Here is a 143,843-nt window from a genome sequence, read left to right on the forward strand (position 1 = left end):
GTGGGGGGGGTTAAGGCAAAGGACATGACGAGGCACTTAAGAAAAAAGAGGAAATAGGAATAATCAATGAACTTATGAGAAAGTGCTTAACCTCGCAGTAAGCAGGGAAACGCAAATTAAAGCCCCAGGGAGATGCCTACTGACAGGCTAAGGGGTGCTACTACTCGGGAAACCCGTCTGCCGTTTTCTAGTGAAGCTGAAGACAGGACAATCCCGTGGTCCACAATGCGTTAGATGACAGACACACCAGGAGTCCACGCAGGAACCTCCACAGCAGCCGTTTCTTCCCATTAAGGTTAAAGTGTTAGGTGTGCGCACTCCAGAGCGACACGTCAGTTAGATGGAAACCTCCCAGACCCCTGTCTCGGGCCCCAGGCTCTTCCCTCCTCGGGTCACCGCAGCGTCGCGCACCCAGGCACCCACCGGACCTACCCCTTGTCCTCGCCTGCGGGCTCCGGGGGGCGGGTGCAGAGGGGGCGGCGAGCCGGGTGCCGGGGGACGACGGGCGGGGACCTGGGGGAGGAGGAGGGGGAGGAGGGGGGAGGAGGGAGACAGGCCGGGCCCTGGGGGCGGCGGGCGGTCTGCGGGGCCGCCACGCTCCGAGGAACGCGCGGGGACTCTCTCCACCCGCCCCTGCTGCTCGGACCTCAGCGCGACACCGCCGCGACCCCGAGGCCGGCCCGTGACGCGACGCGCCTCAGCCAGTGGCGCGCGCCGGTCCCCGCGTCACCGCGAGGCCGGCCAATGGGCGTGGGCCGGGCTGCAGCTTCCTGCGCCCGCTCGCCCGGTCGCTGCGGGAGGGCCGGGCCGCTGCCCCGGCCGCCGAGGAGCTATCTCCGCGACTCTGCCCGCCCGCGCCCGCCCAGGTGAGTGCAGCGGCGGCGGGGCTGGGACAGCACCCCGGCCCTCCGGACAGGTCGTGGCGGCGGAGGGAAGCGGCGCCACCTGCCCCGACGGCTGCTGCGGTCCTGACACTGGCGGGGAGGCGGGGAGGGGCTGCGCTCGCGCTCTTCCCTGCATCCCGGACCCGGCTTCGCCCCCGTCCCCGGAACGCAGCGGCCAGGGACGCCCCCACCCCAGCGTGTGCACTGCAGTGACGGGGGAAGAGGGTTGCTGGAGCTCGGCGGGTTGGGGAATCGCGCTGGGGGGAGCTCGTCTGGTCCTCCGCTGGGCAATGGTGGGAGCAAATCTGCTGGTCGTGGGATTAGTGTGGGCAGATGGTCAAGGCCGGGCGCTCCCACTGTGCCTCTGGTGGCCGGGCAGGGGGCCCACCTGTCGCCCAAGTGCACGGAACCGGAATGAACCAGGCTGACCCGCCCACAACGATGGGGGCGGGGGTTCTGCACAGCGGCTGGCTCAGGGCCCCTGCTGCCCCGGCTCTGGGCAGACTCTGCTCTTGGAAGGACTCTACCATGCATGCCCCGTTGTTTTCTCCTGCCTCTCAGACCCTGACGTCGCCTTCCAACAACCCCCGCGACTGGCAGGCAGTAAGCGACCTCAGTGGCCAGGACTCTGTTTGCACAGGGGCTGGGAGTGACGGGTGTAATAGAAAAACTAACCAGCCGGAACCCTTTCGGGAAGGATCCTAAGGCAGACTCCCGGCAGTAAATGCTTCAGGAGCTCCCTTGGGACGATGTCCTCCGTCTGCCACCCCTCCCCCCTCTCCTCCCCTCCCACCTTTGGTCTCTGAAAGGATCTGTTAATAAACCAGTTCAGAAAGGCAGATGGTTCTGAGGGTGGTGAGCAGAATGACGGAAGCTCCAACTGGAATTCTTTGTGCAAAAGTTCTTGGTAGATCGAGGTTGCTTTTTTGGAAGATATTCCCACCATCCCTTTACCCCTACAAAACAAAGAAATGCCAGAGAATCACGGGACTTAATGCTCCAACCCTCCTTTAAGAGTCCTCTGACCCAGTGAACCAGTGCCCCTCCCTGATAGGTCACCCAATCACCTCACAGCAGGAAGTGGCCTGTGAGGAGTTGGGGCCCCATCCCGACCCAGGTGGAAAGGACGCACTGCTGGCCTATGATGGTCTCCCTGTGTCACCTTTAGCTGGGAAGTGACTGGTGCCCAGACCCCACTCTGGAGGAACTTTGCCAACACAACCCCCCCCCCCCACGCACACCCTTTCTCTGCACTTGAGTCTTCCATTAGGTGCCTGGAAGGTTCAATTATGTCTTTCCTGAAATTACTGCTTAGTCATTTCTCTGAAGGAAAGTGTATCAAATACAAGTCAAAGCCACCATTCATTGAGCTCAACCTGCAGATTGAGCCTGACTTAACTAGTTACATGTACAGTGAACTGTGAGCTAAGTGACATCTTTAAAGGCTGGGTTTATATTAAAATAACACCATAGGAACCAACATTTCCTCCCCCAAAAGACCTTAATTTTCTCCCAACAATTTATGATGAGGATTGTTTTAAACACACAGCCAAGTGGGAAGAATTATACAGTTACACACGCGTACCCACCGTCTAGGTCTACTATTGACCGTTGCTGTATTTGGTTGATCACATACCTACCCATCTGTCATGACTGGGCTTCCAACCTCAAGTGACTAATGAATGATATTTGGCTCCCCTGGGGCAGTATCTCCGCCTCAGCTCAGGGAGTTGGCAGTGTGTGCATACAGGTGGCAGAGATTATTTATAACTTTGGTTGAAGACCCACTATGTGCATTTCCTTAGGTGCTAAGGAAATGAAGAGGCTGAAGGCCTGGGCTGACCAGAAAGGGACTTGATGTTTTGTTTTGTTTTGTTTTGTTTAAGAGATAGAAGATAAGTGGCAGTTTGTGGTAACAAATGCCAAGTGATAAAATGATATCAGTAACAGTCACTGAGTTCTTGCTGGTACGGAGCACTGTTTATGCGAAGTTCTATACCCGTATTATCTCATTTCATGCTCACGACGATGACGTAAGTAGGTCATGATTCCTTTCTGCCTTTTACAACATCAGGAAACCGAGGCACAGAAAGGTTAGTTGACTTTTGGTGAAGCTAGAAAGAGGCAGAGCCAGGACCCACCTTCCAACAGTGTGGGTCTGTGCGGCTCTGGGCACGCTTAGTCACAGTGTGGATGCCACAGGGGACATAGTGGATCAGGGAGAAGTGAAGGGGTATCTAAGGGTTGGCACAGCTCTTTTAGAGGTCCCAGCTCACTTTTCAAATGGCTCCAGAAGGCTGGTGTTCAGGCTTCCTATTGTGTTTGACTGGGCGTTGGTGCCCTGGGTGGAGAAATGGAGGCTCTGCGGCAGTTCCCCTGGGGCCTGCTGCGCTCTGCTGGTCAGTCTCCCTTCATTTCCTGTCCTGATGTTTCCCAAAGCTTGGCTCCTGTTCCTTCCACTTCCCTTCTTCCTGTTCCTTATTCTTCTGTCATTTCCTTTCCAACCCTCACTTAACAAATACTTATAAACAAAGTGTTTATAAGACCCTTTGTCCCAAAAGAGCCTATTGTCCAAAGCAGATAGACGCTCCTGTTTTCAGACACATTCCGTCTTGTGTTGTCCAGTCACAGGGCTTTCTGGCACACCCACATGCCCCTGGCATGCCACTGCAGCAGCCTGGCCCCAGACCCCAGGTGGCCAGACTCTGTCTCCTGGTAGCTCCGTTTTCCAAAGCAGATTGCTGTGCCCTCACTTCCAGGCCCTTCCCTCCATCCTGGCGGAGTTCAGTCTTGGATGTGGGAGCCTTTTTGATAGGCAGAGCTTCTCACTGTCATTCCCCCTGCCACCCTCAGCCAGCTACTCTGTTTGGCCACCGTGGGTCTGGCCACGTGGCCCTGCCAAAGTGGGACACTCATCTGTACCAGAAGCCCCAGGAGTTACGTCCCAGGAGGCAGCAGCACCAGGGTGGGGAGGGTCAGTGGTAGAGTGCAGCAGAAGCCTTGCCCACCCCCTACCAAGGAGAGAGGAAGAAGAGAGAAATAGGAATGGAGGATGGCAGAAGAACGGGGCAGAGAGAGAGGTAGTCACACAAGGAGGGTGATGGTAGGACTCTCACACCCCTGCCACACTGCTGCAGGGCTCCTGCAGGACCACACAGGGCTCTAGCCGGGGTGCCAGGCCTGTGTGGGCACCCCCACCACACCCATATGGGAAGGTCCTGATGGGACCAGCATGAGGCAGGGCACCCGCCCACTGTCAGGCAGAGGCCTCCCAGGGAGGCAGCAGGATGTGTGTGTGTGTGTGTTTGGGATTCAACTAAATCTACGACTTTTCATTTATTTTTTGGACATGAAAGATCTGATGGAAATACGGCCGAATAATAATATTCATTAAATTTGGGGAGGGAGATACTTGGACGTTACATTTTTTCCTTGGTACTTTTTTGTATGTTTGAAAGAAATCCCTGTAATTAGAGGGACAGGAAGAAAGCAAAGGACAAAGAAGGGCCCTGGAGTGGAAGCTGCCTCTGCCTCTGGTATGGGGGGTGCGCATGCAACCGCTGTCTGGACCTCATTTTGCCACCTGTGGAGTGAGACAGTCTGGGCTGGGGGTTCCTGGGCCCTGCCTGGCATGGATGCCCCTGGGGCTGGGAGCCGGGCGCTGGCTGGGGACACTGACCCTCGCCCTCCGCCTCCGGTTTTCCACAGCTGCCGTCGCCATGCCCAGCTCGGTGCTGTGGGCAGTGGATCTCTTTGGGAGGGTGTACACACTCTCCACGGCCGGGCAGTACTGGGAGCTGTGCAGGGACACCCAGCTGGAGTTCAAGAGGGTCAGTGCAGCCATGCAGTGTTGCTGGGGCATCGCCTGTGACAACCAGGTCTACGTGTACGTGTGCGCCAGTGACGTCCCCATCCGCCGCCAAGAGCAGGCCTATGAGAACCAGGTGGGGGCCGTGTGTGGGGGTTGCTGAGTTGGTTGGTTGGCTGGAAAATAGAGCCCCTGCACCCCACACTCCCGGCCAACTCCCACATTCTGCTTCAGATCCCAGCTGTGTAGTGTCTCGGGGGCCAGAGCCCCTGCTGCATCCCCACCCAGGCAGGCTGGCCAGATCTGCACAAAGGTGGTTTCTGGGAGCCCAGACGGCCGTGTCCTCCACTGCCTTCCCCGCGAGGCCCTGTGTCCAGGGGAGGCTCTTTGCCCTTTGGGGCCGTGAGGATGTGCTGGCTGATCCCTGAGTTCCAGGCAGGCCCCCCACTCACTCCCCACCATGGAGACCAGCGGGAGGGGCAGCTGCAGGCCTCACGCCCATGTCTGCCTCCGGCCCTCAGCGCTGGAACCCTGTGGGCGGCTTCTGTGAGAAGCTCCTGCCGAGTGACCGCTGGCCGTGGAGCGACGTGAGTGGGCTCCAGCACCGGCCGCTGGATGGGGTGGCGCTGCCCTCGCCTCACTGGGAGTGGGAGTCCGACTGGTACGTGGATGAGAACTTTGGAGGGGAGCCCACCGAGAAAGGGGTAGGTGAACTCAGTGCCTGCTCTTGCTCCCACGTGGGGAGGGAACACTTTGGGCTCCGCTCGTCCCTTGCGTGTTGTCCCCCGCGTCCTGTGGCAGCCTACCCCAGCTTGTGCCCTGCATGCTCCCCACTGTCTGCCTGGGGTCAGCGGCGATCTGTGCTGCTCCCTCTCTTCCGCCCTGTTCCCTGCCTTCCCCAGCTCTAGTCCGTCCTCCCCCAGAGCCTTACACAGCACCCCCCGGGTATTTCAGGGGTGGACATATGCCATGGACTTTCCTGCCACCTACACGAGAGACAAGAAGTGGAATTCTTGCGTGAGGCGGAGGAGGTGGATCCGGTACAGGAGATACAAGTCCCGGGACACCTGGGCCAAGGTCTGCGAGCCGGCGTGTGTCCCGGGGGCGGGACGGGCCCACACAGAAGTCCAGTGCTGGGAGGGTCACAAGGACCCTCATTTCTGCCCTCCCTCCCTGTGCGCAGGGGACAACACCCCCACGCTGGGACCTTTGACTTGTCTCCTGGGAACAGCAGGGCACTGCCTGTCCCTTCTTCTGGGAGGTGGACACATGGGGAGCCAGGCCAGACCGGCCTAGCACAGCACGGGACTTGTCCTGCCCCTGTTCTCTGCGCTGCCTGTCACGGCCTGAGCCTGTGCACTTCTGCCTCCCTCACCCCTGCAGGAGCCATTCTGGCTCTTGTATTGTTTCTATGACGCAGACAAACCTCCCAGCTATACTGGGATCCTACATGGCCTTGAATGGGAGGAAAGCCTGGAGCCCTCACCAGACCTCTCGAGAGGATCTGTGCTGTGAGGTGGGGCTGCCAGCCCAGCCTGCTTGCCCCTCGGGCTGGGGGCAGCCCAGAGAGCAAGGTGACAGCCAACATCGTGGAGGGCTTACTCCTCGGGGCCACGCTCTGTGATCAGCCCCCTTCTAGGTGGGAGGTGGAGTGGCAGCAGTCAGCTCACTGCAAAGCACAGAGCCAAGAAGCTGCATGCGCCTCTGCCTTCCATGCTGGAGCAGCGGTGACCACTCGGGGACATCAGCTCAGGCCTGGTGGCCGACAGACGGAGAACAGGGTAGAGGGGACCCAGGGCCAGGAAGCCTCCATCCTGATGTGCCTGCTCTGTGAAATCAGTCAGTTGTGCACTGAGCTGGACGGGGCCCAGGGGTGGGGGGTGCGAGGTACATGGCCTGGTGTCTACCCGGAGGGGAGTAGTGCAGGGGCATAACTCAGGTATCCATTAGGAGGGGAAGCCATGCCATCCACTGGCCCAGGTGCCCACAGGTACTGACTGCCACTGCCTCGCACCTCTTTGTTTCAGATCCCTTCCAAGGATGACCCCAAAGAACTGCCTGACCCCTTCAACGACCTCTCTGTGGGGGGCTGGGAGATCACAGATGAGCCCACGGGCCACCTGTCCTTGTGGGCCGTGTCTCTACAGGGAAAGGTAGGGCCTGTGCCCCGCTGTGCCTGGATAGCAGGTGGCTGAGTGGCTGGTTATAGGCAGACGCAGGGCAAGAAAGGAGCTGCTCTTCAGGTCCTCTCGGAGCTGGAAAAGGGAGGCGGGCTGCCCCTGAGATCTTCTCTGGCCTCCTGTCCCTGCAGCTGGGGTTGGCCTGAGCGGGCGGCATGTTATTGGGGTCCCCACAATCACCCTCCAGTGGACCTGCAGAGTCCTGCTCCTCCCAGAAGCCTCTTACTTTCCACTGCATGCCTGTCCCTGGCCTGTCCCTCTAAGTCCCCAGAACACTAATCAGTGCCCACCCTGGGCTCAGATGCCATCAACATTGTCTCCTCAGACAGGTCCTGAGCTCCCTGCCATCCCCTTGGGGCACCTCCTACACAGCCATCTCTAGCAGTATTGTCGGTGGGTGGGCGAGCGGGGATGGCTGGGTGGGGATGGCTGGATGGACCGGTGGATGGGTGGGGAATGGATGGATAGGTATATAGACAGGTATGTGGATGGATGGGTCAGTGGATGTTTAGAGAGGAGATCCTTTTCTCAGGAGTTTGTGAACTAAACAAAGGCATAAAACCAGCACGTGGTGGCAGCAGCGACCTAGATGGCCCTGAGTGTAGGTAATCCAACACCTAGTTCTGGTTTTAGAGTGAACGTTGTGACTATTATAATAAGTACTACTTACCACAAATTGACCAAACTTCTGTGGTCGGCTTTGGAACAGTCACAGTAGGCTTTTATCAGGCTTAAATCTGGGGCCCTGTCTGGCCCGGGCTTAGGTCAACCACAGGTTTTTCTGAGTCACGCTGCAGGACGGTGGGGAGCTGGCCTTGGATAGAGACCCCCCAAGGGGCCACACCCACCTGGAAGCAAAGAAAGGAGAGAATGGGGGCTCCAAAGCAGTGTTTGTGGTCACCGCATGCTGGCTGTGAGCCAGCACTGCCCTGCACCAGTCCTGTGGTCACACAGGTGTGGCCAGGACCCTGGGCTCCTGAGGAGCTGGGGAGACAGACAGGCCCCAGACCAGCAAGTAGCAGAAGGGAGGCGTGCCCATCAGGCCTGCCTCTGCAGTGCAGTCTGTAGGGGTGAGGTGACAGGGATGGGAGGCCTTGGGCCCCAATATGGAGACAGCTCCCATGAGGGTGTCCCCAGCCTTCCTGGGTCGCGCAGGAATCTGCAGCTCCTCCAGATGAAATGAACCAAACAGTGCAGACTGAACGGGTAGCTCGGTGTAAAATATTTGGTTAAACTCACTCTCTTCAGGGTAAGGAGAAAAAAAATTGGACATTTTAGACATTATGAAGGGCGTTTGGGGGCTTTCCTATTTAACCACTGGGGACTCCAGCTCCGCTAGAGACTGGTGTTCTGAGAGCACGTTGCCACAAGAGGGCGCAGGACACCAGAGCTAGGGCCTCAGTTCTCCCGGGTACCAGGGTTCTTTGGGCAGATGAAGGGACATCACACACGGTCTGTCCCTTACAACAGCCAATATCCAGGTGTCGCATTTTTTTAGCAGTGGTGGGGGATCATCTCATCTGGTACGAGGATTCCCATGGCAGTGGGGCAGGATAAGCGCGATCTGGACAGTCAGGGCACCTTCCTCCCTGGTCCCCCAAGGCCCCACGTTTACCTGAGGGTGTGCTGCTGCAAATGCAGCCACACTTGGGCAGCTGGCTCCGCCACGGAACTCTGACCTGACCCTGCTGGACCTTTCCTGTGGGTTTCTCTCGCCTCCCAGGTATGGTACAGAGAGGAAGTCAGCCACCCCAACCCCGAAGGCTCATCATGGTCTCTCGTGGACACCCCGGGGGAGGCGGTCCAGGTCAGCTGTGGGCCCCACGACCTTCTGTGGGTCACGCTCTGGGAGGGGCAGGCGTTGGTCCGGGAAGGAATCAACAGGAACAATCCCAAAGGTGGGTAGCCTTACACCCAGTACTGGGGGGGGGGGCGCCCAGCTTCTCCCCATCGCGCTCTCTGATGGGGGCCGCCTGTGCTTTCTTCTGGGACCGGGTAGGAAGTTCCTGGTCGGTAGTGGAGCCTCCCACGTCCGAAAACGGGATCATGCACGTGTCTGTCGGAGTGGGCGTGGTCTGGGCCGTCACCAAGGACCGGAAGGTAAGACGGTGTCGCGGGGGTGGGGGAGTCCCAGGGCTCCGTTTCATGTTGAGGGTGGTGTGGGTTTTTTTTTGTTCTTTTGGTCCTGAATCCTTGAGAACAGAACAGCCAAGTACTGCGTGCACTCTCCGTGGACGTCCAAGACGGGTGGGTGGTGCCTGCAGAATCCCCTCCGCGCCCGTACCAAGTGCCAAACAGCTGTGTTGGTTACTTCACGGGCCGTAACATTTCAAATAATCAGAAGCTGATTTTCTGAAACCTTCGGCTAATTGATTGCCGCCCCTTTCTCCTGTCCAGTGCTTGCCGTTTTTATTTTATCCCAGGCAAGGCCAATAAAATACGCTGATTTGAGGTTGCTTACAAGTTCACCTTCTAACCGCACATCAAGGTCATTGGGAGGCCTCATCACCCACACATCCGATCCATCTCCAATGCCCACGCTCCGCAGCCTGAGAAAGTACAGATTGACTGTCCCCTCTGGGCCCCCAAACACCCACTCTCAGAGCAACAGATAAAATGAGCAGAAAATTTGATTTATAGGAGCAATTTGCTCAGTGCTCACACAAATATGTGATTGTGCTTACGTTCTTCGGGTTAAGGAGACATTTTAGACATTCTAGAAATTATAAAATTTCTCACTTAACCGGTCCCCTCTCCCATCCCACCGCAGAAATTGTGGTTAAAACACTCAAGTACTGATAGCACAGGACCCAGTTGCCCAGGCCACCACCCAGGATGGGGAGGGACGGTTGTGGGAGGATGTAGGGAAGCTGGGGCAGGGCTGGGGGGGGGCACGGGACCCCAAGTAGGCCTGAGGAAATTTGGTTGAACTGTGTGTATTTTTATATGAAGAAGTTAGGCTTAAAGAGACTATTTCATAAGGCACTAAGAATAGGCCCCACATAGGTTATTTATTCTAATAATGAGTTTAGAAAAATGGTTTTCCTAAAGAACGCCATGAAGACAGTTGTCTTACACTGAGGCCAACTTGACCGGACAACGTGGCCTTTTCCAAGCTGAAGAGTGAGCTGAGGGGGGGCTGCACAGGGGATGGGAGGTCGCTGGTCAGGCTTTCAGGTCAGAGTCGGGATTTGAGATGCAGTGTGTGTTTGTACCCACCCCCCCCCACTGCCCATGAGCTGTCCCACCTCCCAGCTCTGTGATCAGTGACTAGCCAACACCCGCTGCTACGGCCTGGTGCCAACAGCTGCCACTAATGTCTGAACCACTGGGGGAGAAGCTTCTAGAAAGATTCAGGCAGCCTTGTCTCCTGAAGGGACAATGCCCTCAGCCAGAGAACGCACAGGAGGCCACCGGGACAGGTGTGGTTGGAGGCAGGTGACTCTCAGCCCTGTAGGATGGTGCCAAGCCCAGAGGGAGTGGGGGAAGAGGCACGTGGACGAACATTTCTTTTCTAAAAGATGTGTTGTGCTCATTTGTGGCATGAACCAAAGGATCAAATTATTCCCCTGAGCCTTTCAAAATCAAAAGCACCTATTTCAGTGGCACTCAGGGAGGCGTTTATTTCTGACTTCTCAGGTGTGGTTCCGCAGAGGCGTCAACTCTCACAATCCCTGTGGCACCAGCTGGATTGAGATGGTTGGAGAAATGATGATGGTGAACGTGGGGCTAAACGACCAGGTGTGCGTGTGGTTCTGAGCCTTGCCTCCTGGGGGTGGGTCTCAGAATGGGGGTTTTTGGTGCTTCCCACTGTCCCTTCCTGATGCCAGCACATGTGAGGGGTCCCAGCACCTCTGCATACGCTCAGCTTTTGTGGGCGCACAGGGGGATGCTCTGCCTGGGTCCCAGAGCCCCTGCCTGTCGTAGGTCACTCCCCCAAGAACCCTCAAAGCAGTGGCAATGAGCACAGATGGGGAGGTGCCCGGGCCAGGGCCTGCATCCTGGAGACTGGAGTTTTGCTGAGAAATATTTGGGCGAAATCAGATCACCAAGTGAAGGATGAAACTGGTCCTCCAGACTTTGCAGACGCAGCATTTCTTCATCACTGGCATAGTTGTACGGCATAGCCTTCCTCTTGTAAATGATGAGGTTTGGGGATTTTTAAGACTCAGCGTGTGAAGGTGACATCTCCCCCTGTTGCACTGTGATAGAAGCTCTTCCCACAAGGCTGCTGGCCCTCCTCCCACCCGCCCCAGTGAGCCGGGTGACCCAGTGGTCTGGGATGAGACAGGCACTAGCTGGTGTACACAGGTTCCGAGCACAGAGGCCAGCCTGCCACGGCCGTGTCATGGAGACACCAAAACCCTTCTAGGAAGGCCGCCTGAGGCTACAGCCTTGCAAGGTCCTGGGCTTGCTGGGGCCCTTCAGGCACCCCCAAGGCTGGGCTCAAAATGGGCTGCTCCCTGGCGCCCTCCCCTGGGCCCTTCAGCTTTCCTTCCTCAGAGCCCAAAGGCAGAGAGGAGGGGGCCTCCAGCCACCTTTCCTGTGAAAAATGAGGTCAGAATCAAGGAGGTCCACATCTTAAAAAGACCAGGACCACCCTCTGGGTTCCCTAGGGAACAGCTTTCTTGCCACCAGAGGCAAGATGGGGACAGGGGTGGCCTTGGTGTCCTAGCACCACACCGACCGGCACCACCACCTTCTCTGGCCCCTGTCGCCCCGAAGCCCCAGGTCTGCCTGAGGTGGGTGAGCAGGACAGGTCCCTGCTTCTCCTGAGCTTGGTGCTATGCCCTCCTCCAACGCCCTCTGGGCTCCACTTCCTCAATTTGACTTCTGCACCCACCCCGCAGCCAAGCCAGCCACCTTCCAGCCAAACACAACGTACACCCACCCCCACTGCATGTATAGGTGTATCCTGCCTGCATTTTCAGACGTGTCCTCCAGCATCGGGGTGCTCTCCCCCACCCCACCCTCCCCCCACACCGAAAAAGGGCAGGGAGCCCCCAGGTCTACATGGCTACTCACCCAGCAGCACCTCTCTGTTCCAGGTCTGGGGCATCGGCTGTGAGGACCGGGCCGTGTATTTCCGTCAGGGCGTCACCCCCAGCGAGCTCAGTGGGAAGACATGGAAGGCCATTGTTGCCAGCCGAGAATGTGACCGGTCGCACTCCGGGAGCTCCTCGAGCCTCCTCAGGTGATCCCGGGGGCAGCAGGGCACGGAGGAGGAGGGTTGGGAAGGGCTATCAGTGACCTCGGTGGACAATGTCCAGAAGAGGCTTCCGCCTGACCTCTCAACAGAGCACAGGGCCTCGTTGCAGGCAGGAGAAACTGGGTTCTGACCCCGAGAGATGCAGCCTGTGGAGTCTCCTCCCTTCCTGTGCCTGGTGTCCAGGGCTGGCCCAAGGGTGGGAGGTGAGAGGTGACAGGTGAGCCATTCTGGGATATCCATCCAGCAGTGGAGCTGGGGGTTGTCCTGAGAAGGGACCTGTTGGTTCTGAAGTCTCAGAGTCTCGGAGAAAAAGCCTGCTTCTTTGTGGGCTGGGTGCTCAAGGAAGAAGATGGAAGATCTCATCCAGAGCTGGCACCTCAAACTTCACTGTGTGCCAGAATCGTCTGGGGGCTTGTTCCATCACAGATTTCCAGGGCCCGCCCCCAGGGCGTCTGTTTCAGTAGGTTAAAATGGCAGGGCCAAGAATTTGCATTTCTTGCAAGGTCCCAGGTGTACTGCTGCTGCAGTTCTGGGGACCTTGGGTCTAGAGAATGCATACGTCCCAGCTCTGCCCACTAGCCATTAGAGCCGAGGCAGGTGACAGTGTCTGTCCTGGAGACACTTCAGCTCCTCAAGGGGAATGCCCGAAGTGCTTACCTTCTCGGGTGTGTGTCACATGGGGCCTCAGTGCGGTGCCCCGCAGCTGGCCATGTCCCTGTCTGCAGCCCAGGCTCTCCCCAGGCCCTGGTGCACACCCCTTAGCTCCCCCAGCTTGGTGGCCGTCACACTGTTGCACCACCAGCCGAGGGCCAGGAGGCCAGCAGAGCAGGGTTTGCTCCCATTTACCTGAGGGTTTAGTCTCCTCAGCTGGTAGTTCTCAAACTGAGCAGCATGTTGGAATCAGCTGAGAAGTTTCTGAGAGCACAGATGCCAAATCTGCAGGACCTTGGAGATGGCAACGGCTTCTTAAGTATGACACCAAAAGCACAAAAAACAAGGACAAACAGATAAATCGGACTTCATCAAAATTAAAACTTTTGTGCATCAAAGGACACTATCAAGAAAGAGAAAAGATAGTCCAGAGTGGGAGAAAATATATGTTGCAAATCATATATTGGACAAGGACCTAATATCTAGAACACATAAAGAACCCTTACAACTTGACAACAACAAGACAAACAACTGAGTTTAAATAGGGCAAAGGACTTGACTAGACAGTTCTCCACAGGAGACACGTGAATGGCCAACCAGCGCAGGAGAAGATGCTCAGTGTCATTAGCACGGGGGGAATGCAAGCCAAAGCCAAAGCGAGTTACCACTGCACATCAAAGGCAGACACTAACAAGTCTTGGCAAGATATGGAGAAAGTGGACGCTCGTGCGCAGCTGGTCGGAATGTAAAATGGTGCAGCCACTGTGGGAAACAGTCCCGCAGGCCCTCATGATTCACAATCGTCAAAAGGTGGAAACAACCCCACTGGCCATCAGTGGATGAATGGATAAATAAAAGGTGGTATAGGGGCCGGCCCCCCGGTGGCTCAGGCGGTTAGAGCTCCATGCTCCTAACTCCGAAGGCTGCCGGTTCGATTCCCACATGGGCCAGTGGGCTCTCAACCACAAGGTTGCCAGTTCAATTCCTCGAGTCCCGCAAGGGATGGTGGGCAGCGCCCCCTGCAACTAAGATTGAACATGGCACCTTGAGCTGAGCTCCCGGATGGCTCAGTTGGTTGGAGCGCGTCCTCTCAACCACAAGGTTGCGGTTCGACTCCCGCAAGGGATGGTGGGCTGCGCCCCCTGCAACTAGAAATGGCAACTGGACCTGGAGCTGAGCTGCGCCCTCCACAACTAAGATTGAAAGGACAATAACTTGACTTAGAAAAAATCCTGAAAGTACACAGTTTCCCAATAAAGTCCTGTGGAAAAAAAAGGTGGTATAGCAATAGAATGCAATAGAATGTTATTCGGCAGTGCAAAGGAATGAGGTGCTGGTACCTGCCTCCACACGGGGAACCTGACATCATTATAGTAAGTGAAAGAAGCCAGTCACAAAAGGTTGGCATCATAAGATGCCATTTATATGAAATATCCAGAATAAGCAAATCCATAGAGGCAGAAGGCGAATGAGAGGTTGCCAAGACAGTGGGGACAGTGGCACCAACATGCACCAACGTTGTGAATATAATTAATGCCACTGCCGTGTATGATTTAAAATGGTAAATTTTATGTTACGTGTATTTTGCCACGATAAACAAAAAATATTGCTGCCAGATCTCCAGCCCCTGATATATCGATTTGATTGGTCTGAGGTGCAGCCTGGGTGTCAGGACTGTTCAGGGTGCCCAGCTCCCTCAGACGCAGGTATTCGTGTGTCTGTGGCACAGAGAGGCTGTGGCATGCTGGGGGTCGCACAGGTTCTCAGCAGTGGAGCCGATGAACCAGGCCCGCCGGCAGCAGCCCGTGTGCCTCCCTCCAGGCAGTCACAGCACTGTCCCCTTTGTTCCCAGCGCTGGCTGCTTCTTTGGCGATGAGGTGAGGGGCAGTGGCGAGTCCTGTGCCCCCAGCGACACAGATGCTTCCTCGGAAGCCGAGAGACCAGGGCCTGACCAGCCTGTCGCTGCAGAGTCTCTGGACAGTCCCGGGAGCCCCAAGAGCAGCTCAGCCTCAGGCCCAAGCCCCGGCAAGATCCCAGAGTGTGCCACAGAGGGCGCCAACCCGGCCAGTCAGACCCTGGGGCCCGAGCCTCACCCCGGCCTGGCCTCCACCCCTGCCGAGTTGCCCTGGACCAACATTGACCTGAAGGACCCCAAGAAGGCCCCCAGCCACTCTGCTGCTGGCTTTCCTGAGACCACCGTCCTCTCTGAACTGGGGCTGCTCCCACTGGGCTTGGAGGAGCCGTACGGTGCCGACGACCACCCGCTCTGGGCCTGGGTGTCGGGAGGCGGCTGCACCGTGGAGGCCCACACTGTGCTCAAGTGGTTCACAGTTCAGTCGGGTAAGTGGTTCACGAACGTCGGGGCCGTGCTCAGAGGCTGCTCCTGGGAGGGGCAGGCCCCCCCGCCTGAAGCCCTCCCTGGGCTCCACCATCTGTGTAACCCTCCAACACCAGTCGGAGCTGTTGGAAGGAACGGCGTTGGCCTGGGGCCCCTCCCTTCTCCCTGTCCTCATGTGGTGGCCATTCGAGGTGGAGCTGGAGAGACATGAGGATATGCGGTGTGGGGAGGGCTCACAGGCATTTTACAGAGGGCGTAGCTTTCTAGCAAGAAAGGGCGGATTTATTAGAAGTTTATAAAGAGCCCTGGTCTGTGCCCAGTGTGGGTGGGCTGCGCACCCAGCCCTGAGGCTCTGGCTGGCCTGCAGGCCTGTCCCCCTCTGTGCAGACGCTGTCCCTGTCCATCACACCGGCCCAGACCGCTGCCTGGCGGAAGCAGATATTCCAACAGCTCACGGAAAGGACCAAGCGGGAGCTGGAGAACTTCCGACACTATGAGCAAGCCGTGGAGCAGGTGGGTGGCCCCTGGACACACTTTTATTCAGCAGGCATTCATTGAGTGCCTACTGTATACCAGCCCTGAGGTGAGGTGGGACAAACAGACAGACGGACGCATGCATGCCTCTCGGATGTCAAGCCATCCCTTCCAGGTCCTTGTAGATTCCAGAATGATAGAAGGAGCTCATTCTGTAATCCATCCATCCTAAAGAACTGTCCAGACCCCACTGCATGCCAGGCACTGTGTAGGCTGAGACCCAGAAGACACAGCAGCCTCGCGGGAGCTGGAGGGGTGTGACTCTCCCTACCAGGGAGCCCGCGTGCCAAGGTGCTGCAGTGTTTTATGGAGAAATGAGGACAGGGTTGAGGCCGAGCCCAGCTCCCGGAGGCCCACAGTCAGGTTGGGAGGCAGAAGTTACAGGGGCACATGGCTGGTTCCATTCAGAGGACCTGGCTGTGTCTCGGCTGGTGGCTTGAAGCATCTCACCGGGGGCTAAGCGTCGGGCCTCTGACGCAGGCAGGCCTGTGGGGCCAGCTTTGCCGCTGACCCTCTGTGACGTTGGGCCAGGGACAGACTCTCCCCACGCCTGTGTCCCATTGAGAACAGGGAGTAACCGTTCAGATCCCACAGGCTTCTATGTGTCGATGGCACAGGCTTGTGGCCTGGCACCTGTCGGGTGTTAGATAGCGTCACTTTTGTCATTTGGGTGAAGTGTGGGAGCTGAGAGTGCCGGGAGGGTGTCCCTGGGAGGCGGGGAAGGGACTGGGGACCAGAGGCCTGCCTGTGACTGTCCCCATCACCCCCGGGGTTTGTGCCGCAGTCGGTGTGGGTGAAGACGGGGACCCTGCAGTGGTGGTGTGACTGGAAGCCCCACAAGTGGGTGGACGTCCGCGTGGCCCTGGAGCAGTTCACGGGGCATGACGGGGCTCGCGACAGCATTCTCTTCATCTACTACATGGTCCATGAGGAGAAGAAGGTGCGGAGGGGCCAGGCATGATGGGTGGGAAGGGGAGCACTGGGGAGGGAGTGCCCGGGGACCCAGAGCCTTGACACAGCCCAGGTGCCTCTGCAGTGCTGAGCTGTGGTGACAGAGTCCCTGTGAGTGGCAGGCAGGTGTGTGCTGGCCACGCCGCCATGTCCGTCCACGCTGCTCACAGGCTGTCGTGTTGCAGAGGAGACACTGGGCCGTTCACCCTCCCGGGGCTGGGGTCTGAGCCTCAAGTGCCCTTGTCATCATCAACGAGGAGATCAGGCTTTTGCTCAGGAGCGAGGCTTCCATACTGGAACTTTCAGACCCCACCCCCAAAACCCGCAGGCCAGGGCCTGGAGGACCAGCTCTGGGGGTGACCCAGGCTGTCTGCCCGTGCCCGGTGACAGCCCTGCTGTTGCCCTCTGTGCGCAGTACCTGCACATATTCCTCAACGAGGTGACAGCCCTGGTCCCCGTGCTCAATGAGGCCAAGCACGCCTTCGCCCTGTACACCCCCGAGCGGACCCGGCAGAGGTGGCCAGTGCGTCTGGCTGCCGCCACCGAGCAGGACATGAATGACTGGGTGAGTGGGCAGTGGTCCCCACGGCCGGGGGTGCAGGGGCCGCAGACTCGGGGCAGCCCTGCCTCGGCCTGCTGCTGCCCCCTTTCCCAGTGGTGACCAGCCATCTCCCCATGCCAGCTGGCCCTCCTCAACCTGTCCTGCTGTGAGAGCCAGAGGGTCCACGGCCGCCCCTCCCCGCAGGCCATTTGGTCCATTACCTGCAAGGGGGACATCTTCGTGAGTGAGCCCCGCCCGGACCTGGAGTCCCCTGAGCACCTGCTGCCCTGTGACCAGATGTGAGTGGGTTGTCCCAGGCAAGCTGGGGCCCAGCTGCCCCCACCCCGAGCAGCCAGAGCTGCGGTTCCGGAAGGGAGGGCCGCAGCAGGAACACGTGGCCTTGCTTTCTGCCAGCCAGCCACAGGCACAGCTAGCTGGTTCCCAGGCCTGAGCCTTCGTGGGCCTGTGCAAGGACCCCAAGGGGGACCAGAACCCTGGACGGGCTCCGTTGCCCCTCTGAGCAGCTGCTGTGTGTTGGAGTGAGGGGGCATGGCTCTGGAGGTGGCATTTAAAACCAGGAGATGGTGAGGCCACCCACTGGGGGCAGTGGGAACAGTCCTGGGGCATCTGGCGTTTCCAGTGGGACAGCACAGGAGCACCCTGAGGGGACACAGTGCTCCCGATTCTGCCCCCAGAATGTCATGCAGAGCCGGCGAGGACCAAGGGCACGTAGGTGAGACTAGGAGGCCCCGCTCGGGAGGGGACAGTGGATGTGTCTGTCTGCCCTTTGTTCGTCTGCTCTTGGAAGCACTGTGTGCCCGGCGCCTAGTCAAACAAGTCAGACCACCTCTGGTGACAGTGGCAGGGCCTCAGCCACAGGAGGTTGACCCAGGTGGCACCTTCACCCTGAACTCTGTCAGCCCAGGAAGCCTTGCTGTCACTGTGTTGTGGCTCATTCAACAGATGAGACGTCCCTGCTCCTGCTGGGACATGTCCACCCGGGCCCCCAGGAGAAGTGTGACAAGGGCCGCTGGCTTTCCTCTGGAGTGTCCTGTGCAGGCTCCTGGCCCGCTTTAGCTCTGGTTAATACCCTATGGGAAACTAAGCAGGTTCTGGTGTCCTTAGTAAAGTCTGTCACTGGGAAACCAGAGCTGAGAGAACTAGGACATCCTGGGAGGCCACAGAGCCACAGGGCCCCAGAGGTCCAGGGGGAGAAGGCTGGAAGGCCCTGCTGACATCGCTTCCCCCACCCACCCTCGCCTCCCTCTAGGTTCTGGCGGCAGGTGGGAGGCCACCTGCGGGTGGTAGAGGCCAGCAGCCAGGGTGTGGTGTGGGGCATCGGCTACGACGGCACAGCCTGGGTGCACACGGGCGGCTACGGCGGAGGCCACTTCCAAGGTGAGGCACCCCACAGCCGAGGTAGCGGGCCTGGCTCCTCGCCCTGCCACAGCCTCCCTGGCTTTTCCCTGCTCTAATCCCTCTGGCTTCCCCGCCTCACACAAGAGCCGCTGTCGCAGTGTTGACACTTGGCTGGCAGCTGGCTGACAGGCGACCTTCACCAATGCCAGCCTCTGCAGAGGATGTACCTGGGGCCAACCCCTGAGACGTGAGAGCCCAGAGACCAGGCCTGGCCTACGATGTGCCTTCCCAGGCCTTGAAGGTTCTAGAAAGGCAGCGACCAGGTCTTTCACTGTATGCAACCCCCGATTTCACAGACGAGGTCTCGGCACAGTGGGGCAGCCCCAGGACCTGCGTCTCCTGATTCCCAGGCCCAGATTCTAGCTCCTCGTTAGGTGGGCTGTGCCTTGAGGGATGAGAGCCCTGCAGGCTCCCCAAGATCTGGGGGGCAGGGTCCCTCTGTCTCCTACTGGGAAATAGAGGCAGAAACAAACACTGAAATGGGACGTCCCGTGCCACAGCCCACCCGCCTTGCTTTGGGGCGCTGACCCTGTAGAAGTGTGTGTGGTCCACAAAGGTCTGCGCAGGTTTCACAGCTTCCCCATTTGTGAGGCAGGAATTGCCTTTGTCCCCACTTTACAAATGAGGACACTGGGGCTCATGGACGTTATGTGAGTGATAATAAGGCGTGGGCTGGTTGGGCTCACCGCTGCCCGGTGCCAGGTAAGTGATGGCAAGGGGGGAAGAAGTGCATCTGAGAACAGAGAGGGAGAGGAGCTGGAGGGGTGGGGCGGAAGGGTCAGTGCGCAGCAGGTTCTTATCACAGAGGTTGTGCCAGCCCGGAATAACCACAGGAACCCCGCCGGCCAGCCCCTGCGAGAAAAGCTCAGCAGGCTGGGAGCCCCTTTCGGATGACCCTCTCTGGCCCGCGTCCCCAGCCCGAGTGCCCAGTGAGCAGGGCAAATGGGCCGGGTCTGGCAGCCTCCTCTCCCCTAGGCCTCGTCAGCAGCAGCAGTAACATCTACCCCCAGTCGGACGTGAAGAGCGTCTACATCTACGAGAACCAGCGATGGAACCCCGTCACGGGCTACACTAGCAGGTGAGCGCTGTTTCAGGTGCCGCCCAGCCCAGGCCACCTGACAAAACTGGACGGCCACGTCCAATGTGATGTGGCATGAGAGCTGGCATCCAGCCTGACGTGGGACTCGCCACATCTTACTGTTCACCGGGGCTCTGTTTTCTTAAATCTTTAAGTGTAATGCATATTTTTAATATGTATCGAGAGGTATGACATACATAAAATGCACAAAACGTAAATGTATATGCATGAGATACCTGTATCGATGTATTTGGTAGATAGACAGCCAGCCAGACAGATAGATAGATGTAGGTAAAAAGAGAGGTGAGCTTCCGGCCCTCACGGCGGCTGCAGCCCTTGGGTGGATTGTAGTCCTGGCCCCTCGTGATGTGGGGTTACCCCAGTTGCATTCCCAGCCATGATGCAGTTCACCTTTTCGGAGATGCAATGGTCCTAGGAGTGTCTGTTTGTCATCGGCCGGTCCCTGGACAGGACAAGCCGTTCTTGCCTCTCCTGAGTCACTCCCCTCCCCCACCCCACCGTGTCCTGCCGCAGGGGTCTACCCACTGACCGGTACATGTGGAGTGACGCCACAGGCCTGCAGGAGTGCACCAAGGCCGGCACGAAGCCCCCATCTCTGCAGTGGACCTGGGTGAGCTCCAGGCTCTGGGTTGGGCAGGGGCTGAACTGGGGATCTGCCCAACTGACCCAGCCCTCCCGCAGGTTTCCGACTGGTCCGTGGACTTCAGCGTTCCCGGGGGCACTGACCAGGAGGGGTGGCAGTACGCCAGTGACTTCCCTTCGTAAGCATCTCTCGCTCTGCAAGGGGCAGGACTGGGTGTGTGGCCCAGCCAGACCTTCTCCCCAGCAGTGGCCTCACCACCGTGCCAGGCAAAGCCCCTGCCCTCTGCCCCCTGCCCCCTCCAACTCCCGGGCATAGCTGAGGAGCAGATCCTGCACACCTGTCTCAGCTGCCAGCAGGGTTTGGAGCCAGCTGGAGAGGTGTGGAGGCGTCCAAGTGAGCTCGGGCCTGTGCACCTGACCTCAGTGGAGAGGCTCAGGGAGGACGCCATGGCTCCTCCACACCTGGTCGTGTCCCTGCTCTGCTGGGCTCAGGTTGTGGGAGGGCCAGCCGGGGACCTGGTGCACTGGGCTGAGGGGGCCATGGGGGAGCTTTGGGCCAGGCCCTGGTGATGAGCCAGGGTGGCCCAATGTGAGAGAGGTGTCGGGGTGAAGGGGCAGCTTGAGCACAGCATGGAGAGTGAAGGCTGAGTGTGTCAGAGGCAGGTAGTGAAAGGAGAAGTGGATGACAAGTCCGCTAAGCTGGGGTTCCCTGGCAGCTGGTGCAAGGCGCCAGCCGGCTGCCGCAGCTCTTCACAGTACACAAGTCACGTTCAAATGGAAGACAGAGCCAAGAGAGGCCCAGCCAGGGTCCAAGGCACGGCAGCCGGCCGACTGGGGCAGGAGAGGGGCAGGAGAGAGGTGTCAGCTTGACTGTTCCCCAGATGGGTTCTAATGGGACCTGGGGTGGGGAGGGTTTAGAGCCCCCTCGGTCCCCTCAGAACCATGATTGGGCACCTGCCATGCCCTGGCCCCAGGGAGATCCTGGCCAGTCTAGAGGTGTCTGAAAGACAAGCATTGTTTCCTGTGAAACCTGCTGCCCTTTGAGCCCATGCCATGGTTTATACTGAGGCTCTGTGCCCTCTAACAGGTGGAGAAAGAATGTGCGTGTGCAGTGTCACTTTCCAGAAACTTCTATGGAGTGGTCTCAATTTCAGCTTTTTCTACCTCTTGCAGCTCATATCACGGGTACAAAACCATGAGGGATTTTGTCAGGAGAAGGTGCTGGGCCAGGTAAAGACTGACCAACCAGGTAACTGGGGGGTGTAACCTTACCCCTCCTACTGGGTTCTCCCAGGCCAAAACTCCTAGCCTCTGACCTCAGTCCCACTGGAAGGAAAGGGGAGAGAGAGGGGAGGGAAAACAAAATCAAAGTAAATGTCAGCCCAGGAAGTGCCCGAGGGCTCCTGAAGCTCTCTAGTTTCCGGAAGAATTTGCTTTTAAGAACAAATAAGAGAAATGTCATTGGAGACTGGGCTGGGGTCAGGGGTCAGGGCAGGACAGGGGGTGGGGTTGGAGGCAGAGGCCTGGCTCCAGGCCCCTAATTCCCACCCATCCAGTAAGCAGTGCCCACCCAGGTGCTGGGGGGAGGGGTGGTCCTGGTCCTCCCCAGGGCCCTACTAAGGCTGCCTCGGGGAGAAGGTGGCCTGGCTGCTTCCTTGCGCAGCTGCCCCGTGTCTAGGGCAGGTGGCCGGGGGCTAGCAGTAGCATGGCTTGTGCTCTCTCCACCATATAGAAAATGCAAGCTGGTGACCAGTGGGCCCTGGCTGGAGGTGGCCCCTATTCCCCTCAGGGACGTGTCCATCATCCCTGAGAGCCCTGGCGCCAATGGGAGTGGGCACAGCATCGCACTGTGGGCCGCCAGTGACAGAGGGGATGTGCTGTGCCGCCTTGGTGTGTCCGAGCTGAACCCCGCGGTGAGCACCCGAGTCCCTGCCTCTGGGGACCCCCGCCCTGCAGGCCCTCTCGGGGTTCTGACAGATTCTTCCAGAAATAGGACTCTTGTCGTGGAGTCAGTGTGGGCTCAGGCCTCCCTGGGCCTGCCCAGGACGGTCTCTAGGACAAGTGGACATGGCTCGTGGCCTGAGGGTCATCGGGCTCTGTGGGCAGTTGGAGCTGAGGATAGATTGGCGTAAAGCGCTGCCAGCTCCTGGGACCCGGGACTCGGGGTGGCAGAGGCGGGCCCCGGCAGCTCAGTGTCCCTCTCACCTGCTCTCCAGGGCTCCTCCTGGCTGCACGTTGGCACTGACCAGCCCTTCGCGTCAGTCTCCATCGGGGGCTGCTACCAGGTGTGGGCTGTGGCAAGGGACGGCTCCGCCTTCTACAGGGGCTCTGTGTCCCCCTCCCAGCCAGCTGGTGAGTGCTGCCACCTGTCGGGAGGACCCCACTGCGCACCCAGGCTGTGACGGGGTCGGGGCTGGTCAGAGGGAGGTTCTTGGGCTTCCACTTCCAGGGGAAGCTGGCTGGCTGGCCTCCTAATTTTCAGTTCAGCTTGACAAGCGTTCACTGAAAGTGGCCTGTGGACGAGGTGCTGGGGGCAGAGCCAGGAACCCCCCCCAAGGCTGTGCCTCGTCCCACGGGCCTCACTGGAGGTGGCTAGCCCTCACCCTCACAGCTGCACTTCACCATTTCCGCCTCTACCAGGGAAGCTCGAGTTGGGTCCTTTGGGGACCCACCTTCAGGGGACAGGCCTGTCAGGCTCCTCCCGGGGTGACCCTACACTGGCCCACTCCACAGTGGCCGCTCTGGCTGCCCCTGGGAGGGCAGACCAAGCTGGCTTGTTCTTGGCTGGGTGTTTAGACAGCGTGTGGCGTGGGGAGGCTGACAGATGGATAGGTGGTGGCTGGTGCAGCTCTGCCCTCCACACGGGCTGGGGGCTTGGGCAGTGGGTTTGCACAGCAAAAGGCTGGCTGTCCACCACATGCGGGGCTGGACACCTTTGTGCCCCTGCTGTGCCATCGGCCCATCCAGCCCCAGCACCTGGAACCTGCCACGGCCTCCATTGGGCCCTGGGTGAGGCTCCCATGTTGGAAGGTCGGCAGGGCATGGGTCAGCTCTGCTTGGCACACAGCTCATGCCAGGCCCCAGCACACATGTGGTCCTGCCATTCTGGGGACAGAGGCTGGCACAGCCTCCCAACCCTGTGAGCTGCAGAGGAGGCCGCATGCTCCTGAGTGCCTGCGGTCGTAGGTTTGGTGTTTCCCAGCTTCATCCAAGCTCGACCTCCCACGACAGGTGATTGCTGGTACCACATCCCCTCTCCTCCCAAACAGAGGTTGAAGCAAGTGTCTGTGGGCCAGACATCCGTGTACGCCATGGACGAAAACGGCAAGTGGTTCCTGATCCCCCGTGGTCACCAGGGAGGTTTGGGCTTCCCTGAGCACCCTGATGGGATGAGACCCTCACTGGCGCCCAGGTCTCTGACACAAGATCTTCGTCAGCCACCGTGAGGGGCTGCCCAGCCTGAGGCCAGCCTCCAAACGGGTCCCTCTCCCAAGCTCCCCAGGTTGAGGACCACCAGCATCCCCTGGTGGTCAGCCCTGCCCCAGCCTGGGGCATAGGGCACAGTGCCAGGGCCAGGGTGACACTGCACGGCGGGTCCTGTGCTGGAAGCCTCTAGAAGGTGCCGCTCAGGCCTGTGACCCTGGAGCCCCATGGCAGGAAGCTAGGGGCTGCAGCGGTGGCTGCATGGCACTGCCTTGGGCAGCTCTCTGTCACCGGTTCCTTTCCTGTTGTACAGTGGACATCCCCACTGAGCCAGGCAAGGAAAGGGCAGGTGCTGGACAGGAACCCAGGGCTCTGATTCCAGACCCGTCCTCTGTGTTTGTGTAAAGAATGCCTTGTCCTCCGTTTCTCATGCGTAGAAAGGATGACTGCCAGCCCAGCCCAGCGGGACAATTAGGCAGCTCAGGTGGCACTGAGTGTGGAAAGGGCAGAGCTGGCTCAGTCGAGCTTGTCTCTTGCTGTGGTCTGGCAAAGGCCCAGCAAGTGTGGAGACAGAGGGAGGGTGGTTAGAACCCCCGGCTTTGCAGACCCTGAAGTGGGTCCTGACACTCGCCTTACTTCCGGTCCTGTGCTTCTCTCCGCAGGGAACCTGTGGTACCGCCAGGGGGTCACGCCCGGCTACCCGCAGGGCTCCAGCTGGGAGCACGTATCCAACAACGTGCTCCGTGTGTCTGTGGGGCCCCTGGACCAGGTCTGGGTGCCTGGTGGATGGAGGGCGGACGTTTGCTCTGGGGTCGGGGCCTGGGGGGCGCTCTGGGTGCCCACTCTGGTCACCTGTGGCCATCCCCGTGGTGCCACCAAGTGGGTCTGTGTTCCAGGTCTGGGTCATCGCCGACAAAGTCCAGGGGAGCCGCAGTCTGAGCAGGGGAACTGTGTGTCACCGAACAGGCGTGCAGCCGCTGGAACCCAAGGGGCAGGGCTGGGACTACGGCATTGGGGTGAGCAGGCAGACGGGGGATGGCTGTGCCAGCCGAGGCTGTGTGGTCACACTGTGCATGCTTGGGCCCCACAGGCGGTGACCTGGCATGGGGTTGGCCCAGGCAGAGTCCCTCAGGGGCCCTTGAGCACACGGCCTCTGGAAGGATGGCCTCTGCCCCTTGACCCCCCTGCATCCCCGGTGACGTGGTTCTCTCCTTCCAGGGAGGCTGGGATTACATCTCCATCCGGGCCAATGCCACCAGAGCCCCCAGGAGCACATCCCAGCAGGTGGCTGGCGAGCAGGGCCCCCCCAGCGGGCCCTTGCAGGTGCCCAGCGCCCCACAGGAGGCCATGGGCCCTGTCTGCTGCTGAGGCCGCTTCCCTCACCTGGAAGCAGACTGGTGTCCAGTTTGAAGGATCAGCGTTGGTCCATGAGCCTTGCCCTGCAGTGAGCCTCACGGTGCTGACATGTGGACCCTGAGAGTGGCTTGAGGGAACCTGGCCCGAGGCCACAGCCTCAGAAGCACCAGAAATGGAAAGCCGTGTGGATGTTCCCAGCGAGTGTCCTGTCAAGTGAGGGGGGCTCGGCATGTGGGGTGTGGGTCCTTGACCCTGCCTCTCCCTCCCATCCCTTCCCGCTCTGCATCCCACCTTTCCAGGATGGGGACCTAGAGCCTGGAAATTTGCAGGAATGCTGGCCCCCGGGGAAGCAGAGCCCGCAAAGGAGCCTCCTGAGGCCCGAGTGTCCCCAAACAGAAAAGTGCCCGTGGGGCTCAGGGCTGCCTTGCCCACGCTGAGGTCACACCTCAGAGCAGGATACAAACAAGGTCTAATTCCAAAAGTTAAGAAAGGAGTTGGCAGGTTGGAAATAAACGCTAGGGGGGGTGTTTTCTTCCCCGGGGGGCCTGGGCCCCCCTGGGTGGACAGCGGGACCGAGGGGCCACCCCCAGCTGGGAGGTGCTGTGGGAGAGTGGGTCACCATCACCAGTGTCAGCCATCCCCCACCCCTGCCGTGTGGTTGTGGGATGGGGGCCCCTTTTACTTCTGATCGTGTTGCAGGGGGAGGGGGCAAAGGGGTGGAGCCCCGCCCAGCCCTGCAGTCGGGAAGGCACCTGCCGCGGGGCTGTCCTTCCTGTCCCACAGCCTCTGGGCTGATGCCCCATCGGCGAGTTTGCTTCCTACAAGCATGGCAGGCAGGGGGGGTCAGGACCTCCTTTGGGGTTCTCTCCCTCAGGGTATTGAGGGAGCTGGCCGTCTGCGTTTGCAGGTGGGATACGGGCTCAGGGCCCAGACGGACCCCGTGGGGTGGACGGTCTCTGTGTGTTTACATCCCTTCACCGGGGTATCTCCGAATGGGCATTATGGGTTTAAACATTCTACAGCAGTGACCTGTCCTTTTGCTGTGACTCTCTGTCTGTAGCTGGTCTCACTGCCCTTTCCCCAGGGAGACCACGTCCCCTCACTGCTGAGCACCAACTGTTTACCGGCTCAGCGTCACCAAACTATCTCTATTCCTCAGATGCTTTATTCAATAGAAAATTACTCCAGAGTGTAAATGACTTTTTTTTTTTTTTTTTGCTACATTATGATTAAAACGCACAGTTCCCCATGCTTCAATGCATGGGACAAAAGTAGCAATTGTGAAATCTTTTATTTTCCTTTTGTGACACAGCATTGGTTTCATGAGTACTTTGAAGGGATCATTAGGAAAAATAAAAGCAAATTTGGGTCATTTAAAAAACATTTTCACCACAATTACAGCTGAGGCACTCACTGGCTTTCCCAGACAGAAAAGTCGCAGTTCTGGTTTCTTTGCTGGCCCAATGGGGCCCAATAGGGACCTCCACCTCGGGGACTCACTCAGAGGTGTGGTCTGTGGGTGGGTCCGTGGCCCCAGGTGGGGGCCAGGCCACCAGGGCTCAGCATGCATGTGGGTCTCTGACTTTAGGACTCCTTGCAGGACAGAAGAGTCCAGGTGGGTTTGGGGTCCAAGATGAGGGTCGAGGGAGCAGACGTGGCAGCAGGCCTCACCAGCCTCTGTCACCAGACCTGTTGTCCCCTCACTTCCAGCATATTTAACCCCCCAAAGCAGGACTGAAACCTGTAAGAATCCTTTGTGATATGGCCAGGGGGCAACAGATGCCCTCCAGCCTCGGGTGAAGGACTGGATATCTGAGCCTGGGTCACCCTCTGGGAAGCAGAGGGGGTGCAGCTGTGAGTCTGAGACAGAGAAAAAGAGCTCCGACAGCTGTGGTCCTGCAAGGTGCTGACCCACAGATCCTCCCACCACCCTGTCATTGGGCCTGGTCTCTTGGACAGAGCCTGTGCTTCCAGCTCAGCTTGTTGGTTCACTCGGCAAATTCAGGGATGCACCGGGCCCTGCTCTGGCCGAAACCGGAGCCTCCAGGTTTGCAGGCCTTTCTCATGTTCCAGTGGCTGGACAGCCACCCATAGCAGGGGTTGCATGGACCCCATCTGTCCCAAGCTTGGAGTTGCCCTCCACCTCCGCTCCCATTGGTGGATTGCCGTGACCACTGACCTTCCAGAGAGGCCGTGCCTGAGGGACAGGCCAGGAGCACCTGGATTCCTCACCTGACGCAGGTGGGCAAATGATGGCTGGGGCTGGGGCCGGGACCAGACCAGGCCTCCCGGGGCCACCTTCCAGAGGACCTGCACTGGGGCCTCGGGAGGGCCGGGCGAGCGTCTGACCAGATACGTTAGGACTGAAATGGGTAATGACTGTTCCGAGGGGTGCCACCTGCTGCCCGGGATGCAGCCAGAGCTGACACCCAGCCCAGAGACGCACTGAGTGGCTGGGGCTGGGACTACCAGGCTGGGCATCAGGGACAGGCCCCTGGCAGGGACAGCCCCACACCCGACCCAGCTTGGCCCCTGTCCACAGCGCCCAGGAGGGCCTCTGGGACAGCTCTGGGCACAGGGGACCAGCCCCTGTGCCAGGCCAACTCTACCCTCACCATGGCCCCTGTCACTGTGGTTCCTGCCTGAGGCTGCCAAGGGCTCTCTCCCCTCCCCATATTGGCTGTGGGCAGACGGACAACGGAGAGGAGATGCCAGCCAGTTAAGAGCAAAGTCGCCAAGCCTGTCAGAGCCAGTGGGGCAGGAACACCACAGAAGGAAGCTTGGCCCGAGGCTGTGGGGACCTGCCAGGCTGCCCAGTCCTGCCTTTGTGGAGCGGCACAGGTGGGGGAGGGGAGCGCTTTGCCACCCCAGACTGCCCCCTGCAGAGAGCCCTGCAGGCCCTCGCAACCAGGACCCAACAGCACCCTGAAGTCCTGTCAGACCACCCCCGTCAGCGACAAATACAACAATGGGCAGTGAACCTGGATGGGACCCTCCCCTGAAGGGCCAGGGCCAGGCAGGCAGGGGACCCAGGGGCCTGGCAGCCTCTCTCCACCACCCCCCGGCCCCCGGGCCAGCGCAGCCCTGTCTCAGCCTGCCCAGCACCAGGCCACGGAACCACAGACCCACTGACCCGGCTCGGAGCCTCTGTGCTCAGGACCCCACACAGGAGGAAGGCAAAATCCGAGTCCCTCTCCCCACCAAAGTCCCTTTAGAATTAATTTGAGGTAATCTGATTTGGGTTTCTATCCGCCAGATAGATTTGGAACTAGACACTTCAACCATCTCGTGTGGCTCAGCCACACTCCCAAGTGGCTGTGCAGGAGGCTCTGTGCAGGTGGAGGAGGTCCCTTCCTGGGCTGTGGCCTCAGCAGTAACTCGGGAAACTTACCAAGTAAATCTTTTCCTGGAATCTCCCTTGCCTCAGGAGGGAGACTGGAGTGAAGAGAATTTAGTCCTAAAGGCCTGTCAGCTCCTGCTTAGTCAGTTAAAAAGCAGGTCCTGGGACCTACACAGAGGTTTGGGCTTCATGCCACCCAAGGCCATGGCCTTGCCCAGGTCTTGTTCCCTGGGGCCAGGACGTGCTCCAGAAAGGCAGCTGAGTGTTTCAGGGAAAATGGAGCTGCTGGGGCCAGGTCCACGTGGGGTGTCACCACCAGTGTGGGGCTCTTGGTGGGACCAGGGCCCCGGCGCTAGGAGCCCTCTCGGAAGCTGTGGATCTGCGTGGAGTACTTCTGCAGGTGGCCCTCGGGCTGGGCCTCGGTGGCACCGAGCGTGCTGCCAGTGGACTGCTGCTGCTGGTAGTGCTGGTAGAGCTTGGGGCCGGGGCCATCCAGCCCCGGAAGGCAACCGCTGGACATGGTGAGGATGGTGGCCGTCAGCGACTTGATGTAGTTCTTGGCCAGCGTGAGGGTCTCTATCTTGGAGAGCTTCTTGTCCGCGCGCACGTGTGGGATGACCTCGCGCAGCGCCTGGAAGGCGTTGTTCAGCGTGTGCATGCGCTGCCGCTCTCTCTCATTGCTCTCCAGCCGCCGCTGGATGCTGCTCTCCCGCCGGCCACTCGAACCCGCGGGCCCCAACCGCCTGCGCCCGCTTTCCACCCGCGCGCCCTGCGCCCGCGCTGTCCTGCTCCGCAGACCCTTAGCCAGCTGGGGCCCGGAGCCTGGCTGGGGCCTGTCCGAGGTCTGCTCCCCTGCGGTGGCCTCTGTGTTCTGCGGAGGCACCCTGCGCCTGGGGGGGCGGTTTTTGGTCTTCATGGCTCCAGACTGGTAGTCCCAGGGGGTGGCGGCTCTGAGGGGACGCCCTTGGAGCTGAAATCCAGAACACAGGCCACCCCGTGGTCACTCGGCAGGCCGGTGGACACCTAGGTCGGCCAGTGGACCCTCAGGGCAGCCTCCTCGCTGCCCAATGGCAGCTGACTACTTGGCGCACAGCGACCCCAGGGCCTGCCCATGGACACACGGAGACCTGAACCCCCCCAGCCCTCCCCATCACACCCCATGCCCTTGTTTGATCTCATACTGACCCCTCAGACCTTTCCCTGACCTTTTGGCCTGAGTGAGGCGTACTGCCCCCCCCCCCAGTGCCTCCTGAATTTAGGTGACCTTTGACACTTTGCTCAGACCCCCCAGAAAAGCAGCCCCCGCCTGGCTCAGGACAGCACCTCCGCCTGAGGCTGTGCCACCCCGTTTGCCCCGACGGACCGGCACCGACTCTGGCCACCACACTGACAGTCGGGCCCTGCTGGATGTCACAAGTGCAGGGACAACACTGGGGCCAGACTGTTGTGGGCAGCTGTCGGAAGTCACAGGTCGACCCCGGCCAGAGCCTGCAGTCGCCACGGGATCAGCCAGGGCTTCAGACCCAGAGCCCCCAGCCAGGTTTCTCCCCAGACCCCACCTGGCCGCGCCCCTGAGTCCTCTCCCCGGGCCTCCCCACCTGATCCCTACCCCATTACCTGGGAATCCGCGGCCGCACGCGCCAGTGCTGCCCACGGGGGACAAGGACACGTCGCTTTAGCCGCCCCGGGCGGGGCCAGACCACATGTAAACGAGCCTGCGGGGCGGGGCCAGGGAGGGGCCGGTGTCCGCAGGTCCCCTGCCTCGCGGCGGGGGGCAGGGCAACCCTGTGAACGGGCGGCCGCCCACCGCCTCCAGCCCCGCAGACCCCACGCCGCGGGCTGGGAGACTGCGCCCTCTCTGCGTGCCCTCCGGCGCCGGGGGGAAGCCCGGGACCGCAACCGGCTGCCGCCATACCTTGAGGTTAAGGCTCAGAGCACAAAGATGAATTCGGGAAAAAGCCGTTTTGCAATAACAGTAGTTTCTTAAACGGGCAGCGGCCACATCCCTGAACAGCCGTAGCCCACGTTGGGGCGGACATGGCAGCGCCGACGGCGGGGCCCGGGGACCCGCCCCCACGCGGCTGGCGCCCATCCAGGTGCGAGTGGGCGGAGCCCTACCCCGCGAAGCCGCGGGCGGCCGCCGGCGTGCAGATCACCGGGAAATAAGCGGTGTTAAGTCCAGGGGCCGCGGGCAGACAGCTTGGGCTCAACCCCGGCTCTGCCACCCCGTGCTTTACTTACTTAATCGCACCCTGCCTCAGTTTCCTCACCTAATACAGATGCATTAAAAGGTGTTAAAAACAGCATCTGACTCAGTGGACTTGGAGGCCGATAGGCCACGCCTGGAGTGCAGTGAGGCCTCCAGCCATCGGTGCGCGCAAGCCTAGGCTGCCACCCACGTGTCCCGCAGGACCAGGGTCAGCGCTGTCCTCGCACTTCTGTGGTACTGTCACTCGCTGTCGTGGACATCTCTGGGGGGGGGGTTCACAGGTCTCCATCTACTCCCTGAGGGTCACACAGGAGGTGGTAACACAAGTCAGGGCCAGGCATCGGGTTTGGTAGGAGCCTGTTACTGTGCTCTTGGCAGCTGGGACCAGGAGAGCAAGGACCTGCCGATGCTGGACGAGGCCGACTCAGGGCACAGAAAGGCTGGTTCTGGGCTGATTAGCCTTTTGGCTTAGAGCTCATTTGATGCTGGACCTCAGAAATTAAAATGCTTTTGAAATTCAAGTTTCAGATTATAGACGCACTTTAAGAGAGCACAAACCCTACTTAAAAGTTCCTTTTCCAGTGATTGTACAATCTTTGTGTTCTCAGGAGGATGGGGAATTAGGTTTGTCATGGAAAAGGGCATCGAGCATCCAGAGACCAGGGCAGTGAGTGACCAAGGGCTGCAGGCTGCGAGCAACCACGGCAAGGCAGTGCCAGGCCACCCACCCTGGGCCTTGCACAGTGGAAAAAACATGGAACAAATGCAGCAACAGAGTTTATAAATATATAACTATGTTTATTTGAATATTAAATAGTTTTTAAATTACAAGCAATTTATTGATCACACTATGCATCAATATACAGTAAAAATCTTACAATTTAAAAATGTACACAATTTAAATGAAAGTTCATTAACTGTTATATTGCCATGAACCTCTTGCGACTGTGTTAACGCACATCAGGGAAACCTCACAGGTCTGCCTGCCCCATCCTCCTCATCTGCGGACGGAATTAACAGTGGACACGCACAGCCGTGCACCGCTAAGACCTACCCAGGTCTGCGAGAGCTTGAGCAACTGGCATATTCAAGCCATTCAAATAACAAGTTGTTAGAAATTCAATACTGTCAATACACCTTTAAGAATTGATCTATATACTAAAGAGAATTTTCTTTAATAGTCAAAATTTGAGCCAACTCCCATCACTACTCGGGAATATCATTTTTGAGACTGAAATCTGAAGTAACTCTGTACAGCCATTCTTCTTTTAAGGCTGCTTCTCATAAGGCTAATATCTTGAAGCCCCTGTAACTGAAGCCCAACATTTGGAGACTAACCTGTGGTTCACTTCCGGAACTTTCAGGTGAAAATTAAGGGCTGAGTTGAATAAATCTTATTAGCTGCCTCCCTTACACTCGGGCCCTCAGGACAGACATGCAGTAAGTAACCAACCCTACAAATACCCTATGGAAAATGTCACTAAGAGGAAGAGGTTTCCATTTGAAAGGCGTTTTATGGCAGCAAGACATACAAAGACTTTTCTTAGATAAACCCATTTCTATAGAAACAATTGTAGGTACATTTAAAAATAGAATGGAAGTGTTTTCAATTCAGCTTCCTTGAGCTTGTTCACCCTTAATATGAATGGCTTCTTACCCAGACACAGTCCTTTTCAGAAAGATTTGGGAACACCTTTTCTACATTTCTCTTTCTGAGTTACAGCAGAGTCATTTGATAACATAAATTAGCATCTAGCTAGGAAGGAAATGAAGGTTAGATTATTTTTATTATAGGATTTAAAATACGTAAACTCCACCAAAGTTAGACTAAGTAAAACCTCGTAGGTTCCGAGGGAGTCTGGGTGAGGTATTACAAACCTCACCCGTATCACCAAGAGAATCCACTGATTTGTTTCATTGTGCAACTTACTAGAGCAAGTACAGTTTGAAAATCCACTACTGGTAACCAACTGAATTAAAAAAAAAAACTGAGACAACAAAGCACATGCTTACATTTCAAAAATGGGCTGAAAATTTTAATGTACATAATTTATTTCCTGTGTATTGCTTAAGATTTCCAAAGAACATATTAACTCACGTTTATTATAAATATAAAATCTTCCCTACCATGCAACCCTCCCCCAGTGAGATCTACTACTCCAACCCACCCCCGAAACAATGTATAAAATGCTTTCTTGGGGGCAATTATGAGTGACATAGACTTAAATTAAAATGGGAATTATGTTGTTAAAATCCCTTTAATCATAGTGGAAAATGTACAGCTCCCAAATACTACATTTATCCTGGGCTGACTGTATAGACTATACGTTCTGTGGATCTACTTGATTTCAGTCATTAAATCTGAACTCCTTAAACTTAATAATTAAAAAAACCTCAATTCTCTCTAACCCACGCTGGTTGATGTAAAAATTTAGAAAGCTCAGGAAGTCTCCATAGCAAGAAATTGAGAGTTTGACAATTTTGGCAAAAATCACCTTCTAAAGCCCTGTTACCTTTTTTCAATGTGCACACCCCGGGGTCGTTTCCCTGCTCCACGCTCACCCCCGGTGGGGAGGGGGGGGAAGGGGGCCCTTCTGCTAGTCTGGATTTTCTTGCTCTGCATAAAGTTAGTGGCCTGAACCCGAATTGATAGTAAAGGTCATTATTTACTAGGGAAACTAGCCAGTATACATGTTTGCGTCTTGCACTAGGACGCGAGTTCCTGTGACAGCCTGGGCCCGGGGCGTCAACCTGGCGTTACCTTCCTCTGGAGTCAGGAAAGCATATCAGCACCGGAAAACAGCGGGGTGAAGGGCAGCGCGGGGCTTCATGGCGGACAGGCCGAGCCACGCTCAGCACAGCGCTGCTATGCTGCTCCAGCCCCGGGAAACTTGCCGATGTCCCAGAACTCAAGGGCTGCAGAATGAGGTCACCAACATGATGAGGTGACAGCGGACACGCTGGGTCCCTTTCACAGCGAGGGGAGAATGTGGTGCTGAAAGCAGAAGGGCAGGGTCAGTGCGATGCGCCTCGGAGCCGTCTGGGTGCGCCGGCCGGCCATGCAGGGCCGCCCAAGGTCCTGGCCAGGAGGCCATGCCCGCTGCAGAGGCTCTGCTGCCGTCCCTGTCCCTGCTCACAGCTGTGGGAGGGAGTGGATCTCCTGGGCTACAGAGAGCAGCCGTGCCTGGACATGACACGACTCGCAGAGGTTCTGAGGCGAAAATTCAGCTCTGGAGGTTAGTGACAGCTGAACACTGGGGCTGAACTTCTACAAACAGAATGAGTTCCCGCCGTTCTCTGCTGCCTCAGCCCCCATGGAGCAGCTTCTCCCTTGGTGTGCTGCCCCTTCCGGGATAAAGGGGTTCGGAGGACACTGAAGCCACAGAAGTCTGTGCTTCTAAAAACCAAGCACAAGAGCCGGCTTGGAGGGGAAGTCCCTCTGGGGCCACGCTCGGCTCCCCGGGACAGGGGCCAGGGGACCTGCACATTCTAACCTGCAGCTGAGTTCTCGGGTGCACCTAAAAGGGTTTTCCCAAAGGGTTTTAAAAAATTGGGGAGTAGGGTGGGAGAGTCACCCGGAGGGGCTGCACAGCCCTTCAGGGCCTCCGAGAAGCCTCATCTGCTACAGGGGACCCCCTCAGAAAAGAGACCAAATGGGGTTCAGTCAGTCCACAAAACACAGCAGCCTTTTTGGACTCATCAAAAATATTTCCTCTAAGGACATAAAACACTAACATTCGGAATCATTGATCATTTATGAAAGAGTACCATATGTACAGTTCCAGCAATTCTAAGGACGGCATAACACTCAAAATATTTAAGCTTTACAGGTACCATGCAGAGCAAACAAACTATAAAACAGAAAAACAATCAAACTAGTGGATAGCACCAGCTTGACCTGCCTTATTTTCCTTGAATAAGTTAAGATTCTGTACAATATCAGGGACTCTCAGAACATTTATCCACAGTGCAATTACAGAAAGCAATTAGTGATTTTTTTAAAAATAATAAATACGGCTCACTGGTGCCAGTTCCCACCGTGTGTCCTCCAGGCCCTCCACAGACCGATGCACAGGTGTGGACAGACAACACCCCACGTGGAAACCAGAAACAACTGGGAGCCCCCAGCTCTCCACGGGCCAGTGTTTCCGGTCGGCGAGAGCTGTTGCGGGGCAGCCAATGGCTGGAAAGGACCACGCCCCCCCCAGCCGGGCTTCCTGCCGTGGGCACCAGCACTGAGCCCCACGGAGCCGGGCGCTGGCTCCCTTTCCTCCTGAGTCTTTCTCCCTGCCCATCTCAGCAGATGTCGCGTGGGTGGCGTTGCCCGGCCAGCAGCACAGGACCGCCCTGGGAAGCAGCCTGGAATCCGAGTGCGTTGGCATCCCGCTAATCTTTGTCTCCATCTTCACTGCTTCCTATTTGGGAGACAGCAAGCAAAGCTGGGATTTTTTGTTTGTTTTTGGTTTTAATTAAAGTTTATTGGGGTGACAACGGTTAGTAAAGTTACATAGATTTCAGGTGTACAATTCTGAAAGCTGGGTTTCTAACACGATCGTCACAGATAAAAATAGTGTGGATAGCATCTGATCTGCGCTGCAGAAGAAGGAACTGAAACTAGACAGGTGGACATCCAGCACCTGCCCAGCCCCACGTTTTCTTTCTGCCAGACTCACAAACACATCTGCTCGGCTCACACGCTGGTTCAATGTCAACGTTTAGGGCACAGGAACAAATCAGCTCTGATCTCCACACGTCTGCTGCCCTGACAGAGCGTTAGCTCACGGGCACTATCTAATCGGCACAATTAGGCACAGCACAAACACAAACGAAAACTCTTTGTATCTCCCAGCTCTTATTTGATCTGCAAACTTCAAATAAAAAAAAGTGCCTATTAACGTTTATCTTCCAATCTTGTTAAGGGGAAAAAAGGATCCACATGTTCAGATAATGTGACTTCAAATGTGCCCTGCCCATGACTTTCCACTCAGGCCTTCTGGGATCGCACTAAGACCAAGACTTAATGGCAAAATCAACATCCCCAGAAAAGCCAGAGCACGTTTAGGCTCAATCCCAAAGCCAGGGCCAAGTGTTCTTAAGAGCATAAGCTGTCTGCAGAGCTGCTTCTCTCTGGGAGCAAGAGGTGGAGGTGGGGGCCAGGTGGCTCATAGCAACAGGGAAGAAGGGGAGAAGAAAAGGGGGAGCATTTGCTGGGGCAAGTTCTGGTGACCCAGAGCCACACTGCTCGCTTCTGCTCTGCCCAGGCCACTGGCTCAGCAGGAGCCGAGGGGACACCTGCGAGGAGTACGAGGCCTGTGGAGTGACAGGGGCGGGGGGGGGGCAGGATGTGGTCCTGAGAGCACACTGAGAGCTTCACAAAGAGTTTTTTCGAATTTACTCAGCAAATACCAGGAAAGCATCTGATACTACACATCACGTCCAGTGGGGAGGTCTCCCCGGCTGTACCCCTCCGCCCCCGCACAGCCATCCTCACCTTCTTGCTCCATGTCCGAATCCGTAAGGTGTGTGAGAGAGAAGCTGGCAATGTTGGCAGGAGTAATGGAGAACCTGGAGTAGGGAGACGTGTGGGGCCAGCTCTGCTCCGTGCTCCGCACCGGGGGCGGGGGCGAAAAGTACTTTGATGTTTGCAGAGAAGGCTTGGAACTAAGCAGGTTACTCGTTGTCTTTGACATGAAAGGATCTGGGGAGAAATCATCATCCCATTCAAAGCCTCCACCTACAAGTACAAAATAAAAAAGAACTGTCCTTTTATCATTTCATGATAAAGAGAGGAGAGTGCAAACACAGAGGTGTGCCCTGCCGATCAGCGAACACCAGCCCAACAGACGACAAAGTGCTCCCCGTGTCCTAAGGGGGTCATTCATGCAGCATGTGGTTACCCTCTGACGCGTTTACATGATCACAATGCACTCTTTTTAGTTGCTATTTCAACCTGTCAAGGAAGTGCAATACCTTCTTCATCAGTTGAACTTTCGGAATTTATGCCCCTGCTCAGGTAGGGGGTTGCTGACGCCGGTGCTGGGCTGCTCAGCTCGGGGCCACACGCTTCTCCTCCACAGTGTCCCAGCTCTTTGGTTGGGGTCTCCTGAAAAGCCAAACAGAAATTCGCATCAGCAGTTCCTGCTCATGAGAGCCCACCAGTGGAGGATTCACAGGCCAGCAGCGCATCTGACTGATCGGCTGTGAAATGCTCATCTTAAAGCAGGTGGCTCCTGGGACGGGTGGGATAGGGACACACAACCTTGTCTCCCCCAAGGAACGCAGCTCTAAGACCCGGGCAGAATGAGCCACGCGGCTACTTGAGGTGTCTGAAAAGTAAACAGTAGCAGGCAGGTTGGGGAAGAATGCCGGATTCAGGTGCCAAACCAGCAGTGAATTTAGCCCCCCAACTCTCGGTCCATAGCTCCTGGCCTAGACTCCAGAATCTGTCCCATAGGCGTGCCACCCCCTGGCTAGACTGGACCTTGGGGCCCTGGTCTCCCCCATAGCTCAGGTCTCCAAGTCTGAGTGTGCGGTTTAGGGTCAGATCTAGCAGGAGCAGCTCAGAGGCCAGCCAGTAGCTCATGAGCAACTTGACGGAGTTGCTTTTCTGAGTTCCTCCCTCTCCATGATGTCCCTGATACCTTCTGATGTCTTGGGCCTTCCGGCCAGAAAGTTGGGACCTTTGTTACCACACCAACCCTGCATGCTTTCTGCAGCTATGCAGGGGGAGGACAGAGAGAGGAAAAGCACTGAGGGTTCTCCTTACTCTCCTGGGGTCACAGTCCTCCAGGTGGAGAGGATGCTCACCTCTCTCAGTTACAGGCGACTGCCACCCTGTTGCTGCCACCTGGGATGACTGCTGGGGCTGAGAGCGAGAGAACAGAAAAAAATAGGGGGGGGATTTCTTCCCCCTTCTCCTGTTGCTTCTAGAATCAGAACCAAAGAACTTCTGGAGCTTTCTCTCTCTCCACAGCAGTGTCCACTTTACAGAGCTCAAACAGTACAGCAAAGGCTTTGAAAGTGGAACCCCAACCCACAGAAAGCTTGAAAATTAATATATTTATAAATAATCCACGGGCCAAAGAGGAAGCCTTGAGGAAATTAGAAAATATTTTGAACTGAATGAAAGTACAACATATTAAATTTGTGGGATGCAGCTAAAGCAGTACATAGAGAGAAATTTACAGCATTAAACGGTAATTTAGAAAGAAGAAAGGTCTCAAATCCTAAGCATCTCCCTTAAGAATCTAGAAAAAGAGTAAAATAAATCCAAAGCAAGCAGATGGAAATGATAAAGCAGAAATCAATAAAATTAGAAAAAATACTCCATGAAACCAAACGTAGTTCTTCAAAGAAATCTACACAATCTTTTCCAGAAAGAGGAAATACTTCCCAACTTATTTTATGAGACCAGCATTACCTTGATATCAAAACCAAAGATGGTGCCAAAAACAAACAACGCCCATCAGCTTAAACAAGCAAATAAACATCCCCCCAAACTACCAATACTATTTATGGACATAAACATAAAAATCCTCGACCACCAAGTGGGCTTTATTCCCAGGAGGCAAGGCTGATTCAATATTTGATAATCAATCAGTGTAATCTATCATATTAACATATAAACCAGAAGAACCACATGATCCTATCACTTGATGTATAAAATACATTTGACAGAATTCAACATCCATTTTGGATAAAAACTCTCTCTAACTAACATTAGAAGAGAACCTTCGTAACTAGATTAATACCATCTACAAAAAAACCTATATCTTAATCAATGGTCAAAGCCTGACTGTTTTTCTCCTAAGATCGGGTTCAAAGCCGGGACGTCTACTCTCATCACTCCTGTTCGACATGGTATTGGAAGTCCTAGCTACTGCAATAAAGTAAGAAAAAGAAATAAACGGCATAAAGCTTGGAAAGGAAGAAATAAACCTATCCCTAGAAAACCATGAGGAATTTAAAAGGGCAGCAACAAAAACCCTCCTAGAGCTAATAGTGAGTATAGCAGGATATAAGGTCAACACACAAAAATCAATCACATTTCTATCTACTGGCAAGAAACAAATGGAAACCAAAATTTAAAAATTACCGTTTACGACAGCTCCTCAAGAATGAAATACTTAGGTATAAACCTGACAAAACATGTGGAGGAGCTGTATGCTGAAAACAACAAAACACCAAGAAGAAACTAAACAGATGAAGAAACATACTATGTGCATGAACTGGGTGGGACTCAACATAGTAAAAATGTCAATTCTCCCCAAATTGATCTATAGATTTTATGCAACTGCCATCAACATCCCAGTAGGATTTTTTTTTTTTAGATACAGACAAGCTAATTCTAAAAGTTACATGAAAAATTAAAGGAACTACAAAAGCCAAAACAATTTTGAAAAGGAAGAAAAATGATAAAGGAATCCCACTCCCTGATTTCAAGACTTGATCACAAGGTATTAGCAAAGGGGTAAGTATACAGATCAGTGGAACAGAACAAAAAGTCCACAAACAGACCCATACAAATATGGTCATTTAATTTCTGACAAAGGTGCAAAGGCAATTCAATGGCTGGGCGTTATTTTTTCAACAAATGGTACTAGAACAACTGGATATATATCCAAATGCAAAACAATGAACCCCAACCTAAACCTTACACAAAAATTAACTCAAAATGTAATAGATCTAAATGAAGAACGTAAAACTTTTAGAGAAAAGAGAAAAGATTTGGGATACAGGGCTTGGTGAAAAGGTCTTAGACATGACACCAAAAGCATGATCCATAAAAGAAAAAAAATTGATAAACTGTTATCCATCAAAATTTTAACCTTTTGCTCTGTGAAAGACAAACCATACACTGGGGGAAATATGTACAAACCACATATCTGACAAAGGACTCATGTCTAGAATTATAAAGAACTCTCAAAACTCAAAAGTCAAAACAAAGAGAATCCAACTAGAAAATGGGCAAAAGAAGAGACATTTCATTGAAGAGGACACACAAATAGCAAATAAGCACATGAAACAAACAAGCCCATGAAAAGGCATGAAACATCACTAGCTGACAGGGAAATGCAATTTAAGAGCACTATTAGATAGGACTTCATACCTACCGGAAAAATAACAAATAACGACACTACCAAGTGCTGGCAAAGATAAAGAGAAACTGACTCTCTTATACACTGTCGGTGGGAACGTAAAATGGTACAGCCACTGTGGAAACAGTTCATCATACAACCTAGCAATCACACGCCTGGGCGTTTATCCCAGAACAAAATTTGCGTCCACACAAAAACGTGCGCACAACTGTTCAAAGGCCCAAAATGGAAAAACCAAGCTGTCCTTCAGAGGAGAAATGTGAAACAACCTGGTACATCCATACTGGGGAATACTGCTTCAGCAATGAAAAAGGAACTATCGATACATGCAATTGGATGAATCTCAGAGGAATTCTATGCTGAAAGAAGAGCCAGCCTCAAAAGGTTATATGATGTATGAGTCCATTTATATGACACTTGAAAAGACAAAACTAGTCTGAAGAGCAGGGCCCAAGAGGCACGATGCAGAACGAGAGGCTGTGGCAGCCTCTGTTCTGAGGACGAATACCAAGGGAGACAAGGGCCAGCAACTCTCCCACCTTCTAGAACATAAAGGGATCCCGCTCAGATGTATCTGTAACTAACTGAGCTTTACTTACAATCAAGCTGATTCAAGAAGCAAATTCAAGGGCAAATTCAAGGGCTACTCAACAAAGACTATCTTCTTAAAAAAATACTTGAATTGCAGGCTGTTTCATTTTTAAAGAAGGCAAAGTCTGAGTCCACTGACTGGGGCACAGCAGGCCACTTGCCCCACAGCAGGGAGGAGGGCAGGTGGGCCACAGACCCTGTCGCCGCCCCACGGGCACTGGTCTGAGTCTCTAGGGCCACTCCCAAGCCAGAGACTGTTCCAGCTTGCACCTGCATGCTGGTTGCACTGCTAATCATCAGATATCAGTCTGGTCTGGAAAGGGAAAGCGGTTTCAGTAGGATTCTGCCAGGAGACCCAGGAAGAGCATCCAGGCCTCCTTCCCTTAATTTCATAGGAGTTCCCTGTGAAAACTACATTTCTGCATATTCTTGGAGCTGTCACTGCAGTCAAAGCCAGATTGCTTTCTTTGAGTAATCATAAAGCAAATTATGATTTGCGGCTTCAAAATGGGAATCAGGACAATAGAGCACATTCAATTTCCTACCACATTTTGGAATTCTCTAGCACGACAATCTGGAGGTAACAGATACCTGGTCAAACAGATAGACTGTGACATCATCAAAAAACGTCACGGCCTTCTTTTCTTTTCTCCAGTCGTCCGGGAGCTGGTTGATGGCATCGGGGGCCGGCGGCTTCAGCAGGCTCCGCAGATGCCGGCCGTCCTCATTGCTGAGGATCACGGGGACGGGGTGCTCGCTCTCGTCCTCCGACTCGGAGCTGAGGCTGCGCAGGCTGAAGGCCCGCAGGTCCTCGTCCGAGTCGTCACTGTTCTCGTCCTCCTCGTCCGCGTCAATCCCATCCTCGGAGAGGTCCAGCATCCCTGACACGCCCAGTTTCCCCAGGTATTTCCCTTCGATGTCTGGCTCCTTCAGCTTGGGGCCCTCCGAGTGACTGGAGAAGGACTTCTCCCCCTGCAGGGCCGAGGGGCTGCCGCAGTGGAGGGTGGACTTTGCAAACGCAAGCAGCTCGTTGGTGTTGGTCCCGGTGGACGCGATCGAGCAGGGCCGCTCTTCTTGGGCCTCGAAGTCATCACCGCTGCTCGGCTCTGAGTTCAACAAACTCGAGGGGCTGCCAGCCTCGTCTTCAGGAGGATGTGGCTCCCCAGGAACGTCCGTCAGTGCTGGTTCTGACGTTTCCCTTGATTCGAGGAGACTGGAATTTGGCAAAGCAGATGGATAACTTTGGTCTGGCTGGCTGTTTTTGGTTTCCGGGCAACTGTCCTTGGTGCCAGGACTTTGCTCTGGAATGAGTGGCTGAGGCGGGAGCTGATCCGGTACCAAGGCCACGGCTGACAGGGAGGCTCCTGGGAGCCCCTCCGTCTTCTTATCAGGTTCAGAATCATTGTCTGAGAAATATGCCGAGTCTCGGTATGAGCTCTGGGAGGCCACTTCGGTACCTCTGTGGCCATCGGCAGCGTCTGAGATGACGATGATGGGGTTGGGGGACGGCCCTCCAGGACCACTACCACCTGCCGCGGTCACGTCACAGGCTGAGGCGCCGTCGGGAGCAGGGTGCAGAGTCCATTCAGGGGACTCCAAGTTCTCTGTCTCGTAGCCACTGTCGGCAGGCTTATCAGGGGGCAAGAGTTTCTGAGGCGTGTGAGAGCCTACAGAACCCAGCAGAACTTCGTGGACGTCCACCGAATCCAGAGAATCTGGGGTCTCCACCGACTGTTCTGAAGTTGGAATGGGTGTTGACAAGCTGTCCTCTAACAGACTGTCTTGGCTGGCGGAGTCTGAGGAAAGGGCAGACGCCAAGCCCACCTGTTCTGCAGCCTCGTTACAGTTCAGCTGATTCCAAGTCTCCACAGCCTCCGAGTTTTCCTGCAGCAGACTGCTCCTGTGATGGGCTGCTGAAAGCAGCGGGTTTTCTAAGTCTTGTCTCAGCTCTGAAACACCGCTACCCCCTGTACTCACTTCACTGGCAGAAATGTCCGCAACCAGACCTGCGTCGCTCGGGGTCAGTCTCGGGGCAGCCTCACTTTGGTGAGTTAGCTCCTGGGACCTGTGGCCACTGCTGTGCGTTTTGGCATCAGTCGAGGGAATTTCAACAGGGACAGTCACAGACTCTGGGTTCGTTTCTTGGCAGAGACCGTCGTCGTGGCTACTGGCATCTCCACACGCGGGCGTGGTTTCTCCCTGCTTTGGAATCGTTTCTGGAGGTATACTGTGAGGCGTTCCTTCTGTCTCGAGCGAGGTAGAAGGTACCTGCACTTCCGGGGAAGGTGGCAACGAGGTGTTCAGAGTGTCCTTGAGCACACCTGTATCTTTACCCTTTGCGCTTAGGTTTTCCTGCAACAAAGAAAAGTCTGGTTTATTGTCAGCAAACCGGAGCTCAGTATCTAAAATGTTTCTATGTGGCGTTTCTAATATAGTTTCAGTAAAGCCAGCATTTTTAAGTTCTGCTTGAAGACTGTTTATGTGTTCTTTGCTAGACAACGCGTCTTTCAGTAAGTTCTTCTCTTGAAGAAATAAAAAGTTTTCTGACAATTCTTGAACACTCACTCGACCAACATTATCTTGGTGCATAAGGTTTTCTGCTAAGCAAAGAGGTTCACAGTCAAAAAGCTTCCGGGGCTTTTCTTTCTCCAAGTGGCATGTTATTCCTGACTCTTTGGAGTCATCTGAACTTGAACTTAAACTGGCTGGCTTAAAGTCAGCTTGAACTCCATTTAGTTCCACTAAGTCAAATATTTTTTGGTGACTGGGCAAATCCTCCGACTTGTCACAATCACTAAATATGTTGTTGAAAGGGCTCTCGGGGCCCCTGGTAACATGCACATCCTCGGGTATGCCGGGATCTTTGGGGTCTGCACTGCTTTGGAAGAAATCCTCATCCGTGCTGGACTCCTCAAATTCAAGATGTCTGAGTGTCAGAAACTGGGGCACCTCGTCACGTGTCCTTTCTGGATTCTCCATTTCAGTTGTAAGTAGTGCAGGGGGGTAATCAAGCTCCAAGTTGCTCCCACTTTTTTCTTCTAACTGGATGTAATAGTCGCTTCCGACAGAAAGGTTGTGGGCATCAAAGACGGGGACCACTCCGGGGACTCTCATGGGGACATCCTGGCCACTGTCGTCTTGTTTCCCAGGCCCGGGATCCGAAAGCGAACTCTCAAACACTTCAACTGGAAAGAACATGCTCGTGTAGGACAAGGCTTCGTCTGGGGGGCCCCGGCTGCGCTCGTCAAAGTGATCGTGCTTCGCTGCCTCCCAGACATACTCGAAGCTCAGGCCCTGGCTGGTTTCAGTCACAGTGAGGACTTCCTCCATTTCTCGACCGAGCCGATCCCTGGTAAAGTGGTCAAGGATCGGGAACGCCGCGCTGGTGGAAGTGTCTCTGCTGTTCGTATTTGGTTTAAGAGCATTCCACTGTTGCTCAAAGTCGACTCCTGAGTCCCTCTGGCTTTGCATCCGCAGGTAGGTGAGCAGTCTGTGCACGTCCTCGGCCGCTGGCCTCCGGTCTGGTGACAGCCAACAGAACTGTAAAACTTCATACCTGAGAGACACAGGACAGCTCATTAATGGACTGAAAATAAATTGTTTTAAAGTAAGAAAAGGTTTTACAAGGACCCCTTACGCCAACTCAACACCACAGAAGTTTCTACACTTTAATCACTGCTGACCACATGAATGTGTTCAATTCATGGTGAGATCATGGTGAAAGAGGAAATTAAGAAAGACAACATCTGGCCCACTATTTTTCTGTGTTCTCAAGACATTTCACAGTTTCACCGGAATTCTTTTGCCTCGTCATCTGTTCCTCTGGTGTTTATCCATGGAGCTAAATGAATTTAGAAAGTTTTAACATGGTCTCCTCTTAAAACAATTGTCACAGGAATTCTGTGTAGTAAAGAATGCGCATGTCTTAATGTTTTTAGATTCACTCACTTTATTTTGTGAGAGTGCACACGGACAAAGACCATTGGAACTAATCTCTAACTACTCCCCCGATAAACAGTAGCAGTACAGTCTTCCACAGCACATGGTTTCCTGAGATCATAAAAGGAGCTGAAGATGGAGGGAAATGAGTAGAGAATGAAGCCCAAACAAGGCAGCAACCAAGAGCTGGATCTCCCAAGGGTTGGCTGAATACGGCCAACATCTTAAATTGCAGCCACGAGACAAACGGAGGACAAAAACAATGTCAAAGTATTAAATTTATAGTGTGTATGTGCAGTTATCCTCGGTGAGAAGGTTCTAGCAACCTGGGGAGCTGGGCACTGCCTACATGAAGGGATGCCAAGCTTCAGGGGTAATGCCAGCCAGGCACACGGGAACAGACAGAGGCCTAAAGAGAGGTAAACCTGATGGAGTAAGAACTGGTCTGAAGAATCATAAGAAGTGAATTTGTTTTCCAAAAACATTATGCAAATTATTTCCAACTGCCAATTTAAATATTATCATTTCTAAGCTATCTCTTTTCTTACATACTAAATGCCACTTATATGAACAGTTTCATTTAAAAACAATTCCACAATAGCAAATGCCCTTACTGTTGATTTTTCTAATTAGTTGACTTCACATTTTTTCTTACTGCAAATAATATATAAATTTCTGCTAGTTGTATACATTTTTCAAAAATAACATTAAATTTTATAAATAGATATTAATTCTAAAATCAGTCACAAATAATATATAAATAATTGTTTTTGATAACATTTATTGTTTTAAAATTGAGAATATATTACTAACATCCACGGAAACAGGATTTCCTTATCTTTTGAAGGTAACAAAACAAAACAGGAAGTTACCAACCATCTATCAGAATAAGGCTGCTCCAGCTGGGGCTTCGGGAGTGTTGTGTCTCTTTCTCGAATGACATGATTGAGAACATCTAAGTTGGAAAGGTGGGAATAAGGCTGAGCAGCATTATCAAAAAGCTCCCAAAGTGTCACACCCAGGGACCTGCGGAAAAATGAAAATGGTTATTTCTTTCTCCCTTTCGATGCTGAATTTTTAACACCCACATTTTTATTTGTACAGTCACTATGAACTTTAAGGACAAGGTGTGTACGGAAAAGGTTATTAAAGACACCTCTAGCACATGGTTAAAAACATGGTTAAAAAAAGAGAGATGTCCACGAAAATGAGAACCACAAGAAGAACACCTCCTCATATTTGCTACTGGATACCACTCTAGAAGTTCTGGCCACTGCAGAAAAGTACGAAGCAGCGATAGCAGGCAGAATCACAGGGAGGAGCCAATATGACTCTCGACTTGCAAACTCAAGAAATTATTTGAAGGAGCATTAGAATGAGTTAAGAGTTCAGCAAAATGGTTAGATACAAGATAAATATCCCCAATCCCGAGTTTTTGGTAGAAAACAATTCCATTCACAACAGAAGTAAACATCAGAAAATCCCTAAGAGGAATCCTGACGTGGACAACTCTTCCCTGGGGGACCCATACGTTTCTTGCTGTAGTTCTTCCTGAGTGGTTTGGGTTGTGCAGCTATTAGGAAGGGATTTCCCTCCAATACTCTGCGCCTCTCTGTGTGCCTGGGGGGCCACCTGCCCCAGCCTCTTGCCTCCAGGTTCAGCGGCTACCACAGGCAGGAATGCCCTTTTTCCCTACCAGCCCCGCTCACTGATGCCCAGTGCTCTGTCCCCATGGAGATGGGCTCTGCTGCTCAAGTCAGATGAACCCTTCAGCTCCTCTACTTGGTCTCTGCATGTCTTTCCCACCATTTATTGCATTTTCATGTATGCCAGTGTCCTACTTCCTGCAGTGGCTCACAAACCTGGCTGCTCATCTGTGTCGTGTGGGAAGCTTTAAATGAACATGTTGGTATTTATGACCCACCCCCAAGGACTCTTAGCTGGTAGGTGCATGTGCGGCCTAGCAAATGGTCTTTCTAAAAAGCTCCCTAGTGATTCTGAAGCCCACCAGGTTTGGGTATTGACGGTTTACATGACTTTGATCGATACCCACCAGACTGCTTGTTTGGATAGTAAATTGTATTGAATACATAAGTTTATTTGACATTGTATAATATAACTTACGAGTTCAATTCTCTTATGCTACTTTCACAAATCAGTGAAAAAAAATCAGTATATTCAGTATCTAAGTTGAGAGATCATTTCTATCAAAGGAAATAAAAGGACCCAAAGTTCCCAATCCAACCCAAGAAATAAGAGGTGCCTTCTCCATGGCACAGAACTGCTGGGGCCGAGGGCCGCCGTGGATATAAAAGAAATTTAAGAGAATTTAACTGAGGAAAATAAGAAGTTCATGTGAAATGCTACAGACCACAACGGTGGGGTGTGATCAATGGCAAAATGAGTGTTATCACCATCAAGCTTAGTTTGACGTTGGGTGTATAATTCTACCTGTCTCCATTTTCTCCCAATCCCTGATTTAACTCCCTGCCCTTCTCCCAGTAAGGCCCATTCCAAAACCCTCTCCAGCCCCATCTGACCGTCTTCAGAGAACAGGAAGCACGGGTTTTTTCAACTCTCCACCCCACCACTTCTAGCACCTTTCTTGAGCCTCCCTTTCTTATCTCCTCAGACAGGCCACAGAGAAAAATGAGAGGAGTCTCCTGCTCAAGGTCATCTGGCTCCGGAGCTCTCTATCCTACCCTGTCCCGTCTCCTGTGAAATTATCACCAACAACCGTTTCCTCTTAGTCCTGTCTATTCAAGTCTTCACCTGGCGCTGGCTCATGCCTCCTCAAGAACCTTTGAGCCTCTTTATTCTGCGAAGAAAAATGTCCTGTAGCTCTTATCCCTCTTCCACCAAACTCTTGGAGAAAGGTCCCTCTCGTTCACCCCTGGCACAGGGAAATGTGGCACTGCTCTGGCCCTGCCACCAGTGACTTCTCCAATTGTCAGAAACAAGGGGTGAGGGCTCTGTCCCTGCAAATGAGGCTAAGTTTTCAGGTCAATCCCCCTGCTAAGAATAGTAAAAATATGGATGAAACATAAAATGCATCTTCTTTCAAGGCATCAAAGAACAGCTGAAACAGCAGGGCATTCCCAGGACGAGGCCCAGCGCATGCAGAACTGAGGAGGTCGCTAACACCTCCTTTGCCTGCAGCATCTGCTGAAGCACACAATTTGGGCTTCTGTGTTTTTGGTTTCTGAGGCTTGATGGGGGTGGTGGTGGGGGTGGGGGTGGCCAGTCCACAGCCCTGTGCCTGCCCAAGATAAGGGGTCCCAGAGAAAGACCTCCTCACAGCGGGAACAAACCTATCCCTACCGCCCCTTCAGGAGCCGGAAAGGTAAGCTGCCTCGGCACTGAGGTGCTATGAGAAAGTCCGAGTGTGTGTGTGTGAGTGTGCCTGTATGTGTATGGGTGTGAACGTTGTGTGTGTGTGTGTGTGTCGGGGAGTAGTCCCTAAGAAGTTGTAACCACACAGCTGGCCCTTACTACATGGCACTGGGGACACCCAGGTGCCCCACGGACGGACGCACATGCAGGGCCTCTCTGGAGGAATGTTCCTCGAGTCTAGATTTCCAAGATCCTCACCACAAAAAAAGTCCCCCAGGAAACAAGGCACCATCAAGCAGCAAGGGCGAATACACGAGCACTTCCGATACTGAAATTACCTCAGGTAGATCATCACCCAATTATTAAAAACTCTGGGACAAATTTTTAAACATCAAACAGACCTCCCAAAACTGAAGAATCAATAACTGAACTATAAAACTTAGCAGATTTAATAGAAGACTAGATACAGCTGAAGAGGGGATTTAAAAAAGAAACAAGAGTATTAGTGGCTGGAGCACAGGTCTGGAAAATTATCTAGAATGTGGTATAGAGAGTCAAAGAGATGGAACATATAAAAGAGAGATTAAGAGACAGAAGACAGAGCAAGAAGGCATAAAACATGTCTAATTAGACTTCCAAAAGGAGAGAAAATGGGGCAGAGGCAGTATTTTAAGGTTAAGGGCTGAGAACACCACCAATCTACAGACAGAGAACATCAACCTATAGATTGAAACCAAATAAATCCCAAGCAGAAAAATGTAAGAAATCAACATCCATATACATCACAGTGAAACTATAAAACAAACAAAAACAAAAACCCCGAATTCGAAAGACAAAGAGAAGAGTTTAAAAGCAGCCGGAGAGAAAAAGTCACATTACCTTCAAAGAGCTTAGGTAGACTTACAGCTGACTTCTCAATAACAACAATGGAAGCCAGAAGACAGTAGAATGATATCTTCAATATGCTGAGAGAAAATAACTGTCATCAAGTAAAAATGTATTTCAAGAACACGGAGAAAATAAAAGTATGTTCAGACCTACAAAAAACTGAGAGTCTGTTATCAGCAGACACTCACTAAAGGAAATTCTGAAGGACACACTTTGGGCAAAAGGAGAGTAATCCCAGATTAAATGTCTGAGATTTAAGAGAAAAAACCAAAAAGAATGAAAAACAAAGTGATCTTAGTACTTGGATACACCTAAACAAACACTGATGCTAAAAAACAACAATAACGCCTATGGGGTTAAAAGAAAAAATTAAAATACCCAACAACAACATATAGCTGTGTATGTGTGTTTTGTACAGTGAAACCAAGTTAAAGCATTCTGAGATCCCTGTATTGTTCAGAAAGAGGGCCAAGATATGAACTAATATTAGACTAAGGTAAGTGAAGCATACATGTTATAATTTCTAGGAAAATCAATAAAAGTATAGGAATAGAGTATATAGCACCCAAACCAAGAGGAAAAAACAGTTAGCAGGACAACAGCACACACACACACAAAATGCAGATATAAATGAAGAAAGCTGAATAGAAATTGTTAGTCAAAGACTTAGACACATTTTTTTCAACTTCCATTTAACTAACCTCCTATAAATCACAGTGTTATACAATAGTCCACACCCCTTTCTGTTTTTTCATTCACTTCAATAGTTATTAAAAATGTATTACATGCCAGGCCCTGTGGGAGGCACAGAAAGTAGACTTGGTTCCCGCTTTTGTGGAGCTTATTACTATCGAATGGGTAAGAATGGCAATATGCAAACAGTTAGTTATATCATTGCAATTGTGACTATTGCCATGATGTCAATAAATTGTCTTTTTCACAACATCAGACACTCTGTGTCCCTACATTTTATTCAGTTACCTTTCTTTAGGAAAGTACTCAAGGACAAAGAAGTTAGGACTTTATATGCAAAAGCCTAATGGAATAGTAAAACAGTACATACCAAATGTTACTGTACTTAGTTTGATCTGCAGTTAGTAGTCTGTCTTGAAAGCTGGTTACTAATTCTGGAGCAGTCCATCTCAGAGGGAAAACTTTTTTGTCATCTGTTTCAATATAATCCTCCTGTTTTGTTAGAAAGCATACAGAATTTTGAATTCCATTACACTTTTGGTGAGCTCAATGATTTCATTCCAGGCCATTCTCAGAAAACACATACTCAACCCAAAAGACCTATCAGAGAAAGGAGTGGGGATGGAGAGACCTTCTGGGCAGAAGGTAGCTGAGGGTTTCTCCGAAGCCTCCTGGTCTCTGAGCCACAAACACTCACTCATTCTTCCTGGAAAAGGAAGGTACGCTGTATCTGACGCACAAAACACAGACTCTGAGCAAACCAGCTGGGCCTTATGCGCGGAATAGGGGAGTGATTCCGTTAATGAATAAGGTACAGGCTTTAGAATTTGACAGACTGGGTTGTTAAGTCCGTGTTCACCCGTTTACCAGCTAGGTAAATCTGGGCAGGAAACAAATATGCTGGGCCTTTTTCTTTATCTGTTAAATGAGGGTGATACAATACCCACCTGCCTTTATGATGAGGGTTAATTAAATGAGATAATGTAGGCAAGTACCTCGGAGTGCTTGGTACACAGCGAGCACTCAAGACACTACAGCTATTATGCAGACCAGTGGCCAACGTATATTTGCATAACAATTTTTGATTACGAAGTACTGTGAAAATATGACCTCTTTGGCTGTCACACGAACCCCGTAAGACAGAACAGCTATCCTCATGTTGCTACTTAGACAATGGAGGCCAAGTGGCTTTTCCATGGTCTTGTGACAGCACGGGAGCCAGGAAATTGCATTCTTTGCCCCACATCAAGCTTCCTCCTTCAGCTGGGCGACACACACACACACACACATGCATGCACGCACACACACGCACACGCACAAATAAAAACTTCATCTGCTTCTTGATTTCTATGGGGATATATTTAGGACAGAGTTTAAAAACTTAAATCTCAAGATTATTGAATTTGAGCCAAAATTTTACTGAACACATAACAGAGAAATACTGACGTGTATATTTTACTATACAAGTGGTAATTACAATGCCCATGTGCATACTAAATTATTGTGCACCATCAATCCATATCAATTACACTGAGTATACGTCTTTTTAAATGAAGCATTTGGAAAGCTGTCACAAAACCTCGGGCACAAAGCCAGGGATTTAGACAAACCACACATCAGAAGCCAACACTACCACTAAAATGACTGGAACCCACTCCTCTCCAAAAAGGCGGTATAACCAAGATGCTTACCCCTCTCTTCCAAAAATGGAGTGGCATTCGGTGGTATTACCACCTCACGACTATGAAATTAAATCAGATTAAGGACAGAAGCTTTAAACCTTTGGCTTACCTTGTACCTGCTGAATCCTATTCCATAATCTCCCACTTTCACATTTAAGTCCGAGGTGAGAAAACAATTCCGCAGGGCTAAATCACTGAAAACAGAAAGAGCAGGTGAGCATGAGATCAAGGGAGATCTACAACCAGGAAACTGACAAGAAATTGCGATGGAAAACGGCTTTCTCTAGTAATTAGAATAGTATTTTTAGTTCCCTAATTAATAGCTAATGTTTTCAAATTATTTTTTTATAGAAAAGGATTACATAGCGTATTTTTAATTACTTAAATAATGGAGACGATCAGATGTTTCTGCAAATAACTATGACTGCTAAGGTTAAATACTGACCACATCTATACCTTGTTTTGTATTAATACCAGATTTATGGCTCATTTCCTAATATTTTAAGAGTGAATAAGAAAGAATTCTAAAATACTATTATATAAATTGTCTGGATATTTTTCTTTATAGTAACTTGTATTACTTGGGTGTCTAGTAGTCTACTTATTGTAAGGAAAGGTTAATAAAGGTATAACTTTAAGGCCCCATACAGTAATTTACATTATTAAATATGTTTGTTTAACTCTTTTTTCAAAGATATGTGGGCATCATAAGGAGGCCCTTTCAAATGACTCTCATCTCTTCCAAACTCTACCTCTCCACAAGGAAGTAAAGATCATATTTTCAAAACTTACTAAAAACAATTTATATAGTTTATCTAAGAACAAGTTGGTTTTCAGAAACACATAACTTGAAAAGAAAAAAATATTTTTTCTAAAGGAATTTCCCATTAGACAACAGATTAAACTTTCTGGATTTTGGCTTTAGTCCTTAAGAATCTTTTAAATCATCAATTGGCATTTGAATAAAAAAAGGCCACTAAATTAAAATAGAATAGGACAACTAATTTATTGTTTTAAATCACAAATTATCAAAAACTGAATTTCTACAGTCCAAAATTTAAAATGTTTGTCTTTACATGATTGTAGAAGACCAAAATTTTAAACTAATTTTTGAATTCTTATTTTCAAAGATGTTAATTTCTAACGCTCACATGTCTGAAATATGATGAGAATGACAACAGCAACAGCTGCCATGGCTATAATTCCCTGACAGCCTGGTACATAACACTGATTCAATTACATAATGGCTAATATTTACAAAGCACTTACTTTACGCAAGGCGTTTCTAAGCATTTCACATGTATTATTAGCTCATTTAATCTTTACATCAAACCTTCAAGGTGGGCACTATTCTTTTCCCCATTTACAGATAAAGAAGCTAAGGCACAGAGAATTGAAGTGACTTTGTTAGGGTCACAAAGCTGCTAAGCCACCGTTCAACAGTATTTTCATCCTTTCACTGTCACTAACTCTCAACAATACACTATCAGAGCGCTGCACCATGCGCACGGCTGGTCCTCAAATAAACGAATTTCCAGTTAGTTATACTCAATTCCTCTCCATAGCCTCTGTCTACAAGTAGTGATTTTCACGGTGCTCCATCCAGAAGCCTTTGGGCCTGTGATGTGTTTGGGGAAAGCTTTGGCACATGACTCTGTTGTCATTACAAACAGCAGAGAAACTGCCAATCTTAAGAAAAGAACTGGTCCCTATTTCCTGGGATGAAGGGAAAAAGGAAGAGAGGGAGGGAGAAGTAGTATGCCATTTGGGCAGAAAAATGAAAAGGCTTTCAGGTGGGTAGCTTTACCCACTGCACCAACAGCTGCAGTTGGGCAGTGTGCAGGTTCTGCCAACAGAGGCAGCTGAGCACCACTAACAAGCATTAGGCTCTCCAGAAACAGCTCCCCTGCAAACCTCCCAACACCTTCCTCCTAAGTGCAGAATTAAAGGGGGGCTCAGCATTCCAAGGAGGCACGTGTGTGTCACCTCAGGCCTGAGGCTGGCCGGAGCCCTTTCAGAGCACATAGCACCTTCTATTCAGGCCACTGAAGCCACTCCTGGACTCCCTCGCTCCTCTCCTTACACCTGTTCACTGCAGGTCTTTAGATATAAAATGTGAAGCTTGGATGAATGATGGGAAGTTATCCCCAAAAGGCCTTTGGCTCGCATTATAAAAGGTCTCATAAAACTCTGATACAATTCAACTGGTATTCTCAGGGAAAGGCGGAATGTTTCACCTTACTGAAAACCAGAGGGAAAGAGGAAGAAAACAATGGTATGACTGGAGGAATGTCTTCTAAACCTGCTCCCTCATCCACTCTAAACGTCCCACTACCCCCAGTCAGAAGACCCGGGAGCTGGTCTCGGCTCCACTGCTTAAGAACTGTGCAACTCTGGGCAAGTCACTTAACCATTGGAGCCTCAGTTTCCTCACAAGAACAATAGGGGTCTCCCTGTAAGAGCTAATTCACAAGGCTGTCACAAGGATAACATAAAAAGACACATAAGAAAAGTTTCAAAACGTTAAGTGCTATCCAGATGCACGATGATGATATCACTTGATTCAAAATTGGTAAAAATAAATGTTCTCTGCAGCCCCAAACACGCAAAGCTGAAGACGAGAAAAACACAAAGGCGTAACTTCTTAACAACAGAGGTAATGCTTGACGTCAATGGCTGGTTTGGGTCAGGAAATACAAACATACCCAGTATATTCTTCCTTCAAGTGGAAAAACTGGTCTAGCGGGGAGGCCGCAAACAAGCAGCCCTGAAAGGCTCTCTCAAGGCTCTGGCTCTGTTCACAGCATCTCCTTCCCTCACCTGGCAGCACTGGCTGCCGCCTGGCTGTCAGTGACTGCACATGACTCGGCCTCATGAGTGGGGCCAATGGACACAGGAAGTGGGAGTCCACAGGTCTAAAGAATTCTCCATCCCGATTCCCAAGAGCCACCACTAGTCCTCAACTCACCTAGACCAGAGTGACCCATGTGCAGGACTGCTCTGATGAACAGCTCGATGTGACTGCAGCCATTTTCAAAACCACCCACACCTCTATGTTACCTACTTATGCTTTCCCGAATAATGTGAATTCCTGATAAAAAGGGTAACAAATGGCAAGCGAAATAACTGAAAGTTACTGAGTACTCTTCTAGAGCTTGGCATATGTCATCTTGTGGAATCTTGACAGCAGTACTTCAGGGTCAAGACGATCCCCATTTCACAGAAGTGATGGATGGACTCGGAGGTAAGTAATACGGCTTCAACTGGAGCAGCTGAGGGAGGTGAAGGAAAGACTTCCACCCGCAGTCTCGCTGGCTCCCCACGCCAGCCTCCTTTGGCAGCCACGAAGGTTCAAAAAGGAAAGAGAGGCTCCGCCACTTACCACTCAAAGATGGGATGTAGCTCAAACAGTTCCAAGTGGAAAATTAAAGCACGAGGCTGCTGATACGGCACAAAGAGGCGACTCAGAGTTCTGACAGCTGTCGCCACAGCTTATTGGGTCAGTCCCTGCTAGCTGAGCGGAAATACATTCACTGCGTGCCTGCTGCCCATCAGGTATCCACTGGGCATTGGGCACACACAGAATACTTCCACTGGGGAATTCTGGGTGGACAGGAGGAAAATGTCTGTGGCAGGAATGTGGCACAGCCCGCCAATGCTGGCCCGGGGATAAAAGGGAATAGTGCCTTCAGTCTGAGTTTCCTCCAGGCCTGAGCATGAAATGATCCTGAGTTGGACAGCCAGGCCTCTATGGGTCTCAACTTCTAGCTCTGGCTTATCTTTCCACTGTAAACAGCTGTAAACCTGGACAGAATCTGTCAGGAAGCGGTTTCTAGGGATTGGACAGAGAGCCCGATTCTGATCTTGGTCCTTGAAAGCGGCTCTGCCACTTTCCAGCTGTGAGGGCGCATGGAGATGCAGCAGGCCCGGGTGGGGCCGCACCACCTACCGACAACCCCCAGAATCCAAGCCTAGATCACATCAGATCAGGATCGGAGACAGCCGGCATGTGTCGTGTGCGCCATTTTAGCACGCGGCAAACAAGCTGCTTTAAAAACACAGCGAGCACTTTCCATGGATTCCTGAACATTAATCTCCCCAGGGGGCCTGAGGCCATCTAGAACAACAGGACATTTAATTCTCTATACAAGTGATTTTAAACCGAGGTTGTAAGCCCCAAACAGGGAGCCTGCCGTCGGATGACGCTCAGCCTGCAGCGTGCTGCTCTTTCCTGACAACACAGCAGACGGCCCACAAGCCTGGAACTTGTCCCACTCCTCTCCTGCACACACATACACTTTGCATAAACCGGGTTATGTAAATGGTAGGCTTTTTCTTACTCTTCCTGAAATGCAGCCTTTTAACATGTGAAACTGGGAGGTATAATCTTTCTATATTTTTCCCCATACTTATATGCATAGTACAAATAAGGAGAGTTAAGGAGCACCTGCTTTTCAAAATGCACCTGCTTTTCAAAAATGCAATATTATGCTGACATCTGCATCTTTATTTTTTATTCACATGGAAATCCCTCTGAATCAATTAGTGCAGTAGTTCTTTATTATAGTTGTATAATATTCCACAGTGCAGATGTACTTAAATTTATTCTAGTTCCCCCTGACAAACATTAACTTTGTCTCTCTTTTCTTTATTGCCACCACTTTATACAATGCTGCAATGGATATTTTTCATACGTATTAGATATTTCTAATAAATTCTAGTGCTTCTGTTTCCTATGAGATTGAGTCTAGAAATGGAGTTGAAAGGAATGTGCATTTTTAATTATAGAGTTCTTGCCCAGCAGCTTTTCAAACATTTATAATTTATATGCAATATATGACCTACACGTAATATAAGAAAAAATTTCCCCCCATACCTTTACTAACAACAGATTTGGCAATTCCTTTCATTTTTGAGTTTCAGTTACTTTAATTTGCATGTCTCTATCTACGTCTGAATTCGGACACCTCTTCATGTTTCTTGGCCTGTTTATATCTTTGGCTATTTTTCTACTGGGTCATTGTTTTCTTGTGAATTTGTTTAAGAACTCTGTGTATTATACGTGTTGGCACTTGAGCTGCTATCTGCATTGCAGACATAGCTTCATAACTCTGTTGTCTATTGACTTTATGATATGTGTTGCTATACGAAGTAGTTAACTTTTATGTAATAGTCAACCATATCCACCTTTCCTTTCATAACTTCTGGGTTTCTTATCTTAATTAAGAAGGCCTCACTAAACCCTGGGTTATACATATAGTCTTCTGGAATTGTGACAATAATACATTTAATTCTTTTATTTTTATTTTTATATATAGGATGATACAGAAGTCCAATTCCATTCCCAAACAGGTAACTAACTGTGCCAGCATTTAATAAATTAGCATCCTTTTCCCACTGATTTGAAATATCACTTTTGTCAGATATTAACTTTCTCTACTGTGTACTGTCTATTAATCTGTTTCTCTGCCAAAATCATATTGATTTTTATTACAATGGCTTATTGGCGTATTCTGATATATGGTAAAGCAAGGTTCCTTTACTGACCCAACAATTCATTTCTCCTCCATACTTCAATGGCTCTTGTAGACATTTCATTTATTCTTCTATATGTAGCTAAAGATAATTTATCTACCACTCCCTCTCATCCCTCTCCCCCAAATCCTGAGGATTCTAAACGAAATTGTACTATTTAGAGTTAACTGACAAAAATTTTTGTGTTGTCTTCCCATCATACAACACAGTACATATTTCTATTTGTTCACATATTATTTCATGTCCTTCAATAAGACTTCGTATATTTATATAGTCCTGGCCTTTCTCATATACTTTATTCACAAATAACTTATAATTGTGGCATTGTTGAGAACAGTATGGTTTTTTTCATCTTCATTGCTAGGTTCTTGTACCCAGTACAGGGAAAAACCATTTTATAGCAAGCCACATACATGCTCTTACTAATTTTATTTTTTTTCAAAAGAAACTGGTACTTTGGTTTTTCTTGATATATAACATCGTGTCACCAGTAAAGAAGGGTGTTTTCTTCTTTTCCGATGATTGCTGAGTGTAGGTGAGTGGCTAGGAGTGTAGGCTCAGGAGCTCACAGGTCTGGCTCTGCCACTTCCCAGCTGTGAGACGCTGAACAGGTTAGTACATTTTTCTGTGCCTGCATTTCCCCCTCTGCCACGTGGAAGGACAGGAGGGCATCTATCTCTTAGAGCTGGTGCCAAGATGAAATAAGTTACTATTCGTAAAGCTCTTAGGAACAGCTGGCACACGGGAAGCATTCAATAAATTTTAACTATTATTTTTATACTAATAACTTAAAAATAAATCTAGTCTGTGTTTGCATTCACTAGTACAACAAGGAAATGTTGAAAAATAATGCGAATTACGGGTATCTTGTCTGGTTTCACATTTTAATTGAAAGGCTGCATTATTTTGCCACTTAGACTGACAGTTGTTATTGAATTTTGGTAAATAACCTTAGTAACAGGGATTTAAATTGTGGAATGGCTGCTGAATTATACTGAATGACGTTTCAGCAATCTACTGACAATGTATTCTTTCCTCTTTTGTTGCAATGTAATAAATTATGCCGATATATTTTATGATATAAACCTACCCTCATATTCCTAGAAGTCATACTTGTTTTTTTTACATATTGCTGGATGAAATTTGCTAATATTCATTAATGAGAATCATATAATTTTCTTTTTTATGCCATCTTTTGCCATCAAAGTTATGTTGGATTCATAAAATTAGTTACAGAAATCTCAGTTCTTTATGGTCTGGAATAGTTTAAATCCATTGGTGTCATCTATTCTTTAAAAGTTAGACAGAAGTCGACCATGAAACCCTCTGGACGTGGTGACTTTTTAAGTGAAACCTTTTTAATCACCTTTCCAGTTTAGCTACCTGATCCATTAAAGTCTTCCATTTCTTCTTGGGTTTACACTGCATTTAAATTGGTTCTTTCCCTCTGCTGCCTTTCCTCACTTCTGTGTGAAAGACATCATGGGAGATATGAAGGTAAAGAAGACCCAGTCCCTCCCTGCCTTCAGCAGGTTTTCCATGTAGAAGGGGAAGCAGAAAACGCTCATGGACAGCCACCCTACGTAAGCTCCTGTCTGGCTCTCTCGTCAGTAGCGTCCTCTTTCCTAACCATCCTGCGAAGGTGACTAAGCACACACACATGCATGTGCAGAGTTCTGGTCCTGTCACTCCTCTGCCTACGAAATAAATCCAAAGGCTCATCTTGGCACCCAAGTTCCCCTATAATTTGGCCTCAGGCTACCTCCCTATGCTTATCTTCCACTATTTTCCTTCGTGCATCTTTAGCAGTTAAAGTAGATTATTTGGTATTTCCCTAAACACCCTTTCGTTCTTGTCTTTTTCTCCCACCACTCATATATTCTTGCTACTCCCTTCTCTAGCAATTTCCTGATCTCCATTCTCCAACTCATGCTCGTTCTTCAAGAACTACAATGCCACCTCCTTGATTCCCCCCACTACCACCACAAAAGTAACTTGTCTTCTTGTAGGCAAACAGCGGCACTCACTACGACATACAGAGGGGCGAGAGCCCAGGCTCCAGAGTCAGATGGCCTGGGTTCAGACTGCTCGAGTCAGGGGCTGAGAAAACAAATCGCTCATCACTCTGACCATCAGTACCTCCTCTAGAAAACGGGGTTAGTAATGGCACCTGCCTCGTGGCTCTTTAGGTGGTCCTAAGGATAAAATAACTATTCATAGACTGTTTTGCAAATGCTTGGAACACAGTGATCACTCTGCGTGAGGTGAATGCATGTTGTGACTCTCCTGTTAGAGGAAGAACTGTGGGTTTTGCTTTGACTTTAAACACATTTCTGTATCCCTCACCCCATGTAGCACTGAACTTTGCAGACTGCAGAAGATCAATGAATACTTAATGAAGTGCACATTGTTTTTAATTTAATATAAAAACAAATAAAAAAAAAGCAAGCAAGCTAAAAACTCTAAAAGTAAGACAAGGCCTCATTCATCATAATCATTATTTCTCCTGCTTCTCCTTCCTTCCTGGCTTATATTGGGCTAGACACTATAATACGAGCTTTAGGATTTCATTGACTAATCCTAAGAATTCCTCTCTATTATCAAGACTTTACTAGTAAAGAACATGAGGTTAGAGCAGGCGAATAACTGCGCCTGCAACTGCTCATTCTTTCATTTCCGTTCACTTACTGAGTGCTTGTGGACTTTTAGATCAAATCTGATTCCAAAGTCTGTTTAAGGAAAATCATTGGGTGTGCTCAGGAAAGCAAAAGGATGTTAGAGTTGTGGCATCTTTTTTTTTCATTTAATACCACTATGTGCCAGATGCTATCTGTGGCTTTTATTTAAAATGATCAATCAAAAGAATTAAAGCAATTATATTCATTGCCATATTTAAAATTTATTCCTTAAAGACCAACCTTTAAAACAGAAAAAAACGTTAGAAGGAATTTTTAAGAATATAACCTAAAGATTTTTACATGCACACAAATTAAGGAAAACCCCCAATAATTCATTGACTGAAAGAAACACTCAAGCCACAGATGCAGCACAAGCCAATTAGTAAGCAGACTTTCTAAGCTCTACCAACATGGACACCTGTAGTACAACGTAAGAAAAAAATAATGAAGATGGAACCTAACACCAGTGTTTATTTATCGTGCTCCTATAACACTGGATACCCACACTCAGGGCTAGATAACTTAGCAACCTCAGTGTTTTTCAGCAGAAAGCAATGCTCACTTTGAACTGGACAAATCCTAACGAGACTCTTGGGTGCAGGTAGTCAGCTCGGTACTCCCCAAGGCCACGGTCACACAGGTCTCCAGCACCATGAGCCAAGGAGAACCCAGGCTGCCCGCTGGAACCCTTCTGCACTTAGCTTGTTGCAGTGACCTGGTGGCATCTCAATGGAACTGCTCAGGAAGACTGACAGGCAGCGGACAAGAAGTCCCAGGCTTTTGGCCAGCAGGGCAGAGGAGTGTGGGGCACAGCACAATGGCAGCTTCTGCTGTTTACAAGGCCTTCGTGATCACATGTTCGACCTCAGAAATGCAGGCTACCTAAGAACCAGGCATACGTCTCTCCTTAAACAGTAAGTAACAATACCATTTAACTGGGGGTGCTTCACTACATCAGTTTCCAATCGTAGCTAACAGCTTTCAGTTGGACATGTGGGCTGTTCTATTTTCAACCAACACAGAAAGTCTTCCTTTGAGTAAGCCAATAAATATCCCAGATTCCAACTTTAAAATACGCTATACAGTATGCTACCAACAAAAAAATAACGTAAGGCATAAAAGTTTGCCCCAAATGGAAATTTTACACAAAACATGGTTACTTTTTAAAACAAAACGAGACAGTTGTCAATGGTTTCAAGAATTTTCTTTACCTTGAGTTTTTGTACCTGAATAAAATCCAAACCATGTGATTTATTATCTTTATTTGTTCTAAAGTTCACAAGGTTCTAAATAAAGTAAAACTTTAACCTGAAGAAACTCATAGGAAAACATTTCCTCTGACATATTTGCCAATTTTTAAAATACAATAGGCAAAACATACTTGGGCTTTAAACACAATTTCTAGCTGTTTGATAACCGTATGCTGCTGATTCTGATGATATGATGTTCTTTTTTAAAGCTCCGTTTTCCAAAATCTAAAAATTCCTAAACCAAGTATTAGGCAATAATTATCATAAAAATGAAATATAAGATTTTTCCATTATAAAACAAATAGATCTTTATATTCTGAATTTTCATGTACGGGATTCTACCTTGGGCCTGAAGACACCTATACTCTTTTGGGTCTTTTAAAAAGTACTTTTTCAGAATGCTTTCCTCACTGTGCAAGTCACTCGAGATACAGACATGTAAGAAAAATGTTACTAACGCTCCTTCTTCCCCATTTTGAAGTAATGTTAGGAATCTGATAGGTATTTTTCCTTGTCTGTTCATACATACACACACACCGCTACAAACACAACCAAATGTTTTCTTATTTTTAAAAAATGGAGTCATTCTGTAAATACATTCCTGTACAACCTTTTTAAAACATATAATACTTCACAGACATTCCTTCAAGTCAAAACACACAGGTGCTCCTTTTCAGATCTTTGTATTGCTAAGAGTTAAACAATTTAATTAAACTCAACTAAAGAAACAATGCCTGTTTCCCGGGAGACCTGAGAAATAATTTTAAATATCTTTTAAACATAAATCAGAGCTTAAAAGGCTAGAGGAGAGTAAGCAGAAATCTCCTTTTGGGTTCACAGAACCATCATCTCAGGACACAAAGACCTTTGCTGTTTTAATTACAAAAATTACATCAACAGTCTGAACAAAATACAGTGTGCTCCACAGAGCTGTGGCTAAGCAAGCAGGGCCAGAAAAGTTTGGACAGACACGTATTCACTGACTGCTGTGCTGCTCACACAAGCCCTGACCTCCTCCTACATCCTGGCCACAGCAAGGCTCTCGGAGCACGGGCCAGAAACCAACGCTACAGGAAAAAATCACATTAGCCTATGAGGTCCTTTCCTCCTCTCCTGGGAATGTGACACCGTTAGACCTAGCAATCAGAGCCTCAAGCTGACATGAAAAGGGCACAACTAGAGATGCCAGGGGGTAGGTAGACTGGGGTGTTTATTCTCAACACTGCACACAATGTACAACTTTTTCATTCTTTGAAATTCTGGAAATAATTTCTAGACCTTAGGCTGTAGTACTGGTTTAAACAAAGCCCAACTCAACCCTTATTCTGACACGGAGAAGTGCAGCTTCCATGTGTGCAGAAAGCACACTGTGACTCTCCAGCCGATCCTCCCACAGCTTTTCCTAGGCCCTTCCACAACCACCCGGCCCCTCTCGGCGGACCGCCAGACCCACCTGTGCAGGAAGTGCAGCTTGTGCATGGCAGCCAGCGCCGCGGCGATCTCACACGCCATCCTCTGCAGCAGCATGGTCTGCGAATCCCCCCGCAGGTGATCTTGCTCAGTGCGCAGGTAAGCTTTCAGGTCACCCTGCAAAAATCAGCCCAGTTTGGTTTCAAAAGGAGACTAGGTGAACACGCTGGCAGCTAAGCATGTGCCTTAACTGACATTAGTTACTGAGATTATTTATTCAAAATTACTTAGATTTGAGCTTAATAATCTCCGACTGAACAAATTTCAAATTACAAAAAATAATTCCAACCAAATACTTCAAAGATACTATTCATCTTTTAGGGTCATTTGAACTAAATTAAACGTTAGTTTATTTTTGTTATATGAACACAGGTGAAACAATAAAAGAAAAAAGTAACTGTAACGATGCACCATTTAAACTAAGTGTAGAAAACCCCAGGCAGCTAAGACATGCTATGGCAAGAAAGGAAACGGTGCCACGTGTACTGCCCGGAAGGAAGGATTCCTGGACACACACAGCCAGAGAGCATCCCATCAGGAGGGCTACGGCCACAGCACTCACCAACACCGAGAGGGAGAGAACAAAAGGAAACGGGGTGCAAAAAGAGAAAGGACGGCCAGTGCTGGTACCAACTGCTTCAGATGCCTGCCAGCTTCCCCAGGGCCTGTGCTGCCCAGAGACTACTGTGAGAAAGAACATTCCCGTCCCTTCAGGAGAATTCACGGAGTTCATAAGCCTATTTAAAGGCAAGCAGGACAGGCAAGAAAATGAGCAAATTCACATTTAGACAGTCAGTACACATATATTTAAATGCTGAGCCCAGATATGCCTGTATGGCTCCCCTACATGACCCTCTCTTTATTTCATGACTTTAATTGGAGGGGAGGGTTACAGCAAATCTGTTATGGGGAATAAATACACTTTTAAGGAAATAAATCTTCCACATTCTCCTTACTATATGATTAAATATTTATTGATGTGATTTAGTTCCTAATTAAAGCTTTGTGCAATCAGCTAATAAAATTCAGAAAGCAAGCCTATTAATAGCTTTCCATTTTCTTTATAGCTGAGTCAAGAAAAGGCTACTGAGGAAGGAAGTTTACTTGACCAACTGAAGAATTCATTTCTTATAACTGTTACCAAAGAGAGCAACTTGACCAAGTTCCTCCCAGAATAAAACCTTAGATCACAATATCCCTTTAGAAGCATGTGCCCACATTTAATAATACTAAGCACATTCTAATGGAAAGTCTTGGTCCACTCCAAGAATCTGTAATAAAATTGACTTCATTCCCAGTTCAGGATCATTACGTGAACGAGAACGTCAGTACTAATAATAAGTACCATTTGAGCTTCTGAGCAGTGTGCTAGTTTTCACACTTGTGGCCTCAAATAATTCTTATAATTGGAAACATTTTCCAGATATGGAACTGGGGCTTCGGGAAGTTGAGGCATTGGCCCAAAGCCACAGAATAAATGGTAGGGCTGTACTTCTACTTCGCAGCTGACCAACTTGTCAAGAAAGATCTACTTTGCAGGTGAATTCCAGTGGTATGCAAACCACACGGATTTCGGACTTCGGACTTCGTTGAGAAGAATGAGTTTAAAATAACTCCCAGTCCATCCATAGAATGCAGGATTCTTCCAAACAGCGGGCATCTCAGCCAGGGGGGCGGCTCCCCTCGGGACCCACGTGTACACACACTCGCCCACATCTTTCCTCTTCCCACACTCGGTGCTTTCTCCTTTTGTACCCACTGCAATTGCAAGCTGCTCCACAGAGAAACGGGCACCTTTCTTCCTTTTAAAAAACACATGCCTCTCCCTGCCTTCATCCCCGCTAAGCTCTATCCAGCGTGGGAGGGTGGAAGTAAAGCCTGCTTTGGATGACAATTAAATTAACCCAGAAAAATTCCAGCAAAGAACTCTAGGTCTACGGGCTACGGGATGATTTTTATAAGGTAGACCATGTGAAAACCAAATGTAAAAATAAATAGCTTGGGCCGGCCCGGTGGCTCAGGTGGTTGGAGCTCCATGCTCCTAACTCCGAAGGCTGCCAGTTCAATTCCCACATGGGCCAGTGGGCTCTCAACCACAAGGTTGTTGCTTCAACTCCTCGACTCCTGCAAGGGATGGTGGGCAGCGCCCCCTGCAACTAAGATAGAACACGGCACCTTGAGCTGAGCTGAGCTGCCGCTGAGCTCCCAGATGGCTCGGTTGGAGCGCATCCTCTCAACCACAGGTTGCTGGTTCAACTCCCGCAAGGGACGGTGGGCTGCGCCCCCTGCAACTAGCAACGGCAACTGGACCTGGAGCTGAGCTGTGCCCTCCACAACTAAGACTGAAAGGACAACGACTTGAAGCTGAACGTCACCCTCCACAACTAAGATTGAAAGGACAAGAACTTGACTTGGAAAAAAGTCCTGGAAGTACACACTGTTCCCCAATAAAGTCCTGTTCCCCTTCCCCCAATAAAATCTTTTTTTAAATAAATAAATAAATAGCTTAACGTTCTTTACATTACCAATGAAACGGCAACTTAAATTCATTTGTCTAACTCCTTTCCTGAAAACCCTACCTTGTGTAAGGAAGACATTACCCTTACAAACGTATGCCATGCTGCCTCTGGCCAATTCTCAAAACAAACAGGAGCTGCTGGCAAACAGTGAACACTGTGCACAAGTGACTGGCCAGAAGGCAGAGGGACGACAGACTGGGTATAGTTATTTTTCAAGGTTATCTGAAGTATACTCATCACCACTCACTGTTCTTAAAATATCTTCTTTCCATAACTGGTTCCACTCCCTAATTTCACTAGAAGATAAAATAATAACCAGAAGATTTTGCTTACCAATGTGAATGCTCCTAAAGTTTCTAGCTTGGCAGAAACTAAAAGCCTCTCCCCACTCTCACTGGGGAGATGAAGTTAGTACAGTCTAGGCAAATATATCTCCAACCTGGGGAGACGGGTCAACATAAACAATTACTGAGGGGTCTGAACAGTTCCTCACAGAAGACATTTGTAATGGATTGTGTAGGATCCTGGGTTAGTGCTGTGTTCTAGAAAGATCCTCAGAACTCTCCTGGTAGCACCATTTAAAAGAACACTCAGCATAAAATCCTTAATTAAAGTAAAAATGTACATATTAGGGGTGGCTGGATGACTCAGTTGGTCAGAGTGCGAGCTCAGGGTTGCCAGTTCGATTCCCACACAGGCCAATTGTGCCCTCTACAACTAGATTGAAGACAACGAGTGGCCACCAAACTTCCGGCGGGGCAGCCGGATGGCTCAGTTGGTTAGAGTGCGAGCTCTCAACAAGGTTGCTGGTTCAATTCCCACATGGGATGGTGGGCTGCACCCCCTGCAACTAAAGATTGAAAACGGCGACTGGACTTGGACCTGAGCTGCGCCCTCCACAACCAGATTGAAGGAGAATGATTTGGAGCTGATGGGCCCTGGAGAAACACACTGTTCCCCAATATTCCCCAATAACATTTATTTTTTAAAAAATGTACATAATAGGTACTAAAAAATGGATTCTTTCTGTCCAAAACAGACAAACCTGTCTTTAGATATCTGGTTTACTTTATTTATGTTTTAACAGGACTGAGTGAGTATACAGGGATTATTACTTTGGTCCACTATTAAAAAAACACAAACTAAGAACAGTACTTTATTCTGAAAAATAATGTTTCCTTTATTAAAAATGTCTCAGATCCTCCCTAAAATTCCCCAAAAAAACTCAGAAAGATTTATGACACTAGATGGCAGCAAAGTGCCATACTAAGAACTCAGATAACAGCAGCAACTTGGAATGACTTCTTGAAATGAATCATTCAATGAATAATAGACCTTTAAAGAAGCTACTCACAAGTGTCCTCTGACATTCCAACATAAATTGCCATGAGGGCTTTATCCAGTTTTTTCAGGACACTGAGAACAATGAATTAATTTCAATATAGTGTGAAAACTGAACAAGTAAATAGCTTTATAAATGAAAATTTAGTCGCATGTTAAAGGATGATCTGGGCGGAATGAAACCTTAGTTACTTATATGTTAAAGGATGACCCGGGGGCAGGGAAGTTATGATTTTTAAACTAAAATCTGAATGAAAGGATGAATGAATGGCGTGAGCAGCCACGTACCCAGCACCTACCACAAGAGGAAAGACCCACATCACAGCTGAAGCCCCTAGGTGCCCCGCCCTGGTCCCACGGCCCTCCCATCCGAGACCTTTTCTTACCTGCCACAAGTTCTCTGACTGCATCTATTCTTTCTCACCACCACTCAAGCTCCCACGTGTCTCTACCTGTACTTTATACATCGTCATCTGTTATTATGGATTAGCCGCCCCTGCCTATGCCTTCGTAAGCCTAGTCTCTTGGTGAGCCCACCCTTCTCTCTGCTCTAATGCTTAAATACCTCTCAGGAAATTCAGCAAAGAACCAAACAAGCCTCCTCTCCCGCTACCATCCCATTTCCCTCCTATTTCCCAGATAAACTGAAAAGCCTGGTGTGTTCTGGTAGCCCACGTCCTGGCCTCCCACTCTCTTGAGCAAACCCCTTCCCACTGTGGGGCGATTGCAGACACCTCTGCCACATGTACGGCCACGGGTCTGAGTCTCACCCACATAACCAAGCGATGGGCCATCCCTTCCTTCTCCAGCCTCCTGGCTTTCTTCCCACCGCACTGGCCACCCCTTTCTCAATGCCCTTGACTAGGTCTTCCTCCTCTTACTGATCTGTAAGTGCCGACACTCCCTGGGGCTCCGTCCTTACTTCTTGTCCCTTGTCACTGTGACACCCATTTCTGGGTGATTCTACCCACCCCAAGGCTTGAAAAATCATCGCTCAAATACATTTCTCTGGCCCAAACCCCTCCATTTCCTGAGCCCCAGACACATCTGTCCAACCGCTGACCTGACACCCTTCCCTGGATGCTCTAAGAGGTACCTCAACCCTCATACGTCCTGCGTGAAACCACCAATCTGCTCCTTCTCAAGAAATGGCACCACCGCTTTCCCAGTAGATCAGACCCAAACCGAAAACGTCATTCTTGAGTTTGCTGTCTCCAGACTCCAGCATTCAACCCACCACCAAATCCTGGATCTATTTTCACACTACACTCAGAATGAGACTACCTTTCCCAGAATGCACTGCGGTCACACGAACCCAAGGTACCACTCTCTCTTGTGCGAATTAGCACAGTGTCCCCTGTGTGGCCTTCCTGCTTCCACCCTGAGTTGCCAGAGGGAGTCTTTTCAAACATATATCAAGTCACAATACTCTACTGCTTAAAATCATCCCCAGGTCCTACCTAGCATTGTATTTGTTTGCTTGTCTGTCCCTCCCACTGAAAAGCAAGCTACCCAAGAGCTGGGACTCTGTCTAGCTCTCTGTTCTCAGAAATTAGAATAGCATGTGCTTGACGAACACAGTCATCCCTCCAAATCTGTGGGTTCCCCAACTGCAGATACAACCAATCACGGATAAAAAATAATATTCAGGGGTAAAAAAAGCTACATTGTTGACGTGTGCTATGTAGTTAGGTTGCATCATGCAGCACTGAATATACATAGATTATTTTTCTTGTTATCAGTCCCTAAACCATACCGTATAACAACTTCTGACATAGCATTTACCTTGTATCAGGTATTATAAGTAATCTAGAGATGATTTAAGTATCCAAGAGGATGTGCATGGATTATCTGCAAATAAATACTACACCATTTTATAGAAAGGACTTGAGCACCCATGGATTTCGGTATCTGCAGGGGGCCCTGGAACCAATCCCCGGTGGATACCAAGGAATGACTGTAATTACTTAATGAGTGGGGGAAAAGAGAATAAATGTATTGAGAAGTTCTAAAAGATGTCCCCCGAAATTAAAGTTGGGACAACCAGTGTCCCCAAAGCTGTCCCATCATGTTTCCATTTAACAATCTAATAATAATGATTTTAGGAGAAAACACGTGATTTCAAATTTTTATTGGGCTTTAAATTTATTATTTCATTAGTTTGCACATAAAAGGTAGCCAAAGGTCATTAACCCGGAAAGATAATATTTTAATTAACATCCAACTGATTCTGTTTGAAAGTTTTACCTTTGTAACTAGGAAATGCAACAGATTTTACTTCAAGAAGGGGAGTCTGGGTTATTCTTAAACTCATTCAGATCACAATGACTTGGCTCTCAGAAAGCATTTCTCCAGATACATTAGAGACCAGAGCTGTGCAACAGAAACATATTGCATGCCACATCCATAACTTTACATTTTCTAGCAGCAATATCAGAATCACAGAGAGAGCACTGTTTCCACCACGTGTTCACCCTCAGCATCATCTTGGTGTCCCAGCAAAGGTGACCTGTGACAGGACAGAGAGCTCAGCACCTGGGGGTCGAGGCGGCTACACAGAGCAAGTGGGAGCAGGGCCAGGAAGTAACCAGCCTCAGGGCACCCAGAGTGGGGTGAAGCAGGCGGCAGGGAAAGCAGGCAGGGCCTGGCCACCAGCAGCTGGGACAGCCTGTTAGCAAAGAGCCAGGGCCGCAGGCCAGGGGAGTAGCCAGGCCTGGGGAAGGGAGAAAGACTGTTAAGACGGAGCAAAGTTTAATCTACAGCCTTCTATCACCGCAGCTTGCAGTCTGGTCTCCAGAGTGGTCTGTGTCTGCTTTTAACCCAGCAGATCTCTCCCAGCACATGCCGACCTGCTTCTCCTAAGGTGACACTCCACCCCCCCCCCCCCCAGTCTCACAGGATCGTCTGCTGCTCCCCCACTCCTCGCATGGTGGAGCTCCCTGCCTGGCTCACACTGCGTCTGCCACCCTTTTCTGCTGAAGAAAAGTCGATCCACTCACTCTTCCACACTCAGATCAAACGCCACTTCCTCTTAGAAGCCTATCCCAATGACTCTAGTTAGAATTGCTAGTTAGATTTCTTCTATACACATACTCAAACCTTTTCTTAAGAATTAATGATCCATTAATTTACATAAAAGTGAATAAAAGTATCATTTCCTGAGCACTTACTGTATGTCCAGCAATTTACATTCATCATCTTATTAATGGTCAGAGTAGTCTGTGGGGTATGCAGTAGTAGCCCCACTTTACAGATGTCTAAACTGAGGCTTGAGGAGGTTAGGTAACTTTCCAAGGTGATACACAGGGAGTAGCAGAATGAGCATCTGAAGTCAGCCTGGTTCTACAGGCGGAAGAGGCACAGATCAGGGTGACTCACCTGTGTGATCCCCAGGGCACCGCACAGGATTGGGGTGACTCATCTGTGTGCTCCCCAGGGCACCGCACAGGATTGGGGTGACTCACCTGTGTGCTCCCCAGGGCACCGCACAGGATTGGGGTGACTCACCTGTGTGCTCCCCAGGGCTCTGTGCAGTTCTTTGTAATTAATGGGTGCTTGATATGTGTTTGTTAAATGAGTGATTCTCACCCCCCAAAACAATCTCCTTGCCTCCACAGTCACGTGAGAGCACTGCATCCCTCCTATGGCAACAAATGACATACAGCTCCCTGCGGGAACAGCTCCTTTCACAAACACTGCACCATCAGCATTACAAATCGAGGCTGCAGTCCAGCTACCAGACTCACTCGGAAGACTTTTCATCTTCTTTCATAAAAATTCTAAGATAAAGTGCTTTTCAAAAACAGACTGGTAATTCCATTTTACAAGGAATTATTTAAGTAAGTGCAAAAATATTCTCTCCTTTCGACTTAAAAGATATTATGGCTGCACACGATCACTGCCTGGTGACGACTGAAAAGGCTCATGTTCACTCAATAGCTCCTGACCTACTAAGAACATGTGAAGATAGTGGCTCCTTTCACTGTGGCTGCAGCTGCTATTCCCAGGCGGGGCCTATTACCCTCTGCCCCCTGGAGGCCCACCAGCAGGCGGTTTTGCCTTAGATGATGCCCCTCTGCTCGGCAGGCCCTCTCTGGCTCACTGGGCAGACCCCAGCCCACCATTCTTAACACATGGTTCTGCACACACTGAGTCTAGAAACCTGGACTTCAGACTAGTGACCCCATCCAGGCCCTCGTCCTTGCTACTGGAGAGCCTGTTCCCCCTGAAGGTTACTAGGGTCCAGGGGTGATGAGCACAAAACTGCCCAAGGAGACAGATGTAACCTCTCGCTACTGGGCATGGTGGTGACATCCCTGGATTTGACAGGAGAGACTGGCCATTCCAAGCATTGACCAACAGATTTCCCAAGGAAATCTGGGAATTTCTAGCCTCCTCCTAATATAGTAACACCTGGTACAGCACCTTACATAATAGTAGGTAATTATCAATGTTTTTAAAATTGTGGTAAAAATGAATAACAAAGTTATCATCTGAACCATTTCTAAGTGTACAGCTCAGGGGCAGTAAGTCCATGCACAGTGTTGTGTAACCATCACCACCCTCCATCCACCAGAACTCTTCATCTTTCCGAAATGAAACTGTCCCCATTAAACACCAACCCCTCACTCCCCCTCCCCACCAGCCCTTGGCACCCACCGAGTTTGACTACTTTAGATACCTCATGTAAGCGCAATCACACAGTATTTGTCTTTTGGCTTATTTCACTTAGCATAACAGAATGATATCCCATTGTATGAATAAACCCAATTTTATTTATTCATTCGCTGATGGACACTTGAGTTGCTTCTACCTCTTGGCTACTGTGAATAATGCTGCTATGAACATGGCATGCAAATATCTAAGACCTGTTTTCAATTATTTTGGATATATGCACCTAGAGGTGAAATTGCTCAATCATATGGAAATACTGTATTAATTTTTTGAGAAGCAATTACTGTTTTTTAAATTTTATTGTTGATCTATGTATCACTGCAAGGTACACTTGAACTAAAAACAGCTATTAGCTCTGCACTGCCAATGAAAGCTTCTGTTGGGGACAAGGGCTCATTCCAGATGCTGAACTTTCAGGAATAAACATAAAATATGAGGAGAGTCACATAAAATAGGTGTTTCAAGAAGTCACATTTGTTAATTCTGGAGGGTTGTGTATATAATTATCACCCCAAAATATGAAAGCCAGTACAAGTTTAGGTAAGTTAATATGCTTTGGATACTTGGTTTAAGTACTTGGAAAATATGAACTTAAATCTGAGATCTAAAAGTACTGGGAAAAAACTTTATAAAAAGAATGTTAATTAAAAAATGTATTTATTATTTAATATATTTACATAAAAATGATGTTGGTGCAACGACAAAGATACAAAGAACACTCTAGAAGCTTGTCAATACTCGGTCATTTATGATCATTGTTAAGGAGCTAACTGTGTATTTTGATGTTTTAGTGTTTTTCTACAAAGCACGTTAAACTGCGACTCCCAGAAAGAACAGGCAGCTTCATTAAAAAATAAACTAGAACAGCATTAAAACTAAACCCATCACGTGAAAGAAAACATGAAACTGAGACTCCAGAGACTCTCATCATTCATATTTGTCTAATGAAACTTTCCGGAATGGACAAAGATAGTGAAGATTAGGAAAATGCCAAAATATAGGAGGTAGTTTTATAAGCCACCTCGATTAGCCTGGAAAGGTTATTTCAAGAAGATGTGTCAGATTCCTGCTGACTTCTGTTACGTTCACTCATGAAGAGTGTTTTCCTTGTTACTTGTAATCAATATCAGGAGCTTAGGGACCCAAAAAGGTACCATTAAATGTCTCAGAAAGGAAGGAACTCCGACAAGCAGACTTGACTCATCACATAAAAATGCACCTTTGTGGTCTTTTTTCTCAAATGCTGTGTCACTGGTCACATAGAGCTGGACTATAAGGAGCTATTTTCATATTATAGTAACTAAGGACCATAAATATCATAACTCTGATAATACTGAAATAATCAGAAAACAGAATACGCACAAATACTATCAGAAACACCAGCGAGAACTCCTTCCTCTTAGTTCTCATGCCTCTATTAAATAATTTATCAGACCACATGGCGATTATCACATGTCTGCTCCCATTAAGGAGGAGACCTTTTAGAGGACGATGACCACATTCTCTCTCTCTATCCCACGAGTACTCCATGCTGCCTCTACAGTAAGTGTTCAATAAATAAGCACCCTCCATGAAGGAAGGAAATGTAGGGATGGCACAGAAAAGTAGGTTTAATTCCAATTTTCCTTATACAGAGAGAGACCTCTGTAAGGTCCCAGCTTCTTTGGAGGGAGGTTAAAATATTAATTTTAGACTTTGTTAAATGTGCATGGTGTAAGTTCTAGTGTAACTTTACATAAAATTAAGAAACAGTACCTAAAATCCAAATTAGTGGATGGAAAAAAATGAAACAAGAAAAAAAATCAAGAATTCAAAAGAAGGCTAGAGAAAAAGCAAAACAGAAATTTGAAACAGGTAGGAAAAATAATATAAAATATACACAAAATTCCAAATCTGTCACAAATACAATAAATGTAAATGACTAACTGTTCCATGTTAAGTGACCAAGACTGACAGATTAATAAAATTTTAACAAAAAGCTGTTTACAAGAGATACAAACCAGAGAAAAGGACTGACAGAAATAAACCAGACAAAGTCTAACAGAAAGAAAGCTGGTGTAACTATGTTAATAGTAATAAAAACAGACTATCTTTAGTAATGTTTTTAATCTTAAAGAGAGCCCCTTCATAATGATAAAAGATTCGAATTTCAGGAAGTGAAATCAATTCTAAATATGTATCCCTGACACAACAGGGTATCAAAATGTTCAAAGCAAAACCAACTAGAATTATAACGAAAACTAAGGAAAATCCATAATCAGTTAGGAGATTTTAATATGCCTCTCAGTAATTGATAGAAAAATGACTCAGGCGCCTTCTATCCCCACACCCTACCCCAAATCAGATGCATACTGGGGATCTGAACCTTATAAAGTTGACACAAAAGACCCATAGAGATACACTGTCTCCTGAATACACATTTCCCCCCAGCATCTACAGATACAGAAAAACACTGATCTAGGGTGAAGGTGAACGCAGCCTGGAACACAGCTGTAGCTGAGCCCGAGTCGTGTTAGCACGGAGATGAGTGAGGACCACTGGGCTCTTACTGGCCTGCAGGTTGCTCCGATGTAATCCAATGAAAGCTAATAATACAGTGTATTATTCATAATTTGTCTTTGCAATTAACTACCTCTGCCAATGAGAGTAATATTCAACTCACATTTAGGAAATAAAACAAAAATTTATCCTGTTTACTGCTCTCTTTCAATTTTACCAGCTGAAAATATTCCCTGCAGTAATCAGGGATTCATTTTGGCATACTCCCACTTTTCTGTGCACAGTCAAGAAAATGTAATGTTCTGAAAACTGAGACGATGCAAAGATATTAGTCAAAACATAAATTTTAAAAAAAAGATGTTTACGGGAAATTTTCACATAAAAATTATTATAAAAACCGCACAAAAAACAATCTTTCCAACTATAAATCTCAATAAATAACACAATCATGCAAAGAAATGAAGCTATCAATTTTAAGTTAAAAAAATAAATCATCTAATTCTTTTAAAATGTACATGTTACATACATTCACTATTTTAAAAAACTGATAGGTCATGGGGACTCTAGGTAAGGAGATTCTTGAGCCCCCTCACTGGGGAAAAGTGTTTTAAAATGCTTAGTTGAAGTTAAGACTTCAAGGTCTCAGGAAAGGAAAACCTACATCCAAGCTCTGGTTCTGCCATACGCTTGATGTACAACATTTTCTTAATCTCCGTGAGCCTTATTTCAACATACATAAAGTGTGGACAAATATGACTGAAATGGGGTAGTGCATGCAAATAGCTTAGACAGGGATGGAGTATAAAACCACACTTATGTGTCAGCTAATACTATTATCAAAGGTATTGAATTCGTATTTCATAAAGTTCTTAAAATGGGGGAGAAAAGTGAAAGCAGTCCCCAGCCAGCATTTCTATCTGTCAAAAACACTTGGGTATGACCTTTTGAATGGTTGACATTGAAATTCTACTAAACACTTACCAAGTCACAGAATTCAAATACCAGAAGATAGGGAATTGCTTCTACACACTGTCCAACACACTGAAGAATATTTGGATGCTGAAGAATACTGGCAAAAATAAAAGTCATAGTATTACTCATCGGGGAGTATCCTAGTAAAATTGTTCAAACAATCCAAATTTTAACATTCATAATGATTTAAATATATGCTGAAAACAGCCCATTAAGAATATACTTAACTGATATATTCTAAGTTACCTAATGATTAAAGAATTCAAAGCCAATCAGGCAAACATTTTCACAAATTAAAACAGAACTCCTAATATAAGAACCTTTCATTTTAGTAATTTAAATTTATAGATATAATTTAGAAGTAGCATTTCAAAACAGGCAGACTATATATACAAATTCAATAAGCATTTCAATCCACATATTAAATAACTCAACTACTACTCAGGCTATCTAGCTTTTATACCATTTCCATAAATTTCCACAGAATATGCAAACTCTTTTTAAAAAATATTTTACCCAAAAGTTAAAAAATATATATGCCAAAATAAGCTTTATTTTCAAGTTTTTATTTTGAAGGAATGATAAATTAGCAGTAAGTTGCAAAGACAGTACAAAGAGGTGCCATGTTCCCTTTATCCAGGTTCCCCATTGGTTACATCTGACACAATTACAATCCCAAACCAGGGAACTGACACTAGGGTACAGAGCACGTAGATGTCTGTATCCTGTTATCACATGTGTGGATCTGTACAACCCCCACCTCAATAGAAATACGGCACGCTCCATCACCTCACAGATCTCCTCCATGCTCGCCAGCCCTTCATAGTTACAGCAACCTGCCTGCCCACCCTCCGTCACCCCTAAGCCCTGGCAACCACTAATCTGTTTTCCATTTCTATCACGTTCTCATTAAATTAAGACGCTGGATCTTATTTAAATTGTGCATTTTACAAGCAAAAATTTCAAAAATTTTTGCTATTGTTTAAAAAATATTTTGGTTTATTCAAAGGCAAACTTATTTGGTATAGGTAAGATACTCTCAGGACTGACGTTGAAATTTTAAGCGACGTATTTAAAATATTGCTCTTTGGATGAAGTTTTGCAACCTGTCCATGCAGAGATAGAGTAATTTCCTAAATGAGTTCTCTGTCATTCATCTTCTCCAGGACAGGTGCATAAATGATGTGCAGTGGAATGAGCAGGACCAGCAGACGTCAATGTCGGTTTTCCCTCGAGGTCCCCTGTATCTTGCTGACACATCTCAATATTTCATTCTCCCCAGGGTCCAAAACGAATTTGCTGCCAAGAACCTGGACAATCTCATTCTACTTAACTTTGGGGATTACAATGCCATCATTTCCCTGACCAGGAATTCTCATGTTCTATAGCTTCCCTTTGATTTCTTTTCTTTTACTTCAGTGCAGTTGGTATATACAATATCATATTAGTCCAGGTGTACAATACAGTGAGGTGACATTTATGCACCTTATGATATAATTCCAAAGTATTTTTAAACACCTGATTCTCAAAAGATCACAGAGTACATTTACATAATACACAGTAAGGTTTACTTACTAGTAAGGTTCTCCATTTTTCAAAAAAGTATCTTGTTCCTTTGGACTTGCACTTGCTTTTAACTCCTTCACTATTACTCTCGCTACACTAGAACCTGTGTAAATCTCTCCAAGGAGGACCTAAAACAAAAGAATACTTTTTTATTTAACTTCCATGAAAATGGTAAAGAAGTATGTCTCATTTATCAGAAATGGAGTACAGGAAAATAAATTAAGGAAGAAGCAGATGGCCTTCTATTATGTTAAATACTACCTCACAAAAAGCCTGGAAAAGTAAAGTATTTCCTTCAGTTTTAAATCATCCATCAGATAGTTGCAACAGTCATATATTTATGTGTATTTCTTTTCATTTACTTAAAAATGTATTATACTTTCATGGAAATGACCAATGGCATTACAGAAGAGCAGTTTATAAGTTCAGTTCAAACATAACTCAAATGTTTCTCAAAAACACTTCAATTGAGTTTTGTTATTTTGTCTCCTTCACATCTGAGATAGTAAACTGATAAATAGCCAGTAAATAAACAAACCATCATTGCATTATAATGCTAAAAATCCATGGCATTCCAATTATTCCAGGCCTTTATCTTGTACTAAAACTTCAGCCAAACACAGAGAAAAAAAAATATTCCACTGAAATTAACAGAACACAAAATGAGAATGAAAATAAGAACAAGCTACAACTGATATATTAAGTAGAATATAGAACAGTGCAAAAGCATTCAAAAATACAATATTTAAGATAAAGTAAACATTTTATTTAATTCGAGAATGATCAAAACTAAAGACTTCTTTTTAAAATAGTTTTTTAATCTTTTTATGAAATAGATTAATTTTTAATACCTTAGAAAGAGAAAGTAAGAACTTGAACAGAATTTAATGTGTTTATTTGGAATAGAAGGGCAGAAAAATGAACAGAACAAGAAATTCTGATAATTAACTAAGTCATATTCTTTGTTTCAAATAACTAGCTTGTCCAAATAGGGTATCCCTAACACTCATAAGACAGCAATTTCAAAAAAGGGGACAAATAATAGTGGACTACTGCAAAACTCTCTAGCTCACTGTTTTCTTCTCCCCTCTGCCTGTGTTATCAGTCTCGGTGTTCAGTACCTGCAGGGACAATTCATTCAACAGCCTGACCTCTTAAGTTCTCTGACCTCACTTCCAATAATCTTCCTACAATGCTATCTCAGCAAACACTCCCATTGGTCTAGACCTAGCTAGTAATTATATTATACCCAAAACCTTGAATTTTAACTTCTTCTCTACCAGTCCTTTGATTTCCGGCTTGCTTACTTCAAGAGTCAAATCCAACAAGTACACAGCTTGCGCTCCAAATCCATTAATGATACCACTTTTCTACCATCTTGCCCCTACCACAGGTCCTCACCCCGTCCCTGACAGCTTATACCCCATGGTCCTTAACTATCACTGAGGTGTATTAGCTTAGCCAAACCCCAGGGCTGCTTAAATTCAAGTACCTGCCTACAATTAAAAAACACCAAAAGTAGGCAAAAACATGCAATCATGACCAGTCTCAGTTTTCAATTCATGAGGGTCCTCAGCATTGCCCATCATCCCCCCACATTTCCCATGTTATATGCTTTCCCAGAGGATTCTTTCACACCTCTCCTCCTGTTCTAACTTCCAATACATTTTTTTACTCCTCCCTTTCAAAGTGGCTTCCTAGTCAATGAATAAAGTAATCAGAAGTTAACTTCCTCATTTTAACACTAAATCCACCCGCACCTGTATCCACACCCTCTGCTTTTGCTCCCATTTCAAGAGAGAAACTGTCTCTGCTCCTAAGCCCAAGTCCTACAAATGGGTTAGGGATTCCTCCTACAATCACCCGCCTCCCTCCTGCATGACCACTTTCTCCCCCTCTAATATAAACATGCTAAAATAGCTGCACACCCTATAAAAAAACAAAGCAAATAAAAACCTTACCTTGGCCCTCAGATGCTCCCAAACAGCTCCTACTCCACTCTAACCAACTCTCCTGCTTTCCCTTTGGCCCTCTGCAGCATGGCTGCCACAGTGATCCTTTCAAAAGGTAAGCCAGATCATGTCACTCATCTCTCAAGACTGGAGTACTCTCCCATCTCACTCTAAGTAAGAGCCAGTCTCTAAATGCATACGCTGTGTCACATCCCCTGTCTCCCCTACACCTCTCAGCCCGTCTCCTACTACTGACAGTTCACTGTCTGATAACCCCCCACCCACATTAGAAAGTTAAGCTTTGTCAGGACAAGGGTTCCATTTTGTTTGCTGTTACATTCCCAGCACTCCACAGGCCAGGACTTTACCCATCTTCCTCCACATCATACCCCCAACACCAAGAACAATGTGTGATATTTAATAGGTTTTGCTAAATGGCTTAGAAGATTTGGTAACAAAGTTTGCATAACATCAAAATACAGGACTGACAGACAACTCTGAATGGAAAGACAAGAAGCAGAAGATGGTTAACTACAGTGCAAACACATCTTCCCATCTTGACTGTCCTGCTTATGATGCAATCACCATTCAAACAGGAACCTTCTACAGAGAATGACTGCTACATCACAGAAATAGTGGTTGTAATAAAATGATTCCTTCTGAACACTCTGTGGTAAAAAGATCAACAAAGCTGTTACTATAGGTCACTGGACGGGCAATGAGAAGTAGAGAACCGTTCTTCGCAATGGTCTGCATTATAATAATACCATCCATCTACAACTACGAAGTGGCTTAAGTGTCAGAAGGAGAAGAAGAAGAAAAAAACCCAATAATTTAACATGAGGAGGATAAAAAACTTCTAAAATGCTGGTCTTTTCCCTTTTTACTATTCTTATGCCAACAATTAAAAAAAGTCTCTGGACATATAAATAAAAGGTCTTCTTGGAAAAACTTCCCCACCCAAGAATGTTGAAAGTCGCATTCCCATGAGGTTTTGGGGTGCAATGGGGAAGTCAACTGGGACTACAGAGAATGTGGAACATCACACAATACAATTCTTAATTAGCTCTAAATTCTAAACAGTGTAAGTAGGAGGAAAAGAAATGAAAGGGAACAACGTTTTACCTTCCCAAACCAGCCATTTCCAATTTCCTGTATATAGTTTAGACTGTGGCGGGCAACTTGAGACTTCAAACCTTCTGTAGGAAAAAGAACATTAAAAACAAAATATAAGTATTTAACTGAAATAAAATACATTTTAAATATGTAACCTATAAAGTTCAAACACTAATGTAAATGTAATGCTTGTGCTAATAAAGGGAGAAATAAATACATAAAACATCTCTTTCAAACTAATAATGAGAAAAAAGGGTTCCACGCTTTAAAGCTGACAATACTTTTGAATGAGTATCCTACCTGATTCTCTAATACCTTGCACTGTTTCTTCTGGGCCCAGTACTCGACTGTAGCCTCTACTCACCATTCCACTGGCCTTAACCTAGCCCTTAGTTTTATTGGGAAGCAGGGACCCCCAGACACTGTCCCTCCCAATCTTAAGATGAAAAGTCAACCTACCAAACACTCTTCCCAATCCAGTAGAAGACAAGCATTGTCTATTTAGCCAGACCAGCAGTGTTGAGAACTAGCAAAGAAGCTTGTCTTCTAAAAGAGAGGCAGGAGCTCTGTCCGAGAGTTCCATTTCAATGAACTAAGACCGCTTATTCTTGCAACAGACCCAGGGTCCAAAGGGAAAGGACTCGGCTTTTGCAGGAATGCAATGGGCCAGGTTCTTCCGCCTCACCAGAAAGCAGAAGGAAGAGCAATAGGCAAGCAGAGGAGACGGGCAGTCCAATTATTTTGTAGTTGGCGACAAGGTTCCCATTCTTGCTTCTCAGAAATAACTCGTGAAAACATGACATTAGGACCGAGGCCTTACCTACAGACGGCTGGAATTGTGATGGAGCTGGTAGTGAGATATTTGGTACTGAAAGTGTGAAAACTTCCGCTGGGGATTGAACAGAGGGAGTATCTTCCGCTGGTGGTGTGAAATCTATCTCATCATCAAAATTATCTTCAAATTCCTAAAATAAAAGCAGGGCAATATTACACCTAACATAAATCAGTTTGAGGACAAATATTTAAAAACATTTGCTAATATTTAAGATATGAACATTTATTCACTCATTTGGAACACGTGGCCATATTTTCCCAATTCATACATATTTCAAGTAAAAAGCATACGTCATTGTGTTTTCCAACTCCAAGTAGCAGAATAAGATTGAAAATAAGATTTGAAAAATTACTTTTTAAACTGATAGCTTGAAGTCAAATGCAGAATTTTCTACAACCATGGAACATAAAATGGAAATACTCTTTTATGTTTAAAGTTTTACTTTTAAGTTACTATACTTTAAGTTCTTTATTATTATGCACTTTCACAGATCTCTTTGCATAGGGAACAAATTTTAGTTTAAAATTGTATATGCATTTCTAGTTGCAAAGTGACTTCGATCAAAACAAGCACAGTTAGGACTCAGAAAAGATATTTTTAAGCGAGTCCCATTTCTCTGGAAAGAACAGAATGGAAAAATTACTACACTGAGGAGAAAATCATCAAGATCTGAACCATCACGGTTTGTATAAAATTGTGTAGCATGTAAGTACAATCGACATCTAAGATCCTCTGCTTTTCTCCAGATGGCCGCCTTCCAAGGGAGGCGGCAACAGGGCAGACTGTTCCTGTCATTGCAGGGAGATGGGTCTATCCTGGTGTCCGTGTCAACCCAATAAGATGCAGATGATTATCAAGGTCATTCATTCGCGCAGGTTAATTAACAAGTATTCCACCAGGCACCATTAACAGAAGCCGAGAACAGATCAGTGAACAAGACTGCTTTCCGTTCCTCTACAGAACATCCTTCTTTTCACTTTCCTTTTCTACCACTTCCCTTTGCCCCCACACAAGGAAGAAACTAAAAGTTATAAGGGTGGATCTCTGATATAACATGTGTGTTTTCACATGCATGTGAGGGAACATTATTCTCACATGTCACATATGCTGTCATATTATTGCTATTTGTAACAGGAGAGGGGGAACAGGACAAATGAGGTACCATGACTTCATCCTGTGAGAACAACCCTAAACAAAAGACCTGTGTTTAACTTTCCCTCTGGACCTTCCTAAAGGTTCTCCCATTAAAACAACTTTATCCATCACTCCTACCTTAGAAATAATACCACTCAAAACTGGCAGCAGCATGATAAACCATTAGGTTGCAGATGATTCTAAAGATTCAAAGAAGGAATACAGTATATACACACATACATAGAGAGGGGCACACACACATTAACAGTGCCAAAATTATGTATACACATTGTAAGAAGGGAAAACTATTAAAATTGTAATACTCAATATATACTGATAACAAAAGACAAATACAAGTCACATTTGATTTCTGCAGTTACAAGAGCTGCTCAAAGTGGTTACCATCAGTGTCCTGACACTTCTGATTATGGTGAACTACTGCTTGAGCAACACTGACCAATGTGTCCACTTGTATATATTTTCATTTTTTTGGCACCCCTAGTGTGTGTGTGTGTGTGTGTGTGTGTGTGTGTGTGTGTGTGTGTGTGTCAATGGAGCTATGAGAGAAGACAGGGTCACTTTTAAAGTTATGCCAGTGGTTATATGGATGCACTTGGGCAAGTCACTTATTTTGCCAGACTGTAGCTTCCTGGTCTGCAAGATGACTTCCAAGGGACCTTCGCCTCTTAATCTAAAGGAAACCTACAAGTTACAGGTGGTGATGCTCTACTTCTTCACGCAGTTTGTAGAGCTGGACAGGATCCTCTACAGGTGTGCTCCCTGGCCACCTGCATCAGAATCACCTGGGGAAGCCTGATAAAAATCCAGACTTCCTGAATCTGCATCATAATAAAGTCCCTGAGTCAACACTGAGGTTCAGTGGGGTTAGAACAATCTAAGGCAGGAAGGAGGTATGACATGTGAGAGAGACTGGATTTCAGTCTGTGGGGACAAGGCAGGCAGGGGACCTGGACCCTCTGCCCAACACTCTGCCCCCATGTGGTGCAGTCATTACGTTCCCACACAGGTGTCTGCAGTGACTGTAAGACCTGGGGGCTGATGTGAATAAACCCTACAGGTTTAGGGCAAAATCTTCTAGAGAATGTGACCCTGCTGGTGGGACACGTCCTCCAGGCTCCCTCTGTTCTAACCTGCCGTGTGCACAACACTAGCGTCCAGCCAAAAGGACAGCACGTGTCCTTACCTCTAAGAGCTGCCCGCACTCGATAAAGAGAACACATGAGGGGAACAGGGTGAGGCTCTAGAAATGAGGTTCACATGTCCACTAAAAAGGTTTTAGTTAGAAGACAGCTTTCTTTTTCCCCAGTTTGAACCAGTGGCCCTCAGGACCACTGGGATAGCCCCAGTACAGCTAGGCCGCCACGCGAGGACTGTTTGCATGCATGCACTCCTTTTTCACAGGGATTCACTGAACCCTAATGCGTGCCTGCAGACAGGGAGGAAGTTCTAGGGCAGGACAGCCCAGCTGATTGCCGGCATGTCACCCCGGGTACATCTGCGGCTACCCGCCGAGCCCCACTCCTACCCTGCCAGTACTTACACGGGCAGCATTCTTCTTTCTCCCCCTGAGGGAACTCTAGGGTTCAAGGTAAATGGAAAGATGCTCTCCTCATACACAAAACACACCGGGGATCCCCATGGCTTTACTAATCTTAACCACCACAAACTCACCAGCCTACAGAAGTTTGGAAATAAATCAAAACCAGCCAGCAATTTCCTGATAGGCCTTATAGCAAGTGAATTTAATCATGTTTTATTCCTCCCTTGTCAAAACTTGAAATTGTCAATGACGCTCTAAGGCAGGTGAGCAAACTACAGCTGGCGGGCCAAATCCAAACCATCTATTTTTATCAATAAAGTTTTATTGGCACACAGCCACAACCGTTTGTTTACGTGCTGACTCTGGCTGATGCAGCACTCCAGGGGCAGTGCTGAGAGTTGAGTAGCCCTGACAAGAGACTGCATGGCTCATGGTACTTACTATTTACAACAGCAGAACATATTTATTGTCTGGCTCTTACAGAAAAAGTTTGCCAAACCCTGCTCCCAAAGGACTGTGACAATCAGCCATTCAATTGATAAATGTATTAGAGGATGATCTGAAATGTTCCGACCATCTGTGCTCACCTTAAAATCTATTTCTGGGTCCTTACAGCAGGATACACAGTTTGCAATTAACACGATTAATATTATTAAACTGCACACAGACAGGATCACAAAAGATGAGGGAACGTCTACAGCAGGTGACTCCCCTGTAAGAGAAATAAGTAATATTAACAACATGGACATTCCAAAATCAACATTAATAAGATCAATGTATTTTCCACCAAATGTAAATGGGACCAAGAGTTAATAAAATAATGCTTAAATGCTCAAGATAAAGCTGATGACCAATCCAGGATAAGAAGTGAGGGTTTTCTAAAAGCTTTCTATTTTGAAACCATCTTAGATGTACAGAGAGTTGCAGAGACAATAGAGTCCCCATTTACCCTTCTCCCGCTTCCACTAACATAACATCTTACGTCTCCAGTAACGCTGGTAAAACACTACCAAGTGGACCTCAGACTTCATTCCAATTTCCCCCGTTTTCCCACAATATCCTTTTTCTTTTCCACGATTCCATCCAGGCTACCAACACTGCATTCAATCATCATGTCCTCTGAGTCTCCAACCTCTGGTGTTTCTCAGTCTCTCCTTTTGTTTCAGAACTGTGACACTTTTGGAGAATGTTCCCCATTTGGGTTGCCTCATGATTGGACTGAAGTTACACATATGCGGGAAGAATCTAGAAGAGCACAGGGTGAACTGCCTTTCTCATCACATCATATCAGGGGCCCATGATGTTGGCATGACTTATTCCTGGTGGCGTGAACCTTGGTCACGTGGCCCATGTGCTTTCTGCTGGGCTTCACTGCTGTGAAGGTACTTTTCCCTTTACATGCTCTATTCCTTAAAAGCGGTCACCAAGTCCAGTGCACTCACAGGGAAGGGAGTTAAGCTGCACTTCCTGCAAGGAGGGATAGTACAGAATTTGTAGACATGCAGAAACGAGTACAGTAATTAATATTTGGGGGAGACACTTTGAGGCCATGCAAATATCCTGTGTCTCCTAAAGTTTTGCACACTAATTTTCACATCTGTCACTGCGTCTTGTCTGCAATTCACACTGTGATGTTCTAATGGTGATTTTCTAATTCCCACACTCCTTCTGCATTTATTATTTGGGATTTTTCTGTAAGGAATATAAGGAAGATTTGTCCCTTCTCCCTCACGTATTTATTCAGTCACTTATATAGGTAAGCTCATACTTATATTATTGGGTTATAATCCAGTAGTATCATTATTCTGTCACTCAAATTGTTCCAGCTTTGGCCCCTGGGAGCTCCTTCAGGTTGACTAATGGGTCTTTTGGACATGCCCCATCCTTTTTTTTTCCTCCAACATTTCCTCACTTTCTGGCATGACAGGAAGCTCCAGGCTCTTCTCGTATTTTCCCTACTCCAGCTTTACAATCAGCCACTTCTCCAAGGAATCCTGGTCATAATAAGGAGCTTTTCTACTAGAGCAGGGGTCTGCAAACCCTGTCTGGTGCCTCTTTTTGCATGCGGCGGGGGGTGAGGGGCAGCTAAGAATGATTTGTACATCCTTAAAGGGCTACTTTCAAAACAAAAGAATATGCAACGTATGTTGCATGTGAGTCACAAAACCTAAAATATTTCACTATCTGACCCTTCAGAGAAAAAGTGTGTAATCCCTGTGTAAAGCACGAAGATTTTTACGTCTTCCTTTCAGTAAGGACTTAGTTATCCGGAAAACATCTTATTCAACTACAGTATTTTGAACATTTTCTTTTTTTTTTTTTTTTGAACATTTTCTTTTTTTTTTTTTTTTTGAACATTTTCTTTGTTAGAGCAAACTGTCAAGTCTCACCTACTGGTGTTTCACTAGGAAACAACCCCCCCCCCCCAGCTTTACTGAGATATAACTAACACATAGGATGGTGTAAGTTTCAGGTGTACAATGAGATGATTTTGTATTTCTATATATTGTGAAACAATTATCACAGTAAGGTCAGCAATAAACTTTCCCTCAAAACCACCTGCTGCTAATTACGTGCTCAAATGCACCAAGGGGAAGGCAGGGAGACAAGTTCAGGAACGGTGCCATTGCTTTTCTTAAGTGAAACTGCAGTACCTGAAGAAAAGAAAAACGAACCCAAACTCCTATGTGAGCAAAGACATTCTCGAATATATAATGACTTCAGTGAAGAGCAGAGAAGTCTAAAATCAGCTGCTAACAGGACTAAGTTCCTTCTCAACAACAAAAGGTCTATTTTTGAAAGAGCAATGCTGAAACATGCCTTGTTACAAGTGGGGCTCAGACTAGCTGAAGCCTTCCTTAAGTCTGCAATTCAAAATAATATATTATAGTTAACCCAACTTTGTTAAGAGTCTGCAAGTTCGAAACCAACAAAATCCAAAACAGGAAAACCCATACATTCAACACAGAAAGTGACTTGGTGATTCCTCTCAAAAGCCGATCTGGAGAGAAATCAATTCTCACTAAGAGTAAGAATTCCCTAACTCCAGATACTTGTTTGCGTACATTTCGAAAACTAAACTGAGGCCCAAGAGCCAACTTTTTATGAATGAAGACCCAGAAAGATCACTTTCTTCTCTCCTTTCAGCTACCTGTTCTCACATCCAGCTTGGTCTATGCGCACCCACTGGTATTTATACTTATAACTTTGTTTCCCTCCCGACTTATACAGTAAAAATTAAATATGACTCCTGAGGCATATTCCAGCAAAGCACTACATAGACACTGTATTTTATTGATTTTTACTTAACCTCCCTGAATTTCGGGTACATCTTACACTCAAAAGTTGGTTTGCATCGCCAGTTTCTTCTTCCCTAATGGCACAAGAAAACAAGGGTGTGTCATACTCAGTGGAATCTGAGATTTGATAAAATCCAGCATGATTTCATTTGATCATCACAACACCTCTGAGGGAATTTGACCAGCTCCACGTCACAGATGAGGACCTTGATATGCCCAAGGACACAAGATGGGAAAGCAACAGGGCCAGAGACTCCAGGTTCAAGGGCGCTGAGTAGAAATCCCTGAATTTCCCTGGATACCACATTGTTTTCCTTCAACAAAGTTAATACTTAAAAACAGTCTAATCTAAGTACTTTGAACCCAAATCTGTCATTGTAAATTACGAGAGTTTATCCTTCTGGGGCTCTCCTCCAAACTCCACATAGCAGGTATTAAATTACTTTTTCCTCTCTGTTCACCGGTAATTTTATCCTCAGTCACTATTTATTGTAAAATTTGATCAGAACTGCCTGAAGGCCAGCACAATTATCTGATTCATAAAACTGTCTTCTGTGAGTCATTAGGTAGGCATGAAAAGCCATACCGGTGTAAAAATAACTCATCACGCCGAGTTTTGCCCTTTCCTGATACTTATTTTCTCTACCTCCATACTTCTGTTAAGACACTGCAGGACCACTCAGATTGCCTCAATGTACGAGTATACGGGGTCTACCCACCTGCGTCGTCTACCAGTCCCACCAAAAGGCTCTACAAATTACTGAATAAAAAGGAACTTACTAGGCAGACTTAAGTAGAAATTTTGACAGTTTTACCACTTCTAAAAACTATTTTATTTACTGTATTTTTCTCTTGATTAGTCCAAACCACTGTGCTTTAAAAAACAACAACAAAATAAAAACTATATGCCAAAGGAGGAAAAATTTCTGTAGAATGAAGAAATGGACCAACCTAGCACAGGCTGGAAGGTAAGATGGTTTGCATAAGCCACAGAGAGGAAGTGAATTCTAGTCATGAGGAACTACAGCTGAAATCCCCATGCCCCAGTGGTCAAACTACACACCAAGCCCCTTGAAGGTTCCTGATTGCAACTGGTAGGAAACCATGAAGAAAGAGTTTTCGTTTAACATTCTCAGGCTACAGCATTCAGAAATGCAGAAATCAAACCAGTCATCTATTAAAGAAAAACATCAATAACGACAGGCGTCTCCATACATTTAGGCAGCTTCACCGATTACAAACTGAAAACAAGGGTAATTAGAGGTCCAGGTACTTAGTATGCTTCCCCCAGACACCAATTAAAACATTCTTGGCATCTCTAAAACACATTCTGTGAGTTGTCATTTTACAGTTTTCAAACCATTTTAATAGATATCTAGCACCCGATTTAATAAGCAGAAAACCTGAGAACCTCTAAGAGGCAGGCACATATTATCTGTTTATAGACAGGTAATTTGGAGCACACAATTTCTCAGCAATGACTCAGAGTAAGTCAGGAGTACTACCTGCTTATTAATGTAACCATCATAAATCCCTGCCTAGAACCTCTATTAGAACTTGAACACATATGTAATTAACTAGAGAGTTACCTGTGGATCCATTTTTGGATTAAATAAAAAATTTTACAGGTCCACAGATAAAAAGAAATGATCAATGCTAGATCCACTAGGGACTGCAAAATGCTGAATTTTTATTTTGTCATTCGTTCTTCAGTTACTAGCTGATATATACTTTTACAAAGAGAAATTTCCTTATATTTACCGTTTGGTTACCCAGTGGGTCAAGTAATCAGGAGTGGGACTGAAAGGTTCAAAGCCTCTAAGCGGGATTGGTCCCTCTGGCCACCAGCCCCAACCGGAAGGTATTTAGAGACCCACCTAGAGTCACTTCATTAGCATAAGTTCAGACCTGGCTGAAAGGGGCTTGTTATTAACCACAAGAGATGCTCCTATCACCCCTATCACTCAGGAAATTCCAAGGGTTTTAGGAGCTCTGTGCCTGGGAAGGGGACAAAGACCAACTACCATCTCATATTATGTCCCAGGCGCTACGGCCCCCTCCACCGGAAACTCTCCCATCGACACCCCCCTCCACTAATTCCTCCTCACCATTCAGATCTCAACCTGTGGCAACAATCCTTGAGGTCCCACAGGTTAGAGTTCCGACCTGTGGACCCACATGTGCCCTGTATTTCCCCATCTTAGAGTTTATCGCACTGCGTCTTTTAAATGCCCGTATGTCTTCCCCACTAGACGGCAAGTCTAATGGGGTCGGGGAGCAGTCTAGCATACTCCCCTATGACCCTCAGGGTGCAGCACAGGGCCTGGCATCCAGTCAGAAGTGTGTGGGGGAGAAGGAGAGGGAGAGGGAAGAAGGAAAAAACTGAGACAGACACCAACTCAGACGCTCCAGCAAGGGAGGGAAGATAAGCAAGAAGTTGGGGGAGGGAGGGAGACATTTACTAATCTCTAATTACGGTTAAGCTACTGGTTAACAGAATAAACTTATGTTTTAAGGGTCAAATAACATTTTAAAAGTAGTAGTCCTTCAATAATTGTATGCTCTTATTTGACAAAGATTTTCCTCCCGTTATAAATCATACCCTAACGTACGCTGCATTGTATGCTCTTATTTGACAAAGATTTTCCTCCCGTTATAAATCATACCCTAACGTACGCTGCATTGGGTGTTCTATCCCTTCCCACTATGAGTAGCTGACCACTTATTCCCCAGGTCTCAGAGAACTCCCACAAGCATTCTTAATTGACCCATTTTGTAATTCATGTTTAGCAGTATAACCATTAAGCTGTTTTCTTAAACAGTGGAGTTCCCCCAACTTATGTTCTCCGATGATAACGAGTATTTATCCACACACGCCATGTTTTCCATGTCATCTCATTTCACCGGAAGCTGGCGGAGTAGATTCACTCTGTGCTGGCCATGCAGGAATCCAGAGGCGCCCCTCTCCTCCGTAGGAGACCCCAGGAGGTGCTGGACTGTGGAGAACGCCCAGCGCGTGAGCGGGCCTCCACTCCATCATGGGTAAAAAAAGGAATTGGTCCTTGACCCCTCTTAGCTCGCATCTAATGAGAAGCTTACCTCCGAAGATGACTCTAAATTTGTTTGAGTCTGAACACTGTGTATCACTATTAGCCTCCATAACGGAACACTACACACGGGGCAACGTAAACAACAGAAATCTGTTGTCTCAAAACAGTTCTGGAAGCCGGAAGTCCAAGACAAGGGGCTGCAGGGCTGGTTCCTTGTGACACCTCTCCGCCTGGCCTGTAGGGGCCGTCTGCTCACTGTGTCCTCACATGGTCTTTCCTCAGTGTGCGCACCCCTGATGTCTGTGTGTCCACATGTCCTCTTCTTATAAGGACCCCTGTCACTGGATTAGCAACTAAGGAGCTAATGGCCTCATTTTAAATATTCTCTGTAAAGACCTCATCCCCAAATACTTCTGAAAGGGGGGTGGTCTCTCAAGGGGGCTCAGTTCAGCCCATGACACTGTGAAGTTACCAATGAAGGAACACCATCCCCACTGGGAGAGGACCCTTCCTGGATGGCACCAGGACAAATACACGGTACCTTCCTCTTTAGGGACTGTTAAAGCAAGTGCCAGATGCATACGTAACTCCAGCTTTCTCTTTTCTCTAGTCTCTTGCCTCAGGAAGTTTACATGAGAGATTTATGTGTCTACTTGACAATGAAAACTGGTGGCCACTGGGCTGACCAGACAAAGCAAACTTAGAACTCAGGGAAACTAAGGACCAGCAATCATTCAAAATGGTCCTAATATCAAGTCTACCTCTAAAATACCTCTTTTTTTGTGGCTGTTTTTTTTTTTTTTAAGAGTAGGACCAATAAGTCCATCTTCCTTTTCCAACACCCTGACAAGTAGCTTTCCATCTTGGAGACCTAATAAAATGAATCATCATACTACTTGGGGAAAAGAAAAGACACGATCATTGCAGATCACACATTTTTATTTAACCCCTCAAAATTAAAACCCACCTATCACAAAGGTTTCCTGTACAAAGAATCTTAAGTCACTAAATGTTTTCCTGACTCTTAACATAACAATACAGCCACATTAAATAATCTAGACTCTCCCTAATCTATTCTAATATTAGAAAGGGAAAATGAAGCATAACACTAAATATACCCAAGCACACAGAACAGTAAATGGTGCAGTGCTCATCTAGTTGATGAATCAGAGATTCCACAAAGACCCCTAAGCCAGAATATCAACAGCCTAGAAAAACAAACCACACTGTGTGCTAATCAGTGTTGTTCATGTTCAAAAATGATTTTCAAGGTCAGCCAACCCAACCGTTCTCTCACACTTGCAGAAAGGTTATTTGAGTACTGACTGAACACTTGCGAATGAGATCATTTTCTACAAAGTTGCTGTTTCTCTCAGCCTATTCTATTAAAATCTGTTATCAAAAGTTATTTCATTCCGATTTTTAAAACACTGTCTAGGATGGAGATGCCCAAGAAGAGCTCACCTAAGGAGGACAAAGGAATGTCAGGTTTAGGTGACTTCTGTCAGACTACTGTGCCCCCACAGCCTGGGAACACGACGGCAGGGATAATATTTTAAGAGCTAGAATCTTAATTAAGTTGCCGGCACAGTTAAGATGTGGAGTAACCCACAGTACTCAGATCTGTGTGGCAGCTCTGAATCAGATCTTCCTGTGTTCCAGGAAGCCAGCTCAGGAAGAGATAGCATCAAGGCCCAGAAGTAGAAACTCACGGCCAGTTTCCCAGGGCTTCTTCCCCCACACTGGTCACTTCGGTGGACCACTACTGCGTGGGGGAAAGGACATTCTATCTTTCCTTACAATGACCCATGGAAATCTGTAGAAATGCGCAGGCAAATCAAGAGCAGAACTAGATTCACAACACAATTTCAGCCAATACAATTTCTGTACAATAGGGCCAAAAGGATAGGAGAGAACCTAAATGTGTGCTCCTTACCGCCCACGTAAGCAGGCCTTAAGTATCCTGGACAAACATGTCTACCTTTTTCTTTAAAATTTCCTATAATACCTTTATAGTCTATGGTCTTAGAACCTTTCTAACTTCCTACGGTCTAATTTAAATTCTTGCTAATATAACTGAAATGCAGTCCTAGGCAATGTGTCTTTAAACGTTCTCTCTGCGGAGACGTCGATGGTGGTGTGGATGCAGGTGGACGGGCCGCGGGGATAGCTGGGAGTGGGGGAATGGGTATAAGGAATTCATGATACTCTCCTTTTGTATATGTTCAAAGTTCTCCACATTAAAGTTTTATTTTTTAAGTATTATCTTCATAACTAAGCCAGAGAAACTGCTTACAACACTGAGCTTGACAAGGTTCTAGAGCACAAAGCGGCCAGATTTACTAGGGTGTCCTATCTGATAATGCTCCCTTGGTATGTCTTTACATTATACAGAAAAATAGACCCAATGACAATTTAACCCAATATAACTAGGTGCTTCCAGACACTCAGGTGTCCAGCCCAAGACAAAAGACCTATGGGTTGAAAAGAGCCATGAGGGCAGGGTATTTCTTATTGCTGCATCACTCCACTGGGAAGCCCAGCAGTCACACACGTCCCACCCAAAACATTGGTTCATTCAATAACTGTTTACTAAGCACCTTCTATAAAACAGGTACTGCCATAGGTCCTGGGAATCTAGAAGTTGAAAAACCAGGTTATATTCCCGTGCAGGGAGACAAACAATGAGAAAGTAAATAAATATATGGTAACTCAGATGGTGATAAGCAATGTGGAAAAATAAAGCAAGGGGTGGGGGAGGTTGTTATTTTAGATGAAGTGATCAGAAAACACATTTCTGATGTTACAAAAGTCCATGCAAGAAATGATGGTGTTTTGGCCCAGGTGGTTATAAAAATAGTTAATAGTTGAGTGGTGCTTACTATGTGCCACGCGTTATTCTAAACTCGCCCAATCCCACAACAATCCTCTGAGGTGGGTACTACTATTAGCCCCATGATAATGAAGAACGGAGCAATGGAGAGGTACCTTTCCCAAGGTCACCCAGTGCCCACGTGATGCTGAGGGTGCATGCTGCTCCACGCCAGGACGCTGGAGGGGTCAGAGCTGCTGTGCCCAGGACGTGGTGGCAGATGCGACATGGAGTGTGAGGTGAAAAGGTCGAGGAGGACAGCTGCCATCAGTGTCCCTCACTCGAAACACAGACTTTAAGGATGCCCTGACATTTGAAAACACCCTCCTTAAAAAAGCTGAAAGACAGTGACCAACCCAAATAGACAAAAAAGGACTCAAAGGAAACAGACAATACAGGTATTAGAAAAAAAAAAAAAACTGAAACAACTATATTAATATCCTTAGAAATAAGAGGACAGATCTTATGAGAAGATGCTACTTATAAAGTGTGTGGATGTGTGAGGGGACGGGTGGTGGATGAAAAACTGGAAATAAAATGTAATAGAAAAAAATAAAGGCTCTCACATGGCAGGATGGAGACAAAAAGATGAACGAAAGAATAGAAGCTCATTCCAAGAAATCCAACATTCAACTAACAGGTGTTCTAGAAAGAAAAGGAAGAGGAGGTATTCTCCAAAAAAGCATGTGTCTGTCTGTGTGTGTGTGTGTGTGTGTGTGTGTGTGTGTGTAAATGTTCCCCAGAATTAAAAGACATGACTTTCCAGATTCAAAGGCCCAATGAGTATCCATCTTCATGAATGTGATGAACAGAAAAGACTCATCTGGGCAGGGCTTTGCAACCTTTCAGAATTTAGAGATAAAGGCTTAAATGCTTCCATTTAAGGGGGCGGGGGGGAGAGGAAAAGAGGCCACACAGGAAAGGACATCAGGTGGCCTCAGACCTCACAAAAGACCACTGGAAGGCAGCCACAAGCCACCATCCCACGCCTGCAACAGGGCCCAGCAGGTACCAAGCAGCCCAGCCAAACATGCTGAGAGGAGATTTAAACTCCTGCTGAGGAGAGGGGAGTAATTAGTGATACATTCATGAAAAACCAAGAAAATGGTAACAAAGGGCAGGTCTAGGGAAAAGAGAAGTGAAAGAAATTTAACCACCAGAAACACTATCGGGTCAGCTGTGAATAGTATTTGTAGAAATAAAGCTACAAATGCTAACTAGTGATTTAACCAAAATGCGTCAGTAAGTACGTCGCAGAGGCAAAGAGTATGTGGACCTACGGGTGAGAGCACATAAACCATCTTCTTCCACAGGACCCAGTCAGCATCTACTTAGACTGAGGAACGCTGGCTTGGCGTGTTGTACGGATAGGACTGCAAGAGCGCCTAGATGAGGCGCCTGGGGAGTACACAGGGAGGATGAGGAGGGATGGGTGGGGCAGGGGCTCCCTTTTTTATTATAAGCCTGGAACACTTTCGCTTTTTAAACTATCTCCATGTATTATTTGACAAAAGTTATAATTTACAAAATAGAGAAAAATGAGAGGAGAAAGAGGAAAAGAAAAGAGGACCAAGGAGATGGCAAAGAACATTTAAGGGATGAGACAAAGTCAAACAGGAAGCAGTAAAGGGGACACTGAAGAGGCAGACAGAGAAAAGCGGCGTCCGCTGTGTGGAATGGCGAAGGAGGAAAGTGTTTTTCAAAAAGTCATGGAAAGAAATATGGCAATTAGTAGCAAAAGAACCACAAAAATGGTTCACTTTTTCATTGTTTTTGTTTGTTTGTTTGTTTGTTTATTCCTGAGAACTAGTACTAACAAAGTCATTCAACAGTAGAATAAAGCTTGTGGAAAAATATATACATTAAGTTGTTATCTATGAAAAATTAACTGAGAGACAGGGTCCAGAAGATGAAAGGGAACGAGAAGTGCTGATGACTATGCCCTAGAAAGAAGCTGGAGCTGAGAAGGGACAGGATAAGGGCACAAATCAAGAAGAGCTGAGAAGAGTAACGTTTGTCTACGACTGCACATTCTTAATTCCTATGTCTGAACCTTGAAAGTATGAAGGAAGTAAATGAGGATTATTCTTGGCATCCAGAGCATCCAGAAAATTCTTAAGAGGATCCATACTTCCACAGAACCATATAAATCAACAGCATTTAAATATTTTTCATGTTTACAAGTTTGTGATTACGTTTTAAAATCCGAAATATTTTTGGTCACCTTTAAACAGTGCAACTTCATTTCACAGGTGGAAACTAAACTGTTATTCTTACAAATTTATAAAGTTAAATATTAATGTGGTTTTGTTTTGTTTCATTTTTGAGCCAAGTTATGGAAGTTAGCACTTCAGTGTCCTAATTTCGCTAAGGAATTATCTCTAATACTTCAAGAATCAACTATGTGACAAGTATGCTTAAATTTCATCTCAGTTCTCTCCAATGGTAAACAGAAATAAAGATCCAGAGGAGAAACGACTGGAATGAGTCTGTGAGTGTGTGTCACGCTAACGAGTCTTCTTGACAGTCCGAGGCAGTGAACTTGCTGAACGAGGTGACGTGGGTGCCAGGACCCTCACTCCACAGTCAGGTCTGCTACTGGCTGGCAGGATGGGACTGAGTCTGCTACTTCATTTGCCTGCGCCTCAGTGCCTTCACCTGTGAACGGGTATGTCAGCTCTAAAGTTCTGTACACAAGGATTAAGAATTCCAAAATTTTATGAGTCCACCAAGTGCCTAGATGGTTACTATTGGTAGTCAAATCTTTTACTAAAGTTAATTTTATTTTTCTTAAAGAAAAAGAAGTTAAATTACAGATTTCTGGGCTGCACCCTGGCAGGAGGTCTCTAGAAGAGTGTTCCCAGGGGACTATTTCAGTAAGTTTGTTATTTTTCAGCATCTCACTAGCAATCAGTGTCCGGGTGTTGGTTTTAATAACAGTCTGAAGTCAGAGTCAAGTGGAGCCCTCCACTGTAACTGGAGGCTGCATCCTTGGGAAGTGACAGTTGCTGCTGACATAAGAACCATTCTACAGAGGCACAGGCCAGGGAGAAGCCAAAGAGGAGTTTTTGTCCTTTGGAAAGGGACACAGGTTGAATTTATTGAGGGTTCGGAGGAACACTGCCATGTGAAAAACACACGAAGCTTAAATTCAGTAGCTAAGCTGAGAGGTAACCAACAACCATAATACTTTTATTTGGCAATAAAAGGTTAAAACTACAAAATTTCACAGTCACTCGTTGGTTAAAGTAGATATTTTAAATGTGCAAATGATTGCAAACTCATCTTCCTCTAAGTCCAAGATGTCTTAGAGATGTACTTCCTCTCATTAAAGGTTATAATTATATCACGTCAAATTCAAGTCTCCTGTTTAGAATCGCAAAAAAAGGACAGATATATTCAGGATGGACTTTGAACATGGAGAACAAAGAAGAAAGAAAAACGAGCTTTTAAAAATTAAAATTATACTGTTTTCACTTGAGGATAAGAGCAACTTCTCTCTCAAAAATCACTAACACGGATGCTTGTAACTAAATTCTTTTCTCTTATCCGAGGCATATGTGTTGCCAAAAAAAGTCCTCAATTATCTGTACTAGTATATGAGCCTATCATGTTCTTAAACCCAACTGATTATACCAGCGTTATAATGTAGCAGTTTCAGAGATAAACAGTTTACTTTGTTTAGCTAATCCTAAGAATATTTTGTACATCATCGCAAATATATTAAAATGTATCGACTAGCAAAAAAAAAAAGTACCTGGTGAAAAATATGAAATAGGCTACAAATACAAGGCTATTTCAAAATAAGCAAGCTTGAAAAAATAAACTTTTTCAAACCAAGACGTTAACGTGATATTATACTGGACAAAAAATAACCCCACAAGCTAGCTACTACACAGGTGGAGAAGCAGGGCTTGCCCGTGGCGGTGCGCACACCTATCACTGGGATCAACAATGTCGCTGAGTGCTATCTGCTCTGGCCCAGGTTTCCCGCGAGGCTGAGCTGCAGTGGGCAGAACCTGGCGGTCCCGGGTGGACACGGCTATAGCAAGAGGTTCTCAGCTCACCGGGCGGGCATCTGCCTGTCAGGATAGGGCTCACAGTGTTACTGATTATTCACAAAGAACACTTATAAAATGTAAAAAGCCTATTATTTATACTGACTTCTAGAGAGCAGGCTGAAGTTAAAAAACACACAAAACAACCAAAGGTATTTAGAGCTGTAGTGCGTCTGCCCTGGAGTGCTTCCATTCCTTTGAGGTTACGCACAGGTACAGGTACGTTCCACAAGCAGATTCTTCAGAATGACACTCCTGACAGTGATCAGCAGGAGAGAGAGCTTCAGGTTTTATTCATGGCAAAACTGTTCTTCCTTCTTGGAATCTCACTAGTTATACAAGTCAACAGATTTCTATTAAGTAACTGATATTACTCTGTCTCTAGTAGAAAATATTTCTGTTGTGGGGGCTAAGAAATCACCAGAAAAGTACTCTAAATGCAGATTTCCAGGCCACCCTCCAGAACTTGGATTCAGTTGGTTTGTTTGGGGTTCAAAACCTGTATTCCTACAAATACCTAGGTGATCTTGATGTAAGTGACCTGTTTTATAAAAACATCTTTATTTTCCCCTGAAATATTTTCAGCTGAACTGATACTGTAGCTGGAATTTACATCAAAACAACGGGGGGCTGAGTCAGTGGGAAAGGCACAGGTGAACAAGACAGACCGTAAAGCTGGTTCACGGGGACATGAGGGTTCATTATATTATTTCCTTTACTTTTGTGTATGTTTGAAAATTTCCATAATAAACAGAGAAAAACCTCTGTAAACAGTCAAAACAAGTCCACAGCCCCCCCACCCCGCGCTCTTCAAGACACTTGCCACCAGACATTTCATGTGAACTTTTACAACTAAAGGAGGGGCCTACAGTCTCTTTCAACAATGTTCCAAGCTGACAGACCCCCTAAAATAACTCTAACTAAATACTTAAGCCTAAGCGGTTTCCTTCACATTCTTTGAGATTAGGCTGTTCTTGGAGAGAGTAAATCAAATCTACCTTTCAAATATCCATTGCTCTAAAATAAAACCAACTTCCTGTCAATATCATTATACCACAAACATGGGATGTAGAGCATCAGCGAGATGGTCAAGTGACGGGGAGAGAACCCGGGCAGGGACCTTCCAAGTCTCTGTTTCTAAGAGATCCTTTGTCCCTCCAAAATCTCACTCACTCTTTTTCCCGAAACCTAGGATTAGATATGAGGAAGCAGAGGATCAAACTCCTATACAAATGTTCCAGTAGCAGTGAGCACATCCTGTGCCCTGATTTCGGTTTCTTATATCGATCTCCAAGAAAAGCAACCAGCCTGGAGAAATGGCTGATTCTAGGGCTGGAGCAGGAAACATACAAAATGAGCCTGTAGCTTCTTATAGTGCCAGAAAGTACGGAGGTGCTTTAAAAACAAGCAAAAAGAAAAGGATACATGTCAACGGGACATAGGAGCCAACGGAAAGCATCTGAGCATCACAAATAAATGACATAGTATTGGATTATAACCCAAAATCCACGTGTCCCTACAGATATAAATAAGTAACTGAATAAGGAAATAAATGGGGGGAAACTGTTAAATCTCCCATGCAGGAGAATTCCAAGTGATTTATATAGATACTTCTCCCTCAAGGAAGGGAGCGTCCTCATGCCCACTTAGTGTGGGACATGCACACGCACGGCGCAGAGAAAGGAAGAAAAGGCAACTTTCCGGTGGAGAGCGCTGACAAACAGGACCTCAGCCCGGTGACCAGTCCTGAAAGCCTGTATCCTTAACATGATGTGATGGGAATGGCACTTTAACTCTGGTCTTCCTCCCCCAAACATACAGCCCCAGTCTAATCATGAGGAAAACACCAAACAAATGCCAACAGAGTGATATCCTACAAAATACCTGACCAGCACCTCTCAAAACTGTCAAAATCATCACAACAAAGAACAGACTGGAGGAGCCTGAGGGGACATGACAACAAAAGGTAACATAGTGTCCTGGAACAGAAAAAGGACTTAGGGAAACACTAAAGAAATTTAAATAAAATATGGACTTTAGTTAATAATAGTGTATTGGTTTTGGCTCCTAGCTGTGGCAAATGTACTAACTAACGTAACATGTTAACAAATAGGGAAAAACTGCATAGAGGATATACAGTAACTCTTTGCACCATCTTTGCAACTCTTCTGTAAACCTAAAATTGCTCAGAAAGAAAAAATTTATTCTTAAAAATAAAACTAAACGGCCTCATTCCGTGTGATGAACTGTGGCTGGATGAAAAGCAAGGTTCACAGAAGAATTACAGGCTCTAAGCTTACACCCTGTCCTTTTAACACACACATGCGCACACACACGCACACACACACGACAGGAGTCTGGTGAACTTACCGTGTTTCCCCAAAAATAAGACCCGGCCAGACCATCAGCTCTAATGCATCTTTTGGAGCAAAAATAGACCAGGTCTTATATTAATTTTTGCTCCAAAAGACGCAGTAGAGCTGATGGTCCGGCCAAGTCTTATTTTCGGGGAAACACAGTTTTCCAGTATCATCTGTAGCATCCTCACCCACAAACATTTACTGAGCGCCCAGAACCCATGAGGTACCATGCAAACACTAGAAATACAAAGGCTGTAAGACTCAGTCCTTGCAATCCAGGTGAAGAGGCAGAACTTCAAGAAACCAGTGGTCTTTGCTAAGTACGAACTGAAGGCTGGTACGATGACTCCAAACCTTTCTGATCACACAGCCTGTCCTCAGTCAATTTTCTTTACATTCCTTCCATTTCATGTAAATTTACTTATTTACAAACCATAAAAATGTTAGTGTACCGATATATTCTATACCTTAAAAATTCACATGTCAAAAATTTGAAAGGATGAAATGAAAATAAATAAAAACTTAAGTTCCAATGTTTTCATTCTGTCCCCCAAGTAAACATGCTAGGAGTTCATTAGGGGTGGGAATCTCTCAGGACTGGGCAAGGTCTTAGGGAAATTAAGGCTGTAAAGAGGTTTCAGGCACCTGAGACATCTGGCATCAACAGTTCTCACAACAGTCAAATGATATTTGGAGTCTCTGCACTGTGCTAACCTTTGCAAAAAAATACTTCTTTGAAATACTGATGTTATTTTTCTGATATGCCTGTTCATTGTAATGCCGAGCCTGGTTCCAAATTAGTCACTTGCTACAATTTAAAAATACTTTACTACACTATTTTGCTCCGACACACTGATTTTACTATATTTCTTCAGCTTTCTCTTACAACAGTGTCTTCATATGAAGATTCATAGAAAAGTTGAGAATTCAATCTAAAAACAACCCTACATGTAGCAATCTGTTTTACACAAGGACTGTTTGTCCAGCTCCTCCTTTTTATAATATTCCCCTCCTCATTTTGAGTAATAAATATTTGAAAAAGAGTAAAGCACAGCTAGGAGACTTCAAAAAGATATGATTTTGAAAGAGAGAGAGAGAGTCAGTCAGTCATACTCATCTCCCCAGATGACACTTCCTAAGGGAAGCCTCAGCCCCAGGCTGGTTCCACGAGGGGGTAGGTTAACTGACTGCCTTCAGGGTGCTTTACGGAGTATATAATTTTGTTTCAGATCAACTAAGCTTAGATGGCTCTTGGTTCCTTTAAGAAAATTAAAACCAGCAATTGTTCACATGCAAGAGCTTTAGTCATCTTGACGTCTAAAAACAGGTTTGTTACATAAAAGCGGACTAATCAGACCATTTAAAAAATTTCTAGCATAATTCCCCAACATTATGAATTTCAAGAATTAACAATACCAGCCTATGTATTATACTGAAATAAGCTAGATTTAAGGGATCTCTTCTTCACCCTTCATATAACAGGTTATTTTGAGTAACAAAGATTTTTAGGCATTCCATGATAAGCAGCTACCACTTTGAGTTCCTTCTTTGAGGCCATGCCACCCACCATTAGTCAATTTTATGCAACCCACCAAGTTTACAAATTTGATACAGTGAAGAAATCTACGTTGCCATTTGCCAGACATGTAGCAGGCATGGCATACGACCGTGACACTACCTCACCCTCCCAACAAGCCTCTAGGTAAATACCCTGTTTCCCCAAAAATAAGACCTAGCTGGACAATCAGCTCGAATGTGTCTTTTGGAGCAAAAATTAATATAAGACCTGGTATTACATTATGTTTTGTTATGTTATATTTTACTATAAGACCCGATCTTATAGTAAAATAAGACCGGCTCTTATATTAATTTTTGCTCCAAAAGACGCATTAGAGCTGATTGTCCGGCTAGGTCTTATTTTCAGGGAAACACAGTATTATCACCATGTTTTCTTAATAGCTGAGTTTCTAAGAAGCTTGGAGAGGTCAAGAGACTGGCCCAAGGTCTTAAAGCTATTGAAGTGGCAGAGGAAGGCCTCACACCAGGACCAACTCCAAAGTCCAAGTTCCAGCTACAACACCTACTCTTTCTATGATTGGTTCATGACTTTTACTCTCAACTAGACTGAAAAGTTGGATTCTTTTTATATGTCTATCTACAAGGGCTTTTCTGAGGACTCGTTTGTTTAACTCTTTCAGAACACTGGCTGTCCCTTATTTACATTACAAAGCCTTTTTTATTTTATGTGCAGCTGTTATCTAAGTGACACAGCTCACAGTGGACGCAGAGGGCCCAAGGGCTCTAAAAGTGAAGAGCTGCATAAGCAGCACTGGGGTAGGCACCGATATCAGGAAAACTGTGAGGACTTGATCATTTCAGTGCTAATCAGCTATAAAATTGTTGGACAGACTTCCTATTACTGTACAAATAAGCATTTTTAGTTAACCCCAAAATATCACCAACTAAAAGCAATTACAGCATTCCCAACCGAAATTGAATCTCAAGACTTAAATCCCGAAATAATTTGCATGGAAAGCTTGTTGAAAATACTTTTTATTTCTCAGAAACAGTTAAAATAAACACAAAAATTTGCACTTTAGAAAACACTTCCTTTACTTCAGAAATCGTTTTCAAGGTACAAGTCTGTTTGTTTAATCTAAAACGAGAGCCCCGGTTTCCCAAGCTGCTGTTTAATCAGTAGCTGAGTCCCACCGGCTTCACAGACTTCCGTGAGGTCCTGTATCTGGAACTGCTGAAAGCTTCCTCTGCACTCGGTGACCTAACACGCCGCAGAACAATAGAAGTGGTTTCCTTGTCCAACCACTACCCTAATATTAATACACTGTGGACTTAGAGGAATGCCCCACACATACAGCATCTTCCTGTCTGACATGAATTGGAGAACCTTATAAAAGACACACAAATGTTCTCTAAGAGAAGAATAACTTGATCACTATGATCTGTAGAAAAGAATTTAACTGTAATCTTAGTTTGGTAATTTGTGTGAAATTAGTGGACTTTCTCCCTTTATATAAGCTTTCTAGTGAGAACCAACAAGATCTGTCTACATTAACGAGGGTCCTTGCAGAAATATAGATTCTCAGGAAAAGAAGCTTCCAGAGAGGGCATAAGGGACACCCAGAGAGAAAAAAAAGACCTAAAATTAAGTTCAACCAAGAAATGCCTTCTTGCCCGATGAGCAAAGGAAATCCACATACTAACAAAGCTTTATTATGACTGAATGGGTAAACACCTTTTTGAATTTCCAAACCTAGAAATGATTCTGGATGACAAAGAAACCTTGAATAATTGAACTTCGATTTCAATGCTGAATTTTAGTTAACTGCCTCATTTCTTTCCCCATGCAAATGGGCTGGCAAAGGATAAAACTCAAGTATTTTTTCCAATCTATATCCCTGATTAAGCCATGCTTTCTCCAAGGCACCATTAATCAGTTTGAACTTCAAGTAGAAAGAATAAGGTCAAGAGGCAAAAGACCCTAAGCAATGATCTATCCTTAATTTGACAGTGGCCAGCCCTGCCTTCAGATGAAGTACAGGCCCCCAGATAATTAAAAGCTTGAGAGTTATGTTTTCAATGTTTAACTGCTCTTTTATCTACCATATATGTTCAAAGGGGTTCCTCTTTCTTAACGAGTTAGTTCATTTACCAGGATTAGCTCAAGGGTTTCTTTATTTTCCTTGGTTTACAATACATCTCTGCTACCAGGATTAACAATCTCTTCTGGATGGAAATACAACCCCCCAAAATCTACGTGCAATTGTGCATCTTTTCTATAGAATTTATCTCTAGGTACCTGTCATTCTTATGCCACATGTCTAACCACACACCTTACAAGCAACAGAATATGAAGAGAAAATCTGCAAACACTGCTATAAATCACCAAATATTTCTTTATGCTTTATTTACGTCAAAATTTGATATTTCTATTTATGAATTCATTTTCCTGATTGTTTAACAGCACACTAAAAAACAACAACAAAAAACCCTTAGATTTTATGATTTATACCTCCATAAAATAGTAAAAGAATGGAATAAAAAAAATGTTAAGGGTTTTATAGGCAGACAAATTTCCATAGGTTCCTACATAGAATCTGTTTTTCAAAATATATAAAAATTCGATTAAGTGCAAATTCATCTGGAAACTTTTTGAAAGTCTTTCACTCTTTATCCACTATCCTACTTTAGTGCTAATTTTCAATCTCACCATCAGTATCTTTCAATATCAACATTAATATCTTTCCATATACTCTTTTATAACTTCCCAGATACTTCCTGTGAGTCTTAGCTGGGCTGCCTGTACTTTTAATAATACTCACTGCTCTTATCTATGAGATCAGAAAACAATTCACCTTACAAATATTTGATCTAAGGCAATGGCAGAAATTTAGCAATACATTATATGGTACAATGATAACAGTTAATACTCAACTACAGGGCACTCAATGACATGACCTGGCATCGCTCCAGAAATAATTACATGTAGCTTTCCTTGTAGATGTATTTGAAAAATATGTCTTCACTGGGAACAGTAACTTCCACATTCTGTACCCAATTAACATCATCTAAAACAACTCTTGACCTCAAGAGTATTCCCAAACAGCTACAAGATTTGAATCACACAACTAGGGGAATCTAAGACCTGGGTTTTGGTTATGACTCTGCACACAATTTAGCTCTTAGGTCATTTGACCCCCCCAGTATCTCACGGTCTCCAACTGCACAATGGAGAAACTGAACTAACTTTTCTTTAAGGTCTATTCCAACTCTAAAATTCTATGAATCTATAAAATTTCAGTCTCTCCTCGTTTCAAAGGTGAGCAGCCGGCGATAATGGCAAGTTAGCCTACGTTATTTTTCTCCCTTTGAAAGAAAGTGACCCAACTTGGGATGCTTTCTGGGGTTGAAGTTTTACCTAGGAGAACACACTGCAAAGGACAACGACATCGATAAAATACAAAGAAAGTCACACTGACTTCAATCACCCTTGGGCCATTTTGTCCGGAGCTATTCAAAGGCTGCTACTCTAACTCGCTGGCTTCCTAAAACAGAAATATTTACAGACTCGTTTCCTTCTCGTCCCCAGAGATTCGATCCGAATACAAAGCACGGCGTCTAAAATTGATGTCAACCTCAGAACAAGTTGCGGGGAGCGAAGGAAACTTCGCACGGCCCTCCGCGTCATTTGCATTGAAGCATGGCGGGACTTGACGAGGCACGGTGCATTCTAAGACACGAGGAGCGCACGGGCGGCGCTGACACCTGGAAAGGCAAGCAGGGCTGCGGAGAGGGAAGCAGGCTGACCCCCGCAGGCAACAGGTGCCGAGCCAGAAGCGCGGCCCGCCGGCCGCAGCCCGCTCGCCGCCCTCCGCAGCCCCGCCAGCGTCGCCTCGGCCCCGGAACGGCGCGCGCACCCAGCCTGCGCCCCCGCGGCAGGGACCTCTCCGACCGCTCGTTGCCCCGGGCCTCCCGCCCCGGCAGGCTCTCCCGTTCCCCGGCGCCGAGGCCGCGCCGGGCCTGACGCCTCCGCCCCCGGCGCCCGGGTCGCAGCGGCCCCGCAGTCCGCCCGCCCAGCCCCGTCCCCGCCGCGGGCCCGCTCACCTGCACCTGTTTGCGGAAGCGGCGCGGCCCCGGTCCTGCCGGCGGCCAGGAGCAGCAGCCACGGCAGCAGCAACGCCGGCGGCCCCGGCATCTCGCCCAGCGCACGGCCCCGGGCCGGCTCTCGGGTCGCCTTCCGTCCGTCCGCCGGCCAGTCGCTCCCGCCTCCCGATGCTGCCTCAGCGGCACGCGCGCCGGCTGCCCCTGCTCACACGGCGCTTCGGCCAAACCGCAGCTCCGCTCCTGGTCCGCACCCGCCGCTCCGGCCACAGAAACACCATCCTTCCCGCGCGTCCGCCAGCCTGCGCCGCCGCCGCCTCTCAACAGCAGCAACGGCAGCAGCCCTGCGGAACCGCGGGCCCGGGGAGCCGCGCTCCCGCCGCCATGATGGGCTGCGTCATGTGACGTAGAGCGGGGGCGGGAGGCCCTAATGGATGGCCCAGCCAGCCAATCGTCAGTTCCACAGGGCCCTGGAGGCCCCGCCCATCACCCTGGCGGAGGGACGGTGTCCGTCGGTGCGCCCCCTGCAGACCGGAGAGTGCGTGGGCAGCAGGTAACACCCGCAATTATTTTAAATTTAAAAATACAGGGAAGTACAAAGAAGACAATAAAAAACATCCAGAATACATCCTGAATTTTTTCTCAGTATTTTAAAACATGCAGAAGTGGGCCTGTTCTGTCTTTTGCCTTTTTAAGTTGTCAGAGCCGTCTTGGGCTCTTCTCCTTAGGTTAACCTACACATCCTATCAGCCCCCAAGTCGCTTTGGGTTTATTTCAATTCGGCAAGAATAGAATGCCTCTCCCCTCACACCCACTGACTCAGCTCCTGACCTCAAGCCATCCCTTTTGCCATTTCCCATTTCCTGTCCTCTCTTGGCTACCTGACACACTTCTTTCGTCTGTCCAGGCACACCTGAAGGATGACGTCATTAAGAAGGCTGCTCCCCAACCCCAGGAGAAATGACTAACATCTCCTAGTGCCCTGCTCCAGTCCTTGGCGGACTGCTATCCCAGATGCCGTATTTTATTGTTCCTGTGACTGTAAGCTCCCTGCGGACAAGAACTGTGCCCGGCTCAGCTCGGGTTCCCAGGGGGCTGGCTTAGGGCCTGCCTCCCAATAGACGTTCTCCAAAGGATGGATGCCTGGCGCAGGTGGTGCTCGGAGGAGCAGCTCCCACAGGCTGGCCTCTCCCCACCAAGAGACAAGGCCCAGCCAACAGGTGGAAAAGGTAGGGAAAGCACTCTCCAGGCAGAAGTAACATAGTGATCAGAGGCCTGGAGGTTGAGAAAGTGCTGGGCTTTCCTGGAGATTGAACCCGTAGTCCAGTTTGTACAGGAGAGGAACTGATTTGAATCTTATCAATGAGGCTCCACCCACTGGCAGCAGGGGAGCCTCCCCAATTCTCCAAACTCCTCTAATGTCCATCCTACATGCACACTCTCTAGTGCTACCCCAGCGCTGGACACACAGAATCTATGCCCAGGGAATATTTGTTGAATGGTTAAGGCAAGCCAATAAATACCTAAGTAAACAAATAGCTGGAATGTGGCATGCTGAGCTTCTACGACTGACTGCTGATCTCTGTGTGGGAAAGGGAAGGAAGGTAAAGGTCTAGAAAAGAGATACAATCGCCCTGTTGTGCTTCTACGTCTATCAGGAAGCTCTGGATTTAGAGTTTGAGGAAGCCAGGGAACACTCACGCTGTGTGCCAGGAGGAGTGGCCGTGTGTGCAGCAGTGCTGGCCCGACCGGCATAATCCTGGTGGTTGTTCATCGTAATTAAAGTGCATCCCCACAACGACAGGTCAGACCACAATCCCAAAGCGGGTTTCGTTATTATTTGAGCGAGCCCAAAAGTTTAAAAACAACTTTTTTTTTCCACTTCACAGAACAGGGGTTAAGGTACACATTCTTCAAAGGGTGTCTGATGGCAACCTTTACCCCATCACCCACCTCACCACTCACACCTTTGCCCAGTGCTTCTCTTAAAGACGTCCAGAATTTACAAAACAGCTGAAAACCGTTTGCTTTGTCTAGATTCACCTAACAATCAGAAAACAACCTGTGGCACACATTTGGGGTTAAATCCGAAATTGGCATGGTGCAAGTTATTTTACTACAAGTTGTTTTACTACATTTATTTTACTAGCATTACTATATTTTACTGTTATCTATGCTTTGAGGTTATTTATACCTATTGTAGCTGTATACTAGAAATACTATATTATACTGCACTACTGCACATCTCTTCCCAACTCCGATTTCCATGCAATCATGTCTGTAGCTTGAAACAAGCCATGGTGTGGATATTTACACCATGGAAATTGGCAAACAGGGCTCTTTTCCTCCAGGAGAGCCATTTGTCTTGCGCATTAGTGGGCTTGCCATAGGATACTCTCCATAAGGTTTTGGGATTGCACCGTGCTGACTTGAATCCTTTTTGTGGTTGCATTACTTTACTTCAGCCTTAGGCAAATAAGGAGTCCACTCAGACTGAAAGTCAAACTGTCACTAGTTCTCTGCCAATCGAAGACCGCAGACCTCATCCCCGACTCTCCTTCTATATGCCTTTGTATGACGTCTTCACCTTTTCTTGCCTTCTAGGTCCTCAGTCTAAAATGGAGTCAAGGACCGCTCACCAGGTGTGTTAGCCTTTCAGGCCCTGAGCCATCTCCTGTTTTGGGGAGGCACATCCCACATGGTAAGATTGAATGAATGAATAAATGAATAGAAATAAGAAATGCTGAAGCAAGGTTCAGATATATCCTAAAGTTTAAGTCTAACAAACTAACACTTCTAATATACTGCATATTTACAGTGCAATGTCCACAATGCTATCTACAGGATAATTACAGGGTTTATGAAAGAGAGATTCAGCAATGGGATAGCACTTTAAAATCATATTATGAACATATATTTTCCAAGCTAAGTAATAACTCTTTAAACTGTTCCTAATTTTAGAATATTTTCATCATTCCTTAAGGAAAATCTGTACCATTAGCAGTCATTTCCCACCTCCCCCAGTCCCTGTCAACCACTAATCTATTTTCTGTCTCTGGATTTACCTAATCTAGACATTTCCTATAAATGGAATCATACAATACATGGCTTTTTGTGACTGGCTTAAGCTATCGTTCCCATTTTACAGATGAGGAAACTGAGAAAGAGCTTAAGTACTTTGGCCAAAATTGCATGGCAGAGGTGGAATCCAAACTCAGGCAGGTTGGCTCCTGAGTCGTTGCTAAGTGCCCTTCCTGTCCTCTCTTGGCTACCTGACACACTTCTTTCATCTGTCCAGGCACACCTGAAGGATGACGTCATCTCAGAAGTCAACATCAAAACTGAGTAATGGCAAGGTGTACATTGAAGGCCTTATGTGAACGTGAGGTGTGGGCCAAAATGCCCATGTGCATCCCTCAGGCGAGAGGCCCTCGAAGCTGGAGGAAGAGTGGAGGTGGGGAAACAAATGCTACTCTGAAGGCAGTAGATGCTCCATAAAATCCACTTTTCCATTCAATCCTCCTGGATTGAATACTTGCATTTTTCCTTTCTTTGGCCTGCCCAGCCACTGAACTCTTTCCCATATCAAGAAAGCCTCATGACATGAATCTTGATAATGGGAAGGTTGCCTCCCACTATGAAGATGCGGGGCCAGACATTCCCTTTGGGGCCCCAGCAACCAGGGCATAGACATCCTTTCAGGTCCACTGTGGTGCCAGCAGCTGTGTCATCCTAGCACACAGCTCCCAAGGTGGGACTGGTGACCTCCTCACTGCCCAGCTCCTTCAGTGGCTACTTACGTCGTGAGCCCAAGTCCCCATCTCTTCTGTGGCTGCCCACTGCTCTCCAGCCACTTCACCTTGCTCATTCTCTCGAGATTCAGAAGACCCCTGCAACCCACTCAGCTACTTCAAGCTTCTGCGAATACCCTTGGCCACTCCTAATGGGGGCAGCCAGCAGTGCCGGGGCTGCTCCTGAACCAGACCCGCAGGCATTCATCGAGCATCAATTGCTATGCTGGACAGTGGCGATGCCATGGTGGACGAGACGGATGTAGTCCTTGCCATCCTAGGGCCCGTGCTCGTCAGGCGCAGAAGTTGCACGGCCGATGACGCTTTTAAATGTGAATATATTAATTGTGACAGTGCGAAGTCACAAAGAGTAAGTATGCAACACAGCCCGATCCAACCCTGGGGCTCCAGGAAGGCTTCTCTGAGGAGGTGACACTTGAGCGGCAATCCCAAGGATGGACAGGATGGTAGTTTAATAAAGGAGGGAGGGAGCTAGAGTTCCAAATGAAGGAAAGAAGATGGGTTTTAATGTTTTCTCTTCGATATGTCAAAGTGGAGGCTATCACTGTCTGACAGAAGGACCTTGGACAAGTAAGTTTTGATGGGAAAAGGGAAGAATCTGGTATAGACAACCGGATTGGGAGGATGGCACAAGAGGATGATGGGATCGACGTTATTATCCCTTGAGCACTTTTCCCTCCCTGCCTATGCGTTCCATTAGAACGGAAGTCCCAGGAGTGGAACCCTGCCTGTGGAGTTGCCAGCCACATCCCCACTGCTGGAAGGTGCTGGCACCAGCGAGATCTGGTGAGAGGTGAGAGGCTCTGTGTTCAGGGCATGCCAGGACCCAGGTGGTCTGATGCCCATGTGTCCTGCCGATGACAGTGCGTTGGCTGACACTCCCCTCACAGACGGCAGCGTGTATCTGGGCAGGACACATGTTCTAGTCACATTTACTCCTCACCAATCATTCGACGATGATTTCAACAAACAGGAGGTGGCTGTCAAGTGTCGGGCCATGTTCCAGGCACTGTGGTGAGTAAGAAGATGAGGTCCCTGCTCTCGGGGAGGTGGCATTCCTGGACAGGGAGAGCCAAGACTGCTTTGGAAAGTCCCGCCTGGCTCAGAGTCCTTGCCAGTCACGGGACCCTTTCCCCAAGCCTGTAAAAGCGAAGCTGACTTACAGGTAACCTCTTGTGTCAGTCCCCACAGGCCAACTGGAACAGGCTGGGTGGCAGGTGCCAGGTGGCCAACCTGCGAAGGTGGGAGTTTCACCAGGGTGGGGCTGGCACGTGGGCCCAAGGTGGCTGGGCAGGGCTGACAGGGGCCTGTGGGCTCGCCCTGACCAGGCAGCCCACGCAGCGCCATCCTCTGGCCCTTCCTAGGCTCTGGGTTCAGAAGGGAATTTCGGGCCGCGAGATCTGGAACCTTGGAAGCAGAGGGAATCCTAGGGAGGCCCCTCCAGCAGTGCCTGCCTGGGCCTCTCCACCTCCTCCTGCAATGCCACCCTGTCCTATCAGAGGTGCCCGTGGTGTCCTGATGGGGGCTGTTGGAAAGAGGAATTTCCTTTCCCTTCTATCTGCTCCCAAATGTCAGGGAAACAAATGCTTCCTAAGACCCCAAAGATGATGAGTGAGGAAGTGACTCCTCCAGACCTAACTGCTCAGAACCTGGGGTCCATGTCACCACAGTAAACCACGGGTCGCTGTGTGTGGTTAGTGCCTGATCCTGCCTGTGGCTCCATGCCCAGCAGCATCCCTCACCCCCACCCGGGCTGCTGGGGCCCAAGTGGGGAGGCCCAGGTGACTTCCTGCACCTCCCTTCTCGCCCCACCTGTTTGTGCCCGCAGCTGTTTAGGGCAGTTCCACCATCTGCCAATAGGCTCAGCCAGAACGTGTGGTTCCTTCTCCAGTGCTCAATGAATTTGTTATTTAATAGCACGGGGAGATGTGGCTATTTTTCTAATCACCAAATTTTGTTACAAATTGGCTTTTTCACTGCTCCATGGATGCCTGTGCTGCAGCCCAAAACCACAGCTCTTCTAGAGGGCAAATATGCGGGTCCATCTCTCAGATTTTCAGGGACAAGCCACACACAATTCCAGACTCTACTCAGGAGGCTCAGACACGTGCCGTGTCCTGGGTGGCATGCAGGCATTTCCGGTGAGTAACTTCATTACTCCCCAGAATCTCCCTCTGGGGTGTGCTCTGTGCTCGCTTTACAGACACAGCTTTGTTTTCCCTGAGGATGATGGGGTGTGGAGCAGCATTTGATTGGCAACAGGAAGGTCATGGGGAGGCTGACCTTCCAACACCAACTTCATTTTGGCCCATGACCATGGTTTCCTTCCCCACACCTGTTTCTTCTTGGGGAAAATAGGCCTTGTCCTACCTGCTCACCTCTCCTGAAGGGCCGAGGCTGCCACCTGTAAACAGGTAAGGCTCATCATCCAGTCCAGGTGGTGTGGCAGAAAACCTAAGGAAGGATGAGACAGACGGTGCCTGGGAGTCATGGACCGACACAGGTCTGTCCTGGGTCTTGAGAAGACAAAAGACATCAACTAGCTCTTCAGCTGGAGAATGCGGACTTTCCTGCCCCTGGGAGGTGTCAGGAACGGTGTGGGACATCTCTGGGCATCCCTGAAAACAGCTGGTGCCGTTTACGTGGGTCGTGCTCCACCATGCCCCAGGTTCCTTTGAGAACAACCATCTGTGACTTTCTTACTAAAGAGTGGAAACCATGTAAGTTAATGATCCTCAGGGGGAAAACCAATTCCAAATCTTCAACAAATCATTTCAAGGAAAAGATACAGGGCCTCATGAGCCATTTAAATTAAGGCTGATGGGAAATTGGTGGTGAGTGGTGACTGTCTGCAGAGGCTGCCTTGGCTGCCAAGAGGCCTGGCGAAGGGGGCCTGGGTCCAGCAGGGCCGGCTACTGGGTCCCCAGCACAGAAACTCCAATGGGGAGGCAGAAATAGTGTAAAATCACATCCAGGTAAGGCGGGATGAGAAAGGGAAGTGCGGCAGGAGACAGATTCCAGCCACAGGACAGAAGCCAAAAGGCCCTAAAATTAGGCAGGAAACGGGGTCATGTAAATGTGACCCGACCAGGAGTGACATGTTAACAAGGGACTATGCCATGTTACCATGTTAAGTAAAAGCAGGCAGCATGATTCCATATTCATATGCAATTCATATTCATACTCACAAGGACTGGAAGGACACCAGCAAAACATTAGAATGCTAACGTGGGTATCTCTGAGTGGTAGGACCAGGGATGTTTCTTCCTTTCTTTTTCTTTCTCTTTCTTTCTTCCTTCCTCCCTCCTCCTCCTCCTCCTCCTCCTTCTCTATGTTCTCACTTTTCTGTAATGAGCCTGAATTGGTTTATAGGGGAAAGCAAGGATTTTCTTCATTGTGTGTTTATCTTGTTTTTAAGCTGGTGGAGATTACAAACTCAACTCATATACAGGACAGAGACTTTGTCGCCGACATAGCTCCACAATTAGAGAATCATGAAGAATTTTTTTTAATATGCTTTACATCGTGGAAAATATTCCAGATGGCACTAAAATGATAATATCCATCTGAGCCAGTCCATGTTTTATTTTACACCTTGGGTTCTGGGTGCTCGATTATGCAGTTATTCTCACCAGCTGAATCTGCTGCCTGCTGGGAGGTGTTAAAAAAAGCCCTTTTTTTAGAGAGATAATTGAATCAGCTCAGGAAAGTGGAGTGTTTTATTTTTGGTGGGGATGGTTGGCTATATTCCATGTATTCTCTTTAAATTTTACTTGAAAGATTGTTGCTGTTTGGTGATGGCGGATAGCTTTTGGATTTTACTCTTCTACATTGTTTCTGAGCAAGGTATAGATAGACGTGGAAATGGAATTCCATTTGTCATGTCTTTATTCCAGTCTGCGGGTGTGTCTCTATATTGAGAAGGAAACTGGAGCCCTAGCTGTCTTGTTTGGCCACAAGACATCCTATGCGATTTTGGAATGTCTAAGCAGAGTCGGCACCTTTCCAAAAGTCAGGTTTGATGGCTCAGGGGGTCCATGTCTCCAGGCCATCAGCACGTGTTGGTTCCTTTATATAAGAATGGGGAGCAGAGCTGGCTGGTTGTTTTCCTCTGTGTTGGTTACAATTATCAATGAACCGAGTGAACTGATGGGATGTTTTCACATGTTACTTGGCTTTAGTCCTGCTAATACGATCCAGCCAAGAGTCTTTCAAGATACTGGGCTCTGAGAAAGCAGACATTTTCAAATTATTATTATGGTAAAATATACATAACATAAAATATACCATTTTAACCATCTTTACGTGTCCAGTTCAGTGACATTAAGTACATTCACATTGTCACGCCACCATCACCACCACCCACCTTCAGAACTTTTTCATCTTCCCAAACCAACACTCTGTCCCCATTAAACACTAACTCCCTAGTCCCCTCTCCCCCCAGCCCCTGGTCACCACTTCTACTCTCTGTCTCTATGAGTTTGACTACTTTAGGTACCTCATAAAGGGAATTATACAGTATTTGTCTTTTTGCAACTGGCTTCTTTAACTTAGCGTAATGTCCTCTAGGTACATCCATGTTGGAACATGTGTCAAAATGTCCTTCCTTTTGAAGGCTCAATAATATTCCATGGTATGGATGGACCACATCTTGTTTCTCCATTCATCTGTCCATGGACACCGGGGCTGTTTCCATCCTTCGGCTATTGTGAACAATGCTGCTAGGAACATGGACGTGCCAATATCTGCTCGTGTCCCTGCTTTCAATTCTCTTGGGTGTATACCCAGAAGTGGGATTGCTCAGCAAGTAGACATTTTAATAGAAATGGATTGGAAAGTCCTCTGGCTTTGATCTTTGGTGTCAACACCTGCATCCTGGAGGGACCCCAGGACATTTAGAAAATGCAGCAGCACCAAACCTGAGAACATGGCTTTGAGCTGGAAGGGTCTTTAAAAGCCTGGAGCCCAAAGCTCTCTCTTTGTGGGTGAAAAATCTGCACTGAGTCCATGTCTTGCAGGAGATAATTCTTCTGTCCTGGTCATGGAGCCTGGGCCCTTCTCTCAGGCATAGAAATGAAGCTGCAACTCTGGAGGAGCTGTTGTCAGGGACCTTCCTGCTGGGTCAGGGACTACTTGCTCCTATGACCGGCTGGCTGCACAGGCGTGCACACACACACACACCCCTCAGGACGGTGAGTAGTTTAAAGAGGCACCCCACAGACTCATTACATCCAAATTGCAGGCGGCGTAACACATTAAAAGGTACAGCTGGTTAGATCCTGGAGATAAAGCTACTGTCCATCAGAGATTTCCTCCACTCGAATGTAAGCCGGAGGCTCTGTTCAGCAAACAGCCATCTGAGATTCTGTTTGGCAGTGGCTAAGGGAAATGCCAGAGGTGGGGGTAGTGGCCGTTTATCATTCTTTCTGGCAGGCTAGCACCGGCGGGGGGAGGCTGACGATTATCTCACTAGCTTCCCTTGAAGCCAGGGTCCTGCCATGGGACTGTAGTCTACCAATCAGACGCACAGGTGCTTAACCAGAAGCTAGAGAGAAACAGGCAGGAGGGTGGCTGAAACTGCACTGAGTAGCTAGTAGAGGGCATCAAGCGGGTTGCCGTTTGCTCCTACCAGTGGTGTTTCCAGTAAACCTGTTCTGTAGTGCGCTCGGGGGCTTGCTCCTGACTGTGCCGACTCCAAGCCATGGTCTACAGCCCTCCTAGACATTCTATGAGCTACCCAGTATCCTTTAATACACCCCTTTTCTGCTCAAGCCAGTTCGAATTAGTTTCTGTGGTTACAACTAAGAACCCAGACTGACTCGTCCGACTACTGGTTATCAGCTAAAAGTAGGCTTGGCTGTGAATATTAGTGACCGCCCCCCCCCCCAAATAAGAGACCCTTAAACAAGACAAAAGTTACTCCTCTCTTACTTAAAAGTCTGGGCAAGCAGTGTTCCCCCAAGAAACAGGAGTTTCCATTCAAATGTTAATGGTCACGTGTGGTACCGGACAGCACAAATCCAGAACTTTCCCAGCACTTGGCCAGGCTCCTTCACAGCCCTTCCAGTCAACCTCCCGTATCCCAGGAAATCACCGTTCTGACTAGAGATGACTTTTGCCTGTTCTTGAACTTCATGTACGTGGAATTACATGTGCACAATTTATTGTATGTACCGGTAACTTCTTTCCCTCAGCATTGGAGAGTTATCCAGTGGTGTGCTGTTAAATGTTTAATAACAGGCTCTTCAGAAAATAAAAGGGGCTGATTTGAAGCATTTGCTGGTGCTCACAGTGTAAACACTCCCTCCTCAGCCGATCTGTGCCATCGGCTGGCCAGTCCGAGCTGGTTCCAACAAACTGCTGCTTTCGCCTGCTGTTGACTCAATCGCGTTATTGTAGTGCTGGGCGTGTGTTCGGCCTCTTGTCCATACCCCACGGGAGCTAAGGGCAGCCCCCTTTTCCTCTAGTGCAGGTTGCCCTCATTAGCAGGGTTCCCCAGCCCTTAGCTGCCCCTGTCAGGGGCTCAGACCTGGAAAAGCGAGGTCAGGACTCAGGTCTCATCGCCTGCTCCCTTCTGCCTCCGTCCCTCTCTCCTCTCACCACCCGCCATCTGCTGGGAGTGGACACTGCCCCTTGTTGTCTAGCTCTTAGGTAAAAGGATAAAGTCAGCCAGTCCTGCATATGTTAATAGAAGCTAAAGGAAGTTAGGAAACCACCTTCCTTCATGACAAAGCTTGGATTTCCATGCTATCGCCTTGCTATAGATGCCTAAAAGAAGTCAGTTTGAGGCAATGAGTTTCTTGTTCTCTTTCTGTCCTATCTTCTCTAGACAATCAAGCCTCCAAGATCAGCCATGGGCCAAATCTGGTCCCTTGTCCATTTTTTGCACGGTCCACAGGTCAGAATGTTTTTCACAATTTTTAAATTGCGATATAATTGACATAACATTGTGTAAGGTTAACATTGTGTAAAGCACCGTGTTGATTTGATACATACACATATTTACAATATGATTTCCACCCTAGCATTAACTAATACCTCTATCATGTCACACCATTGTCGTTTCTTTTCTGCGGTGAGAATAATTAAGATCTCTAGTCTCTTAGCAACTTTGAAGTTTATAATCCAGTATAATTGACTGTACTCACTGTGCTGTACAGTAGATCTCCAGGATGTATTTATCCACTAGGTAAAAGGATAAAGTCTGTGCCCTTAAATGACCTTTCCCCAATTCCCCCATGCCCAAGCCCCTGGTATCCATTAGAACGCTGTTTTTATGAGTTCAGCCTTTTTAGATTCCACATATAAATGCTACCATGGAGTATTTGTCTTTCTCTGACTTATCTCACTTAGCATAATGTCCTCAAAACCCATCCATGTTGTCACTAATGGCAGGATTCCCTTTTCTGTCATGGCTGAATAATATTCCATTGTATATGTGTACCACATCTTCTATATCCATTCATCCATTGATGGACACTGAGGTGGTTTCCAAATCTAGGCTGTTGTCAATAACGCTGCAACAAACAAGGAGATGCAGGTATCTCTTTGACATCCTGCTTTCGTTTCCTCTGGATAAATATCCAGAAGTGGGATTGCTGGATCACATGGTAGTTTTATTTTCAGTTTTTTGAGGAACCTCCATACTGTTTTCCATTGTGATTTTCACATTTTTAATGGTTGAAAAACAAAATCAAAAGAAGAATAATATTTCATGACACATGAAAATTATATAAAATTTCAGCATCGAAAAGAGAGGTTGTGGGGCCGGCCTAGTGGCTCAGGTGGTTGGAGTGCCGTGCTCCTAACACCGAGGTCCGGAGTTCGATTCCCACATGGGCCAGTGAGCCGCACCCTCTACAGCTAAGATTGTGATCAACGGCTGTCCCTGGAGCTGGGCTGCCGTGAGCAGCCGGAGGTTGGCGTGAGCTGCTGTGAGTGGCCGACCGACGACGGGTGAACAACTGCCTCAGCCGGCGGGGGTGGGGGGGGGAGCGCAAGGCTCATAAGACCCACATGGGCCAGGGAGCTGGGTCCTGCACAATTAGACTGAGAAACAACGGCTTGAACTGGAAGCGGGGGAATGGAGGAAGAAGGAAGGGGGGAAGAAGAGGAAAGACAGTTTGTGTTGGACAGCCACACCCATTTATTCCTGTAGCACCTACAGCTACTCTTGTGCTGCAGAAGGTCCCGGTTTGTAGCACCTGCAGTTTCCATAGTGTAAACACTCTCACCCAGGCCATGTCACGGAACTCAGAGCTGGGAGAGTCAATGGGCGGCTCCAACACATTACTGCCCACGCCTCTAGTTCAGTTAATGACACAGGCTGTGTCCTTTTTGCTTAGGTTAGCTTGTTTTGGCATTATGTTACCAAAAGAGCCCTGGTACAGGTGCCAATAAAATAATGACACCAACACATGTGAAATTGCTGTTGTGACGAGCAGCACAAAGAGAGAAGCACGAGAGAGCTTGGCAGGCAGCACTCACGAAGGCCCGATGTGAGAAGGAATCCTGGCAAACCCAGGTGCCCAGAGTCTGGGGGAACCTGTGCAAGGTGAAGGGGAGCATAGACAAATACTGGGAGACTTTATCAAAAGGACATTGAACTACATCAAACTAAAAAGCTTCTGCACAGCAAAGGAGACCAGCAACAAAACGAAAAGGCAACTTACAGAACAGGAGAAGGTATTTGCAAGTCATGTATCTGATAAGGGGTTAATATTCAAAATATATAAAGAACTCCTACAACTGAAGAGAAAAAAACTCCAATTAAAAAGTGGGCAGAGGGCCTGAATAGACACTTTCCCAAAGAAGATGTACAAATGTCCACCAGGTGCATGAAAAGGGGCTCACATCACTAATCACCAGGGAAATGCAAATCAAAACCACCGTGAGATATCACCTCACACCTGTTAGGATGTCCATTATCAACAGAACAAGAGGTTAAGTGTTGGTGAGGATGTGGGGAAAAGGATCCCTTGTGCACTGTTGGTGGGAACATAAATTGGTACAGCAACTATGGGAAACAGTAGTGAGGGTCCTCACAAAATTAAAAATAGAAGTTTCTTATGATGCAGCAATCCAACTTCTGGGTCTTTATCTGAAGGAAACAAAATCACTATCTTGAAACATTATCTGGACAGTAAGGAGGGGAGTAAAGAGAGGGGCCCAGTTAGGAGAGCGAGAAATGATGGACGAATGGGGTGAGGGCAGAGATGAAGGGAAATGGGAGGACTGGGAAGAGACTTCCCAGGTACAACCGCAGAATGCCATCAGCCACAGATACAGAGAAGAGCAAAAGGAAGACACGAAGAGTGGCCCCTGAGTTTCTTCCAGGGCCCAGCCCCTGTTCTACGTGGTCCGCACATATTAACTCATTTCATCATCACACCAACCAAATGTGGCAGGTGCTACTACTGACGTGATTTTACAGATGAGGAAATGGAGGCAGAGAGAACTTAAGTAACTCTCCCAGGGTCACACAGCAAGCGAGGAGCTGGGAGTCCCACCCACGCCGTCTGCTTCCATAATCTTTCTTTAAGCTATCCCACTGTATCCCAACGATTCTCGCCAGTAAAACCCAGGGTCCTAAGGAGAGATCAAAAGTGTTGGAAGAGACTGTGGGGTTTCGTGTGACATCGTGTTTTTATGCCCTGAAATGAATGCCAGGGCCAGGGTTTGGATTCTGTCCAGTTGCTGTGAGGGACACCACGAAGGGTTCTTTTTCATTTAACATTTTGCTGGGCACATTTAAAACATACAAACATACATGGAGGAGTATTAGGATAGGCCCCCCCATATGTGTCACCAGGTTTAACCTTCAACTCAGGGCAAATCTCGTCTCGCCTCCATCTGCCCCTTTCCCCTCCCATATTATCGTGAACCACATTCCTGCCATCCTACCATCTCATTCACAAATGTTTCTTTTGGAAATGTGCATCTCCAAAAGATACAGGAACATGTTTTATTTTTAAAAATCCACAATACCACCATCACAAAACATAATCAACAATTCCTTCTTGACTTCGAATATCCACTTCCACTGACGGTTTTAAACAGAAATAACACAGTCAGACCTCATGAAGCTGGCAGGGGGCAGGATCAGGGGAGGTGGGGAAACTGGCTAGGAAGCTGCTGCGTTCTTCCAGGTGATAGCTGATGGTGGCCTGGACTTGGGATGAGCAGCAGAAATGATGGAAAGGTGCAGGTATGAGAGGCCGTGCTGACCCTGGAGGGCCTGCCCCTCCCAGGGTCAGCCACATGCTAGACATGGTAAACCACTGCAGTGTGCCTTTCAGATGCGAACCCACCAGCCCAGAGCCCACACCCCTCCCCCCTCTGTGGGCTCTCACAGTCTGGGTCACTGTCCACCTGCCCTCGTCACCCCGAGCCGGGTACCAGACAACATGGGACAGACCTGTGCCCAGAGCCTGCTGGAATTGTCCACACGGCCAGTCCTAAACCTGCTCACCTATTCCTTCCATAGAAGCCACAATTAAGGCTCTTGTCCATCTTCCCCTCCCTCTGCCTCCTGACGACCCTGATGCTTCCCTGAGCGGCCCTGTGTGGTGTGGCGTGCCCTCTCCTCTCGGAAACCGTGAGTAACAAACTGTCTTTTCCATGACAATTGTTTCCTGGTCTTCTGGACTTGCTATACCTCACATTTTCTATTAATATTTAAAACACACAGATTTGAGCTGGAGTGTGTGTTTTAGGAAAATGGTTCAGCTGGCCTTCAGAGCTTCCACCTGGGTGTACGGTTTTCTAGCTCAAATTGCACATCTACAGTGAGCTACATGCTGGTGATGAAGGCCTGGGCTTCAGGGAATTTTAACTCCCCCCAAACTTCATTCAGTGCAAACCCAGCTCTGCCACCTGGTGCTGCGTGACTTTAGGTGTGTTGCTTTACTTCTCTGGGCCTCAGTTTCCTCCTCTGTAAACAGGGGCCATTGGGACCTATCTCTTTGGATTATTGTGAGGACTAAATACTATAATGCATGAACGGTGTTCACACAGCGGGGTGTTAAGAAATAGAGAAAATCACAATTTCAAGAGCTCCTGGGGCTTGTGTTTAAACACCCAGACAGCCGTCAGAGTCTTGGGCTCCTGCACGAAGAGGAGACCATGGCCTCCCTTCAAGGAGAAGCTGGCAGTGCCATGAGCTGGAGCTCCCCATGGTCTGGCCGCTCAGCTCTATCTTTTGGTGTCAGCAGTTACTGACATGATTGCATCAGAATTCTCTCCTAATTACAGCAAAAATGAATTTCCACGCCTTGGAGACAAAACCCACAATTAACCAGGGAGGGGTGCCAGCATCAGTTTTGTACTCAGCAGCCTCTAAAATGCTTCAGCCTGGAGATGAGATTCCTCCTTCCCCCTAAATTTCTATTGTTATTTTTAATTAAGCACCAAACACTCTTGCTTGGGAAGGTCCCCTAATCGGAATGCCCAGGAGTCACTGATGGCCAAACTCAGGGAAGGATGATGAAAGGACCATGAATGTGGTCCCCACCCTCCCTCCAGATGTTTCTCAGAGAGTCACTTGGGACTTTTCACATCTACCTTCCCTTGCCCCTTCTTGGCTTCTTGACAGTTGTGATTGCAAAGTCTCCAAAGAGAGCTGTTGGCTAAATAGTCTGTGGGCATAAAGCATCGACCTCGCCCAATGAAGGTCTGGACTTTGACCTTGGCTCCTGCAAGATGATCGCTAAGCCCTTCCAATGCTCTGCCTGATAAGAGTGTCTGTTTACCTGGAGCCTTGGGCCTCACTAGACGGTCGAACATTGTGATTTATTGGGGGGGCTTTGGACCACACAGTATTGGCTTGACCTCTGGAGGGGCTGGAAACTGAGGTGAGCCATGGGGGAAGTCAACCACGTCTATGTGATGGAATCCCCAAAAAGACTGGACAGCAAGGCTCAGGGTCCTTCCCTGGTTGGCAATACTCCATGTATGTTGTCACATGTCGTTGCTGGGAGAGGTTAGCACTGTCCACGCCTCCACTGGGAGGGGATAACTGGAAGCTCCATACAGGGAACCCTCCTGGACCCTGTCCCATGGGCCTGTGCCCTGGCTGACTGTAATCCGTCTCCTTTGCTGGAATAAGCCACAACCACGAGTATGACAGTGCTCAGTGAGTTCTGGGAGTCCTTCCGGCTAATTATCAAACCTGAAGATGGTCTCAGGAACCCCCCGAATGTGCAGACTTGATGACTGAGGATGGTCTTGGGGACCTCTGAAACTTCGCAGTTGATGCCAGAAATGGGAATGATGTGCGGGCTCCCCAGGCCTTGCATCTGCCTTCCCTGTGGCTCACCTTTTCAAAGTGAAGACAGACCCAGGGAGAAAGTCGGCTGAGGCTGTCACCTTTGAGAAATGACCCAAGGAAGAGAGAAAACCCTCGAGAGGAGCAGCCCTGTCGGTACTCAATGGGAACCTGGATGAGGAGGCTGGTGTGTGGCTCCTTCTTGTAACTGAGGATCTGCCCCGTTACTTCCTAACATCCGTTCCCACCTTACTCCTCCTTCCCGGCCATCCCACTTTTTATTCAGTTATTCATCTGATTCCAGAGAGCCGGGGGTTGGTGGGGGGAAGCCCAAGCCCCAGCCCAGCCCAACTCCACAGAGTGGATTCTAATTGGTCTCTGCCAGTCATATGATTTCAGAGTCCCTGCCAGTGATTGGCTCAGGTGTGACCATGTGCTGCAATCCTGTTCCATGAGATGTTTTGTTCCTAAGGGATATTCAGAAGAAAAGATAGACTGCCTGTGGGAGTTATGTGTCTGGATGTGATACAGAAAGAGCCTCAGCCATCTTGACACCACGCAGGGAGTCTTCCTGAGGCCCAGCCCCCCCGCTGGCCCTGCTGACCCTGCTGAACACTGGATACACCCACCCCGCCCTCCAGACACCTTGCTGGGTGAGGTAACAAACATGCTCATGGTTTAAGCCAACTTGGGTTCAGGTTTTCTTTTCCTACCAGTAGAATACATCCTGGTCAGGCAGGTACCGCGGCCTCTGGTGATCGGCCGTGAAGTGGACATAATTACCCCTGCTTTGTCGTGGGAGAGGCTGAGGAGAGTTATTTCAACTAGGATGCAAGCCACGTACAGCACCCTCAAGTAGCCCAAACAAATAATGGGGCCCTGGGGAAACACATGAAGACCACCCAAGTCAGAATGACCAGCATTTGCTATTTGTGGGCTCAGCGGTGGCACAAACATGCCCATTACCGGGTACCATTGGGAATGTGCCCCTCCTCCTGCCCCTACCCACTCCCCCCTCCGCCCCCACCTGACCTCTCAGTGTCATTTCCATGTCTTCACCCCCAGGCAGGCCTGCATATGGCTTCTACCCACTGCAAGCCTGAATTATCACCTCTAGAGGGGCCTTGGGTGGGAGCTAGGCTTCCTGTTGGTGGGACTTTCCTTCCTGGAGCCATCACACCCCATGAGGCTCTGGGTGGGGGAGGAGGGGCACCCCAAGAACACCTGGGCTGACTTGCCAGCAATGCCCAGTATGCCCCAACAGGACAGAGGACTCAGGGCACCTTGGTTTAGTTTCTGTCGAGAACAAAACCCCTCCATTGACCAAAACCTGAAAAACAAGCCTCACCCTGCACTCTTGCGGGCGGCATGCACAAGAGTGCCAGGGACATTCTTCTGTCCTGCCCTTGGCCCAGAGATAAAGGCTCCTAATCTCTGTTCTTGAAGAAAAATGTTTGCCTGGGAGCTTCAGGAGGAAGGTAGGAGCCAGAGACTGCCGTGTGCTTTCTCAGGAACTTTCCAGCACAGAGGAACCGCAGCACGCAGGAGGAGGGGAAGGGAGCCCCAACACAGCACCAGGCACTGGATGGGGAGGAGGGTGGCCACGGCCTTGTGAGAGCTGACTCCTTCCCACAGCGGGGAGAGGTTGGGAGGCCAGGCCTGGGCGTATGTGCCACACACGGCCCGGCCGGTCAGAGTGGGGATGTCTGCTGTGCGACCCGCCGGGCCTGCCCACAGCTCTCCATCTCCTTGGTGCCCTGGGGCCCAGACCCCACCAATCCGTGCCCAGAGATGACAGCAGCAGCCCACTCTGCCTCCTCAAGTGTCCCCTAAAATTCACGTCTCCCCAGAACCTCACAATGTGATCTTACTGGCCATGGGGTCTTTGCACATGTCATTAGTTAAGGGCGCACAGAAACACGGGGAAGAAGTCCACGTGACAATAGAGGCAGAGATTGGAACGATAAGGCCACAAGCCGAGGAACAAATGCCTGGGGCCAGCAGAGGCTGGAAGGACAAGAAAGGATCCTCCTCTAGAGCCTTCAAAAAGCACACGACCCTGTGACACCTTGACTTTGGACTTCTGGCCTCCAGGATAAGAAAATATCTTTTGTGTTGTTTGGAGCCACCTAGTTTGTGGGAATTTGTTCCAGCAGCCCTGGGAAATTCACACCCTTGCCATCCCCAGTCTGTGTGTCCCCTTTCAGGTCCCGTCACGTTCCACCCCCCTTCTCTCCAGCGCTTTGAAACGACGACGTTCAGAATAAAATCTACCCGCCTTCCCCTAGCACCAGGCCTCGCGTGATCAGGCCCCTGCCTACCTCTCCATTCATCTCCTCCCTTACTGGACTCCACCCATGAACTGTCATTGCCTTGAACATTTAATTTCTGGAAACTTCAGTTCCCAGAAAACCTGCCTGAGCTTGTTCCCACCTCAGCACCTTCACGTCTATTTTTCCCTGTTCCCGAAACGCCATCGTCTGTATCAGTGGATTGCCACACGGGTGATTTTTGCCTCCCAGGGGACATACGGGGAGGTCTGGAGACATTTGGGGTGATCACAACTTGGTGGGTGGTGAGGAGAGTGCTACTGGCATCTGGTGGGTAGAGGTCAGGGGGCTGCTCATCACCCCAAAATGCATAGGACGGTCCCCACAGCAGAGAATTATCCTGCCCCAAATGTCAGTCGTGCCAAGGTTTTGAAACCCGGCTCTAGAGCTTTCATAACTCAGTTCTCCTTGTCTTTCAGGCCCCAACTCTAATGGCCCCTCCTGAAGGAGACCCTCCCCGACCATCCTTTATAAAGGGGCATCTCCTGCCCCACCCCCTTATCACATCACATGACTTCACTTTCTTCAGGGCTCTATCAGCATTCAAAGCCATCTTGCATGTTTATTTTCACTTACTGTCTGTCTCCTCCCACTAGGATACCCCAGAGGATTTTCACAGCCACTGCAGAGGCAAATTTTATAGTCTAGCCGTCTTCCCACCCAGCCTCACCCTCACAGCTCCCAGGGAGTCATTAATTGCAGGTTGGTTTTTTCCATTTAGCCAACAGATATTTTTCCCCCTGTCCTGGGTCTTCGTGTGGAGGTGAGTGCTGCCGGCCTGGGCCTGTCGGAACAATCATCACCACTTCGGGCGGTTTTACTGGCACTTTCTAGTCTTGCCAAGGCTTGAGGCCAAGTCGGTTGGCCTAGCCTCACGTGGACAAGCTGTTCTCCCCGAATGCACCCCACCGACTGGGTGTTTCCTCTTGGCAGCCCTAGAACCAGCAGATGCTATTATAGAACCAAGGTGCCAGCACACACCCACACCCCCACTTACTTCAGAATTCGAACTCCAAACTAACAGGAGTGGGGCTGCCATGCGCTGAACTGTGTCCTCCCCCCAAAATGTACATGTTGAAGTCCTAAACCCCAGTACTCAGAATGGGTCTGTTTTTGGAGGTGGGGCCTTTAAACAGGTGATTAAGTTAAATGAGGAGAGCTGGGTGGGCCCTAGTCCATTATGGGGAGAGATTAGGACACAGGCATATACAGAGGGGAGACTATAAATATACTGGCGAGGACACAGGGGAAGAAGATGCCAGCATTCTTCATTGTGGTAAAATACACCTCACATAAAATTTGTTTTACCCATTTTAAGTGTACAGTCCAGTGGCTTTAAGTTGTACCACTATCTCTGCTACCTATTTCCAGAACTTTTTCATCATCCCAAACAGAAACTCTGTACCCATTAAACAATAATTCCCCCATCCTCTCCTGACCCCATTGTCTTTGCTTCTTGATGTCTGGGTCATCACCTGGAATTCTGGACACTGGAAGGCTGGGGGCTGCAATCACCTTACCCACTTCCACGACTAGCAGTTGATATTGGCCAGAGCAGCTGAAATCTTAGCTGAGCTGTGGGCCACAGTCCCTGCATGTGGCCTCTCCATGTGGCCGGGGCTTCCTCAAAACATGGTGCTGGACTCTGAAGGGAAGCCAGAGAGCGAGAGAGAGCCAAGCAGAAGCTGTACCTGTTTATGGCCTTGCCCAGAAGTCACAGTGTCACTCTGGCTGTGCTCCATTGGACAGGGCAGCACAAGGTCCTGACTCCTGGGGAAGGCACACAGACTCCACTTCTCAGGGGAGGCGAGCCAGTCAATTTCTGTAAGAAGAGCACATAAGATGGATAAATATATTGGTGAGGCCATCTTTAGAAAACACAGTCTGCTGCACATGAGGAGGCTGAATCCGCAAGTGCTGAGGGATTTCCAAGTATGGATTTGACCATGGAGGGATGTGGCCGAGCATGGGGGAGGTGAGTCTGGGGCTTATAGGAATCGAGGATTTTTCATGGTGGGGAAAAAGGCAGCCATGACAGTCAGTGCAAGATGGAGAAGAACCTGAGGCTTGACTGTGCCTGCATGACACGTGTGGCCGGTGCTGTAAGGTTCAGCTTCCATGCGACTCAACACGGTGCTGCCTTGGGGCCGACAGTGCCACAAACGAGTCCTGCACATTTAGGAGCCACGCACAGCCCAACAGAGAGCCAGCACGGAGACGAGTTTAGAATCCACTGAAGGTGGCCTAGCAAATCAGTGAGGACAGGTGGGGTGCTTCGATGGATGCTGCCGGGACAACGGGTTAGGTATTGTGAAATGAGAATAAAATTAGACTTCTTAGCTCTCACTTTGTGGTATCAAAATACAGTCCAGATGGACTAAAGAACTCAATTAAAAATATGGAGCCATAAGGAACTAAATACATTTAGAAGAATGTTCATCTGATCCCGGGGAGGGGAAGGTCTTCTTCAACAAAAAAGTGAATGAATCATCAACAGAGTAGGCAACTTCTAGGAATACCCTCTGCAGCATTGTTTATAAAAGGGAACAATCAGGAACATATCGCCTCTGAAGGGAGAAATGGTTACATGAGTTATTAGATACACCCATATGTGGGAATATCATGTGATCTTTAAGAATCACATTCTTAGATAATATTTAAGGATCTAGGGTGTGGGGTAATAGAAAATATTTACTGGTCTCTGACCTGGCTCCTGGCACAGAGCTCCTAAAACCTTTGTACTTTCCTAAGTAATAAGAGCACCGGGGAGCATCGTTTGCCCTAATGAGGGGACTCTGGGTGGCTCCTGGATGCGTGCTGGTCACCAGAAAGACCAAACCGTGGTAGAAGCTTGGAATTATCAGCCCCACCTCACCCCCCCATCCTCCAGAGAGGGGGAGGGCCTGGCAATGGAGTCAATGATGGAGCCTCCGGGAAATCCCAATAGTAGGGGGTTCAGAGAGCTTCCACGTTGGTAAACACATCCACACCAAGAGGGTGACACACACCAACTCCACAGGGACAGAATCCTGCGTTTGGGACCCTCCCAGACCTGGCCCTATGTACCTTTCCACCTGGCTGTTCGTCTGTGTCTGTTATCATATCCTTTGTTATATAACAAACCTGTAAGCATACGTAAGTGTCCTCCCGAGTTCTGTGAGCCACTCTAGCAAATTAATCGAACTCATGGAGGGGGTTGCTGGGCCCTTTGATTTCCAGCCAGTTGGTCAGAAGCACAGGTGACAGATAACCTGGGCTTGTGACTGACATCTGAAGTGTGTATGTGGTGGTGGGGGGGGGGACTGAGCCCTTAACCTGTGGATCTGACTATCTGATAGTAGTTTTAGAATTGAGTTAAAATGTAGGACATCCAGCTGGTGTCACAGAGAATTGCTTGTTATTGGGGAAAACCTCCACACATTTGGTGACCAGAAGAGTCAGAAGTAGAGTTTTCTGTGAGTAGTAAAGGAGATGACAGGTGAAAGACATAATAGGGAAGAACTGGGTTTTTCTTTTCCATAAAGTGCTGATGCAGTATTAAGTGGGGAAAAAGTGGATTGCAGAGTATTGTAATTATACCATGCTATACTTGGCTTTAATTTGAGCAATGGCTAAAGTTCTATTGCTTATTACCGTGTTTCCCCAAAAATAAGACCTAGTAGCCAGACAATCAGCTCTAATGAATCTTTTGGAGCAAAAATTAATAAAGACCCGGTCTTATAGTAAAATAAGACCGGGGCTAATATAATATAATTAATACAATATAATACCAGGTCTTATATTAATTTTTGCTCCAAAAGATGCATTAGAGTTGATTGTCTGGCTAGGTCTTATTTTCGGGGAAACACGGTATGTATTCAGTTAAGTGTTTTATATGCATTGGATCATTTAAAATTTCACAATGACCCGATGAGGTAGGTGCAATTAATATTCCTAGTTGCATGTTAGAAGCTGAGGTATAGAGAAATTCATTTATTTGCCTGAGATGGCAATTAAGCAGAGGAGCTGGGCTTGTAACCCAGGTCTGTCTGTCTCCAGAGTCCTGAGACTCTGAGGCTGTGTTTCCAATTTTGTAAGAAACCAACCCCTCAAAAATGAATGGAGCAGGGGAATACTGGAAAGATAGAGACCCAGATGTTAGCTCCGGTTATGTGTAGGTAGTGAGATGATTTTCCATTTTCTACAAATTTGTGTTACTTTTAGAGTAAAACAAATTTATGAAACATATATAAAAGAAAGAGCATATGATATATGGAAATCCACACTAGCATGTTATAAAGCCCTCTCCTCTCTTGGGGTCTCCAAGTATTTTGTAACCGTGTGCTCTGGGGGTCCCCATGAAGATACACGCAGAAATGCCCAGAGTGCTGCGGGGCACCAGGAGACAACGCCCTTGATGGTCAATGGCTGCAACCCAGGTATAAGGAAAGCAGTTTTTGAAATGAATTGCCATTGCCCTAAGGGCAACAGACTCAGCTACAAGGGACAGGGGCGATAGGACAATGCTATCCTTTGTATTTAAGGAACTGCCTTCTAGGCAGCTCCTCTGGCTCACACCTGGGGACTCCACACAGAGCGCGCCACCAGAAAGGCCACCAGGTGTCGCCAGGGAGCCTGGCTTGATGGCTGGTCCAGCCAGGCAAAGACCCTGGTTGCCATGGAGACAAGAGGGCAACTATTGTATGATTCCACTTTTAAGAGGTCCCTAGAGTAGCCCAATTCTTGGAAACAGAATGTGGAACGGTGGGTGCCAGGGGCAGTGGAAGGGGAGACAGGGAGTCAGTGTTTAATGGGGACAGAGTTCAATATGGGAAAAATGAAAAAGTTCTGGAGATGGATGATGGTGATAATTGCACAATTTGAATGTACTTAATGCCACTCAACGGTACTTGTAATAAATGGCTACAGTGGTAAATTTTATGTTAGGTATATTGCACCATAATAAAAACCAACAACAACGAAGAAACTCCACTTGTCTTGAAATTGGGTAAGACACGTTTCACGCTGGGGGAAACGCAGGTGCAGACGGCAGCCGTGAGTTCTGTGGACCTGTGCACGCCTTGGCATCACCCCCTTGGAGGAGCCCAGCCCCTGGTGCACACAGCACTGCAGAAACCAGGGTGCCCCTGACAGCCCTTTCTGCAGAGGCATGAGACACACTACCAGCCTTGTGGAGTCTTTACTCCGCCCCCACTCAGTCTCTATTAATTGCACCACCTACAGCAAACGACAAAACAAAGAAAAAGCATCCACATCAACCCTGCACTTTTCTACCTCTGTCCACTCTGTTCACCTGTAGGTGTGTTTTTACATGGTTCTCCTCAGCACAGATGCAGTGTAGCATTCTGCTTGTCTTACTTTAAATCCTGTGGACAGTTTTTATATATTGCTGCAGTCCTCGTGCTAGTTATTTTTAAGAGCTGCGTAACGTTCCATCTGGTAGATGTACCATGATTTATTTTGCCATTCTCTCCCTTTTGGACGTGTGGCCTGTTTTGAGTCTTCCGCAACTTAAGGAATGACCTGGCCAGCTGAGCACTGTGATCCATCAAGATTTGTCCTCAAATCTCAAGCCAGCCTCCCAGAGGAGCTCCGAGAACCCCATGAGATTGAGCAGGAGCATAAACAGCTATATTTGGTGGAGAACTGGAACCATTAGTGAACCCCAAAAGGCAGACAGAAGGGAGCAGACACTGTGTTACACAAGTACCTACGCGGGCCATATAAGTTGCTGCCAAACTTTTGCAAGAATAAATTCAAGATCAGGGGGCCTCAAGATCAACCTCAAGTTCAATAATTAGGACTCACAGAGAACTCAACAAAACCATTACGCTCATGGTGGGTCACTCAGATGCCTGGCGAACTGCCAGGCAGAGGGAACAGCGCGTGCAGAGGCCCCGTGGAGCTGTCCTTGGTACCCCGGAAGAACACCCTACTGGTCCAAGTGGTTTGAGGAGTGAGTGAGGAGTAGGGAGAGGAGGTCAGAGGGGTATTGGGACAGAAGATCTCCAAGGGCCAGTCAGGCTAGGATTTCAGCCCAGGAGGGCACTGATCTCAGCCAAGGCTTCTGTTTTGTTTTGTCTTGTTTAACAGCTTTCTTGAGAGATAATTCATGTACCATACAAGTCACTCATTCAAAGTGTACAATTCAAGGGGTTTGGGTACATTATTAATTGTTTTAAAGTGTGGTAAATATATATAACATAAAATTTGTCACTTTAGCCATCTTTACATGTACAACTCAGCATCATTCATTACATTCACAATGTCGTACAACCGTCACCATGATCTATTTCCAAAACTTTTGCATCACCCCAAACAGAAACTCTGTGCCCACTAAACAATAACTCCCCTATTTCTGCCTCCCTCCCAGCCCCCAGCAACCTCCACTCTCCTTTCTACAGATGGATTCCTCTATTCTAGATATTCCATATAAATGGAATCATGCACTAGTTGTCCTCTTTCACTCAGCATCATGTTTTCGTGCTGTTTCCATGGTGTTGCATGAATCACAACTTCATTCGAAGGCTTCTGTTTTTAAAAGGACATCTGGCTGCCATGTGAGCTGCCATGTGACAGAGCCTGGGAGACGAGGCAGGGAATGGGTGGAAGCATGGAGACTAGTTAGGAAATTACTGCTTTCGTCTAGAAGGGAGGGGAAGAAAATGGCTTTTGAAAAATGAAGCAAAAACCACTGGCCACAAAGGAAAAAATAGATACACCGGAATACCTCAAAATTAAAAATTTTTGTGCATCAAAGGACACTATCAACAGAGCAAAAAGGCAACCCATGGCATGGGGGAAATATTTGCAAATCATAGATCTGATAATGGGTTAATATCCAGAATACACTTGTATAAAGAACTCCTGCAATAACAACAACAAAAAACACACAAAACAGTCTGATTAAAAATAAGCAAAGGGCTTGAACAGCCATTTCTCCAAAGAAGACATATAAACGGCCAACAGGTCCATGAAAAGATGCTCAGCATCACTGATCATTAGGGAAATGCAAATTAAAACCACAGCGAGATATCATTTCACACCCACTAGGATGGCTACTGTATTTTTAAAAAAATTTTAAAAAGTCACAGAAAAAGACAACTGTTGGCAAGGATGTGGAGAAATTGGAACCCTTGTGCACTGATCTGGGAATGTAAAATGGTGCAGCCACCATGGAAAACAGTATGTTCCTCAAGAAGTTAAAAATAGAACCACCTTGTGATCCAGCAATTCTGCTTCTGGGTATATACTCAGAATAATTGAAAGCAGGGTCTCAAAGAGATATTTGTATACTCGTGTTCATAGCAGTATTATTCTCAATTGCTAAACTGTGGTAGCAACCTCAATGTCCACTGATGAATGAATGGATAAGCAAAATGTGGTAGTACATATAATGGATTATTATTCAGCCTTAAAAAGGAAGGAAATTCGGACACAGGCTACAACATGGACGAAACTTGAAGACATTATGCTAAGTGAGTAAGCCAGTTATAAAAGGACAAATAGTATATGATTCCACTTATAAGAAGTAGAGTGGTCAAGCTCATAGAGACCGAAAATAGAATGGTGGTTGCCAGGGGTTGGAGGGAGGGGAGAAGGGGGAGTTATTGTTTGATAAGTATAGACATTCAGTTTTACAAGAGTTATGAGGACGGGTGGTGGTGACGGCTGCACAACACTGAGTGTAGTTAACACCACTGAACGGTACGCTTAAAAATGGTTAAGATGGTAAATTTTATGGTATGTGTATTTTAACACCATAAAATTAAAAAGAAACACCCATTGAACTAAAAAAAGCTGAAGCACAAGATTCCCTCTTACAAATTCGATGGAAAACTGGAAATCTGCCAACCCAAGGGTCATGAGCAGCTTCCGGGCCAGACATTGGCAGGCATCCCCCGGGGGGGGTCAGGAGATGGGACCCCCTCTGCTGACCAAGAGGGAACAAACCCCCTTTTCTGCTTTCAAACATCACAGTCAACACCGTTCCTGTTCATTTAACCCAAAACAAAACCTGAGCTGCATGGTGCAGGATTCATTTCTTCCCCAGACGCTGTCTGCACACAGCAGGAACCAGTTAGCACATTTCAGCACTTCTCTGGTCCCCACCGCTGCCCCTGGTCAGCTTGGCTCACCCTGTATCCTGGGTGCAGCCCAACACTTGTCTTTGCTCTTGGCTCTGGGCTTGAGGAGAAGTTTACATTTTCTGCTTAAATCACAAGAAATTTGTTCTGGCCTGCACTACCCCCAGATTTAGCTTCTTATCCTGTTTCATTTGCAAATATCATATGCATTCTCTCAAGATAAAAATAGCAAGAGGTGATGATTCTGTGGGTCCTTCTAACACGAGCCCCATTTGGACGCCAGGCCCCAGGGTTGTATATGGATTCAGGTTGTATAAAAGTGGGAAATCCTGCAGGAGGGCACACCTGGCTGCCCAGACACCTGTAGAGTCCTACCAAGGAGCACCCCAAGGCATGGTCCTGTGTTTTCCACTGACTTTCTCAAGGAGGAGACTGAAGGCCAAGTATGTGTTGCCAGAAATGTGGGGGGAAATGATTTCTGATGTCACGGACTTGAGAGTGTGGGGACAAACTGGATGACCGAGGTCAGGGTGGACCTGAACACCTCCAAGGGACCTTTCTTGGTGGGCTCAGGACCCTCTTTCAGGCCAGACCCTAGTGACAAGCTGTAGGAAGAGCACCTGTAGACACAGCATGCACACATGCAATGCCCTCCCTCCTTGGTACAGCTTGCCCATGGGGCCATCAACAAACTCACCTTGCGAGATCACTAAGCTGTGAGACCTGTCTTCAGGACCAGCAAGTACGTCCCAGTGACAGCATGGCTGGTGGTTAAGAGCCAGACTCTACAGTTTATGACTAAGTTAAACTCCTGGCCCAGTGACCTTGAGCAAATCATTTCATCTCTCTGGGCCTCAGTGTCCTCATCTGTAAGATGGGTATATTAAAGGAATAGTCCTTCCTAGAGTCTTTTGTGATGTTTAAATGAATTCATTTACATAGAAAGCACTTAGAATGATGCCTGGCACCAAGTATGTTCTATATAATGTTCTTATTATTATTACATTCTGAGTGGAGGCAAACTTCCTCCGAAGTAAACCAATACATAAGATCATTTCAAAGCTATAAGGTCCATGAAGAAAACAAGCCCGAGAAAGCGAGAACACATTTGAGAACACAATAACCTGCCGATTAGGACGCTTCTAAGGACTGTAGGAGAAAAACCATGGTTTCCAATCTAGTGGTCTTTTAAAATTAAGATTTAATGATGCAAGGAATACATATGTTACACATATCTTCCCCATATAAAAATGTGAAACATCGCACATCAGGCCTATCTGAAGCAGTTCCAGACAGGGGACGTAGGGCCCACCTTCATTTCAGTCACCTGTAGTTATTGATTCCTGCCTGCACCATTCTGCCTCCGGAGATACGCAGTAGTTCATGGTAGAAAAGTGGTTTTGCCCTGGCCAAACACAGGGACTTGTAAGTTCTCTGACCTGTTCGTTAGATACGTTCCTTTGAGTTCCACAAAAAGGCCACACTCACACCTGCTCTCTGGGAGACCCCTGCCATTCCGAGGCAGCACCCTTTCCCCGTATGGTTATGTCTGGCTTCCTATGAAAAGACTCACAATGACAAGGCAGAAAAGCTTTTCCTTACCCTCCCCAGTGGCCACGAACCTGACACCTATTTCCAAAGCATTAGCTCAGTGTGGTCACAGCAAGATCCAAGGACCCACTCTTCTTGATTAAACAGAGAATGCATTTGCCGACCAGAAGTTATGGATTCCAGACTTGGTGTGGGCCAGGTTTCAGAGTCTGTGGGCCCTCCTGGCAGGGGGCCAGTGCCTTAGGTCACTCAGACCAATCCTCTTGCTTTCAGATGAGGAAACGGAGGCTCAGAGGAGGACAGGTTTACCAAAGGACGTCACCTGGCTTCCAGACTCGCACGTCCTGCTCCCTGCACGGAGACCATGGCTTCTCCTGTAGCATCTGTGTAAGGGAGCAGATTTCCTCGCGAGACAGCACAGGGTCATGGGGAAGTGCACAGACCCTGGGCTCGGAGAGCTCAGGTTCAGCCTCTGCTCAGCCACTTACCAACCCCAGGACACCAAACAGCCATTTAACTCCCATTTAACAGACATGTGGCTTCAGGGAGCTCATCTGTGAAACGGACATAAAACTAGAAGCTGTTTCATACCATAGATGCCCAGTATTTGACAAGTGGTTAAGCACTCAATAAATTCTAGATATTATTATTATCAATATCGACATCTTTAATTGCAGCCTCTTTGTGAACTAGAGAAAGTTTATATTCTGGGAGAGGAAAGGAGAGCGTTCCTTTGCTACCTGCGGCCAGGTCTGTAAATCTGCTGCACGTTTGGCTTGGAGTCGCCATTAGCATCAATCACGCCGAGAAATAGCATATAAATAAAAAAGCCTATTTGTGATGACTATTTCTGGGCACAGGTACTTTGAAGAGGTATCCTCTTTGAAGAGGATATTTGATATGATTTCCTTAATGAATATATGCCAAATACATCCTATAAAAACCCCAAGTCCCTTCACACCCCCTAGAATGGCTGCAATTTTTAAAATGGAAAATAACAGCTGTCGGCGAGGATGTGGAAATAGGAACCCTCGTGCATGGCTGACGGGAATGTAAATGGTGCAGCCACTGTGGGAAACAGTTTAGTGGTTCCTCCAAAAGCTAACCATAACGTCAGTATATGACCCAGCAATTTCCATTCTAGGTATATGCTGAAAAGAATTGAAAACCAGTGCTCACAGGAACGCTTGTCCACAAAGGTACAAAGCAGCATTATTCACAATAGCTCAAAGGTAGAAGCAACTCAAATGCCTACCACTGGATGAATGGATAAACAAGATATGATACATAAATGCTATGAAATATTATTCAGCCACGAAAAGGAGTGAAGTACTGACACACGCCACAACATCAATGAACTTTGAAAACATTATGCTAAGTGAAATAAGCCAGAAACAAAAGGACAAATATTGTATGATCTCATTTATAAGAAATATTCAGAATAGGCAAATGCATAGAGAGAAAGTAGATTGGTGGTTAACAGGGGAGAAAGGAGGTGGGTAATAGGGAGCAATGGCTTACCAGTATGGGGTTCACTTTTGGGGGATGAAAGTGTTTTGGAACTAGATAGAGATGGTGGTTGTACAACACCGTGAATGTATAACACTTGACGCCACTGAATTGTTCCCTTTAAAGTGGTTGATGTTATGTTATGTGAGTTTCATCTCAATAAACACAGACAAACAGTCGTAACCCATCTATAAGGAAGTTTCACGGAGATGGCAGAGATCAGGGCTCAAGGCACTGATAAAGGTTGGGCCACTTCTCGAGTTAAAAGAAGAAATAACCTTTAAACGGGTCTCTGTGTCTTCCAGAACCTGGCAGTTTCAACCACTAAGCCTTCTTCTGTGAGGTGGGATATCCCGCAAGCATGTTGGCCTCGTCAGGGAAGCATTTGTCATACTAGACCAGGACAGGGGCAGCTTTGTTGAAGAAGAAGAGCTTAAGGTAATCTTCTCCAGTGTCCTATTGGGGTGGGGAGAAGGCACACCCAGAGTTGAAGGACTCCTGCAAGGACTTGAAGACGAACCCCTGCCTCCCAGGCTCTCAATCGGTTGACTTGCTTTTCCAGGCCTCGCTCCTGGCCATGCTGGACATTCCCCCTAACTGTGCCCTGTTCCTACAGGCTGGTCCTAAAGATCTTCTCAGGCTCCATCTGGATGAGCCAAGGCCTTCCTTGAGGCAGATGACTCGGATGGAGACGGCAAGACAGGAGTGGGTGATGAGTAGCTGAGACCCCCTCCTCCTGGTGCTCATGCAACCCCCTGCCCTGCCTGCTCAGGCCCTTTGGGCTACTTGCAGGGGCACAGCCATCTCTGCCAAACCCAGACACCATGACCTCAGCTTCCCTCCAGAACTGATGCTGGTCAAATTTCTTCCTCTTTTCTGCAGAAAGAGACTTCAGTGACAAACTTTGTAGGCTTCTCCCTCCTCTGAGACAGAGGTCACTTTCCACAAGTAGATTAGAGCTTGGATATGAAGTGGGCGGGACATCTGTGGTTAGCTTCATTTCCTGGGATTGGCAAGGGGAATAGCTTTCTCTCAGTTGGATATCAAATTTCTGAATCACAAAAAATGTTGCTGTGATTAACCTCATTTGAGGTGTGTGTGTGTATGTGTGTGTGTGTGTGTGTGTGTGTGTGTGTGTTCAGCTGTTTAAGGAGCCAGAGAGAGAATCAGAATTATCTTGCCCTTGGCTGTATCATCCTTGTTATGATTGGACTTCTTCATTCATTCCACGAAGTTAAGCCTGGCAGAAGGAGTAGAATAAATGTGCCTGAGATAGCTGCTCTCAGCATTTCCCACTCCCAAATTAGGGAAAGGGTCACCTCTTCAGGACTGCCTGATCCTGCTGCCTGCTTGTGGTCAGAAGCAAAGCCAAACTGGGACCTCCACAAGAAGTTCCGTCCCTTGGTGTACATGGGGGTGTGTGTAACCGAGTGGCCCCTTATTGCATACAGATCTCAGCCCGACATGTGAAGCCCCATTTCAGCACCTTCAGAGGCCCTCTGCCAAGCACATCTATTTTGGATCCCGTAGCCGTGATCACACACACTGGGTGGTGTGAAGAGCTGAGCGTCAGGACTTTCTGACCCAGCCCACAAGGACACTCTTTTCTCCCAGGCCCAGCCTCTTGTTGATGGCACTGTGAGGACAAGTCCTCCTTCCCCTATTCAGTGCGGCCATCCGCATCATCCAGGGGCAGCGTGAGATTGACATTTCTGGGATGGCTGAGCCATCAGTGTGCAATTGGCAGTTGATGTTTCTTGGGACGGTTGGGGATGCCATCTTGGCGACAAAGAGGGATATCATGCTCGCTGTCTGTAAGAGCCCAGGGCGGTCACCCAGTGTCTCTTGTTGCTTGAGCAAAAAGTTTTCCAGGAGAAGGAGTGAGTCTGGACAGCTCAGGGAAACGGGATATAAATGGGGCTTTTCAAATCTCTGAATTTCACATTCAGCTTGCATCCCAGGGAGAGATAAAGGACACCCCTTTCCACATCCTCATGGGAGAAGCCAGGAGTCCTGGTCTATCCCTGAGCAGGTGAGCATCAAAGAGCACCTGGGCAGCTTAAAACCCAGATCGTCTCCATGATCAATGTCACGTGGTTTTTACCATCAGCCACTGGCCAGTGTTTTTAACAAGACTCCATCAGAGGCTGCAAAATGGCACCCACGAGCCAAGACCAGCCTAGGGAGTGTTTTGGATTGATGCACGCAGAATTTGAAAAAAATTGTAACTGCTCACATTGAAAATTTTGGAGATATTGTGTGAAAAAATGTATACTTTCAGATTATCTTGAAAAATATCTGGCCACACTGAGCCCACATTTGGGGCTGGTAAGAGTCCCCGGACTCAGCTTCAGGGGTAGCTGCCCCCACTGAGAGTTGGCCATGGTACCATGGGCGTCTCTCCCGGGGCCACGGCAGCGCTGGCACTGTGGACACCTAAATGCACCATTCCTGCTGAGAAACTGCAGTTACTCCCGAAGGTTGTTCCCACCAGGAAGAACTGCTCAGGGCCCCTGGCGTGAGGCTCGGGCTGTTCTAAATGTTTGTGGGGTACTTTTCCACACAGGCCCTCACCTGACCCTCATAAAAGCCCTGGAGAGGGAAACAGGGCATGGTAATTACCTGCAGCAGGAGATCACTTGTGCCTGATAAGTATGCCAACATGATGGCCTGAAATTCCTGCAGAAGGAATTCTGGGAGGGATGGGGGCACACACGCTCGGATAAAGTGATCTGGCCTGGATAATTTGGGAACTTCTTGTTCCTGGGTTAAAGCAGTGACGTAAGAAGACAAACGGCACCGTAGAGTAAAAAAGGACTGGGTGAGAGGAGAGAGCTGGAGGCCTTTTTCTGAATGCTGAGGAGCAAAATGGTGGGAGCTGACGGAGGATGGAGGCGGTCCCCCCCCCCATCGCCGAGCCACGGTTCAGCACCGCGGACAGCGGCGACCCCTGGTGGACGTGACCAAAAAAGCTCCCCTTTCCTCTGCATTATACGGCGAAAACAATCAAGGCGAAAATGATTAAAAGTTGGGTAGGTAGCAGGCAGCATTCAATAGACAAAATGTATGATTGTACCTATGTCTCACAACAACCCTGCGATTCCTACTATTAGTATCATTATCCCTTTTCAGGGTTGAGGAAAGCAGGGCTCTGAGAGGTAAAGGACTTCCCACACCCCTGCGCTGTGCCTGGGTTAGGGCTGAGGCAGCCCAGCTCCCGCCCTCCCCTGACCCACTTTGAAAACAAAAGCAGATCCAGCAATTCCACGCCTGAGACAATGGAATACTATTCAGCCCTAACAAGGAAGGGAATTCTGACGCACGCTACCACATGGCTAGACCTTGAGGACATCATGCTAAGTGAGATAAGCCAATCACAGAAAGACAAATAGTGTATGATTCCACTTATACGCGGTTCCTAGAGTAGTTAAGTTATAGAGACAGAAAGTAGAAGGGTGGTTGTCAGGGGCTGGGGACAAGGCAATGGGAGGGTTAGAGTTTAATGGGGACAGAGTTTCCATTTGGGGAAGGTGAGAAAGTTCTGGAGATGGACAGTGGCAATGGTAGCACAACAATGTGAATGTACTTAATGCCACAGAACTGTACAATTTAAAATGGTTAAGATGGTAAATTTTATGTTATGTATATTTTATCACAATTAAAAAAAAAAAAAAGGATAGGATCACCTCTCTGCCGGGCCTCTGTCCCTGCCCTGGCCCCACAGAGGAGAGAACTGGCCTGAGCCTGTCCAAAGCTGTTCCCTACAGCCACTTGTGTCTCTCAAATCTTTTTTTAAAATAATTATTATACAATTATTCAATGCAACAAAGTTTTTCAATATACAAGGTGTGATCAAACAATACGATGAATGTTTCTGTTAAAAAAACATATTACAGTAAAAGACACACTGCCATTAGTCCCCCTCAAAACACTCCCCCCTTGCTTTGAACACCCTTATCCCATTGTTCTTGCCACTTTCTGAAGCAGTTCTGGAAGTCCTCTTTCATGAGTGTCTTTAGTTGTGCTGTCGTGGCTGCCTCGGTGTCCTGAATTGATTCAAAATATTTACCTTTCATGGTCATTTTGACTTCAGGGAACAGCCAGAAGTCACACAGTGCCAGACCCAGTGAATAAGGTGGATGAGGGCCCACCATAATATTTTTATTTGACAGAAATTGCCATACCAGAAGCAATGTATAACATGGAGCCTTTCTGTTGTGATCACAAAATACAGTGAATGCTGCTGCCGAGTGCCATCCAACGAAAAGGCAGGGATCTTCAATATGGGAAGTGGCACCATCAAACCTGAGTAACAGTGTGTGACAAGTTTCAACTTGTTCGGTGCAGTCAGTTGGATGTGAGCCAAAGTTGAGAGAAGGTGTGTTTTTTGGTTGTTCTTTTGTGTGTGTGTGTGTGTGTTTCTAATTAAAGTTTATTGGGGAGACAATTGTTAGTAAAGTTACACAGGTTTCAGGTGTGCAATTCTGTATTACATCATCTATAAATCGTATTGTGTGTTCACCCAGAGTCTGTTCTCCTTCCATCACCATATATTTGATCGTCTCTCGAATCTTCATCCTTTGTCCACACCTTGCCTCAGCCTCACCTCCCATCTCTGAGTGGACACACGCTGACTGGGATTCACTCCCTCTCTTCGCCCTGGCCCTCTGGACCTTCCGTCACCCACTTCCTTTATGTCTGAGTACCCAGAGGTGTGGCCCATCCATTCTGCACCTTTGGTACGATTCCTGGGGCACCTCCCAGCTAAAGTATTTGCACCAATCTTTGCCTCAGGGTCTGCTTTTGGTGGGGGGGGGACGCAAGTAAAGACAAAAGGATAAAGAAGAGACAAAAGGAGGGACAATGGGAGGTGGGGCCATGCTATTCCCTCATCTCTGCTCTGCTGACATTTTCCCCTATTCTTTGTTGACACTTGAAAGGCTTAAGAGTTTGGGCGCTGGAGCCAATCCTGGCTCTACTATTTCCTGCTAAGTAACCTGCCTCAGTTCCCCCATCTGAAAAATGGGAGTAATGCCAGTAACTCGCTCTGTGGGGCATCACTTATGCACTTTATGTGCATAAGTTAATGCACATAAAGCACTCAGAACAGTGCCTTAGTATAAGAAGCAGCTGTTTAAAGTTAGCTTTTGTTATTATATGTGATTTGAAACACTGCTACTCTGGTCCTTAGTTTTGTCTTTTATAAAATGGGAATATTCAGTGGCCTGGCAGGGTAGAGAGAGTCAGTGTTTCATCCTAGTGCCCGCTCTGCCTCCAAACAGCTATTATGGGTTTGCTTAATTATTTACATATTTATGACTCAAGCATGTGCAAAAATGGATTTACAATATCTTACAGCAGACAGTGAGATAACAAATTGCAAGTAGAAAAGGAAACAGGAAAACAAAGGTTAGTGCACAAAATGGACCCAGGAATGAGGACAAAAGATACATTGCACGCACTGACTGTAAATCTCTATTCCCCCACAGTTCAGCTCAGGTAAACTTTCCCCAGATTTACTTACTCTGTCTTTCAGAGTCACTGGGCCCTGTGCATACAAGTGTGCTGAGAAATCTCTCACTTAGGTTAAAGCATCTGTCTTTTCAAGTGGATTCTAGAATGAAGACATTCTCCTGTTTCTCAGCTTTCCCAGCCGCGACCTTGTCACCTTCCCTGGCATTCAGGAGTCACCGTAACCCGTTAAAATTGGCTCTTTCACAGAGCACCAACCATTTGTGGGAGGGTTTCAGCAAGTCACCTCGTTGCTCTGGGCCTGTATTGAAAGGACTAAACTAGATGTTCTCTATGGGGGCAAATTTCCATTACTGCGGTTAGTGTATCGACCACTGTTCACTCGCCAGCTGCTCTACTCTCAGCAGGATGGCCGGCACAGCCCACGTGAAGGACGAGGGAGAGAGTCAGAAAGAAATTATTGTCTGGGTTGAAGCTACAGTGGTCAGAGCAATAATAAATAAATCAAAGGCTGAAGGAACACCTTGGGCCTGGGGCAGTGATACTGGGCCTCACCTCTAATGAAATAACAGCTTATGTACTAACTCTTAAAGGCCCTTCCCTAGTTGTTGCCTTTCAATGACCCACAGCGGAGGCACCCTGTTCCCTATCACCACTTCTCCCCTGGAATGGCTCATTTCCTCCCTCAGGCTAACTGAGAAGCAGCGTAGCACTTACTAGCACTCGGCCCACGTCAAGTCACTCAGCCTTGCTCCAGGCCTTATCTATAAAATGGGATGTACAATAGCATCCACCTCATAGGGTTGCCGTGATGATTAAATGAGTTAATACACATAAATTATCTAGAACAGTCCCTGTCACATGATGTATTAGCTTATTGGGGCTGCTGTAAGAAAATACCACGTATGGGGCAGCTTCAACAACAGAAAGTTATGGTCTCACAGTTCTGGAGGCCAGAAGTTCAAGATCAAGGTGTCGGCAGGGTTGGCTCCTCCTGAGGGCTGTGAGGGAGAATCTGTGCCAGGCCTCTCCTCTAGCTTCTGGTGGTTTGCTGGCCGTCTTTGGTACTTTCTGGCATGGGGCTGCGTCACCCCAGTCTCTGCCTTCATCTTAATATGGCCTTCTCCCTGTGGTGTCTCTATGTCCAAGTTGCCCTTTTACAAGTACACCGGCTATATTGGATTAGGGCCCACCCTACTGACCGTATTTCAATTTGACTATCTCTGTAAAAAACCTAATTTCCAAATAAGGTCACATTCTGAGGTTCTGGGGGTTGGGACTTACCCCGTGGTAGGAATTACACGTTGGCTGTGATAAGGAAGAGGAGGAGGATAAACAGAAATCGTAACTCTGATTGCTGACACCCCCCTCTGCCTTCACCAACGTCATTTGCACTTGTCCAGGAGAATTAGTGAAGCCCATTTTCTTTGTAAATGATTCTTTCTTTCTTTTTTAATTAATTTATTTTATTTTATTGTTATTTATTTTTATTATTTATTTATTTATTTATTTTAACGGGACTTTATTGGGGAACAGCCTGTACTTCCAGGACTTTTTTCCAAGTCAAGTTGTTGTCCTTAGTTGTGGAGGGTGCCATTCAGCTTCAAGTTGTCCTTTCAGTCTTAGTTGCAGGGGGCGCAGCAGCCCACCATCCCTTGTGGGATTCAAGGAATTGAACTGACAGCCTTGTGGTTGAGAGCCCACTGGCCCATGTGGGAATCGAACCGGCAGCCTTCGGAGTTAGGAGCACGGAACTCTAACCGCCTGAGCCACCGGGCTGGCCCGATTCTTTCTTTTTTATCAAACCCTTTCTATGATATCTGAAGCAGCTCCAGAGCAGCAACTGTGTCTTCGAATTCTTGAGGCTCCATCCACAGAACACACATCTAGGATGTTCCATGAAGTAGGTTCTTAATAACCTGGGTCCATGAATCAAGTCATTAAGGAACCTCTTGTCTCTTTGAAAACATTTCCACTGCTGTGCTTCGTGGGCCTCTTCGAGACTTTGCTGAATCTTCAGTTTTCAAAAACACGTGTTTGTATACTACTTGTGTAGTTAATTGACACCACCCAGAGCAGTGAAGTATTAATGTTGGATGTAGCATTTTACAAATCTTTCCCAATTCACAGATGGTGGGTGCATACACACAACTGACTCCTGTCAGCTGGGATGGGAATCCCCGGTCTCCCATCCTCCCAGCCCCTGCTAACCACCATTCTACTTTCTATTTATATAATTTTGACTACTCTATGTACCCCATGTAAGTGGAATTACACAGTACTTGTCTTTTTGTGACTGGCTTATTTCACCAGCATGATGTCTTCAAGCTTCATGTATATATAGATCACATTTTGCTTATCCATTCATCTCTCAGTGGACATATGGATTGCTTCCATGTTTTAGCTATTGTGAATAACGCTGCTATGAACAGGGGTGTTCAACTATCTCCTCGAGACCCTGTTTCCTCTTGGTTTTGGTCTGTCAGGAACTACCAAACATGAGGTCAGAGAAACAGGAAATTCATGAAAGTTTCATTTTAGTTCAGAAAGTACAACATGCTTATTTCTAAATTCAGTTTAGAAGAGGATCTTCTATGTTTTTAAATTTTATTTTGTAAATTTCCAAACATACACAAAAGCAAAGGGAATAATATTACTAACTGCTGTGCATCCAACACCCATAAATATTTTTCTAGCCATGTTCCATCTATTCCCAGCCCCCCTTTTTTTCTGTTGGATAATAAAGCAAATCCTAGACAGAATGTCACGTCACCTGTAAATGCTTCAATATGCATATGATGTGTTCTTTTAATGATACCCAACATCCTTAGAAATTCTTTTGTATTATTTTTTTCCTTTCTAAAAATTATATATTAAATGTATTGGGGTGACATTGGTTAATCAGATTATGTAAGTTTCAAGTGTATAATTCTATAATACATCAGCTGTATATTGCAGAAATTCTTGAACACAAATAAGGAAATCCTAGTGTTACTTATATAGAAAATTTTGCACAAATACATATAATATTCATGAATAGTCTTCAAGTTGCTGTGTAGATATGGGACTGAAACAATTAAAATCTTTTTCTAAATGGAGAACAAAAAATAGACAATATACCATTACTAAAAGAGTACATATTTACCTCACATCTACACATGCACATTCATTTTGTTTTCAAAAAATGAATTTAAAACTCAGGATTTCAGTATTGTCTTTATCTACTGGTTTAAATATATAGCAAAGTAACTTTCTCTAAACACAGAATATGTGTTACCCAGGTGCTGAACAGTTCTCACGAGCTCCTGGGCATTGCTGAACATGTTTTATTTCCTGAATTTAATTTTCTTCTGTTGCTAGAAGTGATTGATGTTTATTTAAAAACTTGCCTCAGCCTGACAAGCTAAGGGAATGGTGTGGCCACCATCGGCTACCTTTATGAAGTTCTGAAAAGCCTGGCTTTCAGGTCAGGTGGAGACTGGGGCTCTCTCCCACCTAATGAGTCAGGGCTCTCTCTCAATGCTGCTTGGCATCACCGTTTCTCTTTGGGAGACAATTGTGAATTCTTTGCAAAGACTCAAGTCCCTAAAGGAGCAAAACCAGCAAGAAAACTCAGTGTCCCGGTTTTCTAGACAACATCCTCCAAGATCGTACCCAGGTGCTTAATAATTTAGCCATTTGGGCAAAGTTCTCATTAGAATAGGCAAAAAACATGAATAATTCAGGCATTTGCGAATCATACTGCTCAGTTGTGCTGACACTGGCCAAAAAACACCTTAAGCACTTACAAAGAGGCTCAAGGTGACTAGATCAGGTGACTGGGTCATGATGACACCAAATTTGTTAATGGGAATCCCAGGTCATGTCCAATGGTGTCAAACTACCGACAGTGGCTGTCACATTTTACAGGTCGTTGAAGTCGGAAATGTCTCCTGCAAGTAAAAATTCCTGCCAGCAAATCATAATCTACATCGCTAGGTCTTCCTTTCTCTCTCACTTCCCCAGATCACTCTCACACCTCAAACCCCAGGACAGCTTCATTCTTAGCAGATGAGCTTGCTTCCTCTTTAACTGAGGAAATAGAAACCATCAGAAGAGCTCTTTTTACCCATTTGCTCATTACCAGCATATACAACCCACATACTCTGCCTTCTTGCTTTATCTATAAGAGAACTGGCCATGTTCTATCTAGACAGCTCCTCTGTGTGTCCCTGGTCCCCATTCTCTCTCTCTCTCTCTCTCTCTCTCTCTCTCTCTCTCTCTCTCTCTCTCTCTCTCTCTCTCCCCCCGACATCAGTCCACTTCCTCTGCCCTCCGCTCATTTTTTCATTGCCTAATAAATCTTTCTTAACAGCATATAAACATGCTGTTATTGATCCTATCATTAGAACTAATTCTCAATATGGATGACAAATTTGGGCTGCTACAGCAGAGCACCACAGACTGGTGGGGGGTGGGGCTTAAAAACAATACTTATTTATGACAGTTCTGGACTCTGGGAAGTCCAAGATCAAGGTGCAGGCAGATTCAGTGTGTAGTGAGGGCCTTCTTCCTGGTTCACAGACGGCCAGCTTCTCACTGTGTCCTCCTATGGCAGAGGGGAGTAAGGAAGCTCTCTGGGGTCTCTTTCATAAGGGCACTAATCCCATCCATGAGGGCTTCACCCTCATGACTTAATCAGCTCCCAACGGCGCCCACATTATGGGTGATGGTGTTTGGAGGTGCAGCATATGAATACGAGGGAGATATAAACCTTCCATCTACAGGATAAGCACATAAAAATTGATTAACATCATGAGTCACTAAGGAAATGCAGATTCAAACCACAACAAGATACCACTGCACACCGATGAAAATGTCCCAAATTAAGAAGACTGATCACGCCAAGTGTTGGTGAGGATGTGGAGGAACTGGAACTCTCATTCACTGTTGAACCCTCGGAGTGAACGGGAATGGAACACCAACGTGATGAGCAGTTCTCTTGGGCTCTGAGGCCACTTTTCAACATGTTTTCCCTCCTGAATCTAACATTCTTTAAACAAACAGGCTGGCAGTATCTGAAAATGTTACAACTCCCATAGACCCTGCTATTCCACTCCACCTTCCTCCACTGAAGAGCCAGGATTCCCAAGACACGTCCTCTGTCCCATCCTGTTAAAAACAGCCACCACTACAGCCACCACCACCTGTTGCAGCCCTCTCTGTCAGCAGTGGGGAGCCACCCTGCGGCTCCCACACTTGAGGACTTCTTGCCAAGAAGTTCCTGAGCAATTTTCACTAAAAGCCTGTCCTCGAAGTTTTTGCCATCTGACCAACTCTATGGTTTATTTGATCAATTTATCGATTTTGGATCAAGGGCAAAAAATATTAGGAGAGCCCCAAACTCCTCAGGCACGTAGGAAATGTTAGAGGAGAAAAGAAACAAAATGCTTTAGAAGGCTGATTTTTTCATGAACAAGAAATGTGAGCATCGCCTTCTCAGCTTACTATCCGGCTGAAGGTAACACTTAATGGAGACTAAGTGAGTTAATTAGGGAGAAATCGCAACTAAGCCCCACACGACTTGCTCCAGGGCACCCTCTTCTCTGCCTGCTCTTTCAAATGTTCTCTGGGGCAGGGGGGTCCTTGAATTGGGTGGACATCCTCCCAAGAATCAGACCCCTGGGAAACCATCCAATAAGACAAACTTCAAGGAAGGGACACTGTCAT

At 47.5% G+C, this 143,843-nt stretch overlaps 3 protein-coding genes across 6 annotated transcripts; 1 reads left to right on the forward strand and 2 right to left on the reverse strand.

Annotated features, from left to right (window-relative positions):
- The first annotated feature begins 257 nt into the window (after positions 1–257).
- On the forward strand, positions 258–26,350 carry TECPR1 (tectonin beta-propeller repeat containing 1). 3 transcript variants are annotated; one of them, XR_013992431.1, is made up of 25 exons: positions 258–866; positions 4,593–4,828; positions 5,214–5,396; positions 5,647–5,769; positions 6,720–6,845; positions 8,596–8,770; positions 8,872–8,972; positions 10,512–10,613; positions 11,921–12,066; positions 14,585–15,072; positions 15,438–15,583; positions 16,389–16,544; positions 16,971–17,120; positions 17,238–17,395; positions 18,367–18,494; positions 19,491–19,593; positions 20,128–20,224; positions 20,296–20,375; positions 21,370–21,445; positions 21,929–22,109; positions 22,413–22,548; positions 23,428–23,520; positions 24,282–24,388; positions 24,516–24,635; positions 24,838–26,242. XR_013992431.1 is itself a non-coding variant. In XM_081036159.1 (25 exons), exons 1-25 carry the CDS (start codon positions 341–343, stop codon positions 24,985–24,987), a joined length of 4,068 nt encoding a protein of 1,355 aa, XP_080892285.1. In that variant the 5' UTR covers positions 258–340; the 3' UTR covers positions 24,988–26,350. The 3 variants fall into 3 exon arrangements, 2 of the variants coding, with proteins under 2 accessions (XP_080892285.1, XP_080892284.1); XM_081036159.1 differs by having other exon boundaries at positions 21,370–21,426; positions 24,838–26,350; XM_081036158.1 differs by having other exon boundaries at positions 21,370–21,426; positions 23,466–23,520; positions 24,838–26,245.
- Positions 26,351–28,667: 2,317 nt separating this feature from the next.
- Positions 28,668–29,231, reverse strand: BHLHA15 (basic helix-loop-helix family member a15; the record flags this gene model as incomplete). The annotated part of the gene is made up of 1 exon (XM_081035738.1): positions 28,668–29,231. The coding sequence occupies one exon, from the start codon at positions 29,229–29,231 to the stop codon at positions 28,668–28,670; it is 564 nt and encodes a 187-aa protein (XP_080891864.1).
- Positions 29,232–31,298: 2,067 nt separating this feature from the next.
- On the reverse strand, positions 31,299–103,516 carry LMTK2 (lemur tyrosine kinase 2). Of its 2 annotated transcripts, none has more exons than XM_081035907.1 (14): positions 103,112–103,516; positions 82,438–82,562; positions 79,141–79,285; positions 78,330–78,403; positions 75,262–75,380; positions 73,696–73,783; positions 61,665–61,798; positions 50,858–50,942; positions 49,437–49,558; positions 45,029–45,178; positions 40,805–43,769; positions 36,495–36,627; positions 36,016–36,258; positions 31,299–34,939 (listed from the first exon to the last, which is right to left on the reverse strand). In XM_081035907.1, exons 1-14 carry the CDS (start codon positions 103,200–103,202, stop codon positions 34,911–34,913), a joined length of 4,503 nt encoding a protein of 1,500 aa, XP_080892033.1. In that variant the 5' UTR covers positions 103,203–103,516; the 3' UTR covers positions 31,299–34,910. The 2 variants fall into 2 exon arrangements, with proteins under 2 accessions (XP_080892033.1, XP_080892034.1); XM_081035908.1 differs by having other exon boundaries at positions 103,118–103,511.
- Positions 103,517–143,843: the final 40,327 nt, after the last annotated feature.

The sequence above is a fragment of the Rhinolophus hipposideros genome (genome assembly GCF_964194185.1).
Source record: "Rhinolophus hipposideros genome assembly, chromosome: 23".
Classification (NCBI taxonomy): Eukaryota; Metazoa; Chordata; class Mammalia; order Chiroptera; family Rhinolophidae; genus Rhinolophus; species Rhinolophus hipposideros.

Coding starts and splice junctions, on each gene's coding strand:
- TECPR1 (XM_081036158.1), top strand. CDS start 341: ATGGAAACCTCCCAGACCCCTGTCTCGGGCCCCAGGCTCTTCCCTCCT. Junction 16,545..16,970: donor TGGTCCATGAGGAGAAGAAG/GTGCGGAGGGGC, acceptor CTCTGTGCGCAG/TACCTGCACATATTCCTCAA. Junction 22,549..23,465: donor GTCCCCCTCCCAGCCAGCTG/GTGAGTGCTGCC, acceptor CCTCCCAAACAG/AGGTTGAAGCAAGTGTCTGT.
- LMTK2 (XM_081035907.1), bottom strand. CDS start 103,202: ATGCCGGGGCCGCCGGCGTTGCTGCTGCCGTGGCTGCTGCTCCTGGCC. Junction 50,943..61,664: donor AAGCTGCACTTCCTGCACAG/GTGGGTCTGGCG, acceptor TTCTGTTTTCAG/TGATTTAGCCCTGCGGAATT. Junction 36,628..40,804: donor CAGTCTATCTGTTTGACCAG/GTATCTGTTACC, acceptor TTGGCTTTTCAG/GAGACCCCAACCAAAGAGCT.